This window comes from Phyllobates terribilis, unplaced genomic scaffold (assembly GCF_046119375.1).
Source record: "Phyllobates terribilis strain yellow unplaced genomic scaffold, ASM4611937v1 Scaffold_1__5_contigs__length_1240528914, whole genome shotgun sequence".
Classification (NCBI taxonomy): domain Eukaryota; kingdom Metazoa; phylum Chordata; class Amphibia; order Anura; family Dendrobatidae; genus Phyllobates; species Phyllobates terribilis.
This window is the reverse complement of record NW_027362761.1, coordinates 1,073,607,360-1,073,736,198: the sequence shown is the minus strand read 5'-3', so window position 1 is coordinate 1,073,736,198 and position 128,839 is coordinate 1,073,607,360. Positions and strand designations below refer to the sequence as shown.

The 128,839-nt window shown below is 46.1% G+C and overlaps 1 protein-coding gene across 1 annotated transcript; it reads left to right on the top strand.

Annotated features, from left to right (window-relative positions):
- The first annotated feature begins 32,129 nt into the window (after positions 1-32,129).
- Positions 32,130-90,462, top strand: SPATA18 (spermatogenesis associated 18). The gene is made up of 13 exons (XM_073645502.1): positions 32,130-32,383; positions 55,190-55,295; positions 57,182-57,288; positions 65,240-65,358; positions 65,688-65,783; positions 68,092-68,220; positions 69,938-70,193; positions 74,519-74,677; positions 77,651-77,826; positions 79,490-79,613; positions 80,196-80,270; positions 82,923-82,968; positions 90,067-90,462. Exons 1-13 carry the CDS (start codon positions 32,297-32,299, stop codon positions 90,072-90,074), a joined length of 1,488 nt encoding a protein of 495 aa, XP_073501603.1. The 5' UTR covers positions 32,130-32,296; the 3' UTR covers positions 90,075-90,462.
- Positions 90,463-128,839: the final 38,377 nt, after the last annotated feature.

Sequence of the window (128,839 nt, the reverse complement as noted above, 5' to 3'; positions counted from 1 at the left end):
TTTTAGAGAATTGCACTGTATCCGGATGAATCGGATGCTTGACCGGTGCTCTGATTTTTAGAGAATTGCACTGTATCCGGATGAATCGGATGCTTGACCGGTGCTCTGATTTTTAGAGAATTGCACTGTATCCGGATGAATCAGCTGCTTGACCGGTGCTCTGATTTTTAGAGAATTGCACTGTATCCGGATGAATCGGATGCTTTACCGGTGCTCTGATTTTTAGAGAATTGCACTGTATCCGGATGAATCGGATGCTTGACCGGTGCTCTGATTTTTAGAGAATTGCACTGTATCCGGATGAATCGGATGCTTGACCGGTGCTCTGATTTTTAGAGAATTGCACTGTATCCGGATGAATCAGCTGCTTGACCGGTGCTCTGATTTTTAGAGAATTGCACTGTATCCGGATGAATCAGCTGCTTGACCGGTGCTCTGATTTTTAGAGAATTGCACTTTATCCGGATGAATCGGATGCTTGACCAATGCTCTGATATTTAGAGAATTGCACTGTATCCAGATGAATCAGCTGCTTGACCGATGCTCTGATATTTAGAGAATTGCACTGTATCCGGATGAATCGGATGCTTGACCGGTGCTCTGATTTTTAGAGAATTGCACTGTATCCGGATGAATCAGCTACTTGACCGATGCTCTGATATTTAGAGAATTGCACTGTATCCAGATGAATCAGATGCTTGACCGGTGCTCTGATTTTTAGAGAATTGCACTGTATCCGGATGAATCGGATGCTTGACCGGTGCTCTGATTTTTAGAGAATTGCACTGTATCCGGATGAATCAGCTGCTTGACCGATGCTGTGATTTTTAGAGAATTGCACTGTATCCGGATGAATCGGATGCTTGACCGGTGCTCTGATTTTTAGAGAATTGCACTGTATCCGGATGAATCGGATGCTTGACCGGTGCTCTGATTTTTAGAGAATTGCACTGTATCCGGGTGAATCAGCTGCTTGACCGGTGCTCTGATTTTTATAGAATTGCACTGTATCCGGATGAATCAGCTGCTTGACCGATGCTCTGATTTTTAGAGAATTGCACTGTATCCGGATGAATCGGATGCTTGACCGGTGCTCTGATTTTTAGAGAATTGCACTGTATCCGGGTGTATCAGCTGCTTGACCGGTGCTCTGATTTTTTTCTGCGCCCATGGACTTGACTGGGAGAGTTTCATCCGCTTTACAGAAGAAACTAACGCACGCTACGATTATTCTCACACAGATTCGATTAGTGGGAAAAAAAAATCCCCCATCTGCTCGGTCCCATTGAATAACATTAGTCTGAGTGCTGTAGAAAATAACGGACAACACTCAGACAAAAAATACAGTCATGTGAATGAGCCCTTACCCTGCGTCACAGCCATGGTGCGACAGCCTAGGAAGTCCTTAGATGTGATGTCACCATGCGACCAGGGTCCTCCCTCCTAGACCAAGACGTTGGGACACATGCAAATTACCAGTGAAAATTACCCGACATTACAGATATTAAATCTACACGCTGTCACTTTTTTGTTGCAGATTCTCACCACAGATTTCACCCTTTGTAGTGCAAAATTGTGAGATTTGGAGCAGCTCTCTCCCCACATGGGGTTCTCCTGACCCGATCCCAGCAGCCTTAGTGCAGGTGCATCCGAAATGCGATCTGACAAAACACAAGATCGCACCTAAGGACCAATGTTATGCTATGGGGCCGTGCACATGTCTGATTATTTTCTCTGACAGAGCAGGTCCAAGGTAAAAATCACATCATGCCTGAGTTTGACCTGATACTTGGATCGCACTCGGCCATACAAGTCAACGAGTCTGTGAAAAACATGGATGACATCTGAGTCCAGTATGATTTTCCGTGCACTGACACATTGAAGAAGATGATGACATTTTTATCTCCATCTTCTCCTCACTCAAGAGAATCGGATCACACTATAATCACACTCTGATCAGTGTTAGGGCTCGCTCTCACTTGCGATTAAATTGGACAAATGGAATCTGATAAAAAATCGGATTGCATTCGGTCCAATGTTAATCTATCATGGTGTGTTGTTTTTTTTTTTCAGCTCCGATTGGATTGCAATCGGACTGAAAAAAAATGTGCAGCATGCTACGATTGCATGCTGGATTTGGATCGCGCACACCCATATAAGCTTATGGGTGCGTGTGAAACATCGCACTGCACTCAGAAGTCACCCAAGTACAGTGCAATTCCCGCTGACGCCAGCAACAGAGGAGATGGAGAAATTAATGTCTCTGTCTCCGCAGCTGTGCTGCGATGCTCTCTGTGCGAGAAGATCAGAGCACTGACACTCGGCTCCCGCTTGCAGCAGAGCAGGAGCCGAGTGTCATTAGTATATCACATTCAATGCTATGGCATCCCATGAGATAAGCTAATGACTCAAGCCTTATTTGCATAATCGGCCCTATTCTCTCAGATGAGTGACTCTACGGCCATGTGCACCTACTCTTACTTATACTAATGAGGTTGAGTTCAGTCCAGGAGACTTGTGGCCGGTCTGGACAATACAGTCTGTACCTGGATTGAGAAAGTCAGATGTGTGAAACTGGAATGACACGTTTTTTTTTTTAAGAAAGGGACAAAGAAGAGGTTTATGGGCGAAAAACACCACAAAGTGCCATAAAGAAAAACTCAGGACATAGATCAGGCTGTGCTTCTTTTTTTTTTAAACAAAAAACAGCGAACATAGAGCGTTTCATAATCTAAAGACTACCAGCAAAAATCCCCAATGAAGCATTACAAAATGCAAAACAAAATAGTAACAAAAAGGCTATTGTCTTTTTTGAAAACGTTAACACATTGCACGTTTGATGTAGATTTTACAAGAGAATTTCTAAAATTAAATTTCTGCAACAAAAAAACAATGTGTATTTATCTGCACTTATTCATGTGTTTTCTTTTGTGTGGAAACTGCACCAAAAATGCAACAAAATAAAATAGAGCAGCAATTTATCCTGCAGATTTAGGTTCCCCAGTAAAATAAACGTCTAAGATCGACACCAAAATGCTATGTTTTCTGCAAAAGAAATGGATGCGCTGCGGCTTTCAAAATTGCAATTACACAGAAATTACGCCCAACGCTCCCCCTCCAAAAAAATAATACAAAAAATAATAAAAAAAATGTAAAGAAACACAGCATGTGCACCAAAGGCGCATTCACACATCCATGTGAATGTTACCACCTGGGAGAAATGGACTGATTTTTTTCTCAGACGTGCATCCTAAGTTACCCTTTAAGGACCAGGGAGTTTTTTGTTTTTTTTCACTTTCGTTTTTTCCTCGCCTTCTTTCAAGAGCCATAACATTTTATTTTTCCGTCGACATAGACGTATGAGGACTCGTTTTTTGCCGATCAAGTTGTAGTTTTGTAGTTTTGAATGGCACCATTCATTTTATCATATAATAAACTAAAAAAACGACAAAAAAAAATCCAAATGCGATCAAAAAATGGTGCAATTCTGCTGTTGTTTTTTGGGTATCGTTTTTATGACGTTTATTGTGCAGTAAAAATCACCTGGGTCAAACCTGTCCAGGTCAATCCGACTATTACAGTACCAAACATGCATTCGTTTTTTTCTATTTAAATGCTAAAAAACTTTCTATTCAAAAAAAAAAATTGTAACCATTTGCTAAGACCCTTAACACTTTTTTGATTTTTTGATACAAGTTTCGTGTACAAATGATGCTTTGATTGCTTGTTATTCCATTTTTTAGGGAGGTGAGGTGAGTGAAAAAATGCAATTCTGGTGTTTTGATTTTTTTTCTCTTTTAGAGATTAACCGATCGGGTCCATTAATTCTATATTTTAATAGATCGGACTTTTATCAACGCGATGATACCAAATATGTTTATTTTTAATTAGGAAAAGGGTGGTGATTTTAACTTTTAGATATCTATTATTTTTTATATGTTTTTTTAACAATTTTCCATATTTTTTTAGTCCCCTAAGGCTATATTGCTTTTCGCTGCTTTATTTTGTAGCCAAAACATGATCTCTTGGCAGTAAAAAAGCTGCAGACAAAAAGCAGGTTTTGCTGGCTTTTTACTGCATTTTTTTTCTGCGTTTTTTTTGGATCCCAAAGTTCAGTTTTGCTCCCACCATAGAAAAAAAAGTGACTATTCTGAACAAAAACTTTCATATGAGTTTATGAAAAACGAGGGGAGTTGAATTGGTCAGGCATAGTTTACCTAAGACATTGGCAGAGCATAGAGTTGGTAGACATTGTTTATTTTCACACATTGGTAGAGCCATTGAGTTGGTCAGGAATTGTTCAATTTCACACACATTGGTCGGACATTCTTTACTTTTACACGTTGGGCGAACATTGAATTGGTCAGGTATTGTTCATACATTGGTTAGACATTCTTTACTTTCATATATTGGTGGACCATTGAGATGGTCGGGCTTTGTTTACTTCCATACATATCACTAATTTAATTAAACTGTACTAAGGCTATGTGCCCACGATGTAGAAATGCTCCAGATTTTTTCCTGAGCATTTCTGCATCTCCCTGGCAGAAAAAAAACGCATGCGGATTGTACATGCGGATTGTACATGCGTTTTTCCTGCCAGGGACAAGTGGAAGTGAAGCGTTCTTCACATGCATTTCCGCATGCGGGTTGACAAGCGGTTTCCAAGCGATTTTATCATCACTTGGAAAGTGCTTGTCAACTTGGTCACACTATATAAATCCATGCAAACAGCATGGATTTATATAGTGTGACCGAAAGAATGGTAAAATATAAATCTATACTTACCTTCTGATGGCCCCTGGAGTCTTTATTCAATGCGTCTCGGCTTGCCGGCTGCTCGCGGTACACTGAAGGACCTGCCGACACATGACTATGACGTCAGCGCAGGTCCTTCAGTCCACCGCGATCTGCCGGCAAGCCAAGACAAGGACACCGGGGGCCATCAGAAGGTAAATATAATATTTATTTTTTATTTTATTCTTTTTTTTACAGGTTCTATGGTACCAGGGTCCGGAGGAGAGTCTCCTCTTCTCCAAACCCGGGTACCATCCGCACACTGAAACACATGGAATGCGCATCTACATATACAGTGATGCGGAATCCATACGTTCCATTGCAAGTCAATGGCGGCGAAAACGCAGCACTTCCGCAAAATAATTGGTAGTGCTGCGTTTTTTTCCGCAATGATAATCCGCAGAGGAAATTTCCGCAGCATGTGCACAGCACATGCGGATTATCATTGGGGAACATGGCAGACCTTCTACCAAGCATTTTTTAAGCGTTTCTGCAGCGGAATTGCCGCTGCAGAAACGGTTAAAAAACGCATCGTGGGCACACAGCTTTATACTACCAGCCATGCTCTGGTGAGAACACAAAAACATTTTGATTTAAACTTGGGAAAATCACAAAAATAAATGGGTTTCACATCCTGCAGTACCGTTTTTTTTTTTCACTAAACATGCTGGAAAAATTGATGGCAATGTTTTTTTGCTGCGTTTTCGCTGCTTTTTTTGCACTTACTCATTGCTTTCTATGTGTGAAAAAACGCTGCAAGAAGTGACATGCTGCAGTTTTCAAAAAAGCCGCAGTTTTCTAATTCAGTCAGGAATAAAAAAAAAACAGTGTGTGCTTTTGCTGGTACTGTGAGAAGCAGGGACTGGGGGAAGTATATGCACGTTGCGGAAATGAAGCATATTTTTTACGCTTCTCCCTGGCGGGAAAATCGCATGCGGATTTTACATGCGGTTTTCCCGCCAGGTAGAAGCGTATGTGAGGCGTCTTTGCAGCGTCTTTGCATGCATTTCCGCATGCGGGTTATCAAGCACTTCTCCAAGTGATTCAAGCATCACTTGGAAAAGTGCTTGACAACTTGTTCACACTATATAAATCCATGCAACCGGCATGGATTTATATAGTGTGACCAAGTAATAGTTAAAAAAAAAGAATCAGAATGGTATAAAATAAAAAAATAAAGTTTATACTCACCTACCGATACATTCTGTGCCCCGTCCGGAGTCTTGAGCGGCTCACGCTGTTGTGTGCAGGACCTTCGGTGACGTCATTGAGTCATGTGATGGGTCACATGACTCAATGACGTGGCAGGTCCTTCACACACCTCGCGACGGCGGGAAAACACCGGGAAGACATCAGAAGATAAGTATAAACTTTATTTTATTCTTTTTTTTACAGGTTCTTTGGTACCCAGGTCTGGATGAGAGTCTCCTCTCCTCCAGACTTGGGTACCATCCGCATGCGGAAACGCAAAATTAATGAACATGCTGCGGATTTTTGACTGCAGCATATACGCTGCGGAAAAATCCGCAGCATGGGCATTGACATTGCGGAATGCCATTGGGGACCATGGGGTGCGGATATACATGCGTTTACACTGCGGAAATTCCGCAGCATATACGCTTGTAATACGCAACGTGGGCACGCAGCCTAAAAGTCAGGAAACAAAGAGTTATGGTAAATGGTACTTTCTCTAAATGGGATATAGTCAGCAGTGGGGACTGCAGGGATCTGTGCTTGGACTGATTCTATTTAATCTCTTTATTAATGACCTTGTGGATGGGATTGAGTGTAAAGTGTCAGTCTTTGCTGATGACGCCAAACTTTGTAGGATGTTAAAATCTGATCTTGACATTACAAAATTACAACGCGATCTGGATAAGATGTCTGAATGGGCTAACACTTGGCAGATGAGGTTTAATGTAGATAAATGTAGAGTAATGCACCTAGGACGGAGTAATCCTATTGCTGCATATACATTAAATGGGAGTATACTTGGGACTACAGAACAGGAGAAGGACTTGGGTATTCTGGTTATTAGTAAGCTGAGCAGCAGTACTCAATGTCAGGCAGCAGCGGCAAAAGCAAACAAGACTTTAGGGTTTATCAAAAGAAAGAGAAAATCCTGGGATCCCAATGTATTGTTACCCCTTTATAAATCACTGGTGAGGCCACAAATAGAATATGGGATCCAGTTTTGGGCTCCACATTTTAAAAAGGATATTCAGAAGTTAGAGTCAGTTCAAAAGTGGGCAACTCGATTATTACAAGGGATGGAAGGCCTCTCATATGAGGAGAGGGTGGAAAAGTTGGGCTTGTTTAGTGTAGAAAAAAGACATCACAGAGGAGATCTCATTTACATATATAAATATATGTGTGGTCAGTACAAGGGACTAGCACGTGACTTATTCCTTCCTAAGACCATACTAAGGACCAGGGGGCACTCATTATGAGCGGAAGAAAGGCGATTCAGGCAGCTAAATAGGAAGGGGTCTTTACAGTCAGAGCAGTCAGACTGTGGAATGCCGACCACAAGAGGTAGTGATGGCCGACTCTATAACAGCTTTTAAAAAAGGGCTGGATGATTTCCTCAGTACATAACATTGTGGGTTATAGATAATTTAGTGACAAAGAATGTATAATTGGTGGAGAAAGGTTGAACTGATGGACCAAGGTCTTTTTTCAACCTATGTAACTATATTACAATGTGAGGCCACCTTCACACATCTTGATATTTCCGGTACTGGTGCTATCTGTGTCCGTGTGCTCCATTCATATGACACATAATGGAATAGAATGCAGAATAGAAATGAGAGATGTTTAGGTGTTAGATGTGCAAAGATAGAGATAGATAAGAGGTAGATAGAAAGATATGCGTGAGATATATATTAGTGCCGTACGTGTGTAGTTTACTGTACATGTATTTAGGTGATAAATAAATGAAAAAAACGTTATTTTTGATAACCAGCAAAGGTAAAGCAGACAGCTGTGGGCTTATATTATCAGGCTAGGAAGGTCCCTGGTTATTGGGCCCTTCCCAGCCTAAAAATACCAGCCCACAGAATTGGCGCACCCATTAGATGTGACAATTCTGATGCTTTTCCCGACTCTTTTAGATTGCCCAGGTGTGGTGGCAATCGGAGTAATGGTAGTTGGGGTTGATGACACCTGTGATTTGTCAAAAATCCCAGCTGGCATCAAGCCCTGGGGTTAGTAATTTAGAGGTGTCTATCAGACACCCCCATTACTAATCCAGTAATCAAAAAATAAAAACACACACCGAACAAAAAAAAACACTTTATTTGAATAAAGACTCCCCCACACTATCCCTCGTTCACCAATTTATTAAAAAAACTAAAAAAATCCCATGCAGTTCCAACATAGTCCACCGAATCTGAAGTATTCCAGAAAAGGATACCTGAAAAACAAAAAGAAAGAAATAAAGACAATAAACACTCCCTCATTCACCAATTTATTATCCAATATGTTCCCATGAAGCTCCGCTGTAGTCCACGTTCCTTAAATCTGGCTCCGGAGAGTGCGAACAGCAGTAAAGTTCCTGGTATTCACAGGCGTGGGTATGGACATCAGTGCTCATCATCGTTGCTGGGTCTCGCTGTGTGCAACGAGTCGGCGACTCTGATGAGAGTTGCAGTCAGTCCCCAGCGCCTGTGAATAGCGGTCACTTTACTGCTATTCACATTTGCCGGAGCCAGATTCAAGGAACGTGGACTACTATGATGCCATCTGAGCTATATCAGTCATTTTCATGGAACCATAGATTTTTATGGGTAATTTTAATCCGTGACTTCAATCAAAAATGAACAGGTCCCCAATATTTTTTTGTGGACCTCTCAGTTTGCAAAGAAACACGGACATGTGAACAGCCCTGTAGACTACAATGGGTAAACCCCTTTAATTATGTTAGATGGAAGCATAGTCAAGCACACTTCTTCATGGCGGAAGGGTAATTTTTAGTTAATACTTTAACCTCTTAACACTTCATCATGTACAATTTAATGATGTAGTGTCAGAATGTTTGGAGCAGGCTCAGAAGTAGAGTTCACTCCACATGGGGAAAATGCCGGATATTTTTACTTAGCTGGCATCCCCCTCCATTAACTTTTTTTTTTTTTTACCTCTAAATGGGTGTATGTAGTGTCAGTGTGTTAATATACTGACCTACCGCCCCTTCTGCAGGATCCAGCGCCGCTCCGCTGCAATGGCGTCACTCAGAAGAGGAGCAGAACGGCGATATACTCACCTATGGTACCGGAAGTAGAGTATATTAGCACACTGGTCCCAAAGAATGTAGAAAAGATGTATCCAGCACTCATCCCAAGCTTTAATAAAAATTGTCATTTATTAAATTCATTAAAATCAACTGACAGTACAATACATGTACATATGTTTAGTGAAAAACTAGTGGGAGGGAGTCTGTAACAGCAGTGGCTGACGCTACAGCTGATTGCTGCTGTTAACTTCTTAAATACAGCTGTCAATCACTATCAGTGGTATATAAGTGGAACTAACCAGCCCAGATGTTTGTTCGGGTGCTCATTGACCCTCCCAACCCCCCCAACACGATCACAGGGACCCGATGGGTAGCTAACACAGCTGAGGGCTTGTGATCTCTTCAGTGACATCCAGCCTGTGGTTGTGTGTCATTGGATACTCATTTTTACTATACACTGCAATACTCTTATATGTTGTTTACTGAGCTCCTCTTAGCTGATTTATGACTTCTGACCACATCAAAGTTGAAAGTGCAGTGAAATAAACAGCAAAAAAAGCAAATTGGTGCAAAATTTTTAATCAAAAATGATTTTTAGCTTCAAATACATTCAAATAAGTAAAAAAAATGCCCCTAAAGGTGGATAGCCCCTGAATGAACAGTGATGTATACTTAATACGTCAGAGGTCAGATCCATGTGTAAGGCTTGTAGTAGATTGACTCACTTGGCTGTTTCCAGAGGTAGACACAGGAACATTTTCATCTGCAGGTTTATTCAATATGGCATAAAGTACTGCAGGTTTAACAAAATAAACACGGCCTTGCTGGCATAACGGCAAACAAAAAGATAAAGTATAGCAAAGTCCTTAACCTGAGCGGGCGAATCCCGCATGCATATCATAAACTCCAGCTCTCCCTGGAGTTCCACATAGGAGACTTCCTGGTCTCCAACCAGGCAACAGAAGAAAAAACTCAGTAGCTAGAGATTTAACCCTTCAGGTGGTGATATGGTGACTTGCCGTCCAACCCATCCCTTACCACTCACAAAAAACCTAACCAAACATGGCTGATTAAAAAGGGGCGGACACAGACAGCTTGGGGCCCCTGTGCAAGAAATGTGTTTGGACCCCCCTCCTTTTATGGCGACCAAGCTGACCAGGAGCTGGAGCCGCCAGCTGACTTCGGTGTCCCCACCATTGCGCATGACGTCACTGCCCCCAGTCATGGGCACGCCGAGGTCAGCTGCTGGCCGCAAATTGGAGTGCACTGCAGAAAGCGGGCGGATCCCATGCGCTGCAATATATTTCAGCTGAATGTGTGTCTGAGGATGCACATCTAGCTGAAATATTCGCTGGTGTCAGCGGGCCCCCTCCACCTTGATGCAGCTGCACTGGCAATTTGTCTGCCCCCGGGAAACCCCCCTTAAGCGATATTTACCTTTACACATACTGTTTACAGATATATATACATATACACACACATTATACACACACAGATGACTACTGTACACCCAGGTACTAATATGTGTGTGTGTGTATATATATATATATATATATATATATATATATATACAGACCAAAAGTTTGGACACACCTTCTCATTTAAAGGTTTTTTCTGTATTTTCATGACTATGAAAATTGTACATTCACACTGAAGGCATCAAAACTATGAATTAACACATGTGGAATTATATACTTAACAAAAAAGTGTGAAACAATTGAAAATATGTCTTATATTCTAGGTTCTTCAAAGTAGCCACCTTTTGCTTTGATGACTGCTTTGCACACTCTTGGCATTCTCTTGATGAGCTTCAAGAGGTAGTCACCGGAAATGGTCTTCCAACAATCTTGAAGGAGTTCCCAGAGATGCTTAGCACTTGTTGGCCCTTTTGCCTTCACTCTGCGGTCCAGCTCACCCCAAACCATCTCGATTGGGTTCAGGTCTGGTGACTGTGGAGGCCAGGTCATCTGGCGTAGCACCCCATCACTCTCCTTCTTGGTCAAATAGCCCTTACACAGCCTGGAGGTGTGTTTGGGGTCATTGTCCTGTTGAAAAATAAATGATGGTCCAACTAAACGCAAACCGGATGGAATAGCATGCCGCTGCAAGATGCTGTGGTAGCCATGCTGGTTCAGTATGCCTTCAATTTTGAATAAATCCCCAACAGTGTCACCAGCAAAGCACCCCCACACCATCACACCTCCTCCTCCATGCTTCACGGTGGGAACCAGGCATGTAGAGTCCATCCGTTCACCTTTTCTGCGTCGCAGAAAGACACGGTGGTTGGAACCAAAGATCTCAAATTTGGACTCATCAGACCAAAGCACAGATTTCCACTGGTCTAATGTCCATTCCTTGTGTTCTTTAGCCCAAACAAGTCTCTTCTGCTTGTTGCCTGTCCTTGCAGTGGTTTCCTAGCAGCTATTTTACCATGAAGGCCTGCTACACAAGGTCTCCTCTTAACAGTTGTTGAAGAGATGTGTCTGCTGCTAGAACTCTGTGTGGCATTGACCTGGTCTCTAATCTGAGCTGCTGTTAACCTGCGATTTCTGAGGCTGGTGACTCGGATAAACTTATCCTCAGAAGCAGAGGTGACTCTTGGTCTTCCTTTCCTGGGGCGGTCCTCATGTGAGCCAGTTTCTTTGTAGCGCTTGATGGTTTTTGCAACTGCACTTGGGGACACTTTCAAAGTTTTCCTAATTTTTCGCACTGACTGACCTTCATTTCTTAAAGTAATGATGGGCACTCGTTTTTCTTTACTTAGCTGATTTTTTCTTGCCATAATACAAATTCTAACAGTCTATTCAGTAGGACTATCAGCTATGTATCCACCAGACTTCTGCACAACACAACTGATGGTCCCACCCCATTTAGAAGGCAAGAAATCCCACTTATTAAACCTGACAGGGCACACCTGTGAAGAGAAAACCTTTTCCGGTGACTACCTCTTGAAGCTCATCAAGAGAATGCCAAGAGTGTGCAAAGCAGTCATCAAAGCAAAAGGTGGCTACTTTGAAGAATCTAGAATATAAGACATATTTTCAGTTATTTCACACTTTTTTGTTAAGTATATAATTCCACATGTGATAATTCATAGTTTTGATGCCTTCAGTGTGAATGTAAAATTTTCATAGTCATGAAAATACAGAAAAATCTTTAAATGAGAAGGTGTGTCCAAACTTTTGGTCTGTACTGTATATATCTATGGTGTACTGTTGTTACCCATACATAGACAGATAACTACAGTACACATCGATCCATATAAATACTTTCGTTATATGAAAAAGTTTGGGCACCCCTATTAATCTTAAGCTTAATGTTTTATAAAAATTGGTGTTTTTGCAACAGCTATTTCAGTTTGATATATGTAATAACTGTTGGACACAGTAATGTTTCTGCCTTGAAATGAGGATTATTGTACTAACAGAAAATGTGCAATCTGCATTCAAACAAAATTTGACAGGTGCATAAGTATGGGCACCCTTATCATTTTCTTGTTTTAAATACTCCTACCTACTTTTTACTGACTTACTAAAGCACTTTTTTTGGTTTTGTAACCTCATTGAGCTTTGAACTTCATAGCCAGATGTATGCAATCATGAGAAAAGCTACTTAAAGTGGCCACTTGCAAGTTGTTCTCCTGTTTGAATCTCCTCTGAAGAGTGGCATCATGGGCTCCTCAAAACAACTGTCAAATGATCTGAAAACAAAGATTATTCAACATAGTTGTTCAACGGAAGGATACAAAAAACTGTCTCAGCGATTTAACCTGTCAGTTTCCACTGTGAGGAACATAGTAAGGAAATGGAAGAACACAGGGACAGTTCTTGTTAAGGCCAGAAGTGGCAGGCCAAGAAAAACATCAGAAAGGCAGAGAAGAAGAATGGTGAGATCAGTCAAGGACAATCCTCAGACCACCTCCAGAGAGCTGCAGCATCAACTTGCTGCAGATGGTGTCACTGTGCATCGGTCAACTATACAACGCACTTTGCACAAGGAGAAGCTGTATGGGAGAGTGATGCGAAAGAAGCCGTTTCTGCAAGCACGCCACAAACAGAGTCGGCTGAGGTATGCAAAAGAACATTTGGAGAAGCCAATTTCTTTTTGGAAGAAGGTCCTGTGGACTGATGAAACCAAGATTGAGTTGTTTGGTCATACAAAAAGGCGTTATGCATGGCGGCAAAAAAACACAGCATTCCAAGAAAAACACTTGCTACCCACAGTAAAATTTGGTGGAGGTTCCATCATGCTTTGGGGCGGTGTGGGCAATGCCGGCACCGGGAATCTTGTTAAATTTGAGGGACGCATGGATTCCACTCAATATCAGCAGATTCCTGACAATAATGTTCAAGAATCAGTGATAAAGTTGAAGTTACGCAGGGGATGGATCTTTCAGCAAGACAATGATCCAAAACACCGCTCCAAATCTACTCAGGCATTCATGCAGAGGAACAATTACAATGTTCTGGAATGGCCATCCCAGTCCCCAGACCTGAATATCATTGAACATCTGTGGGATCATTTGAAGAGGGCTGTCCATGCTCGGCGACCATCAAACTGAACTGAACTGGAATTGTTTTGTAAAGAGGAAAGGTCAAAAATACCTTCATCCAGGATCCAGGAAATCATTAAAAGCTACAGGAAGCGACTAGAGGCTGTTATTTTTGCAAAAGGAGGATCTACTAAATATTAATGTCACTTTTCTGGTGAGGTGCCCATACTTATGCACCTGTCAAATTTTGTTTGAATGCAGATTGCACATTTTCTGTTAGTACAATAAACCTCATTTCAAGGCAGAAACATTACTGTGTCCAACAGTTATTACATATATCAAACTGAAATAGCTGTTGCAAAAACACCAATTTTTATAAAACATTAAGCTTAAGATTAATAGGGGTGCCCAAACTTTTACATATAACTGTATATGCATACACCTAAATTAAATGGGAATAGTTGGTGATATCAACTTCCTGTTTGTGGCAGATTAGTATATGGGAGGGGGAAAACTTTTCTAGATGGATGGTGACCATGGCGGCCATTTTGAAGTTGGCCATTTTGGATCCAACTTTATTTTCTTCAATGGGAAGAGGGTCATGTGACACATGAAACTTATTCATAATTTCATCAGAAAAACAATGGTGTGCTTGGTTTTAACGTAACTTTATTCTTTCATGAGTTTTTTACAAGTTTATGACCACTTATAAAATGTGTTCAAAGTGCTGCCAATTGTGTTGGATTGTCAATGCAACGCTCTTCTCCCACTCTTGACACACTGATAGCAACACCGCAGAAGAAATGCTAGCACAGGCTTCCAGTATCCGTTGTTTCAGTTGCTGCACATCTCGTATCTTCACAGCATAGACAATTGCCTTCAGATGACCCCAAAGATAAAAGTCTAAGGGGGTCAGATTGGGAGACCTTGGTGGCCATTCAACTGGCCCATGACGACCAATCCACTTTCCAGGAAACTGTTCATGTAGGAATGCTCGGACCTGACACCCATAATGTGGTGGTGCACCAACTTGTTGGAAAAACTCATGGAACGTGCCATCTTCAGTGCATAAAGAGGGCAACACATCATCATGTAGCAATTTCAGATATCCAGTGGCATTGAGGTTTCCATTGATGAAGAATGGCCCCACTATCTTTGTACCCCATATGCCACCACATGTGTCTGTGTGTTTATTTAACTCTTTACTTTACTTTAAGTAGGTTTGGTGATGAAAGGATCTGATTGATACCTTGTCATTACCAAACAAAAGAGCTAGGTGTTAGCTAGTCCCATATACCCAAACTTCATTAGCATTCCCATTCATATAATTTCTGGGGCAGCAGAAATCTGCTATTTTTAGCATAGGAAGGTCCCATTAGGCAAACATGGTCCCTGGCTATTATTAACAGCTCACAGCTGTTTCGTTAGCCGCTATGTCCCCACGAACAGCAATAAGCAGCACTTTGGACGCAGCATATTTTTGCTGCGTCCAAAACGCGATGTTATAATGCCGCACTTTTGTTGTCGGTACATGTGAATCCACCGCATATAATCATACTTCAATCGGTCAAAATCCGCAGCGGAGACTGGCGTGTTCGCTACAGTAATTGACATGCTGCAGGTGAGGTTGGGTACGTGGCCACTATCAGGAGTCGCTGCAGGTTTGACTCTGCGTGTTTATACAGCATCAAACCCGCAGCATCCAGATGTTAAAGCATAGTGGATGGGATTTCTAGAAATCCCAAGTCCACTATGCGTGCATCAGAGGCTGAGAATCACCCATGGACACTGACATGCGGCGCGTCTTTCAGGACCTCAGCATGTCAAATTCTCTTGTGGAGTCGCTAGTCTCCGCAACAGAAATTTGACCACTAGAAAGTATTGAATGCGATAAATCCGCATGGTTCAGTAAACACATGTTGATTTACCTGCGTTCAATAGAACGCAGTGTCCAAAGCGCTGCTAAGTCTGAATCATGGGCACATGCTGCTGAAGGAGTGAGGTCACTGGGGTTCATCAGCTGAAGATCAGCTAATCAGACCCAGTTACCTCAGCACCAGTATTGGTGGGAACATTCTTCAGACTCAGGGCTGTGGATTCGGTAAGCCAAACCTCCTACTCCTCGATTTCCATGACTCCGACTCCACGACTCTGACTCCACAACTCCGACTCCCTCATACATGGCTCATGTTTAAGTGATAAATTTACTGTAGCACAGATTCATCTCAGCTGAAAGTCTAGACCCTTATATCAGGAATAGGACAGACATTTATAGGACATTTCATAACTTTCCCAAATTCTTATGAAAAAAATATTCCCCACAAACTGCATTGAACTGCTGTACCCAATTTATTATATATTTTAGGAGTTGGTGTCGGTCCATTTTATACCGACTCCAACTCCACCAAAATGGACACCGACTCCGACTCCACAGCCCTGTTCAGAATGTTGCCACGCAGCACCGAGCTGAGAGCTCATGTGACCACAGGTCCTGGCAGCGCAGTACACTGCTGGGAGCGAGCGCGGCAGTGTACCACCGGGCTGAAGACATCACGAGGACCGGGGGCCACCGGACAGGTGAGAATAAGGTTTTTTAAAAAAAAAAAAATTTACCGCGCGCAGTCCTGGCTCGGCTGAGGACACTACTACTCCCCTCAGCCGCGTCGCTCTCGCTGTTATCAGCGGGAGCGGCGGTTGGATGAGGGGAATAGTAGTCCTCCTCTGCCGACCCAGGTACCACTCGCAGCATTTCCGCAGCATTTCACCGCCCGTTGACTTTAATTGAAACGCAGCAAATCCACAGGTATAAATATTATACCTGCGGATTTGCTTCGGTTCAATTAAAGTCAATGGGCAGGAAACGCTGCGGAAATGCTGCATATAAAGGACATGCTGCATTTTTTTCCGCAATGGCAATCCTGAGCGGAAATTTCCGCATCATGTGCACAGCGCATCAGGATTGCCATTGCAATAGCTGGCAGACCGATTACCAAGCGTTTTCGCTGCGAAAAACCGCTGCCGAAACGCATCAAAAACGCTATGTTGAGTGGAAGGAAAAAGTGTCGTAGAAAAAGGCGCACAAGCAACCGGGATAACCGCAGCCTTGAAAGGATTGTTAAGAAAAGGTCATTCAAAAATTGGGAGAGATTCACAAGGAGTGGACAGCTGCTGGAGTCATTGCTTCAAGAGCCACCACACAAAGACGTATCCAGGACATGGGCTACAAGTGTCACATTCCTTGTGTCAAGTCACTCACGACCAATAGACAACGCGAGACGCGTCGTACCTGGGCCAAGGAGAAAAAGACCTGGACTGCTGCTCAGTGGTCCAAGGTGTTGTTTTCAGATGAAAGTAAATTTTGCATTTCATTTGGAAATCAAGGTCCCAGAGTCTGAAGGAAGAGTGGAGAGGCCACAATCCAAGCTACTTGAGGTCTAGTGTGAAGTTTCCACAATCAGTGATGGTTTGGGGAGCCATGTCACCTCCTGGTGTAGGTCCACTGTGTTTTATCAAGACCAAAGTCAGCGCAGTTGTCTACCAGGAACTTTTAGAGCACTTCATGCTTCCCTCTGCCGACAAGCTTTTTGGAGATGGAAATGTCATTCTCCAGCAGGACTTGGCCCCTGTCCACACTGCCAAAAGCACCAATACCTGGTTTAAAAACAACAGTATCACTGTGCTTGATTGGCCAGCAAACTCGCCTGACCTTAGCCCCATAGAGAATCTATGGGGTATTGTCAAGAGGAAGATGCACTCAATACTTGGTCGGGGGTCATTTACTGAACATACATTTCGGATTTTAAAAACATTATTCAAGCTGTTGTTATAAAGTATTCTAATTTACTGAGATAATGACTTTTGTGTTTTTCATTGGCTGTAAGCCATAATCATCAACATTAACAGAAATAAACACTTGAAATAGATCACTCTGTTTGTAATGACTCTATGTTATATATGAGTTTCACTTTTTGTATTGAAGAACAGAAATAACCTTTTTGATGAAATTCTAATTTAGTGAGATGCATCTGCGTGTGTGTGTGTGTGTATATATATATTATATATATACACATATTATACACACACAGATAACTACTGTACACTCAGGTACTAATATATACATATATTGTACTGTGGTTGTCTTTGTACACACATACATACACAACCACAGTACACAGATACATATATGCACTGCACAGGTACATACAGTACACATACTTACATATGGTGCAGTTTTCCCTCTTCAGCAGCTCCATCTTGGTGGTCTTCTGTCCTCTATCAGCACTACTGGCCAGATCTCCAGCTGTCAGCAGCCAGTCCCGTCTCTGGCCTCCTCACTACCTCTGATAGCTGCAGGGAGCAGCCTCCGAGCAGTCAGTGAGGCTGTGTGCCAACGATGCGTTTTTGAAGCGTTTCCGCAGCGGCAAAAACGCTGCAGGAACGCATAAAAAACGCTTGGTAGAAGGCCTGCCATGTTCCCCAATGATAATCCGCATGTGCTGTGCACATGCTGCCGAAATTTCCGCTGTGAGTTATCATTGCGGAAAAAAACGCAGAACTACCAATTATTTTGTGGAAGTGCTGCGTTTTCGCCGCCATTGACTTGCCTTGAAACGCTTAATATCCACATCACTGTATATGTAGATGCGCATTCCATGCGTTTCAATGTGCGGATGGTACCTGGGTGTGGAGGACAGAACCTGTAAAAAAAAGAATAAAATAAAAAATAAATATTATATTTACCTTCTGATGGCCCCTGGTGTCCTTGTCTTCGCTTGCCAGAAGCTCGCGGTGGACTGAAGGACCTGCGCTGACGTCATAGTCATGTGACGGCAGGTCCTTCAGTGCAGTGTACCGCGATCTGCCGGCAGCCAGGACGGAGCGAAGCAAGACTGCGGGGGCCATCGGAAGGTAAGTATAGATTTATTTTTTACCATTCTTTGGGGTCACACTATATAAAGCCATGCTGTTTGCATGGATTTATATAGTGTGACCAAGTTGACAAGCACTTTCCAAGTGATGCTAAAATCGCTTGTCAACCTGCATGCGGAAATGCATGTGAAGAACACTTCACTTCCGCATGTCCCTGGCAGGAAAACGCATGTACAATCCGCATGTACAATCCGCATGTACAATCCGCATGTACAATCCGCATGCGTTTTTTCTGCCAGGGAGATGCAGAAACGCTCAGGAAAAATCCGGAGCATTTCTGCATCGTGGGCACATAACCTGATTCTGACACTTGCCGCCTGACCCATGTTAATATCAGCCATCACATCATCCTCCCCTCCCCCCTATAGCCACTTACCACCCCCTGTACTGAGGAGGTTATATTGGGGAAAGGCTGCACTGCACTCAGGCAGCATTCACACTGCAGCTACTGCTTGTGAATGGGCCAGTGCAGCTGTTTTCCAATAAATCCCCCTCAGTACAGGGGGTGGAGGTAGCTACAGGGGGCAGGGGGGATTGGTGTAATAGCTCATGAGAACATTGGTCAGGCAGTTCATTTGTCAGAACTACTCAGAAGGAAGGAGAGTTGTCAGATGTACTAACTGCTTGGAGGCTGTTCAGAGCAGCAGTCGGAGGATGTGAGGAGGCAGGAGACAGGACTGGCTGAGAGCAGACCATACTTACCAGGCCTGCTGTCATCCTGCCTGTGCCTGAATGCAGAGGATCCGGGGGTCCTGCGCTCCTGCAGCATAGAGCCAGCAGCACCACCAACTAAGAGGAGAGGAAGGGGCCCCTTCTGACATAGCCTGCAGAGTGCAGGCCCCTGTCTGACAGCAAATGACTCAGGTATGGGCCCCCTTCCTCTCCTCTTAGTGGAGATGTTGCCTTGGCTCTATGTGAGAACCAGACATTGCAGCAGCTGATCGGGCCCCCTCTCCTTTGGGGCCCCTGTGCAGCTGCATCGGAGGTATGTCTGCCCCTGTGATTAACCTCTTCAGAACCTAACATGCTGGAGACAAGCTTCTGAGTTTCAAATCACGGAAGATAGCAACCTCCGTTACACACATCTCCCCTCACATATCTCACCAGTGACCCTGTCACAGGCTGGAGTCACACTAGTGTATAAAAAATCAGTCCAAATTTGATCTAGAAAAGTAAGACGAATGTCATGCGAGTACAATGCGATTTTTCTCAACTAGCATCCTTATTACATGCGTATGTGTTTTTTATATCATCTATTACATAACGTAATTCTCTATGCAATTTTAAGCTAGTTTTCTACCTAATAAAGCAGTCTTATATACAGATATAGATAGATAGAATTGGTAAATAAAATAGATACAGTTATATGAAAAAGTTTGGGCACCCCTATTTATCTTAAGCTTAATGTTTTATAAAAATTGGTGTTTTTGCAACAGCTATTTCAGTTTGATATATTTAATAACTGTTGGACACAGTAATGTTTCTGCCTTGAAATGAGGTTTATTGTACTAACAGAAAATGTGCAATCTGCATTCAAACAAAATTTGACAGGTGCATAAGTATGGGCACCCTTATCATTTTCTTGTTTTAAATACTCCTACCTACTTTTTACTGACGTACTAAAGCACTTTTTTTGGTTTTGTAACCTCATTGAGCTTTGAACTTCATAGCCAGGTGTATGCAATCATGAGAAAAGCTACTTAAAGTGGCCACTTGCAAGTTGTTCTCCTGTTTGAACCTCCTCTGAAGAGTGGCATCATAGGCTCCTCAAAACAACTGTCAAATGATCTGAAAACAAAGATTATTCAACATAGTTGTTCAGGGGAAGGTTACAAAAAGCTGTCTCAGAGATTTAACCTGTCAGTTTCCACTGTGAGGAACATAGTAAGGAAATGGAAGAACACAGGGACAGTTCTTGTTAAGGCCAGAAGTGGCAGGCCAAGAAAAACATCAGAAAGGCAGAGAAGAAGAATGGTGAGATCAGTCAAGGACAATCCTCAGACCACCTCCAGAGAGTTGCAGCATCAATTTGCTGCAGATGGTGTCACTGTGCATCGGTCAACTATACAATGCACTTTGCACAAGGAGAAGCTGTATGGGAGAGTGATGCAACAGAAGTCGTTTCTGCAAGCACGCCACAAACCGAGTCGGCTGAGGTATGCAAAAGCACATTTGGAGAAGCCAATTTCTTTTTGGAAGAAGGTCCTGTGGACTGATGAAACCAAGATTGAGTTGTTTGGTCATACAAAAGGCGTTATGCATGGCGGCAAAAAAACACAGCATTCCAAGAAAAACACTTGCTACCCACAGTAAAATTTGGTGGAGGTTCCATCATGCTTTGGGGCTGTGTGGCCAATGCCGGCACCTGGAATCTTGTTAGAGTTGAGGGACGCATGGATTCCACTCAATATCAGCAGATTCCTGACAATAATGTTCAAGAATCAGTGATAAAGTTGAAGTTACGCAGGGGATGGATCTTTCAGCAAGACAATGATCCAAAACACCGCTCCAAATCTACTCAGACATTCATGCAGAGGAACAATTACAATGTTCTGGAATGGCCATCCCAGTCCCCAGACCTGAATATCATTGAACATCTGTGGGATCATTTGAAGAGGGCTGTCCATGCTCGGCGACCATCAAACTTAACTGAACTGGAATTGTTTTGTAAAAAGGAAGGGTCAAAAATACCTTCATCCAGGATCCAGGAACTCATTAAAAGCTACAGGAAGTGACTAGAGGCTGTTATTTTTGCAAAAGGAGGATCTACTAAATATTAATGTCACTTTTCTGGTGAGGTGCCCATACTTATGCACCTGTCAAATTTTGTTTGAATGCAGATTGCACATTTTCTGTTAGTACAATAAACCTCATTTCAAGGCAGAAACATTACTGTGTCCAACAGTTATTACATATATCAAACTGAAATAGCTGTTGCAAAAACACCAATTTTTAAAAAACATTAAGCTTAAGATTAATAGGGGTGCCCAAACTTTTTCATATAACTGTACATATAATAGATAAATAGAATAAATAGATATATAGAATACATAGATATGCTGTAGATATTTAATGCCACAAGCCTCCTATATATAATAAACTTGCACCCTTTAATGCCTTTCATGTGGCACTAAAGGCTGTTTAGCCTTATTAAACCTTTGAAATAAATAATTTAAACAAAATGACGTGGGGTCCCCCCTATTTTTTGTTAACCAGCCAAGGTAGAGCAAACAGCTGCATGCTTATATTATTAGATTGGGAAGGCCCCTGGTTATTGGGCTCTTATCAGCCTAAAAATACCAGCCTGCAGCCGCCCCAGAATTGGCACATCACATGAGATGCGCCAATTCTGGCACTTGGCCCGGCTCTTCCTGATTTGCCTAGTCCGGTGGCAATCGGGGTAATGGTTTATGGGGTTGATGTCAGCTTTGTAATGTCCACTTGCATCAAGCCCAGGGGTTAGTAATGGAGAGGTGTCTAACAGATGCGCCAATTCTGGAACGGCTGGGGGATGGTATTTTTAGGCTGGGAAGGGCAAGATAACCATGGACCTTCCCAGCCTGATAATATAAGCCTGCAGCTGTCTGCTTTGCCTTTGCTGGTTATCAAAAATGTTCCCAGGTAATTTTTTTTTAAATTATTTATTAAGGTTTTAGAAGGCTGAACACCCTTTAGTGCCACATGAAAGGATGCTACTTTATTACATTTAGGGAGCTTGTGACCTTAAATATCTACATTCTATCTATCTATTCTATATATCTAATCTATCTATATATCTATTCTATTCTGATGGTTCGGGCTGTGAATTTACTGTAGCTGGCTGATGAAACGTCGGGTTTCCTCTGAGACGTGTGCGTAAAAATCTGACGGCACACGCATGGTCCGTATGCCGTGTGCTTTTTTCCTCACACACATTGCCTTGCACTGGCGAGTGCGATCCGATTCTTGCATCCACTTGCAGCATGCCACAATTTTTTCCTCAGTCTAATTTAAGCTGAGGAAAAACTCGCAGATGAGCACTGTCTCACTGAATAACATTAGTCAGATTGCAATGCGATGTTTTCTCGCATTGCACTCCTCCTAGTATATGCCAGGGTCACAGAAGAGCATATCTCACAACTTTGCAGCGGTACAAATTCATTTTGCTCCTCCTGAAGCCACTTAGGCCTGTGCACACGTTGCAGATTTGTCGCATTTTTGTTGAGTTTTTTTCTGCGCACATTTGTCACAAATCTTGAAGGATTGCCTATTCCCAGCAAAGTGAATGAGAAACCTGAAGTCTCATGCACACTTTGCTTATTTTTTCCATGCAGATTTGCAGCAGATATAAATCTGCAAGATGTCAATTCTTTCACCCTTTTTGCTGCAGATTTCACCCATACTAATGAGTGGGGAAAAATCTATACCAAAAACGCATGTAAAAAACGTGCCTATTAGTGATGAGCGAGCACTAAAATGCTCTGGCGCTCGTTGCTTGGGTCAAGCACATTGGAATACTCGGGTGCTCGACCTGAGCAATGAGCCCAATGTAAGTCTATGGGAAACTCGAGCATTTTTCAGGCAGCTCCCCCCGGCGGTCTGCACAGGGCCTAAAAATTGCCCAAATCGATGGGAACAGTGCTCAAATGACATGGGAACAGCATGGGGGAGACCCCTGGAAGCATCTCTGACTCCCAGATCACTGCTGTTAACAACGTTGTCAGAGTATTACGCCACTTTTACAGACTCACAATAAAACATACAAAAACAAAACCAAAATGGATTTTCTTGGGAAATATGTTAAGGAACATCCTTTCCAGGGTAATGACTTGTATATAAGGCAAAATAAATAACCAAAAACAAAAATACTCCTCCACACCTTGGGCTATGTTCACACGTAGCGTTTTTGATGCGTTTTTTGCACTTTTGCATTGCTTTCAACCGAGACAAATGCATTCACCAGGAAATGTCATTTTAACATTTTACAACCTTATCTGGCCATGTGGTGTGTGACACATCATCAGACACATGCATACAGTGCTGAAAAGACATGGGAACAGCATGGGGAAGACCTCTGGAAGCATCTCTGACTCCCAGATCACTGCCTAAAAGTGTGCCCATCAAAAGTGACCCTTGGCGCATGCGAAGATGCCTCCCGCCATGCACCTGTCATTGCAGACTTGCAACAATCACGTCCACGTCCTTGTCCCAGTGCAGCGTTCAGTTGTCCCAACCCCATTCCTTGGAATGCAAGCGCAAGTATGCAGCCAGCCACCCACCAACCCACAATACTATACTGCCAAATTTTTGACAGCTGCTTGCACTTGAAATGTGGCCTTTTAGGCTTGTGGAGGCTTTAGCTTGGTGAAAGGACTTGGGAAACCATATCTACCCAGCTGTCATTTCTCCTAGGAAGTCCTCTAAAGCTGCTTTCACTTGAAATGTGGCCTTTTAGGCTCGTGGAGGCGGAAGCTTTTCACAACCTCATGCCTCGTGTCCATACTCTGTCCCCAGCCAACTATTTCTCCCGGTGTTGTCTCCGCCTTCTACAAGTGCGGGTCCCTGAACATTACTGCTGGTACTTTTCTGTGGGAATCTGCTTGCCTCCTACCAGCCTGGAATATTTCCAGTAAACTATGGTACGACGCCATGGTATTAGCACTGCCCCCAGTACCGGTAGCGAGGCCTTCCCCAATTTCCTTCTCAGGAATTTTATTTACTAGACTGAGTGGCTACCCAAATACATTAGTTTCTCACAAAGGAGCTGAAGATAGAGTGGCAGTAGGTGCAAGTTTCTCCAGCCTGTTAGACATCAGAGGGTGAACGGCAGCACATTGGATCAGTGGTTAGCACTGAAGCCTTGCAGCGCTGGGATCCTGGGTTCAAATCCCAGCAAGGACAACATCTGCAAGGACTTGTATGTTCTCCCCGTGTTTGCGTGGGTTTCCACCTCAGTAAAAAAGCAGCCATAGAGTGTCCGGGAACCTTCCCGCACACTTTTCTTAGCCAGGACTGCTTCTCGGCAGGGTTGGACGGTCCCACCAGAGAATCCTCTGGTGTGCCCTGGCTTCTACATCAGGAGAGTTCATGCTAGCTCTAACTTTGCAGCTGCTATGGGGCTCTTGAGCAGGGGAGAAAGGTGAGCCCTCAGAATCAAATCCTCTGGTGGGCACAATGTTTTTCAATCTGAAACAGCTTCTCAGTGGGAGTTGTATTTCATCACAGCCATATTCTTTAGCTCGGTGAAAGGACTGGCATAGAGGGAAACCGTATCTACTCCGGCTGTCATTTCTCCGTCACCAGGTTCCGCCCATTGTCACACATGACCATGCCTGGCTGTATGTTTAGCGGTGAGAGCCACAGATTAAGCTGCTGTGTTACAGCTTTCAACAACTCTGCAGCGCTGGGCGGTTTGTCTCCTAGGCATTAAGCATGTTATCTTCAGCACAGCCTGTTGCCGCTTGGCCAAGGCAGTTCTGCGGTGCTGTCAGCTTGTGACTGATGTGGTCATTTCGGAGATGGAGGAGGAGGTGCAGGAGCTGAACAATATGATTACATTGAGGTTACATAGGCGACTCTGTTTTTATACTAAAGAAAGATCCTACTTTTTTTTTACGTTATTTTTTAAGGCAAATGCATTCATCGGGAAATGTTATTTTAACATTTTACAACCTTATCTTGCAATGTGGTGTGTGACACATCATCAGACACATCCTGTTTCATTGATGATGGAGGGACTCTGAAAGACACATAGAGCAGGGCCACAGTAACAAGGTACGACATGTTCCCATTAGAAAGGAGAGAGTCTGCTATACAGTTATAGGGTATGCAGTGAGTCCAACGGCTGACCAAATTTAGGAAAAACCCCACTAAGAAATTAAAGACACATAGAGCAGGGCCACAGTAACGACAAATTCCCATTTGAAAGGAGAGAGTCTGCTATACACTTATAGGGTATACAGTGAGTCCAACGGCTGACCAAATTTAGGAAAACCCCCACTAAGAAATTAAAGATACATAGAGCAGGGCCACAGTAACGACAAATTCCCATTAGAAAGGAGAGAGTCTGCTAAACAGTTATAGGGTATGCAGTGAGTCTAACGGCTGACCAAATTTAGGAAAAACCCCACTAAGAATTTAAAGACACATAGAGCAGGGCCACAGTAACAAGTACGGAATGTTCCCATTAGAAATGAGAGGGTCTGCTATACAGTTATAGGGTATGCAGTGAGTCCAACGGCTGGCCAAATTTAGGAAAAACCCCACTAAGAAATTAAAGACACATAGAGCAGGGCCACAGTAACGACAAATTCCCATTAGAAAGGAGAGAATCTTCCATAGTGTTGGCCTATGCAGTGAATGCAAGGGCTGCCAAAAATTTGGAGGCACTTCAATGCCCCTTGGAAGAGATGTGGAGGAGGGCCTCATAAAAAAATGTTCCCATTAGAAAGGAGCGGGCCTCCTATACTTGTAATACCCATGCACTAAGTGTGTGGGCTGACAAACATTTACCCATGGGTGGTATGCATGAACATACTGTATAAAAATTTTTTTTTACGGGCATCATAAACACCCTTTAAAAAAATTATGTGGATGTTGCTTCACGGACCACGGTCACCCTGGTGATATGGTGGTGGAGGATGAGGAGAAGGAGGAGGACAAGAGCAAATAGCTAAAATCAGGAAGCGTATACCCATGTACGGGTGTGAAAAGGTGCATGGAAATACACCTCCCAAGAAAAGACACTGGATTTGAGTTTATGTTACGCTGCTATCATTCGGTGGTGTTGAGAAGTCTGGCCCAATCCAGCCCTTGTTCATTTTTATGAGAGTCAGCCTGTCAGCATTTTCAGTGGACAGGCGGATGCGCTTATCAGTTATAATTCCACCAGCGGCACTGAAATCCCGCTCTGATAAAACGCTGGCGGCTGGGCAGGCCAGGACCTCCAAGGCATAGAGAGCCAGTTCATTCCACGTATCCAGCTTGGATACCCAATAATTATAGGGCACAGAGGAATCACAGAGGACGTTGGTACGGTCGGCAAGGTACTCCCTCAGCATCTTCCCAAACTTTGCACTCCTTGTGAGAGTACCCCGCACCTCAGGGCCTGTGCGATGGGAGGGTCTGGGAAAACTCTCCCAGAACTTTGACAGTGTTCCCCTGCCTCTGCTGGATTGAAGTTGTGTCTCTCTCGCCTGTACTCCTTGGTTGTCCAACGATGTGTGCCCTCTGCCGCCAGCATTTTCAGATGGGAATTTTTTTAATAGTTCCACAACAAGGGCCTTCTGGTACAGCCCCATTTTTGTAGACCTGTCTGCCTCAGGAATAAGAGCTATAAAGTTCTCCTTGTAGCGTGGGTCTAGAAGTGTCACCAACCTGTAATGACTGTCACCCAAAATTTTGAGAATGCGAGGGTCATAGGAAAGGCAGCGTAACATAAACTCAGCCATGCGTGCCAGACTACTAACAGGCAAGACTTCTGTGTCCTCACCAAGAGGATGACTGACCACGCTCTCCTTCTCCTCCTCCTCTCTGTCCTCTGGCCATCCACGCTGAACAGATGGTATGACAGCTGTGCATGTAGTACCGTCTATAGTGCATGAAACTAGCTCCTATCCTTCCTCCTCCTCCTCTTCCTCATTGTCACCCAATTCACATTGGGATGAGATGAGGCTTGGCTGTGTGTAATCACCCTGTATGGTTCCTTGCTCCATCTCATTGTGCTCCGCCTGCAATGCATCCTCTTTGATTGTGAGCAGAGAGCATTTCAGAAGACAGAGAAGTGGGATGGTGACGCTAATTATGGTGTCATCGCCGCTCACCATCTTGGTGGAGTCCTCAAAGTTTTGGAGGATGGTACCTATGTCTGACATCCATGTCCACTCCTGAGGTCTTATGTGTGGAGTCTGAACTGAATACCGATGGCCTTGTTGATGCTGGCACTCAACAACTGCCCTCTTCTGCTCACAAATCCTTCCCAACATCTGCAGTGTAGAGTTCCAACGCGTGGGGACATCACACACCAGTCTGTGAGCTGGAAGCTGCAAATGCTGCTGAAACACGACAAGGGCGGTGGAAGCTGTAGCTGACTTTCTAGAATGGGCACACAGGCGGCATACTTTAACAAGCAGATCCGGCAGTTGCGGGTAGGATTTGAGAAACCGCTGAACCACGAGGTTAAGCACATGGGCCAGGCATGGTACGTGTGTGAGCTCGCCTCGCCTCAGAGACGCCACCAGGTTCCGGCCATTGTCACACACGACCATGCCTGGCTGTAGGTGAGCCACAGATCTACCTGCTCTTTTAGAGCTGTCCACAACTCTTCAGCATTGTGCGGTTTGTCACCTAAGCATATTAGCTTCAGCACAGCCTGTTGCCGCTTGGCCGAGGCAGTGCTTCCAGCTTGTGACTGATGTGATCATTTCGGAGATGGAGGCTGAAGAGGAGGAGGAGGTTGAGGAGGATGAGGTGCAGGAGCTGTAGACCATGGGGGCAACCCTGATTGACCTAGGGCCCGCAATCCTCGGCGTCGAGAGGACATGTTCCGTCCCAAGGTCCGACTGGGTCTCGGCTACCACTATGTTAACCCAGTGTGCCGTCAGCGGCATGTACCATCCCTGCCCACAATCACTTGTCCATATGTCTGTGGTTAGGTGGACTTTCCCGGTAACTGCGTTGTTGAGGGCACGGCTAATGTTTTGGGACACGTGGAGAAATGGTGGCGGCTGGGGACCGAGTCCCGAGGGACAGCCGCCGCCATCAGGTTGCGGAATGCTTATGTATACACGAGCCTAAAAGGCATCATTTCGAGCGCAAGCAGTCGTGAAATGTGAGAATTTAGTTGTGTGGCCTGTGGGGCGTTGGCTGCATATTTGCGCTTGTGTTCCAAGGACTGGGGTATGGACAACTGAACGCTGTGCTGGGACAAGGACATGAACGTGCTTCCTGATGCTGCTACTTGAGAGTGCGCAACGACAGGTGCAGGGCAGGAGGTGTCTTCGCATGCACCATGGACAGGGGATTGGCTTGCATGCACAACAGTGGAAGAAGCAATGGTGCCACCTGCAGACATTGTTCCTGGACCCTGGGGTTTGGCCCACAAAGTCGGGTGCTTTGCTGCCATGTGCCTGATCAGCATGATGTGGTGGTCAGGCTGGTCGTTTTGCCACCCCTGCTGATGCTGGCCTGGCAGGTGGTGCAAATGGCCTTTTTGGGGTTATTGGCAGAGTCTTTAAAAAACAACCAGACTCGGGAAGACCTAACAGTTGTACTGGCAACTTCCTTCGTGTTGGTGTTACGGGGAATGGTTGCCTGCCTTCTGTCTGCGGCCACCACACTGCTTCTTCCTGCCTGTTCGGGTGCTCTGCCTCCCTCCCCGTGTGATGCTGTCCTCTCTCTGCATGTAGTCCTGCCAGGTTGGGTCAGTTACTATATCATCCTCCACCTCATCCACTTCCGCACCCTGGTCCTCCTCTTGACTTTCTGGCAATTGTGTCTCATCATCGTCCACCTCTTGTGACACTTTCCCACCGTCGCCTTCGTGTGACCGTGGCTGCTCAAATATTTGGCCATCGCTACACGTGATCTCCTCTTGCCCCGCTTCAAGTGGACCAGGCGAGAGGCCCGAATCTATAAATGGAAAAGTGAACAGCTCTCCAGAGTGTCCAAGTGTGGGATCAGTTGTCTCCGGGCACTCGGCATGGTGGGAGGAAGGAGGATCAGGGTGAGGAATATGCGGTCCAGACTCACAGCTACTGAGACTTGACCGTGTGGAAGACAGGGTGGTGGTGGTGGTGGCTAAGTGACTGGAAGCATTATCCGCTATTCAGCCAACAACCTTTTGACACTGCTCTGGGTTCAATAGTGGTGTGCTGCGGTCCCCTAGATATTGGGACAGGAAGGTCAGGCGAGAAGATGTGGGTGTTTGTTGTTGCACAATTTCGGCTTGCCCACGGCCTTGTCCTCGGCCTCTGCATGCACCATTACCATCACGTCCAGTTCCCCGTCCCTTGCCACGTGCCTTGCCCATTTTAAATGGAGGACAGTATCTTCCACGCTCACTACAAATGACTGAGTTTGGAGCGAACTTATATGTGATCCGTGTGACGGAGAAAACAGAGTTTTAAATACCTGGCCTGTAGGAAAGTAGTTTGAAAGCAAACTGGTGTCAATTGCTTCACTGACACACTGAAGGAAATTTTTAATGGAGGCCAGAAATGGCAGTATTTTCTGACAACGTATATGTGATCCGTGTGATGGAAAAAACAGAGTTTTAAATACCTGGCCTGTAGGTAAGTAGTTTGAACAGCAAACTGGTGTAAAAAATGTCACTGACACAGTGAAAAAAAATTTGAATGGAGGCCAAAAATGGCAGTATTTTCTGAAAACGTATATGTGATCCGTGTGACGGAGAAAGCACAGTTTTAAATAGCTGGATTTCTAGCACTGTAATATGGAAAGGACCTCGCTGTATTCTGCAGTGCCAACAAGCAAATGGCGCAGAAAAACGGTGTTCTCTGGATTGCTTTTTAAGCAAATAATGAGGATTAAGATCCAAAATAAAGTATTCCTGGCCCCTGAGACCTGGGCCTTTGTCTAGAAATATCTAACAGCAGCAGAAGACAGAATTGGAATGGAGCCTCTTGTGCTATATGCACTGCAGTCTGCTATATACACTGCCTGCCTGCCTATATAAACTGCCTGCCTGATATCTCTGCAGATGGATGAGTTAGTCCTCAAAAGCACTGTTTGTTAAGATGGATATGTGTAATGTACGTTTTTTCTCCCTACACTACCTAATACACAAGCAAATCTCTCCCTGACGCAGCAGCAGCTCTCCCTACACTGTCTGATCCGGAGTGACTGTGACGAGCATGGCGGCGCCAGGTCTGATATAGACCTGATGACGCTGTGCTGCCATCCAATCACTGTAATGCCACAACCACCATGGCTGCGGCATTACAGTGAGTGGCAGGCAATCCCTACATGTTGACTGGCGCTCTAAAGAGCGCCAAACATGCAGGGAGGGGACCCGAGCTCCCGCCGAGCAACCCCGGAAATACTCAGCGAGCACCGAGCATCTCGAGCAGGGAGATGCTCGGGCGAGCACCGAGCAGTAGCGAGCATGCTCGCTCATCACTAGTGCCTATGTTATGCTGTGTTTTTCCTGCCAAGAGATGCAGAAATGGTGCAGAAATTTCTGCTGAAAATAATGTGTACATATACCCTTAGTATTCCCACGTTCTAAAATACCCCTTTGATTGCCATTATAATGTATGATGCCAACAAAAGTGCCCCCCCAAACACAGTATGAATTGAATTCCTTCACATGCACATTATAATGACCCTATAGTATGCCCCCCACTAAGTATGATGCCCCCACAGTAACCCCAACACAGTGTGATGGCCTCCACAGTCACCCACACACAGTATGAAGGCCCCTCACAGTAGGATTTCCCCAACATTCCTCTCACACAGTATAAAGCCGCCATAGCCCTCCACAAAATATGATGGCCCCCACACAGCCCTCCAAACAGTATGATGGCTCTTCATACAGTATAATCGCCCCCAACATCCCTCCACACAATATGATGGACCCAACACAATCCTCAAAATAGTATAATGACCCCCACATAGCACTCCAAACTGTATAATGGCCTCACATAGCCCTCTAAGCAGTAGAATGGCCCCTGCATTACCCTCCAAACAGTATAATGTCCCCACATAGCCCTCTAAACAGTATATTTGGTTTTCACAATGTACTCATTGATTTTTTTTTTTTAACTAAAATACTCACCTCTCCCCATTTCCCGCTGCTCTGGTCTCTATATTTGGTTTTCACGTTGATTTTTTTTTAAACTAAAATACTCACCTCTCCCTATTCCCCCGCTGCTCTGGTCTCTGCAGCGTATCTGCATAGCGGACACAATGTAGTGATGTCATTACGCCTGCTGCGCTGAGACATCAGATATACAGGGAGAATGATGGAGAAGGGAGCTGATGGCTCGCTGTGCCATTATTAGTTTCAGCTGTATCTGCAGCAAGGCGGTGGGGAGTGCGCGGTGCCGTTGTTGCCCCCCGGGCCCCCCGACTCACGGACCCCATACTGTCCGCGTGGTCTGCCATATTAGTGATACGCCACTACCATCTGTGTTAGAGTTGCAGTTTTTTAGTAACAACAACTCCTCAAAAAATGTAATAAAATGAAGTCAAAACATTCTCTGTACCCCAAAATGGTACCCATTATATATGAGGGCTTACATAGGTTCAGTGATGGAAAAAATACTGAAATGTTATAGGTCTCAGAAAATGGCTACAGAAATAACTTTTCTGAGCAAAGTTTTAATTTTTTTAACCACTAAATATGAAAACAAAGTATACAAATTCGGTATCACCGTAATCGTAGTGACCCGGAGAATCATACCGCCAGATCAGGGCTACTGCACAATGACAACCATGAAAACAAGGGTCAAAAAATAATGTAATAATTGCATTTTTATTTTAATAATTTCACCCTACTGTAAAATAGGAAAAAGGTCCTGGCATTTCCAAAAGGTCTCCTGCAATTCCTGTATATGTGCAGTGTGAGTGCACAGATAGGAGTGCACGGCTCTGCAGCCCCCTGTGACCCTGCGCCCCCACTACTGCTGCCAGGAGGAGGAGGAGGACTGGGTGAGGGCTGGGCAGGAGGATGGATGAAAGCCGTTGCTACAACTAAAGAGCCTCGGGGCTGATACTCCGGCGTCCCTGACACCCGAGCAGGGCAACCACAGTGCCGCACTGATTGCAGGACTCGCCCCTCCATATAAAAGGCGCAGCTCACCCGCCAGCGACATTTTATCCCTGGACGCCGACCAGATCGCACAACCATGGCCGACACCCTGAGGAGGCTGAGCAACAGCGAGACGTGCAAACTACTGCAGGACAAGCTGGAGGACTGGTACAAGGACTACCATGTGAGTGCCACTTTATATGACCAGTGCATGACTGTGTCCTCCATACTGTAATATCAGCGGATTATCGCTGGTGACTGAGCGTGCACACATCTGCGACATGTGCGGGGAGGGGATTAGTGCTGAGCCCCCTCTTATATCACAGCATTACTGTGTCTGGGCGATGTGCAGCCCGGCCGGAGAAAGCGGTAACCAGGGACGCTGGTTGTCATGGAGACAGGAAGCCCATCCATGGCAGGAACCAGAGCCAGGAACTGGCAGCTTCTGTGTCAGCCCCACAATGCTGTGCCTGCCCTGCGCTGTGCTGTGCCTGGCCTGTGGTGTGCCAGCTGTGCTGTGCATGCCTTGTGCTGTGCCAGCCGTGCTCTGTGCTGTGCCTGCCCTGTGCTGTGCCTGCCGTGCTCTGCCTGCCCTGTGCCAGCTGTGCTGTGCTTGTGCAGTGCCAGCCATGCTCTGTACCTGCCCTGTGCTGTGCCTGCCATGCTCTGTGCCTGCCCTGTGCTGTGCCTGCCATGCTCTGTGCCTGCCCTGTCCTGCTCCGTGCCTGCCATGCTCTGTGCTGTGCCTGCCTTGTGTTGTTGCGGTTCTGTGCCTGCCCTGTCCTGTGCCTGCCATGCTCTGTGCTTTGCCTGCTTTTTCCTGTGTCTGCCATGCTCTGTGCTGTGCCTGCCATGCTCTGTTCTGTGCCTGCCCTGTGCTCGTCCTGTGCCTGCGCTGTGCCTCCCCTGCGCTGTGCCATAATGCACACATTGATACTGTTTTTCAATGTTAATCTCCATTACCCCAGCAGTTTAGGCTCTGCTCCTTACAATAACTACTTTGCACCTTGCAGGTATTTTTTTCTTTGAATATTGCATTTTTTGCACATTTCTATGTGCAGTTTTGAGTAGTTATGAGCCAGACTGGCTTATACAGGCCCTCGGCTACCAGAGTTCCATTAGGCTCCTCTTTGCTTTCAGTTTTTCCTCCTCACCTTCCAAGAGCTATTACTTTTTTCTTTTTTTTTCGTTTTTTAGTGTTGTATTCAGGTTGCTTTTTTGTGGTACGAGTGGTATATTTTATCTTTAATATTTTGAGGTCTGCTCTGTTTTTATTCTCTTTTTGGGAAGCGAAATTAACAAAAGCACATTTACATTTATATACCACATATATTTTTATTTTTTAGATTTTATTTACGTTCTGGGAAGATGGGGTGATATGATTTTTATTATTTAAATAAATAAATATAATTTATTTATTTTTTTGTAAGGTTCAATGTAAGCATTATTATCTGTGTAGTTATAACTATGTGAATAAGCCCCTATTATGGGATCAGTTTTTTAATGAATATAAAGTGTTCAGAATCTTTATGTAGTTTTGTCCCCAGGTTGGTGTCCGTTGCTATGGTAACCTCCTAACATGGCACATTCCACTGACCCCAGGCCAGTCATCCATCCTCATTCATCCCCCATCCCACCCACCAATCTGAGAGCACATAAGACATGTAGACAACAGTCATTATGGGAAATGGGAATGTTTTTTTCACTAATTCTACCTCTCGCACTAAGGCTCATGAGTCTTCAGCAAAGTTTCGCTTGTCCTGCCTCTGCCTCCTTGGTGGTCCATGGGAGTGAACTGGTGTAACATGAAGCTTGTGGACCCCAATGCAAAATCTGAAATGGGGCCCAAACTATCATGGATCTTAATAGAATTGGTCTCATATGGGACAAAGGGATCTTTTGGGCCCCTAGGCTCAAGGGACCGGGTGCATCTACAACCCCTGCATCCACAATAGTTATGACCCTAGGAGTGAAGGGGTTTAGTGGCCTAAGGTCATAAAGGAGTTAAGGCCACCATACACATTAGATAAAAATGGGCCGATGGACTATTGTTTGTTGGATAAATGTGCGATCATTCAGCATTGTCCCAAAGTACTCCACAGGCTACATTGGCCAATACTGGATTTTTTTGGGTCACTGATGCAGCCAGTGCTGATCGCTGTCCGAAAAAATCCAACACTCCCGACCAACGTTTTGAGCATCTACGAACATTCATTGGTCGAAGGGAATGATTAATAATTTGATCAAACCACATTTATCAAATCATGATTTAGGCCAGTGAAGGGGTTAGAGTCAGCAATGATTATACTGTAGGGCAGTGAAAGAGTTAAATCTGCGTTCCTGATGGTTTAAGGCTAGGTTCCCGATGAGTTTTTGATGTTACAGATTTTCTGCACCCATTAAATAAAATACGTTACTTTCTAACGTATTTCCACAGTATAATCGACCTGAGATGACTGCACAGCACTGATTGTTCTGCTGCTCTGCATTATCCTCTTTATTGGATAGATGCCAAATAACTAAGAATGGGTCTTACCCTTTCTATATGTCACATACTGTAGCTGCAGGATTCCTTGTCTCGTCTTTTCCTGCTTCTTGTTGCCTTAGTGACCTAAACAATGTATGTGAATAGTAGATAAAACCACCAGTCACCACGTAGATCCGGGTACTGAAACAGTGGTCAGACGGGAAGTCAGGATTTGCTTGGTTATAAATTATCAATTTTTCACACCTCTAGTGAACAATCAGAGTGAGGATATGCTGCCATTTATTAAAGAAGAACTTCCACAAAAAGTTATTATCCACTAATCCTTTCTAAATATGCATGTGATGTACTATGAGTGCATTAAAATACTTACTGATTGGCGTCTTCACCAGTTTGCAGTGTTACTCCAGTCCCATTCTGGATCACTCCTCCTCCTCCTCTTTGCCGGCTCACATATGGACTGTTGTACGAGGCGGCGCTACTTACACCAACGTAAGCCTATATAACTCCTGAAAGAAGCTCCATAGACTCACAAAACGACGTCAGGTCCACAAACCTCAGTGTGATCCGATTGAAGTCACACGATCTAGAGGAGAAGTGAAGTCGTGCTGGAAACCGGGGAAGATTGTGATTGGTAAGGATTTTAATTCACCAACACACTACATCACATATATATGTAGAAAGGAGTAGGGGATACAATTCTTGTTGGCACTGCTTCTTTAATGTTGCATGGTAGTGACAGATGTATCACAAAACTTAAATAAGAGGAATTATGTTCAGTCCATACTCATCACTTTCTCCCCAGCCATGTGAGCATTACAGCCAATTAGTGTCCGCCGATGGGCTGCAGAGTCTACATTTTGTCCGAATGAAATAAACTGTCTTTTGCTCCCTGCTGGATGTGTTACCAGCAGAATGGAGGTTAGAATCAATTATTTTTTATAACCTCTCTTTGCCCATTGTCCAATAGTGGGTAATTTATTTAAAGTCACAATACATTATAGTTTAAAGGGAATCTGTCAGCAGGTTTTTGCTATGTAGCCTAAAGACAGCAGCATATAGAGACTGAAACACAGAATTCAGGGGTGTGCTTTGTAGCCTAAAGACAGCAGCATATAGAGACTGAAACACAGAATTGAGGGGTGTGCCACTTGTCAAAGTGCTGCTGCTGTTTACTAACTGTGAAGGATTTATCACTAAGAGATTAACATTGCTGGACTAGTCTGACCCCGCCCCCTCCTGTGATGAGCAGCTCACTGTCTATGGGCTTTGTACACTGAGAGCCTGGTGTGGGCGGGGTTAGCTTCCCCAGCTCTGCTTCATGCTGCATCTCAGAACTCTGATTGTGTCACAACTGCTGCACCCAGTAATCTAAGTGATAAATTATTGAAGTCAGGGTCTCTTTATCTACATAATGCTGCTCTCAGATGAGGTAGCAAAAGCTAAACCAATTAACCATGAAATGCATACCAGATGTCAATTTAAAGTGCCTAATACATTTGTTTCTTCATGAGGAAGGCTCTCACAAGAGCTCTCTGGCAGCGGCTTATTCTGCTCTCTACATTTAAAATCCATGCATGCTTTGACAAGCCAAGTGTACATGTGTATGGTGCAGCCATGAGAGAAAGTCAGCCGAATGAGTATTCAACTGGCAGCTATCTAATTTGTATGGCCACCTTCAGAAAGCAAGTATCAGTTGAGAGATAATTGAATTACTGAAGTATTAGATAGTAACATAAAAATTACATAACTATAGAAATAATACATCAGATAAATAAATGATCATTTGGCCAAAAGTTATCTCTCCAGAGTCCACCATACACAGAAGCACTTGGTCTAGTGCTCCTATGTTCTCTATGAAAAAGCCGCTGCCAGAGTCTTCTGCCGGTGGCTTATCTCCTAGAGACGAAAAGGATCGGTCATTGGAAATTGAACATGCTGGATCCTTCTCTCCTCTGATGTCATCTGTTGGGGTCGAGTTGAGAGGCCTCCATTAAACTTTAGACTGTTGGCCGATCCTGCGGATATAAGTGAGCTCGGTTATTAGTCCAGTGTTTATGGCAGCCATAAGTCATCAGGAAATGCTGGTGTTCATAGGGTTATATCTTTGGGAATTCAGCTGTGGAATATTCTGTTGTAAGTGAAGATAAAATAAGCAAAGTCAAGCTAAAGAGGTTTCAATTTTGGAAAACTCCTGTCCCACAGTTGCAATCCAAATTAAACCATGAACTGCACTTTACTCACCCTCTCCTGGTGCAGTGCTGTGTCTCTGCTGATGCTACCAGTGTATGTTACTGTCTGCAGCGCTAACATCATCTTGATACTGCTGCAGACAATAAAAGAACTCAGCGGCTCTGCCCAAGTCAACGGCACGAGCCGCCAAGCTCCATGATTGGCGCTGCACACATTAACAGTCACTGGGAGCAACGGTGGAGATTCAGCACTGGACCCAGGGAGGGTGAGCAAAGTACACTTTATTTTTTCAAAAACAAACTGCAGCTGGGGGACAGTGGTTTTCAGAAGCCATTTAACCCCTTTAAGCAATTTGCAAATCTAAGTAGAATACATTTCTGAGGTCACCCTACTCTTTAGGGACACAGACCTAGACACCTGCAATTTAGTAAGCAAATTAAGTCCAGATTTATGACCCCACAATCTTCTCCTGGGTATATGATTTAATCCTGAAACCCAATAGATGCAAGTGATTTAATCGGCGGTGTTGCTTGACAAGCCAGTTCTGTTTTATCATTTAATGGCAGGAGCTGAGAGCACCCCCATAATACGGTCGCACACAAGCCCGTCTGTCTGTGCCATAGAAGTTGTTAGCTATTGCCTATTGTCTTTGTGTAATAGTGGGGAAGGACGCAGCCTTCCTTTGGCACTGAAGTAGTTAAAGAAAGTGTTCCCGTAGTTAGACCTCTCTGAACTGTTGGTAGGCCAAACTAAAGGGTTAGCTTCAGTGGTCCAGTCAGTAGAGTAGAGGGGGAACTTAGTGCCCTGATCAAGCCTTGAGTGTTATAGAGCTTGTTCCTGGCATAATTCCTTGTGGGCTGCAGTACCTGTAACCAGCCGCAAGATGCCACTGTCCTGGGTGCAGATGTCAGGTTGAGTCTGCTAGCAGTGTTACAGACAGTGATGGGGTTAATGCTGTGTGATGGCAGCCCACAGAGGGTGGGCACATTAGGAAAATCCCTGCTTAGTTTCCAGGGTCAGGAAGTGATGAGTAATAAGAGATAAGACAGTGAATTGTATGGGCAGCCTGACTATATGGTGGCTGCTAGGGTAGACGGGAGCTCCATACCCTCAGACAGTGGGATCACCAGTGTAAAAGTCTTGTTAGCCGGCCGGAGAAACTCAACAGAGGTATTGAGGACCCGGGGCACTTCTAGTCTGCAGGAAGCAGAGGAAGATAAATAGGACTCCAGGCTAAGACGTGGGGGAGATATTGGATCCGAAAAACTGTTGGTATTTCAGACGAGTCTCTTGGGCTAGAGATTAGAGTCACAGAGATGCTTCACTTAAAGAGGGAATCAGGGCTGAAGATGTTGCCAGCGCCTGTGAGGGAGATAATAACCTGTCGGGCCTTATCCATTATATCTGCCTGTAAATACTGTACATATTCCTCTTCCCCAAGTAAAATCCAAGTTATGGTTAAGAACCTCGTGTCCTCTGAATTTATTGCTACCCTGGTCCCAGAAGAAAAATGCCTGGAGACAGCCGCGATCGGATGGTTTGAAGTAAGTGGAGAGCACCACATACACAGCCACCACATCAGAGGGAGCACACTTATTGTCTGTAGGGTGCCAGAGCGAGAGGGGGTTACAGCTCGCCCACGACTACCTCGCTGAGGCACCTTACATTTGCATTGCTTAGTATTCATATGAAAGGTTCTTGAGCCTTTATTCTCTGAAGAAACTTATACCCCCTACCATTGACAAAAAAACCTGCACACAAGACGGAGCATGTATGCTCATGGTGGAGTTGGGAGAATTAACTCTTACCGACCGCTATCTTATGTGTATGGCCGGCTTAGCAGCACATTGCTCACATTTCTTCCTATAAGGAAGCAGAGCTTATAGTAAATTGAGTCTGTGTATTTTCTGGCTATTTCACACTTGCTGACATGAATAGACTTGCAGCCGCTGCGGTTCCTTTTGATCTGATTGTTCAGTTACTGTAAACACAGATAGCGCTGCTTCCTCCCACATTATATTAATGGTCTGTCAAGTGAAAATGGTTGCCATGTAATATAATGCATTGGCAAAGCTAGTTAGCAAAAACCACATTAGGCAGAAGTGTAAACATGGGCAGGAAAAGTATTCAAAGGGTTATCCGCCAGCAGAAAATTATCTGGAGATGATGGGACTTGTATTTTTTCAACCACGGGTGACAGCAAGTCCCACCTTAGTACTGGAGCTCTGGTGTTACTACTACAGTTATGCTACTTTTAGATGGGGGGCATAATTGAGGAACTCAACCCCATTCCCAACTGTCAGGGGTCTAAACACGCTGGCGTGAATGTTCACCTGATGAACGTTGATTGGGTATGATGATTTTTTAGCCCGCTTAAAAATTATCATTCTCGGCAGCCAATTGTGCTGCTTAAACAGGAGATGTGCTGCCGAAAACAATGTTATTCTATGCGTGAGGAATGATCATATTAGAGCAAGGGTGTGGACTGTACTGTCGCGTTCCTGCCCTTGAAGACACCAATCACATTATGGGAATAAGTGTTATGTGTCTCTTATATATATTGTGTCATGTGAAGTGTAAACCATGTCCTGCGGTTTTTAGTGTGTATTGTAATATGTAATGTGAGTAGTGTGCAGCACGGGTTGTCTACAGTGTAAGATAAGTAATATATAAGTATAGAGCAAGACATAGGTTAGGACATAAGGTAGTGACTTAGGGTAAGATGGACTTTGATAAAGCAATGTGAGTGTAATATGCTTAATGTGCAGCAATGTAATACATAGTGTTTGTGATAGGAGATCTGCATACTGCAGAGACAGACATAGTTAAAGTTCGGGACTAGCCCATAGTGGGAAGGGAAAGCCCTAGTAAAAGAGGACTGCTTCCTGATAGCAGATCAGATAGGGAAGTTTGTTAACCAAGATCAAGTTCAAGTTGCAGTGGGCGAGAATCTATCGTTCGGTGCAGTGGGAAGGCCTTACTGGGATCTCTTGCGGACATTCCTGCAACGTCCGGAGCTCAAGGACAGGTACTCTGTAGAGTGCCTTATCCTCTGGCGTACAGAGGAAGTTGGATGTGGAACCGTGTTAAGGGAAGGTAGCGGATCCCGGGTAAGCTGAAGGACTGGTCGGGAAAATCCCTGAGGCTGACAAAGCCAGTAAATGTGGGGATAGTCCAGGAGAAACGGATAGTAATGCTGAAAAAGTATTGTATTAAAGGGGTTTTCCCAAAACAAAAGTTGATTTTAATCAATAGATCTTGGAATAATAATAAGTGTCTGACTGTGCAGGAACATGGTCTGATCATACCACATCTCCTGGGCAGGGGAGGAAGCGAAAGAGTATATGGACATTATAGCAGGGGATCACAGCTGATTCTTTTTATGGGGTAAAACTTTTCCCTGCCTGTTTTTAAACAATGTTTTACTTCAAAGAAAGAATCAGCTGTGATCCCCTGCTGTAATGTCTGTATACTTTTTTCCTTCCTCCCCTGCCCAGGATATGTGGTATGATCAGACCATGTTCCCACACGGTCAGACACAGCCATTACACAGTACACAGCAGGGGCACATTTATAAGATTATCTCAGCACAGGGACATTTTATTTAAATACATCCAATTGTGGAAGTTATTATTATTCCAAGATCTACTGATTAAAATGAACTTTTGTTCGTGGGAAAACCCCTTTAAGGAAACAAATAATAAGAAGTGTTGTGCCCAATACTGCGTGTTACAATACAATAAATTTGAACTATCCAGTAAACTTTTGTGTTGAAACGAACTGGGTGTCTCCTGAGTTATGTGTGCCTGCCTCGGAAGATGGAGGCCTGGGACACCGGCGGCCTCCTACAAGTGAGTGTGATACACCCCACACCTGACAGCACATTGGGATTGGGACATGATTTTTCTGTAAAGTGCTGGGGCGCTATGGAGCAGCAGCTCGTCCCCGGCTACCGCCTTCAGTTACTTTACATTAGCAATCGTTCTATGCCCTCGTAAATGGCCGATCTAAACAGGTCATTAAATGACTGCTGGTTAGTGACGCGCCCCCCTAGGCCGTGGGGTACTCGGCAGCCGGGCCGGTCGTTGCTAGGGGAGATGTCACAGTGGCGGTGACCCGGTCCGTGACCCAGGGCGGTCAATAAAAGGGGAAATTTATAGTTTTTGTATTTTAATGTTTGTGACGCCACCTGCAGTATGTGGCTAAAGGGAGCTGCCGCTGCGGAGCAGGTCCTCTGGAGCTATTGTTAATGCAGCAGAGTTGGTTCACCTCTCCACAGGTAGAGCTTAGCTCCAGGGCAGAGTAGTGGGGATGTAATAGATGTTGCTGTTGGTCAGGGTGGTGCAGGGGATGATGGCGCAGTAATAATTCGCAGAGACAGTGGGGTGCAGTCTTCAGGGTTTTGCTAACAATTTTTAGACTCCAAGTTACCAGGGCCAGGGTACCTCCCCACGCCGTCCTGTGTTTACCCTGGGAGGGGTTCAGCAAACTCCCAAGTACCTCCGGAGTACGTAATGGGACCCCGTTCTGTGTGCCTTTTCTGGTCGTCTTCCCGCGCTGGCTCTCACCCTCCTGCCCTGCGCCTCACACCCAGTGTCCCAAGCCAGTGACCGCGAACCTTGTCGGGCGACGTCTTCTCTGTCCCCTGGGTCCTCTATGGCCACCTTTTCGGCGATTTAGATGTGGCTGCTGGCTGCAGCACCTGAAATGCTGTACCATCCAGTTATCTACCTGAGACTTGAAGAACTCTGCTAGTTTAGGCGACGGTCCCCTCTCTGCGGCCTGATCCTTCCACTCCTGGTGGGTTTGGGCGCACGGGTGGCTTCCGCACTGCCCGTGCCCCTGGAATCCTTTCTGTTCTGGAGCCTTCCTTCCTGCTCCTCTCTTCAGTCTGTCCTGGGCCTCTCTCACTAGGCCCTCTTTCTGAGCAGAGCTCCTGCAGAGCTCCTGCTCCACATACTCACTCCTCACTGTTCCCTCAGACTGTTCTCACACTGTGAACTGACTGACTGGACTCCCAAGATGGCTTCCCCTTTTTATATCCTCCTTCTCAAGTGCTCCCCTGAACTTCTTCCTCCACCCACACCCACTACATAGTTCCCCCTCTCTTAGTTCCCCCCACTCCAGCCAGGGACAGGGCTCAGCAGCGCAGCAATGTATCTTGCCCCTCCTGCTGGTCTGGAGTAGTGTAGTGTTGGATGCAGGTGTTAGGGTCCCGGGCAGTACTCCTTACATGAGAGTGGGATACCACACTTCTGGGTGAGATGCAGTACCTCTGTGGCGACTGAACCCACAAGGGCGCCACATTAGCTCGTGTGTAGCCGATCGCTGGTCATTTAACAGCTATGGTCGACATACAGTACAGACCAAAAGTTTGGACACACATTGTCATTTAAAGATTTTTCTGTATTTTCATGACTATGAAAATTGTACATTCACACTGAAGGCATCAAAACTATGAATTAACACATGTGGAATTATATAATTAACAAAAAAGTGTGAAACAACTGAAAATATGTCTTATATTCTAGGTTCTTCAAAGTAGCCACCTTTTGGTTTGATGACTGCTTTGCACACTCTTGGCATTCTCTTGATGAGCTTCAAGAGGTAGTCACTGGAAATGGTATTCCAACAATCTTGAAGGAGTTCCCAGAGATGCTTAGCACTTGTTGGCCCTTTTGCCTTCACTCTGCGGTCCAGCTCACCCCAAACCATCTCGATTAGGTTTGGGTCTGGTGACTCTGGAGACCAGGTCATCTGGCGTAGCACCCCATCACTCTCCTTCTTGGTCAAATAGCCCTTACACCGCCTGGAGGTGTGTTTGTGGTCATTGTCCTGTTGAAAAATAAATAATGGTCCAACTAAACGCAAACCGGATGGAATAGCATGCCGCTGCAAGATGCTGTTGTAATAATAATAATAATAATAGTTTATTTTTATAGCGCCAACATATTCCGCAGCACTTTACCAATTTTAGGGGGGACTTATACAGACAATACAGAATAAGCATATCTCATATCGAACGGAGTGAGGGCCCTGCTCGCGAGCTTACAGTCTATGAGGAAGTGGGGGAGACACAAAAGGTAAAAAGTACATATATTGTATAATGCAGCCTTGATATACTGAATAGGATAAATAATAATACATGGACTGGTCGCCAGCCAGTATGTGTGCAGTCCTGACAGAGGCTTTTATGTGCATGGTTGGTTTGAACCCGAAGTTGAAGAAGATTTTAATATGGGGGAAAGCTGGGATGGACAGAGTGTGTTTAGGTGATACGCCAGTCTAAAGAAATGTGTTTTTAGGGTTCGCTTGAAACTGTGGGTATTGGGAATTAATCGAACTGTCCTGGGTAGTGCATTCCAGAGAATTGGCGCAGCACGCGAGAAATCTTGGAGACGGGAGTGGGAAGTTCGGATTATGGAGGATTTTAGTTTCAAGTCATTTGCAGAACGGAGGGCACGTGTAGGGTGGTAGACTGAGACAAGGGAGGAGATGTAGGGGGGTACTGAAGCATGGAGCGCTTTGTGGGTAAGCGTGATAAGTTTAAAACGAACTCTATATTGGATGGGCAACCAATGCAATGACTGGCACAGGGAAGAGGCATCTGAGTAGCGGTTGGCGAGGAATATGATCCTGGCTGCTGCGTTCAGGACGGATTGGAGAGGGGAGAGTTTAGTAAGAGGGAGACCGATTAGTAGAGCGTTGCAATAGTCAAGACGAGAATGAATAAGAGCGACAGTAAGAGTTTTTGCCGAGTCAAAGGTGAGAAAAGTCCTGATTCTTGAGATGTTTTTGAGGTGTAGATGACATGAACGAGCGAGTGATTTGATGTGAGGAGTGAAAGAAAGATCTGAATCAAAAATGACCCCAAGACAGCGGGCTTGTAGCTGGGGAGTAATGGTGGAGCCACAAACGGAGATGGCAATATCGGGCACAGGTAGATTAATGGAGGGAGGAAAGACGAGTAGTTCAGTTTTTGACAGATTCAGTTTTAGGTAGAGGGAGGACATAATGTTAGACACAGCAGAAAGACAATCACTGGTCTTTTGTAGTAATGCAGGGGTGATGTCCGGAGCAGAGGTGTATAATTGGGTGTCATCAGCATAGAGATGGTACTGAAAACCGAATCTACTGATTGTTTGTCCAATAGGAGCGGTGTATAAGGAGAAAAGAAGGGGGCCTAGGACTGATCCTTGAGGAACCCCGACAGTAAGAGGAAGTAGGGAGGAGGAGGAGCCGGCAAAAGACACAGAGAAGGAGCGGTCAGAGAGATAAGAGGAGAACCAGGAGAGAACCGTGTCCTTGAGGCCAATAGTGCGGAGCATAGTGAGGAGGAGCTGGTGATCCACAGTGTCAAATGCTGCAGAGAGATCCAGGAGAATCAGCAGGGAGTAGTGACCATTAGATTTAGCTGTTAGTAGATCATTAGAGACTTTAGTGAGGGCAGTTTCAGTAGAATGTAAAGAGCGGAAACAGATTGTAAAGGGTCAAGAAGAGAGTTGTCTGAGAGATAGCGGATTAGACGGGAGTGGACCAGGCGTTCCAGGAGTTTAGAGATAAAGGGAAGATTGGAAACAGGTCTGTAGTTGGCCGTGCAGTTCTGGTCGAGGGATGGTTTTTTAAGTAATGGTTGTATGCTGGCGTGTTTAAAAGAAGAGGGAAAGATACCAGATGAGAGGGAAAGGTTGAAAATTTTAGTTAGGTGAGAGGTGACAGCTGGAGCAAGGGACTGAAGGAGATGTGAGGGAATAGGGTCGCTGGTGCAGGTGGTAGGGCGAGAAGATGCAAGGAGCCTGATCACTTCATCTTCCGTGACTGGTTCGAAGTCAGAAAATGAGCAAGATACAATGTGGCGGGGGGGAGCATGCATAACATTTGGGGATTGGGAGAAAATTTCCTGTCGGATATGGTCAATTTTTTCTTTGAAATAGTTAGCCAGATCGTCAGCGCTGAGGTCGGTGGTCGGGGCCTGTGCTGTTTGATTGAGGAGAGAATGAAACGTGTCAAAGAGTCGTTTAGGATTATTGGAAAGTGAGATGATGAGGTTGTTAAAGTAGGTTTGTTTGGAGAGGTGAAGGGCAGAGTTATATGTTTTCAGCATAAATTTATAGTGGAGGAAATCTTCGGGCAGATTTGATTTTCTCCACAGCCGTTCAGCGCACCTGGAGTACCTCTGGAGAAGACGTGTTTGAGGCGTGTGCCAGGGTTGTCGCCGTCTATGCCGAATTGTTCTTTGTGTAGGAGGTGCGGCTTCATCCAGGGCGCATAGCATTATTTTGTTATAATGCTTCAATGCAGATTCGGGACATGAGAGGGAGGAGATTGGGGCCAATGATGATTGCAACCTTTTTATAAATTTCTGGGTGTTAATGGCGCGTAAATTTCTATAAGTGTGGACGGTGGGAGTGTCTTGAGTAAAGTCACAGTTCTTGACAGAGAATGAAAGAAGATTATGGTCAGAGAGTGGAAGGGGAGAGTTAGTAAAGTCATGTACTGAGCAAAGCCGGGAGAAGATCAGGTCCAATGTGTTCCCGTCCTCATGTGTAGGAGAATTAGCAAGCTGTGAAAGGCCGAAGGAGGAGGTTAATGATAAAAGATGCGTGGCAGATGGGGAAAGAGGATCGCCAATTGGGATGTTAAAGTCTCCCATGATTATCGTGGGGATGTCGCAGGATAGAAAATTTGTAAGCCAGGCAGCAAAGTGATCCAGGAATTGACGGGGGGGACCTGGGGGGCGATAGACAACCGCCACTCGCAGGGAGAAGGGCCGGTAGAGTCTGACTGTGTGGGCCTCAAAGGACGGGAAGATAAGGGAGGGTACAGGGGGGATAACCTGAAAAGTACATTTTGTTGAAAGAAGCAGACCAACACCTCCACCTGATCTGTTGTCAGGTCGCGGGGTATGAGAGAAATGTAGGCCACCATAGGAGAGAGCTGCAGCGGCGGTGGTGTCCGACTGCTGGATCCAGGTTTCAGTGAGAGCCAGAAGGTTGAGGGAATTAGAGAGGAAAAAGTCATGGATGTAAGAGAGTTTATTACAAGCTGAGCGTGCATTCCAAAGGGCACAGTTGAATGAGACAGAAGATATGCAGGGAATATTAATGAGATTAGCAGGGTTTCTGAATGTAACAGGGAAAGAGTTAGTGTTATTATTACTGGAGGGTCCTGGGTTGGGAGAAATATCACCTGCGACTAATAGAAGGAAGATACAGAGAGTGAGCAGATGTTTGAGTGATTTGTGAGAGCGTTTCCTGCGTTGTATGGTGGGAATGAATGGATCTGCGTGGTATAACATTGTGAAGAGAGCATGACAACTGTACATAGGAGAAGAGAGGAGTGAGGGATTAATATGGATGAAGTGTGCCGCATTTGTGGGTGAACGGTGAATGTGGATGATTGTAGCAACCAGAGTATAAATGGCACAGATACAAATGGTGAATACTGTTTGCCAAAAAGATGACCTGGAAGCAAGTTTGTTTGTTTGTCTTGCATGTCTTACCTGTCTCCTGCCCTGTCCAACTGCCATTTTCTAACTGCCAGGGCACTTTGCTAAATTATGGCACTTCGATAAAGTATGCATAAATGCTATATGCATAAATGCCTCCCCTTAACTAAGTCTCAATATATAGGGACGTATCTGCTTAGATCTGCACAGATTTAACTCATTAACAATCAATCACTAGCTTAAAAGACAACAGGAGACCATAAAGTGCAGGGAAAAAAAAAACAGACTAGTAAACTCGGCATGGATCATAAACTCTTAAAGTAAGTGTGATGACCTTTAAGTATCATGGAATAAAAAAGCTAGAGGAGTGAAAAAATATATACCAGAAATTGATAGGCTGCAGAGCATTGCATGGAGATATAATGCAGTTTTCAGGACAGATCACACAAGCAGTGAAAAATATATACCAGAAATTGATAGGCTGCAGAGCATTGCATGGAGATATAATGCAGTTTTCAGGACAGATCACACAAGCAGTGAAAAATATATACCAGAAATTGATAGGCTGCAGAGCATTGCATGGAGATATAATGCAGTTTTCAGGACAGATCACACAAGCAGTGCCAGAAATTGATAGGCTGCAGAGCATTGCATGGAGATATAATGCAGTTTTCAGGACAGATCACACAAGCAGTGAAAAATATATACCAGAAATTGATAGGCTGCAGAGCATTGCATGGAGATATAATGCAGTTTTCAGGACAGATCACACAAGCAGTGAAAAATATATACCAGAAATTGATAGGCTGCAGAGCATTGCATGGAGATATAATGCAGTTTTCAGGACAGATCACACAAGCAGTGAAAAATATATACCAGAAATTGATAGGCTGCAGAGCATTGCATGGAGATATAATGCAGTTTTCAGGACAGATCACACAAGCAGTGAAAAATATATACCAGAAATTGATAGGCTGCAGAGCATTGCATGGAGATATAATGCAGTTTTCAGGACAGATCACACAAGCAGTGAAAAATATATACCTGTAAGAAGAGAAGAAAGATGAATATTAGCAATGCCATTTTCTAACTGCCAGGGCACTTTGCTAAATTATGGCACTTCGATAAAGTATGCATAAATGCTATATGCATAAATGCCCCCGCCATGCTGGTTCAGTATGCCTTCAATTTTGAATAAATCCCCATCAGTGTCACCAGCAAAGCACCCCCACACCATCACACCTCCTCCTCCATGCTTCACGGTGGGAACCAGGCATGTAGAGTCCATCCATTCACCTTTTCTGCGTCGCACAAGGACACGGTGGTTGGAACCAAAGATCTCAAATTTGGACTCATTAGACCAAAGCACAGATTTCCACTGGTCTAATGTCCATTCCTTGTGTTCTTTAGCCAAAACAAATCTCTTCTGCTTGTTGCCTGTCCTTAGCAGTGGTTTCCTAGCAGCTATTTTACCATGAAGGCCTGCTGCACAAAGTCTCCTCTTAACAGTTGTTGAAGAGATGTGTCTGCTGCTAGAACTCTGTGTGGCATTAACCTGGTCTCTAATCTGAGCTGCTGTTAACCTGCGATTTCTGAGGCTGGTGACTCGGATAAACTTATCCTCAGAAGCAGAGGTGACTCTTGGTCTTCCTTTCCTGGGGTGGTCCTCATGTGAGCCAGTTTCTTTATAGCGCTTGATGGTTTTTGCAACTGCACTTGGGGACACTTTCAAAGTTTTCAAAATTTTTCAGACTGACTGACCTTCATTTCTTAAAGTAATGATGGCCACTCGTTTTTCTTTACTTAGCTGCTTTTTTCTTGCCATAATACAAATTGTAACAGTCTATTCAGTAGGACTATCAGCTGTGTATCCACCAGACTTCTGCACAACACTACTGATGGTCCCAAACCTATTTATAAGGCAAGAAATCCCGCTTATTAAACCTGACAGGGAACACCTGTGAAGTGAAAACCATTTCCGGTGACTACCTCTTGAAGCTCATCAAGAGAATGCCAAGAGTGTGCAAAGCAGTCACCAAACCAAAAGGTGGCTACTTTGAAGAACCTAGAATATAAGACATATTTTCAGTTGTTTCACACTTTTTTGTTAAGTATATAATTCCACATGTGTTAATTCATAGTTTTGATGCCTTCAGTGTGAATGTACAATTTTCATAGTCATGAAAATACAGAAAAATTGTTAAATGAGAAGGTGTGTTCAAACTTTTGGTCTGTACTGTATGTTAGCCCAACATCGTGGGTAAAACATCTACAGAATTACTAGTACATGCAGAATACACAAGTCACTACCACAACTGAGCAGGAACTGTATAGACTCACAACTAGTGTTGAGCATTCCGATACTGTAATATCGGGTATCGGCCGATATTCGCGGTATCGGAATTCCGATACTTAATTCCGATACTTTTACAATATCGGATACCGGAATCGGAAGTTCCCATAATGCCTGCGCTCTGCAGTGTCTGTGAAGGATGACAAGTTGGATGGCAGCGCGATCCAGCCTGTCATCAGAATGCCATCCCAGCGGGGGAGAATTCTCCTGATTGTTTAAAAGCCGGCGGGCGGTAAAAAGCCGCCGGCTTTTAAACAATCACACAGCCCCATACTGCTTCCCCGCAGCCTCCCACCCCGATCCTCTGCTCCCCTCGCCACCTCCAATCCCAATCGTAAATTAGGACCGGGCGGGGAGCGCAGCACCAAGGAGCGAAGGACCCGGGCGGGGAAGCCGGCAGTGAAAAGACTTCACCGCCGGCTTTCCCGTTCTGTGCTGCGCTTTCCCGCCGGTTATTTCAAATGAACAGCTGAGGTATCAGGTGATGCCGATCAGCTGTTCATTTGAAGTCGCCGCGGTGCCCTCAGAGGGTTCATGTGAGTTCATGCTTGACTGCATGAACTCACATGAACTTTCCCACGGCCGCACAGGTCAGCCTCACCTCCCAGACCCGTCATGATTAGTGTGTGTGCGGGGTGTGTGTGCGGGGTGTGTGTGCGGGGTGTGTGTGCGATGTTTGTGCGGGTGTGTGCGGTGTCTGTGCGATGTGTGCGGGGTGTGTGTGCGGGGTGTCTGTGCGATGTTTGTGCGGGTGTGCGCGGTGTCTGTGCGTGCAGGCAGACATAGGCCGATGTGACACTACTACTCCCATCGGCCTATGTCTGTCCCCCGTCCACTCCTGCCAGCAGGATCAGCTCGATGGGAGCAGTAGTTCCCATCAGCCTGATCCTGCTATTTAAATTGCCCTACTGTGTCCCCAATAAATGTTAAATACATGTCATTGGTGGCCAGTGGTTACCTAAAAGAAATTAGTTCATACATTACCTGTCCCCGCCGATCGCCACCTAAAATAAAGTAAAAAATAAAAAACTACACCTATACTCACCTAGACACCTAATTCCCCGAAGCCATCGATCTCCTGTAATAAAATATAAAATAATAAACCACAACCTTATCCTTACCCCTCCGTAGTAGTCCACGAGTGTCCCACGAAGATCTCCAGTTCAGAGCAGCCACATAGAATGTGACCGCTCTGAACCGCTGCCGCCGCTAGAATGACAGCATAAGCGGGTTCACCGGAGTTCAGGCAGCGCTGCTCCGGTTAGCTGCTTTACGGCCCTGCTGTATCGTGAGAAATTCCCACGGTACAGCAGTGCCGTAAAGGAGGTCTCCGGAGCTGCGCTGCCTGAATGCACTCCGGTGACCTCAGTCAGTGGCTCCCGCTGCCGGGAGCGGACGTGTTCCCGGCAGCGTGAGCTTACAGCAGCCATGACAGCTGTCACCATCTCCAGATGTGACAGCTGTGCATGGGAGATCAGCGCAGGAACGTGGACAGGTAACTATTATTTTTAGTAAACTAAGAATTAAATAAAATTGTGTGTTTTATTTCAAATAAATTATTTTTTTCTGGGTGTAGTGTGTGTTTTTTCTTTTTAACACTTTGTAGGTTAGTAATGGGGGTGTCTTATAGACGCCCATCATTACTAACCTGGGCTTCATGGCAGCTGGCGCTGACATGAACCCCACCACTATTACCCCCTGCCACCGCACCAGGGCAGCGTGGAAGAGCGAGGCTAAGTGCCAGAATTGACGCATCCTAGCCTGGGAGGGGGCCAATATTCACGGCACCCTTCCTGGGCTATTAATATCAGCCCCCAGCTGTCTGCCTAGCCTTTGCTAGCTATTAAAATAGGGGGGACCCCACGTCATTTTTTTTGGGGGGGTCCCCCATTTTAATAGCTAGTAAAGGCTAGGTATTCAGCTGGGGGCTGATATTAGTAGCCTGGGAAGCTCCGTGGGTTTTACCCCCTTCCCAGGCTTCAAACATCTGCCCCAGCCGTCTGCTTAACCTCCGCTAGAGACTAAAATTATGGGGGATCCTTTATTTTAACACTAAATGACATTTGAGGAGTTAATAAAGATGCAGTCCCTAAATTATTATTTATTTTTTAATTAATTTTTCCCAAAACTTTTGACGTGGGCTTCGCCATATTTTTGTATGCCAGCCAGGTACAGCATCCAGCTTCTATGAACGCGCCATTTTCCGGGGCGGCTGCAGACTGCAATTTTCAGCGGGGGGGCAGAAAGCTTGGGCCTCCCTGCGCTGCAGATTCCATCCCCCAGCTGTCTAGTTGTACCTGGCTGGACACAAAAATAGGGAGAAGCTCCACGTTTTGTTTTTTTTAATTATTTCATGAAATTCATGGAATAATTAAGAAAAAAAGGGCTTCCCTATATTGTTGTGTCCAACCAGGTACAAATAGGCAGCTGGTGGTTGGGGGCAGCCCGTTCCTGCCTGCTGTACCTGGCTGGACACAAATATAGTGCAAAGCCCCACGTCAATTTTTTTTAAATTATTTCAGGAAATTCATGAAATAATTTTTTTTTAATTATTTCATGAATTTCCTGAAATAATTTAAAAAAAATTGACGTGGGGCTTTGCACTATATTTGTGTCCAGCCAGGTACAGCAGGCAGGAACGGGCTGCCCCCAACCACCAGCTGCCTATTTGTACCTAGCCGGACACAACAATATAGGGAAGCCCTTTTTTTCTTAATTATTCCATGAATTTCATGAAATAATTAAAAAAAAAAATGCGTGGGGCTTCGCCCTATTTTTGTGCCCAGCCAGATACAACTAGGCAGCTGGGGGCTGGAATCCGCAGTGCAGGGAGACCCAAGCTTTCTGGGCCACCCCCGCTGCAAATTGCAGTCCGCAGCCGCCCCAGAAAATGGCGCGTTCATAGAAGCGCCATCTTCTGGCGCTGTACCCAACTCATCCAGGGCCCTGGTGCGGTGGCTCACTGGGTAATAAAGGGGTTAAGGCCAGCTTGGCATTATCAGCTGGCCCTAAGCCCGAAATTCATGGGGTCACGCCAATATTAGACATGACCACCATGAATTTCTAGTAAAGTATTTTAAAAAACACAACACCCAGAATAAAGTCCTTTAATTGAAATAAACATAAACACACAATTCTTTATTGTTCTAAATTAAACCATACTTACCGCCACGCCCATTCCAGCTGAAGCCAACGATCTCCTGCAATAAAAGTAAAATAAGTAAAATAATAAAGCAACCTCATCCTTACCTTTCCATGGCTCCCACGACAGCTTCAGCTCTGCTACATCGAGATGACAGGCTGGACCGCAGCAGAACGCTGCCATCCATCCTGTCATCCCGCAGACACTGAGAAGCGCAGGCATACTTCCACTCCTCAGTGTCTGGCTGTGACGGCATCCAGATGAGCCGAGGTCATGTCCAATGAACTCAGCTCACCTCATGTACGTCACTGACAGCGTGGGAAAATTCTCCTGCACTCAGCACTTCAGCGTGAGAATTTTCCCACGCTGAATGGATGACGTCATCCAGATGGATGACATCTGGATGACGTCACAGAGAGACACTGAGGAGCGCAAGCATGCCTGCGCTTCTCAGTGTCTGCGGGATGACAGGCTGGATGGCAGCGTTCTGCTGCGGTCCAGCCTGTCATCTCGATGTAGCAGAGCTGGAGCTGTCCTGGGAACCATTGAAAGGTAAGGATGATGTTGCTTTATTATTTTTCTTTTATTGCAGGAGATCATTGGCTTCAGCTGGAATGGGCGTGATGGTAAGTATGGTTTAATTTAGAACAATAAAGAATTGTGTGTTTATTTCAATTAAAGGACTTTATTCTGGGTGTTTGTGTTTTTCTTTAACTTTGACTATGGGGTTAGTAATGGGGGTGTCTTATAGACGCCTCTCCATTACTAACCTGGGCTTGATGTCATCTGGCATTATAAGCTGACATCAACCCCAGCCCTATTACCCCACTGCCACCGCTACAGGGCAGTGGGAAGAGCGAGGCTAAGTGCCAGAATTGGCGCATCCTATGGATGCGCCATTTCTGGGGCGGCTGACGGCTGGTGTTTCTAGCCTGGGAGGGGGCCAATATTCATGGCACCCTTCCTGGGCTATTAATATCAGCCCCCAGCTGTCTGCCTAGCCTGTGCTAGCTATTAAATTAGGGGGGACCCCACGTTATTTTTTTTGGGGGGTTCCCCCATTTTAATAGCTAGTAAAGGCTAGGTATTCAGCTGGGGGCTGATATTAGTAGCCTGGGAAGCTCCGTGGGTATTACCCCCTTCCCAGGCTTCAAACATTTGCCCCAGCTGTCTGCTTAACCTCCGCTAGAGCCTAAAATTAAGGGGAACCCCACGCCATTTTTTTTTTAAATAAATCCTTTATTTTAACACTAAATGACAAGTACAGTAATCAACACTATTACTGTACTTCATATATATGTGACTGACATGTTTCTATCTATCTAATCTATGTGTGAAGCTCTATTCTGTCTGTTATAAATTGTCGGGTACCGCTGCTGAATTGCCGGCCGGCTTTCTTAAAGAGACGGTGCATGAAAACACTAATATTTTTTTAAATAAATCCTTTACACTAAATGACAAGTACAGTAAGCAACACTGTCACTGTACTTCATATATATGTGACTGACATGGTTCTATCTACCTAATCTATGTGTGAAGCTCTATTCTTTCTGTTGTAAATTGTCGGGTACCAGTGAATGCCGCTGATGAATTGCCGGCTTTTCATGTCATTCTACATTATTCTTAGTTGTTTTACTTTATGTAGAATTAACCTACAAGGAAAGAAAGGGTTTATTTTCATTCCGATATTTGTGTCCCATTGACTTGCATTGGTTTCCGGTATCGGAATCGGCGATATCCGATACTTTTTGGGTATCGGCCCGATCCAATCCGATACGATATTTCCTGATATCGGAAGGTATCGCTCAACACTACTCACAACAAATAGATTGGGATGTTCACTGTTCACATGAGGACTGGGTGTGAAATGGAACAATGCTGTATAAGTACATGGAGGCTGTCTGACTGCGGTAGAAAAAAATTAGTAGACGGAATTTAGTAAAAGGCCAGTACGTAACGAAATACTGTACAAAAATGCTATCACCTAAACCTTTTTTAAATATGCCTGTAATGTAGTCTACTTGCATTAATATGTACTGATTGACATCTTCCCCGGTTCCTTGCACCACTTTGGTCCGCTTCTGGGTCACATGAGCGCTCCTCTTCTTTGCCAGTTCACCCAGGGACTGCTGTGTGGGGTGGTGCTGCTTCCACCAATGTGAGTCTATGAGACGAGATACATTGATGGAAGTAGCACTGACCCACACAGCAGTCCCTGTGTGAACTGGCAAAGAAGAGGAGCGCTCATGTGACTCAAAGAGGACTGGAGCAATACTTGAAATGGAAGACCGCGATCTTTAATACAACCACGCACTATAAGGGCAGGTGCAGACGACCGTGTATTCTCCCATCCGAGAGAATCGTCACGATTATGCAAATGACACTCTGATCAAACTCTAATCTGAGTTTGATCATAGTGTGATCTCATTTTCTCGGTTGAGAAGATGGAGAAGAATTTTTTCCATCTTCTCCATTCTGTCAGTTCATGGAAATCTGTCTGCACTTAGATGTCATCAGAGTGCTGTCTGATGGTTTCCGCGGACTCATTGACTTTCATGGCCGAGTGCGATATATGGGATTACATTTAGGCATGAATCAACTTTTTTCCTCCGACGTGCATGGCCCCTTAGACTAACATTAATCTGAGTGCTATCCGATGTTTTGTTGGATCAAAAATACGGTCGCCTGCACCTGCCCTTATACTGACATGTTTAAAAAGGTTTAGGGGATACAAATTTTGTCAGGAGTACTTATTTAATGTCAAAATAAACTTCTTTATTCGTCATGATCCATTAAACATAGTGTGTTACATCTGTATTTATACTAACGTGATTTAGAACTGAAAAGCACAAGCGGATATATCCCTGTGTTTGTGGACTATGTTGCAGCATAATTCAATAGCTCACACATAAAGAAGTTCATTTTAACTTTACATGCTGACATTTTTTAAAATTCTGAAAATGTAAGTTCTCTGCACAATCCTGATCTGTCACATACTTGAAGCCAATAGATGATTGCTGGACTGACAGATGTAGTAAAAAAATAACACCTGATTCTGCTAGAATAAGGGCTTATTCTCCATTGTACTTGTCCATTTTGTGAAGAGCTGTAATAGAGCTTCCGTAGAGGCTGATGAGGCCTCACCTGTACACCATGTCTCTGTATTCATGCAGGACCGGGTGTAATGGGGCTGTGCATCTGCTTGTTCAGGCTCCGTGCTCAGGACCCACCTTTGGAGGATCAGTATATATGCAACATATTAGAAGTTTCTAGCTCATTACATTCTTATGTTGCAGCTTGTTCCGCAGCGTCTCTATTGTGTTTGTGCCTCATGATTATATTTTGTTTTTGTTTTTTTTGCATTCACAGATTAATTCTTGTGATCAAAATCTGAACATTTGCTGTGAGCTTCTTGAGTTGAACTCTAAAATCCAGGGACAGCTGTTCACCATCCTTAATTTCACAGCAAGAGAAGGTAAGACACAAAATTGATGCAAGCTCTCATCACATGGACACATCCTTTATAATTTACAGCTATGCACTGTGCACGTGTGTACCAGAGGCATATAGCATACACAATAGGTCCTAGAGCGAAAAGGAGAATGGGTCCCCTTTGCAGCAGCTGCCTCACACCATTATTACAATTGTCTCTCCTTTCTCCATCTCAGTCGTGAAAAATGACCCCTCCCACACCACAAATTGGCAGCTTTCTGCCTATGCACAGTGTACACAGAAAGCTGCCAATCGGTGATGGAGGCGGGTTTATACAGAGCTCATCATTATGGTGCACTATCCCTTAGCAGGTTTATTATTCCTCTAGTCATAATCTCCTCCTGATAAAACAGACATTTTATAAAAATGACATAGCTGGTGTGAAGATCTTAGGTTCTGGGTTGTAAGTAATCACCTAGGCAGGTTAACGATGCAACAATATTTTATTATACATCCATGGTAATACCACAAGTCCAGGTAAATGGAAAAAATACAGTTCTCTCACTCCTCAAGTTCCCAACCTGGGATCATTAGTTCCACTGACTTTGTATCAGGCCATACTCACTATCTCCCATATTTTGGTTGGTCCACAGATTTCGTATCTCCAGCCAGTATAGTCTATAGCCACAGTTCACGATCCTCCAGGCAACAGATAAAACGATGGAAGCACAGGTATCCAGTAGCAACAGTCCTTTAAGAAAGTTTAAATTCAAACACCATATCCACAACTGTAGCACGTTCATCCAGCTTAGTCAGTAACTGATCTCCAACACTCCATAAGCCATCCATCGGCTCCACGTCCACAGCCATCGGTCCTCTCCCTTCGGCGTCCTTCCACCAACTCCCACTAAACATGTCTCCTCTTTTCTCTGGGCTCAACCCCCTTAAAGGTCAGAAGTGATGACACCCTCCCACTTAAGCATTTGCTTTTAGCTAAAACAATGAAGAATATTCCAGAAGCCTTCATCTGAGACTGCATGTAAAACCCCCTCTGGTGACTGCTCCACTGTGTCTACAATCAACATTCACACAATGGGCCTAGTCGCTGTTTGGACAATGATTTAAGGCTCCTGACATAGTGATGAGATTACTGGAATGCTGGACAATTTACAAGTAAAATTAGTGTACATAAACTGACAAGCAAACAGAACATTAATAAAACACAGCCAGCAAATCTCTAATAAAACACAATAATAATATTGACGGAAACGGTGCTCCATGCTGGAAAAGTCTTAGTCTTTAGTAAGTGGGCAACTCCTCACAGCTGGAATCAGAGTCTCTGTCTCTGTTATACTGCACGTGGATTTAGTGGCAAAACTTGGTGACAGATTCCCTTTAAACAATAGATTATTTTTTGATCACACATGTATTATTTACAGCAACTACCTAGACATTAAAATTTATAAAAAATATATATTGACTTTTGTAGGACAGTTTTGTGGGCACCCTCTGTGGCACATGCGGAGGTCACTGTGCAGAGAGGGAGCAGGATGTAAGCTGTCTATATCACGTATTATTATTGGTGTTATCCTTGGTTTCAGTTTTATAAATTATGTGTTTCTTTACGTAATCCAATCATGTTGGCTCAAGCCATAAAGTCCTCTCCAGAAAACAGACGCGTTTAGTCATTTTCTACTAATACTTTCCCTCTAAATTCCACTTACTGGAGGGGGAAACCCATAAGTACATTCACTGCTCTCATTTTGAAAGAGGCCAAAACAGCCTTTATTGTATGTGCCCTTACTACATATTCTCATCTAACTACTTACCACACATGATTTTGCATTTCCAATCAATACAAATGAAGTTCTAATTAATTTTTAGATCTAAACGTGTTTTCTAAACATCTAACTTTTTTCTCTCTGAAAGGTGGTCAGTATGCCGGAGTTGAAACACTTAAGAGTCGCTTTCTGCCATGGCTGGGCACCTGCTTCTCCAACGCTTCATGTGCAGACAGCAGCTTCTCTCTGCTCCAGGTACATCACCAAAATCACCATAAGTGCAGAATAAATTAATTCGGCTCCAAGCACATAAGAATGTGTAGTCTGCTGCACACACACATGCAGGTGGATAGGATACCGTAAAATATCCCATAAAAAAAAACCCATGCTATGTGGTCTTTTTTTTTCTTCTAAATATACACTATGGTAATCAAAGGCCGAACCATGACACTGTCAGTCTTCCATTGGAGGTATACATAAAGTCTTAGTTGATTCACCAATAATTGTAATCTATTTATTTATTTTATTCTCATATCAGACTGATTCTATTCTATGGCCATATTTATCCATAATCAATCATATCGTTTGCAGCTGTAAAAACTATGGAGGTTAATTGTTGCTAATTCTCCCCTATTTTATTATAAAAGTTGCAGATTTCTTTATGAATCAGATGTTCTTGGAATTGTCAGATGGGTTGAAATTTTTTTGTTCCTGCTTTGAGAACTATTTTGGAGAAATTTCAGAAGGAATTTTTTTTATTATGTTTGCTTATATAGCACCACTATATTCTGCAGCACTTTACAGACATCATCATCACTGTCCCCATTGGGGCTCACAATCTACATTCCCTATCAGTATGTCTTTGGAGTGTGGGAGGACACCGGAAAACCAGGAGGAAACCCACGCAAATTCCTTGCAGATGTTGTTCTTGGGGGGATTTGTATCCAGGACCCCAGTGCTACAAAGCAACAGTGCTAACTACTGTGCAATATATCCACAGAAATAGTCATTTGTGTTTTATTAGAAAGCGCTGTGTCTTATCCTTATCTTCTGGGTTTAATATCCTGTTCTTGCCATGATAGAGGAACCACTACAATTACTTAACATTTTAATTACACATTTTTATAGAAACTTGTGTATTAGCACAGAGATTTTTGTAAGTCAAAAATATGAATAAAAAAGACCTAAGTAGTTTTCATGTGGACACATAAACCAAGTGCTTCAGTAGCTTTAACTACTAGGCCAAGTTCAGTATTTTACATCAGTATTTGTAAGCCAAAATCTGGAGTGGAACAATCGGAGGAAAAGTATACTAGAAACTCGTCACCACTTCTGTATTTATCACCCACTCCTGGTTTTGCACACTGTGGGCGCTGTGAGGATTCCCAACTCTGCAGTCACTCTATGTGACTTTCTCGTTTAATCAACCCCTTTAATCAACCTTCCGAGGTCCAGTGCTAAGTCTCTGTCATGGATATGGCCATTATTGAGCTTCTGTAGAGGTGAAGTCATCTCTAAAACAATTGTAACCAGGGGCGTACATAGGAATCATGAGACCCCATAGCAGAAGCTCTAATTGGGCCCCCCCCCCCCAAAAAAAAAATTAAAATTGTCGGGGTCACCAAAGATCAGATCTCACAACTTTCCATCCTTTACATAGTATTTTTCCTCCTGCTGACGTCCTAGATCTCTCTTTCATTGCCCCATAAAGTGTGATGCCAATAAAAGCACCCCCCAAACACAGTATGATACCCCCATGGTGAATTCCTCCACATGCACAGTATGATGACCCTACTGTGCCTCACCTCAACTCCCAGGGCCAAGTATGCTGACCCTAACACAGTATGATCCCCGAACTGTGAGCCGCTAGAGATGATGGTACATAATAAGGGAGGGTGTTATACATAATAAAAGAGGAAATTATATAACTAAGGATGGCGCTACATAATAAGTGAGTACACTATATACTAAGGGACTGTGCTATACATAATAAGGCTACATTCCTGCATCTGTGTGCAGTGTCGGTGTGCTGCCCTGTTTTACAGACTCATTGAGCATGTCCTATTCTAATCCTCAAAATCGGATCAGAACAGGACATTCTTTGACCCTCTTAGATCTCATTCTCGGATCCGTGATTTTCATGGATGTGTGAATGGATCTATAAAACTGTACGAGTCCGTGGACCATCCGATAAAAAGATTTGGCAGCACACGGACATTTCACACAAATGTGAGAATGCAGCCTAAGGGATTTCACAGATAACATTATCACTCCAAGTCACACAGTGCAGATACAGAATAATATTTACATCCAGGCACTTACCGCTGACGTCTCATCTGATCAGAGATGGTTTGTGCTGCTTCTTCTCCATCTGGTCAGACCTTCATGTCGACATCTCCCAGCCACGTCGCGTCTTGTCACGATGATCTCCAGCCTAGAAAATAACAAGGTCACATATTGTATGCATACATGTGTCTCCCCCGCTCTGTGTCCTCGAATACAGATATGTAACCCCCCCATTAATATACTATTAGCCACTTAGTAATCAAAATGTAAAGTGATAAGCAGCACTGTGCCCCCCATTAACTATAATCTGCACCGGCCAATAATATAAATTATTCAGTCTCTGTGACTCTCCCCAATTAACTGTAAGGCTATGTGCACACGGAAAACATACAAGGCTTCACAGTACAAGCAAAGTGGCACCCCTCATCTTTGCTCTCTCCCAGAACCCCTCATCATTGCTCTCTCCCAGCACCCCCGTCATTGCTCTCTCCCACCACCTCCATGATTGCTCTGTCCCAGCACCCCCGTCATTGCTCTGTCCCAGCACCCCCGTCATTGCTCTGTCCCAGCACCCCCGTCATTGCTCTGTCCCAGCACCCCCGTCATTGCCCTGTCCCAGCACCCCCGTCGTTGCTCTGTCCCAGCACCCCCATCATTGCTCTCTCTCCCAGCACCCCCATCATTGCTCTCTCTCAGCACCTGAATCATTGCTCTGTCCCACCATCCCCATCATTGCTCTCTCCCAGCCCCTATCATTGCTCTGTCCTAGCACTCCCATCATTGCTCTGTCCCAGCACCTCCATCATTGCTCTGTCCCAGCCCCCCATCATTGCTCTGTCCCAGCATCTCCATCATTGCTTCTCCCAGCACCCCCATCATTGCTCTGTCCCAGCACCCCCATCATTGCTCTCTCCCAGCAACACATCATTGCTCTCCCCTTCCCCACCATCCCCATCATTGCTCTCCCCAGCCCTATCAGCCCCATTATTGCTCTTCCCAGCCCCATCATTCCTCTCCCCAGCCCCATTAGCCCCATTATTGCTCTTCCCAGCCCCATTATTGCTCTTCCCAGCCCCATCATTGCTCTCACTAGCCCCACCATCCCATTATTCCTCTCACCAGCCCCATCAACCCCATTATTGCTCTTCCCAGCCCCATTATTGCTCTTCCCAGCCCCATTATTGCTCTTCCCAGCCCCATTATTCCTATCCCAAGCCCCATCATTCCTCTCCCCAGCCCCATCAACCCCATTATTCATCTCCCCAGCCGCATCATCCCCATTATTGCTCTCCCCAGCCCCATCAACCCTATTATTGCTCTCCCCAGCCCCATCAACCCCATTATTCCTCTCCCCAGCCCCAATATTTCTCTCCCCAGCCCCATCATAGCTCTCCCCAGTCCCATCAGCCCCATTATTGCTCTTCCCAGCCCCATTATTCCTCTACCCAGCCCCATCAGCCCCATTATTGCTCTTCCCAGCCCCATTATTGCACTCCCTAGCCCCACTATCCCATTATTCCTCTCCCCAGCCTCATCAACCCCATCATTCCTCTCCCCAGCCCCATTATTGCTCTTCCCAGCCCCATTAGTCCCATTATTCCTATCCCAAGCCCCATCAACCTCATTATTCTTCTCCCCAGCCCCATCAGTCCCATTATTGCTCTCCTCAGCCCCATCAACCCCATTATTCCTCTCTCCAGCCCCATCAGCCCCATTATTGCTCTCCCCAGCCCCATCAACCCCATTATTTCTCTCCCCAGCCCCATCAGCCCTCTCCCCAGCGCCAATATTTCTCTCCCCAGCCCCATCATAGCTCTCCCCAGTCCCATCAGCCCCATTATTGCTCTTCCCAGCTCCATTATTCCTCTCCCAGCCCCATTATTGCTCTCACTAGCCCCACCATCCCATTATTCCTCTCACCAGCCCCATCAACCCCATTATTGCTCTTCCCAGCCCCATTATTGCTCTTCCCAGCCCCATTATTCCTATCCCAAGCCCCATCATTCCTCTCCCCAGCCCCATCAACCCCATTATTGCTCTCCCCAGCCCCATCAGCCCCATTATTGCTCTCCCCAGCCCCATCAACCCTATTATTGCTCTCCCCAGCCCCATCAACCCCATTATTCCTCTCCCCAGCCCCAATATTTCTCTCCCCAGCCCCATCATAGCTCTCCCCAGTCCCATCAGCCCCATTATTGCTCTTCCCAGCCCCATTATTCCTATACCCAGCCCCATCAGCCCCATTATTGCTCTTCCCAGCCCCATTATTGCACTCCCTAGCCCCACTATCCCATTATTCCTCTCCCCAGCCTCATCAACCCCATCATTCCTCTCCCCAGCCCCATTATTGCTCTTCCCAGCCCCATTAGTCCCATTATTCCTATCCCAAGCCCCATCAACCTCATTATTCTTCTCCCCAGCCCCATCAGTCCCATTATTGCTCTCCTCAGCCCCATCAACCCCATTATTCCTCTCTCCAGCCCCATCAGCCCCATTATTGCTCTCCCCAGCCCCATCAACCCCATTATTTCTCTCCCCAGCCCCATCAGCCCTCTCCCCAGCGCCAATATTTCTCTCCCCAGCCCCATCATAGCTCTCCCCAGTCCCATCAGCCCCATTATTGCTCTTCCCAGCTCCATTATTCCTCTCCCAGCCCCATTATTGCTCTCACTAGCCCCACCATCCCATTATTCCTCTCACCAGCCCCATCAACCCCATTATTGCTCTTCCCAGCCCCATTATTGCTCTTCCCAGCCCCATTATTCCTATCCCAAGCCCCATCATTCCTCTCCCCAGCCCCATCAACCCCATTATTGCTCTCCCCAGCCCCATCAGCCCCATTATTGCTCTCCCCAGCCCCATCAACCCTATTATTGCTCTCCCCAGCCCCATCAACCCCATTATTCCTCTCCCCAGCCCCAATATTTCTCTCCCCAGCCCCATCATAGCTCTCCCCAGTCCCATCAGCCCCATTATTGCTCTTCCCAGCCCCATTATTCCTATACCCAGCCCCATCAGCCCCATTATTGCTCTTCCCAGCCCCATTATTGCACTCCCTAGCCCCACTATCCCATTATTCCTCTCCCCAGCCCCATCAACCCCATCATTCCTCTCCCCAGCCCCATTATTGCTCTTCCCAGCCCCATTAGTCCCATTATTCCTATCCCAAGCCCCATCAACCTCATTATTCTTCTCCCCAGCCCCATCAGTCCCATTATTGCTCTCCTCAGCCCCAACAACCCCATTATTCCTCTCTCCAGCCCCATCAGCCCCATTATTGCTCTCCCCAGCCCCATCAACCCCATTATTTCTCTCCCCAGCCCCATCAGCCCTCTCCCCAGCGCCAATATTTCTCTCCCCAGCCCCATCATAGCTCTCCCCAGTCCCATCAGCCCCATTGTTGCTCTTCCCAGCTCCATTATTCCTCTCCCAGCCCCATTAGCCCCATTATTGCTCTTCCCAGCCCCATTATTGCTCTTCCCAGCCCCATCATTGCTCTCACTAGCCCCACCATCCCATTATTCCTCTCACCAGCCCCATCAACCCCATTATTGCTCTTCCCAGCCCCATTATTGCTCTTCCCAGCCCCATTATTGCTCTTCCCAGCCCCATTATTCCTATCCCAAGCCCCATTATTCCTATCCCTAGCCCCATCAACCCCATTATTCCTCTCCCCAGCCGCATCAGCCCCATTATTGCTCTCCCCAGCCCCATCAACCCTATTATTGCTCTCCCCAGCCCCATCAACCCCATTATTCCTCTCCCCAGCCCCAATATTTCTCTCCCCAGCCCCATCATAGCTCTCCCCAGTCCCATCAGCCCCATTATTGCTCTTCCCAGCCCCATTATTCCTCTACCCAGCCCCATCAGCCCCATTATTGCTCTTCCCAGCCCCATTATTGCACTCCCTAGCCCCACTATCCCATTATTCCTCTCCCCAGCCCCATCAACCCCATCATTCCTCTCCCCAGCCCCATTATTGCTCTTCCCAGCCCCATTAGTCCCATTATTCCTATCCCAAGCCCCATCAACCTCATTATTCTTCTCCCCAGCCCCATCAGTCCCATTATTGCTCTCCTCAGCCCCATCAACCCCATTATTCCTCTCTCCAGCCCCATCAGCCCCATTATTGCTCTCCCCAGCCCCATCAACCCCATTATTTCTCTCCCCAGCCCCATCAGCCCTCTCCCCAGCGCCAATATTTCTCTCCCCAGCCCCATCATAGCTCTCCCCAGTCCCATCAGCCCCATTGTTGCTCTTCCCAGCTCCATTATTCCTCTCCCAGCCCCATTAGCCCCATTATTGCTCTTCCCAGCCCCATTATTGCTCTTCCCAGCCCCATCATTGCTCTCACTAGCCCAACCATCCCATTATTCCTCTCACCAGCCCCATCAACCGCATTATTCCTCTTCCCAGCCCCATTATTCCTCTACCCAGCCCCATTATTGCTCTTCCCAGCCCCATTATTGCACTCCCTAGCCCCACCATCCCATTATTACTCTCCCCAGCCCCATCAACCCCATCATTCCTCTACCCAGCCCCATTATTGCTCTTCCCAGCCCCATTAGTCCCATTATTCCTATCCCAAGCCCCATCATTCCTCTCCCCAGCCCCATCAGCCCCGTTATTGCTCTCCCCAGCCCCATCAACCTCATTATTCCTCTCTCCAGCCCCATCAGCCCCATTATTGCTCTCCCCAGCCCCATCAACCCCATTATTTTTCTCCCCAGCCCCAATATTTCTCTCCCCAGCCCCATCATAGCTCTCCCCAGTCCCATCAGCCACATTATTGCTCTTCCCAGCTCAATTATTCCTCTCCCAGCCCCATCAGCCCCATTATTGCTCTTCCCAGCCCCATTATTGCTCTTCCCAGCCCCATTATTGCTCTTCCCAGCCCCATCATTGCACTCCCTAGCCCCACCATCCCATTTTTCCTCTCCCCAGCCCCATCAACCCCATTATTCCTCTCCCCAGTCCCATCATTCCTCTCCCCAGCCCCATTATTGCTCTTCCCAGCCCCATTAGTCCCATTATTCCTATCCCAAGATACATCATTCCTCTCCCCAGCCCCATCAGCCCCATTTTTGCTCTCCCCAGCCCCATCAACCTCATTATTCTTCTCCCCTGCCCCATCAGTCCCATTATTGCTCTCCCCAGCCCCATCAACCCCATTATTCCTCTCCCCAGCACCATCAGCCCTCTCCCCAGCCCCAATATTTCTATCCCCAGCCCCATCATAGCTCTCCCCAGTCCCATCAGCCCCATTATTGCTCTTCCCAGCCCCATCATTCCTCTCCCCAGCCCCACCATCCCACCATTGCTCTCCCCCCACCTCCCCTCCCCAGCATTTCAGTAAAAAAAAACAAAAAAACAAAACAACTTACATCAGCTCGCTCCCCTGCAGCAGCATTCTCCTAGTTGCCGGCAGCTTTCTTCCTGACCCAGGCGTGCGCTGCATGATGACGTCATCACGCTGCGCGCGCCTGGGTCAGGGAGGAAGCAGAGGACGAACCCTCCAGCTCCGCTGCTATTCTCCTCCTGACAGCAGCGGAGCTGCAGGGATCGCTCCCTGACCGCCGCGTGCAGGGAGCAGCTGCACCTTGCGGGCCCCTTGGTGCAGTTGCATGGTGGGGACCCGACGCAGCTGCACCGGCGGCGGTATGTCCACTCCAGGACTGCTATAGGGCCCCCCCCAGCTCACGGGCCCCATAGCAGTCGCATGGTCTGCCGCCATTGGCGGTACGCCACTGATTGTAACCACTGCAGACAATCACTGGCCTCCGCAGCTCATGCCGTCTACATTAGCCGAGGTTATTTTAGACCTCTGTACCTTATGGTATAAAATAATTTTAAGAGACAGATTATTTAAATATAGAGAAATGTGCTTAGGAGAGTAAGTATAAATAACACTGAATTTCAGGACTCTCTGGAAAGGGACAAACGGATGAGAGAATTGTCATCCTCTCAGGAGAAAGAGCTGCACAAGCTGGAATCGCAGTTGGCATCTACACGTGTGGAACTCAACTCCGTCAGACAAGAGTAAGTTAACAATTGTGTCTTTTTATTATTTATAACCTGACACTTGCGTGGTTCCCAGTCTCTTTTCACAATCACGTAGCAGCATAATGACACAGCTGCAGCCAATCACTAGCTGCAGCGGTGACTTCAGTAACTGCAAGTCAGTGACTGCATCGCTCACATATGTCATCACTGAAGCCCACTAAGCAGAGAACAGGCGTTTTACATAGTTTGATATTTTATACCATTGTCCGCTGATTGTAAAAAGCATTCATGGGTATGGAGAACCATTCATTACATATTGCTATGAGATGCAGAGACAAGGAAGATTTATTCTTCTTTACTTACAGCCTTCTTGAAGCTCAAATGGAACTGGAGGAAACGAAAACCAAATCGGCAACTACCCTCCTAGCCACTGAGGATGAGATACTGCAGCTGAGAGCAGAGTAAGGGGAAATTACCAAACTTCAATATTTTGATGATTGGTCCGCTTAATCTTTTAATTTTCTGTGTGTGGAGTCTATTTTCAGTTAAAACTATTGGATCAAAAAGGGTCGTGTAAGGGCGCAACGAGACAGCTGCATGAATCAGACCGAGATTGGAACACAGTACACGGACTGGCCGGTAGCTCTCCTGATCAGAGCCGTCGACCAGTCTGTACCCTGCTTTCTGACGTCATTTCGATTTATACACCCTTCTGATCGTGCCCTTACCATGATAAACTCTTCTTGAAAAGGGCAGACATGCGATCAGTTCATCTTCACAGGTGTAGCTTGCAAAACTCCCACCGAAGTTGGTAGCCAGCTATGCATTAAGTGGACAGGTGGGGTCAACCGGAGCAGGGACCACTGACACCCAAGCATGGGAGTAGGGCATAAGTAAAAAGTGATCTAAATCTAAAGGGTAATTTTCATTGCAGCCGTCTATGCCTGAGAAAGTAAGAACGGTATTTGGGCTCTGGCGTGTCCAAAACTCCCATAGAAATTAATTGGAGCTATGGAAACAAACTCAGCCACACTATTCCACCGCTATCATAACTTCCATTATTCTCATTTCGGTCTGTGGCGCCCCTGAGGGTTCGGTCGCTACAAGGAGGGATACTGCAGCCTGTCAGCAGGTGTAGTGTCTCCTCACCCAGGTAAGGAAGGTGCACTGGTCAGGACCCTAATCTACATTCAACACTACACACTCTTGACTTATGGGAGGCAAGTATGCACCATAGTGCTGCCTCAGCAGGATCACAAGTGAGGGGAACCAAAATTTAGGGGAACCATGTAGTGGGTGAAGGGTAGAACACAGTTTTAGTGTACACACATAATTTGCTATATAATAGCCAGCCATCTTGAGCACAGGGTTCTTGGTTCCATTCTCGATTCTTAGTTCCTACTGATGGAGTGTGATCTTCACAGCTGGCAGCGGCCATGTGTTGGAGCCTGCAGCATGTTGTAGATGCACGGTCCTCGTGCTCTGACCTTGACGCGAAGAGCGGGTATGAGTTAACAGTGTCTCTACCCCGGTCAAGTTCCCTTGCTCAAGAAGGTCGGGAGCTATAGTGAAACAGCTCCACAGGCAAAAGGATCCCCGGGAGTACGGACGGAGCAGCGTACGCCACCTGTACTCTCCACTCTGGCCCAGCCAGAGGGATTCCTGCTGCAAGAGGGGTACCGGCCCCCGACATCTGACTTTGCCACTTCACGTCTCTGTCAGAGAAGCCCGGTAGGCTACAGTGGATGGAACAGCAATTGCCGCCGTGCCCCAAATCTGTGCATAGTCCAGAGGGAGACCCAGCCTTTGCACGCACGTGGACAGGAGAGGTCAAAAGGGACAGTTTAGGAACACTCAGAGGGTCCTGACCGAAGTGCCTGAATATCCTGGGCGCGCTGAGCCCTCGTTTCTGGTGATCGCAGTAATCAGTGAGGAGCAGGGAGAAGCCTTGCTGCTGGTTACAATAATGTGAGTAAAAGACCTGGAAGACTACCCCTAAGGCCTCCGGACTCTTTATTCTGCACCGCACCACACAGCACCAGAGTATTCCTATAACTACTCCTTCCATCCTCCTGCCTTGAGGCCCTGCTCCGCCTGTGGGGAGTCATAACATCTCAAGCTGCCATAACATCCAGCCTCAGAGGACTGCTAGCAGCACTGGTGGCGCATCACCAGACACCGCAGGTGGCGTAGTCTCAATTCCACCACTCGTCCTCACCAACATCGATAGCCCATTATTTTTAATGTGACGGCCCTGGACACGGAGCGGGTCCAGGCCACGGCTACATCCCCTCGACATCTGACCCGGCTCCGAGTACCCCCCCCCATCTTCCCAGGGCAGGGCTGCGAGCGTCACATCAGGTCTCTCGGTGTAAAAATGACAGCTACCCCAATGGACTTTGCATTAGGGCCTCTTTCAACTTTCTGCCACTGATATGACAGTACCCATGAGATCAACCTGAAAAATGTACATTGTGGTCTTGTAACCAGCATCTGGCCATAACATTTTTTTATCATAGGTCAGGAAGGGGTTAAAGTTGGGCATACACATTAAATAACAATTTTATCTCCCAAACCCCCCATTGACAAAGTGTACTTACTTATTGCAATGGGGAAATTGGTTGTTGCCAGACCCCTCTGGCTGAGGCTTGTCTCCCCCAAGTTGGCTTGTGTAGCTGAGTTTTGTCTATTTTGTATCGGCACCTTTGATGTTTTCCATTTTTTCATAATGAGAAATTACAGATGTGTTTTTTTTTTGGATAATCCCAGTTTAAGGACGGCTCACGACAAAATAGAACTGAGGAATCTAGTATCAGAGGATGATTATCAGCGCCAAATACGTCTGCTGAAGGATGAGATCTCCATTCTATCAGCTGAGAAGAGTATACTGCATGGAAGGTGAGCAGGATTGGGTATGACATTCAGCGTCCTTTTACAGGGCAGCAGTCGATTGTGTCTAGCAAGTGGCATCCATTTGTCTAAGCTAGGAAGAGGCTGTTTTAATTGACTAGTGAAAGTACTATCTTGTTAGAAAAAAAAGATGCTGTACTAAATAATGGTGGGTTCACACCGAGCGCTATGTCATGGATTCTGCTTCAAAATCCAAACAAAATTTTTTTTTCAGATACTCTTTGAATAAGCTCCCTGTTGATTTCAATGGGAAAACATGCCTATAACGCACAGTGCTGATTTTTTATGTGGAAAAAAAAGCACTATGTGAATACTTGGAGTAATTCTGCTATAAAAATAATGCTAATGAATCAACTAAAACAATGTCCCACTCACAAAAATTGCATCAAAGTGAACCTGTCAGCTGATACATGCTGTCCAATCTGTGAGCCGCACGTATCAGGCACTGGCTGTATGATCTCAGCCATGTAAGGAACGCTGTAGCGTTTCAGTGAAACACATACTTTTAATAGCGGGGATCGAGCTGCGCGGCAACTAGTGAGACAGGTGGGTCATTGGCGGCTTCTCCGTGCCCACTGACAGTGACTTGCAGGTCTCTGCCTATAGACACATAGGCAGAGTCCTGTCAATCCAAGGCAGCGGGCATGGATAAGCCGCCGGCGACCCACCTGTCCGACTGGTCCCCTGCGGCTAATGAAAGTATGTTAATTTTTGAAACGCCGCATTGTTTTTCTGAGTAAAACGTACATGGCTGTGCTTATATAGCCAGTGCCACGCATTGGGCAGCATGTATCAGCTGTCATGTACACCAAAACAAAAGTTTTTGGGTGTATTTTTTTTATTGTATTTTTGTGAAGGGGGGAGGGGGGGTTTAGCCAGCAAAATCCACATAAGAGGACTCCATAGCATACTTTTAAAGTGAACCTGACAGCTGATACCTGCTGCCTGATCCACAAGAGCATATATCAGGCACTGGCTGTATGATCTCAGACAGATTTGTTTGACTCTGAAACACTATGCCATTTCAGAGAAAAAATACTTTAAAAGTTGCACAGGGGACTAATCAGAAAGGCTGGTCCCCGGCAGCTTCTCCCCTCCCGCTCCCTTTGACGACAGTAGAGCCTTTAGTGTGTACAGGGAAAGACCTGTCAGTCACTGGCAGCGGGTGGGGAGAAGCAGCCGGGGACCCGCCTGCCTGACTAGTTACTTGTGCAGCTTGGTCCCCGGCAGCTTTTAAAGTAAGTTTTCCTCTAAAACGCCGCAGTATTTCAGAGTCACACATACCTGGCTGAGATCATACAGCCGGTGCCTGATACATGCGGCCCGGGAATTGGGTAGCATGTATCAGCTTTCACGTTCCCTTGAAAGTTCTCATACTAGAAGTTAGCTTCACAAATAATACACCGAATAGTGTTCTCATTAACATCAAAATACAGTATTCAGGAGCTTTAAGTTACGTCCCCGAAAAAAGTGGAACTGAACTACATATTTTAACCAGCCAACGTGAACTATTGATTGAGAGCTATAACAAAGTCATAGTGGCGATCAGAATTAGTCATCAGATGTATGATCCTATACAGAAAACAGAATTCTCATGTCAGACACTTAGATTGAGAGGAAATACGGTATCTATCAGCCATTTTTATGAATGAACTGCTCTACGTTGCCATATATTCATTATTTATGTGTGCATACCTTCTTACAGACTTTCCAGAAGCCGCTCTCCTAGTCCTATCCGGCACTCTCCTAGTCCTATTCGCCACTCCAGCAGATCCACCAGTCCATTTACCAGAAGCGAGTCTCCCACTGCTGCCCAACTCACCAATGCCTCTCGCCACAGCCGGCTGATATCCCGCTTCAATGACGTCTATGCCAATGACCGTCTAGATGCTCAGAACCTGCTGAGACGTTACATTGAAGACCTAGAGATGGTGCAGAGGATCATTTTTATTGCGACTGTGGTAAGTGACATTTTAGTGATAATTCAGGATTCTTGATTGGTACCGATGGCGAACCTTTCAATGTCCCCAATATGTCTTAAGTAATAGCACTGTATGCAGAGAATATCTGCAATGTAGCGTGACCGACATAGCGGGTTTAAAATCCACTAAGTATAAATTTATGCTACGGATAACTCCTTTACCCCTGAAGGCCAATTTTTACAATTCTGACCACTGTCACTTTATGAGGTAATTACTCTGGATCTCTTCAACGGATCCCCCTGATTCTGAGAATGTTTTTTTCATGACATATTGTTCTTCATGATTGTGGTAAAATTTCTTCAATATGACGTGTGTTATTTGTGAAAAAAATCTGAAATTTTGTGAAAATTTAGCAATTTTATAAATTTGAATTTTCATGCCCTTAAATCAGAGAGATATGTCACACAAAATAGTTAATAAATAACATTTTCCACATTTTATTTTACATGAGCACAATTTTGGAACCAACATTTTTTTTCTGTTAGGAAGTTAGAAGGCTTAAAAGTTGACCAGCAATTTCTAATTTTTCCAACAAAATTTACATACAAAACCATTTCTTTTAAGGACCACATCACATTTAAAGTCACTTTGAGGGGTCTTTATGACAGAAAATACCCAAAAGTGACACCATTCTAAAAACTGCACCCCTCAAGGTGCTCAAAACCACATTCAAGAAGTTCATTAACCCTTCAGGTGCTTCACAGGAATTTTTGGAATGTGGAAGAAAAAAATGAACATTTAACTTTTTTCACAAAAATGTTAATTTAGACCCAAATTTTTTTATTTTCGCAGGGGTAACAGGAAAAAATGTACCCCAAAATTTATTGTGCAATTTCTCCTGAGCACATCGATACCTCATATGTGAGGGAAAACCACTGTTTGGGCGCACGGCAGGGCTTGGAAGGGAAGGAGCGCCATTTGACTTTTTGAATGTAAAATTTGCTTGAATAATTAGCGGACGCCATGTTGCGTTTGGAGAGCCCCTGATGTGCCTAAATAGTGGAAACCCCCCACAAGTGACACCATTTTGAAAACTAGACCCCTCAGGGAACTTATTTAGATGTGTGGTGAGCACCTCAAACCCCCAAGTGCTTCACAGAAGTTTATAACATTGAGACGTAAAAATACAATTTTTACATTTTTCCCACAAAAATGTTTTTCAGCCCCCAATTTTGCATTTTCATAAGGGTAACGGGAGAAATTGCACCATGCCGATGCCCCATATGTGGGGGGAAACCACTGTTTGGGCGCACGGAAGGGAAGGAGCACTGTGAATTTTTGAACACAAAATTGGCTTGAATCGAGAGAGGACGCCATGTTGCGTTTGAAGAGCCCCTGATGCGCCTAAACAGTGTAAACCTCCCACAAGTGACTCCATTTTGGAAACTAGACCCCTCAAATATTTTATCACGGGGTATAGTGAACATTTTGAACCCGGGGGTACGAAACAGAATTTGATAACATTAGGTCATATTGAATAAGTTGTCATTAGTCTTGAGCGCAAGTGCTCGCTACTTGAATTTGCATTGGGTACTCGGGTATGCACCAAGTATCGCGGGTGCTCGAGTGACATGCTCGAGTCCCCGTCCCACATGTTTCACGGTTGTTAGACACCCAAAAAAAAACGTGCGGGATCGCTCGTGCATGGCAGGCAATCTCCGCGTGTTTTTTTGGCTGTATAACAGCCGCGAAACATATGGGGCGGAGACTCGAGCATGTCACTCGAGTACCCGCGATACTCGGTGCATACCCAAATACCCGGTGTAAACTCAAGTAGCGAGCACTTGCGCTCAACACTAGTCGCCATATCGTCATCATTTTTTTTTCTTTACTTTTGAAAAAATCCCAACCCTAACACAACCCTAGCACAACCTTAACCTTAGCGTTTATTTTTTACGCTGTTACTCATGCTGTATAAGTGATTAGACTACTTTATTCTTTGGGTCGGTGCGATTACAGCGATACCAGATTTATATCGGGTTTTTATTACTTACAGCTGTCACATACTAAAACCCCTTTTTTTGCAAAGACTAGTTTTTGCATCGCCATATTTTGAGAGCTATAATTTTTCCATATTTCGGCCGACAGAGTCATGTAAGGACTTGTTTTTTGCCAGACAAGTTGACGTTTTTCTTGGTCTCATTTTCAGGCACGTGACATTTTTTCATCGCTTTCTATTCCGATTTTTGGGAGGCAGAATAAATAAAAACCAACAATTCAGGAATTGTTTTTTTTTTATGCCGTTCCGCGTGTGGTAAAATTGATAAGGCAGCATTATTCTTCGGGTCAGTATGTTTACAGCGATACTACATTTATATAGTTTTTTAATGATTCGGCGCTTTCACACAATAAAAACTATTTTATAGCAATCATTTTTTTTCTTTGCATCACTTTTTTCTGAGAGCTATAACTTTTTTATTTTTCGGCCGTTGGAGCTGCATGGCGGCTTGTTTTTTGCGGGACAAGATGACGTTTTCAGCGGTGCCATTTTTATTTACATTCGTCTTTTTGATTGCGTTTTATTCCAATTTTTGTTTGGCAGTATGATGATAAAGCATCGTTTTTTTGCTTAGTTTTTTATTTTTTACCATGTTCACTAAAGGGATTAACTAGTGGGACAGTTTTATAGGTCAGGTCATTTAGGACATGGCGATACCAAATATGTGTACTTTTATTGGTTTGTTGTTGTTTTTTTTCATAATATTTATGAGTACAATATATTTTTATTTTTTTAGGATTAGTTTTTCTTTTTTGTTTTTTAAATATTTTGTAAAAAAATGTATTTATATTTTTTTCCACTTTTTTTACTTTAACACTTTGTCCTACTATGGGACTTTCATTTTTTGCAGGCTGATCGCTTGCATAGCATAGAAATGCAGCAGCATCTCTATGGTATGTATGCAGCCTGTCAGCCCTGCAGACACAAGTTAGGTAGATCGTGAACTGAGCACGATCTACCTAACTTCCTGGTGACCTGGATGTCATCATGATGACATCAGGTCACCATGGCAACGATTGGGACCCCATGCTCACAGCACAGGGTCGCCGATACAAGGTAAGAGGGGCGCCCTTACCGCTGCCTGCCCCAGAAATGCTGCGATCAACTTCGATCACAGAATTTCCGGGGTTAATGTTACGGGAGCGGTGTGGGACCACATAGTATCGGGTGTCAGCTGTGAGAATCAGCTGACACCCGGCAGCGATCGGGCCCGCACAGCCTCTGTGCGGACGCGATCGCCAGGGCGTAATAATCCGTACCTGGTCATTGAGGCACAGGTACATATTATTACGCCCGACATCAGAAAGGGTAAAATTTCCACAACGTAAATGCCCCATTCTCTCCTTTATTTAACCTCTTAGGGACATCTACTGTAAATGCAAAGCGCTGGAGGCTACTGATTATCATTACATTTAGGCTTAGTTCCCACGATGCAGAAATTTTCCTGAGCATTTCTGCATCTCCTTGGCAGAAAAACGCATGTGCTTTTTCCATGCGTTTTTGATGCGTATTTGACGCGTTTTTTCATGCGTATTTGCCATGCGTTTTTCCAATGCATTGTATAGGCAAATACATAAGAAGCAGAATCGCACAAGAATTGGTCATGTCCGTATTTTTTCTGCGAGTAAAATCTGCGCAGAAAAAATACGGACCATGTGCACAGAACTTGCAGAATGTCATAGGAAGTCATGGGATAAGGTATGCAATGCGTTTCTGGAGCGTTTAGGGTATGTGCCCATGTAGCGTTTCACAAGCGTATTTGATGCGGAATTTCCGCTTGTAAAACGCTTGTTAATCCGCACCCCATGGTCCCCAATGCGAATCCGCAAGTTCTATGCCCATGATGCGGATTTTTCCGCAGCGTTTTTGATGCGCACAAAAATCCGCAGCATGTCAATTAATTTTACGTTTCCGCATGCGGAATTGCCTTTTCAATGCAATAAAAAACGCAAGGCAATTCCGCATGTGGAAAACGCGCGATAAACGCTTGCGAAATTCCACATGCGTTTTTCCGGGAAAGGACATGCGGAAATGAAGCGCAAATTTTCCGCTTCATTTCCTCAACGTGGGCACATAGCCTAACGCGCTGCAAATACGCACCAAAAAACGCACCAAAAATGCATCGTGGGCACACAGCCTTTTAGTAACACTGTAATCGCAGGGCACTGAGGTTCTGCCTGCACGATCACTCACATTTGGGCTGCGTCACTGAAAACCATCTAATCTGTGCACATACCTTTAATGCTATGACAAAAAATGTAACCTTTTTATTATACAACATTTCTTTTATATCTGTTGCATACAGGAATCCTTCCATGCTGCCAAGATGGCGTTCAGACAATTCAAGCTAAGAGTACGAAAGTCGTTGTCTCCTTCTCACATGGGACCAGAATCCCTGGAGGATGCTGTGATCGACTACATTGTCCGCAATCTGGATCTCTACGATGTGCAGTCCAGTGTTAATGTATGACTTTCCTTTTAATAATATTAAGACACTGGAGATATGCCCAAAAAATGTCTAGTTCTGACTGATTAAACATTGGGGCAGATTTACTATTGCCGTGTAATATTCATAGAGGAGACCGTGAGAAGATGCACCCAATCTATCACCGTGGTGTGTTTGATAGATCTGGCACACGTTGGGCTCGGTTTCCTCCTGGGTGGTAACTTTACTCCTAAAAACTGTTGCACACTAGCATTAAATGTGGTGCATTTTACACACCGATTTCCACCTTTTTTTCAACTGCTTGGTTGATAATGGCTTCACTTACTCAGCACTTTGCCGGATTCACACATCCATGTTTCGTGGTCCAAGTACTGACCACCATACACAGATGGACCTCAGGTCTCTTGACCCAAACTTGATGGGCATAGATGAAACTGATAAGTTTGGTACAGGAGAATCAAGGCCGGTCTCCTGACTGTGAAACATGGATATGTGCATCCAACCTTATTCTGTCAGAAGGTCAGAAGCCCCACTATAAAGTCAGTTTTCATTCACTGCAAAGTGAAGCATTGTATTTTTGGTTCCATTTCTTTTATAGTGTAATTAGAGTTATTAAGGCCAGGTAAAGACTCATTCAGACATCTTTTTATTTATCAGCTTGCTGCATCCAATTTACAGCCATTTGTGTCTCGTGTGTCTTTTTTTTTTTTTTTTTTTTTACATAAAATAGCAGAAGACCGGCACTCACTTGTAAGTTTGCAGAATTTGTAGATTTTTATTCCATACTCTTCAGAAAACAATCGTGTTACACGTTTCGGCCTTTTTCAAACAGATTAAGACCAACACAACTGAGCATATTAGTGTATAGAATATTTAAAACTTAGATACACCTGATTAAGATAATTAACAACAAAGAAAAAAATGATGCACTTGACTCACCCCCTGGGCCGTGGGGCACCCGGAACTGGGCTTCAGTGCGATGATGGGGGTAGTAGTGGCAACCCGATCCCGTGGCTCAGCGTGGTCAGACCAAATGCTGTGGCAGTCTATTTGTAGAGCTATTAATGTCCGACTACGCCACCCGTGGATTGCGGTCAGGGATGACCGCCGCTGCAAAGCAGACCGCTGAGGCTGGTGTTGGTGTGCAGCACAGGGATAGGATAACTCCCCACGGGAAGAGTGTAGCCTCAGGGCAGTGTAGGAGGATGCTGGGGGTGATGGTGCAGGTGCAGCATAAATCACACAGAGTCCAATGGTACAGTTCAGGCCTTTTACTCACAGTTGATATCCAAGTCACTTCTGTCAGCAATGACTGCCCAAGCCGTGCTGCGTCCACCAGGTGAGGAGCTCGGTCAACCCCCAGGCAGTTCAGGAGTATGGCACAGGACCCCCTTCTATCCTTTCTCTGGCCTCTCGTGCCCCACCAGTGACCACACTTCTGTCCGGCTGCCTCGGGCCTTCTCTGGTAAAACTTGGCGCCAGTTTCCCTGACCCTATGTGGTGCCTTCCTAGCGGGTGTAGCAAGGGGTCGCACCAATAAATGATCACGACCTCCGGTTTTTGGCTGAGGGATGATTTACCTCCACCAACTTGGGAATCCGGTACCCTTCCGCGGCCTGACCCTTCACCCGATATAACGCGGGCTTGCAACGGTTACTGTCCGTTCTGCTCTCTTAGGGTCCCTTCTGCCTTCTTGTTTCTGGAGCCTTTCTACTCCTCTGTCTCTCCTCTTTCCTTCCTTCTCCTTCTCCTCTTCTCCTCTCTGGCCCCGGCCTTCTCCCTAGGCCTGCCTCGTGGAGCTGAGCTCAGGCTGAGCCGCAGCTCCCTGTCAGCTCTCTCCTCCTTCTGCTCTGACTGACTGAACTCCCTCCTAAGATGGCCCCCACCTTTTATCTGCTTCTCTGTGTCTGAGCTCAGGTGACCTGCACCCAATGAGCTCCTTCCTATGCTCCAGAAACCGTCCCCTACTGCTCCTACATCACTGGGTTCTCTCCCCCCTCCCCACTCCAGCCAGGGACATGGTCAGTTGTGCCTGCAAATGGGAGCACCGTCAAGCTGTCCCCCGGAAATGAGGAGTGTATGTGTGTGCAGCTAACTGAGCCCTGGTCCACACTCCATCCTTACCTGGGAGTGGAATATCACACCTCTGGTTGAGGTGCAATACCTATGTGCAAAACATAGGTTTTATTGAAATAATTGAAAAATACTAAAGGTAAAAAAAGCAGAATAACACAATGGAGGACCACATATATAGAAAGAGACCTACACTAAAGAATATATATTGCTTGGTAACAAAATATGCTTTCCAGTGCCTATAAATTGTACATGGAATATATTTACCAATGAGTACTTATTGTACCCTAGTGGCGAGATAAATGTTCCAAGAATAAATAATAGTGAAGTACTTACATGTTCTAGTAAGAGACTGTAGTGACGTGTGGTGGCGCCAGGACCTTCTTTAAAAATGTTGCAACTTTTTAAAGCATTTTACGCCAGTAGTCTCCACAACTATTTTGCCCTCCCAAATAAAGAGAAAGCAAATGGATCTGTTTTTTATCATTGAAGTCTATGGGAAACCGATCATAACGGATGATCATTCATTATGTTATCCATTAATGGATCTTTTTTTTTTCACTGCTGATGCCCAGTTTTAAGAGACACGTCTAGTAAAAATGGATCTGTTACAAACAGAACACATACAGATCAAATTGTTAACCAAAGTTTCATTTTCTAAACAGATCCATTATTTTATTTAAAAAAAAAGATGGATCCATTTAAAACTGGAAATGTTTTGTTTCTGTTTTGCACCTGTTTTTACTCTGTTTGTAAAGTATCCTTTTCTTTTTTTCCCCAATATTGGGTGTGTTACTTAAAATAAGCTGAAATTGTAAAGCACAATGAATATAATCTGAAAAAGACTTTACATATGCTGTAATCTAAGAATAAACTAAGGTGATGTTTCACTTTTATCTTGTATATTTCCTATTTTAGGAGGTGATCAGCGCCATGAATGTCAATCCTAAAATCTCGTTCCCAGCAGAGGTGGACTTCATTCTGATCAGTGGCTTTATCCGGGAGGTGTGCCGGGTGGCATTTGCCATGCAAACCCTTGAGGCCCCACTAGACATTGCATTTGCTGTTGATGGAGAGCTGTTTAGTGAAACCAAGTAAGGAAAAGCCTTAGCCATGCATCGCTGTCATTCTCCAGACACAGGGTGCATATATCTAACAGTTTACAACTGCATTCTAGCACTATTTTAGTCACAGGCTGTTTTCTGAGCTGTCACATGCTGCAAATAAAGGAGTTGCCTTTCTACATATTCAATAGGACCCTTTGACAAACTGCTGAATTTGTCAGGGAAGCTGTGGACAGCCAGAGATTTGTAGCATTACAAGGTGACCATTCCGATGGAGCCAATTTAATACATCAGCAGCTCATGCTTGCCAGAGCAAGAACTGGTCTTAGGGAAGAGTCAGAATTCGGATGAGAATCGCAACGCAATGCTCGGCCAGTCCGAGCATTGCGTTGTGATCCTCATTCGAATTATACGGTCGTCTGCGCTTTACAGAGAAGCCCACCTTCTGGCTTATAGAAGGGGATCTGAAGTGATTTGACGTCCATCTGACTGAATATGCTATGTATACAGGGGTTTGTCTACATGAGACTCGCTCTTCAGGGCAAATAACAGTCATTGTACTTCAGATAATGCAGTAGATATTGGGGTCGTTTCGCAATATTTTTGTGCAACTTGACAATTGCGCAAAAATATTGTGACTTTTGGCGTTAACACGCCAGTCCCGGTCAGCTGCACCAATAGCAGACGTAGCATGGGTGGGATGGGGCATGGTAATGTCGAGTTCTCAAATTCATTATAAGTTACACCAATTAAGTGGCATAACTTAATCCAGAAATGTACGCAAGCCCCCGGCTGGCATACGTTTCCAGTTATGGCGCACGCTGGGCATTAGATGCACCTGATTAAAATTGTCATACTGTCATGCTAGGTATGGGAAGAACCCCGCGTACGGCGATAGGAAAAGGAAGGAAACCCTACAACTAGGGAAAGAGGGAGTGGAGACCCCTAAGCAGATCTAACAACACCCTGAGTCCCCTATCGTCCCTAAATAGGTTACGCACCTATCGCCAAGCAGGATACCTTAGCCCTGGCTGACCCTAGAGCTAGGCCTTAGGTAGGGAGAGGGATGGGTGAGCACTAGTCAGCCCCACTGCAACTAAAGGCAAAACAAAGGAAACATGCAAGGGGAAACACTTAGCTTTGAGAAGACACCAGAGAGATGATGACCACAATCTACAAAGGAACTCCAAGGAGAATCCAGCCAGAATTCTAGACCTGAACAGAGGAATTAACTCTATCGCCAGCAACTCTCTGGAGAAACTGAGGGTATTTAAAGATCCAGCAAGGGTGTGTCATTTAGCAGCAGAAGGAAAAGAGGGAGGGATGATGAAAAGATCAAGAAGGTGTAAGGTTGCTGCAAGGCCAAGGGCAGCGACCTTCTACAGCCGGATCCAGAATGACTGTCTGTCAAACCTGACACACCCGTGACTCATACGCTACGCCAGTCTTAATGATTTGCTCCTATTGTGTTTATAGATACTCATAGAGCAGAGTCACAGATGTAAATTGAAGCCCCTAGTCTCTAATGCAGAATTTATAACAGGGCCCCCATCTATCATATATGTACCAGGTTCTTTGTTTTTTTTCCTAGTAGAGACCATCAAGCTCCAGCTGATATTACTTTTATGTCTGCTCGCCCTTATAGCTATGCCCCGGAGCAGAGTGTATTATAATACACATTTTTTGCATTTAGATATCGTCGGACATATGACTCTGAGCTCACTGCTCCATTGGTATTTTACCACGTGTGGCCTTCTCTGATGGAAAATGAGATTGTTGTTGTGAAGGGAGAAGCTGTGACAAAGAGAGGTGCACTGGTAAGTCTAAAAACTTCTGTAAGATTGGTATCTCACCATATCATAGGTGAAGGAGCGGAAAACAAAGTCTATTGGATATAAAGCTCCTAAGGTACTTAGGCTCTGATTTACCAAGGCCGGAGTTGTTCACGTTAGTCTTGATGAGGGCGAATTCTTGAGTCAGAGGCGCCTGATTCATTAAGAGTTGCTCATCTCTTAATGAATGAAGCGCGTCACAAAAGTGTTTCTCCACAAATCTAACATAGTAACATAGGTGAGTACGACACACAACAGCTTATGAATTAGAACAAGTCAGTTTTGGCCATGATTAGAGTTGGTCGAAATTGGAAAGAAAATGACAAATGTCACAAAATTTCTCCTCAAGCTCGTGTTGTGCAGAAATTTTGCAACTTTTAAAAGCATTTTAAACCAGTTTTCTGGAGAAAAAGCCTCGATGAATTTGGACCATAGCACTGAAATGAATGGTTTTAAATCCAATGTGCTCATTATAAATGCATATACATGTGTACAAAAGTGGAGACTTCATGTGCATAACTATGTAGCATTTGTGATATTGCTGTTTCTTGTATAATTTACTTTCAGTGGAGCCCCCGCAAGAGCAGAAGTAGAAGCTGCAGCCCTCTACGTTCTCGATCAGTCAGCCCAGGCCACACCTTGGTAAGTATCCAAGCTCACAACTTCAAGAAATGTGACTGATAGAATATAATACTGTGACACTGGTCACAATGAAAAGCTTCTCTACCTGCCGGTGTCTAAAGTAAGTGTAATGAACCACTCAAGTAAGTGGCTTAGATTTGGCATTTGCTTAGACCTCATACACATCACCGTATTTAGGATCCATATGAAATATTTTCATCACAAATACTACTGCAGTGCAAAGGGGACATGCATACTGATGCACAGGTTTTTTCTTTTAGCACATTTTTTTGGTGCAGAGAGGAAAACCACACAAACTTATACCTCAGACAACATACTCATTGTGTAACTGGTTCAAATGTATATTTTTCGTTTAAGTCTCCTCATACTGGCATGCCAAACCTGGCTTGTCACTCTCCATAAGGAGAAATCTTACCCCTTAGATCCCAGTTTTAGCCTCTCACCTAGCCAAATTAGATCTCATACTTTGCACTGATGAGATACCCCGAAACACTGTGTCTGCAAATTGGGATTCTGGTTTCCTTTTATCCTAATTCATATTGCAAGGCTCGTTAAAGGGTCGATATTGACTTTTCGGATTGCTATAGGTGGCGCTAGAGTTCAAGTCTTCTTTCTCTCTGTAGAGCCAATTTGCATGCATGTAAAATACACAGTTGCGATTTTAAGTGCAGAATCAAAGCTTTTCTGTCCTAAAAAATGCTTTAAAAAAGTGCTTCCAATTTGCACCAAAAACGCATCAGATTAAGGGAAAAATGTAAAAAAAAGGACAGCGAAAAAGCAAAGCTTACTGACTGCCTCGCTGTCACGGTGCAGCCAATGCTAGACACTGGGACCAGTGGCTGACATTCACTGGTGGACCAGGGGCAGGTGAGTATAGCGCAATTTTTATTTTTTTAATAGCAAACTGCAGCTTGTGGAAAACTTTAATTGAAAGGGAACAACCCCTTTAAACTAGTTAGGTAGTGCTTTTCTAGCAACCAGTCTGTTTTACATTCTTCAATTTACTATATTGGTACCAAGCTGGGGACAGAGAAAGGGCATGGAGGGTTGGTATTTTTTAAACTGTTATTAAATTGTTCACATCACTCTTTCTAGCTTGAAAACGGCTTTAAAAACATCTGTAAGTGGCCACTAGACCCGCATATCTTAAAGGGTCCCTGTCAGCACAGAATGACTGTTCAAACCAAGCCCCCCCCCCCCCCCCCGCTCGATGCATCACGGCGCGGTCAATCATTTATATACACCTTCCCACCTGCTTGGTTTGACAGCTCTGGCTTCATAGAGACAAAGAAGGGTGGAGATAGATGTAAACCAAGGAGGTGGGAAGGCAGGAGCTTAAGGCCAAATTGTTCACAACAGTTTGCTTGGCGTGTCCGGGTTATACAACCGTCTGTTGAAATTAAGCTCAGCCAGCCCCTGTGACTTTCTTTGAAGTGAACGATGTCCCCTATGTTATTCTCGTGATCTCCGTATCACAGTATAGGACCGGCCACGCACATTGTTTTCTCCTGTTTTGGGCAGAGGAATCAACTTCCTTTTGCACATGTGCCAGTCCTGATGTTAATTCTGGATCAAATGCTTGATCACTCGCCGCAGCCCTTGAAAGTGCATTCTTGTCTACTCTTTATTATAATATTAACTGTCTAAGGCTGTGTGCCCACTATGCATTTTTTAAGCGTTTCTGCAGCGGCAATTCCGCTGTGGAAACGCTTAAACGCTTGGTTGAAGGTCTGCAATGGTCCCCAATGATAATCCGCATGTGCTGTGCACATGCTGCGGAAATTTCCGCTGCGGATTATCATTGCGGAAAAATCCACAGCACGTCCATTAATTTTGCGGACACCCAGCGTAATTGCCGCCATTGACTTGCATTGAATCGCATAATATCCGCATGAGTACATGTGCACATTCGAATATTAAGCGATTCAATGTGCGGATGGAGACTCTCCTCCAGACCCAGGTACCACAGTACCTGTCGTTAAAAAAGAATTACAATAAAAAAACAACAACATTATACTCACCTTCTGATGGCTCCCGGTCTCCTGTACGGTGCGTCAGGTGTCTTCGGCGGCTCGCGGTGGTGTAAAAGGACCTTCCATGACGTCATTTAGTCATGTGACAGGTCACGCGACCGCTGACGTCAGCGGTCGCGTGACCTGTCACATGACTAAATGACATCATGGAAGGTCCTTTTACACCACCGCGAGCCGCCGAAGACACCAGAGAAGGAGACTGGGGGCCATCGGAAGGTGAGTATAATGTTTTTTTTTTTTTTTTACCATTTTATTCTTTTTTTTTTACTATTGATGCTGCATTTGCAGCATCGTAACTTGGTCACACTATATAAATCCATGCTGGTTGCATGGATTTATATAGTGTGACCAAGTTGTCAAGCTTTTTTCCAAGTGCTGCTAAAATCGCTTGGAAAAGCACTTTACAACCCACATGCGGAAATGCATGCAAAAACGCTTCAGAAACGCTTCTACCTGGAAGAAAAAACGCATGTAAAATCCGCATGAGTTTTTCCTGCCAGGGAGATGCAGAAAAAATCCAGAGCATTTTTGCTCCGTGGGCACTTAGCCTAAAACTACATTTTGAAGAAATGTGTAGAATATTTTTTAAGCAAATATTTTAAACATTTTCTTTTTCCAGGCATCTAGAAGCCGTAGCCCATCCCCACGAAGAAGTGGAACCCCAAGTAAGTTAAATGATAGTCAGCATCTTGACCCATCAATGTTAAGTACATAAAGACACAGCATCAACAAAATGAAGGAACTGAAGGAACAAGCATGTAGCTGAAAACCCAATAAACCCCTGAAAAGCTGAAAGTGTATATCTTATTTATATGTAGCTGAACGTTGAGAAAAAAATAAAACTAAAATAAAATAAAATATATATATATATATATATATATATATATATATATAATATATATACACATATACATATATATATATATATATATATATATATATATATATATATATATATATATATATATATATATACACATATACATAGTGTATATGCATTTTTTTTTTAAAGTGTGGTTACTTCTGTCTGGTTGTTGTGATGCAATTTTCCTGGTGGTGAACTGAAAGTGCATGAAGTTGTCATCAGGAAAGAACTTCATTTTAACCAAAATGCTTTTAAATACAGGTATGGTCCTTTAATTAAAGAAAACTGAGTGCCAAAAGTTTTACATATACTATTTATTCATCACAACATAGAGAGTAATTCATTGTTTACAATGCCATAACTTAGTATTTTGTAGCAGAACCTCTTGCTTTAATTACTGCACCACACTGACGTGACATTGAAGCCACTAGGGTATTCATGATTAGTGTTGAGCCAATTTGTTCGGCATTCCAAATTCGTGTTCGTGTTCGGGGTTCCGGCTTGTTCCTGCCAAAAAATCGTCTCCGCCCATGAACATCCCTGATTTGCTACGCTGTCACGCAGATAACATCTGCGTGACAACTCTGGAGGAAGTTTTCCGTGGTCGTCCTCTTCTAGGTTTGTCAGCTGTTCCATAACATTTTTCTTTCTTTAATATACGTGACTCTTGACTCTGAGAACAGTTGAATTCCATTGCTACCTCTTTTTGGCTTTTCCCTGACTTCACTCTCAGAATAATAAGCTTCCTGACATCTGGTGATAAATTTGGTTTGGTCTTTGCCAGGGGCGTACATAGGAATCATGGGGCCCCATAGCAGAAGCTCTAATTGGGCCCCCCCCTCCCAAAAAAAAGTTAATAATTGTCGGGTCACCAAAGATCAGATCTCACAACTTTCCATCCTTTACATAGTAATTTTCCTCCTGCTGAAGTCCTAGATCTCTCTTTCATTGCCCCGTAAAGTGTGATGCCAATAAAAGGGCCCCCCAAACACAGTATGATACCCCCATGGTGAATTCCTCCACATATGCAGTATAATGACCCTACTGTACCCCACCTCAACGCCCAGGGCAAAGTATGCTGACCCCAATACAGTATGATCCCCCAACTGTGAGCCCCTAGAGCTAGAGAGGATGCTACATAATAAGGGAGGGTGTTATACATAATAAAAGAGGAAACTATATAACTAAGGATGGTGCTATACATAATAATTGAGTACACTATATACTAAGGGACTGTGCTAAACATAATAAGGCTACATTCCTGCATCTGTGTGCAGTGTCGGTGAGCTGCCCACTTTTACCGACGCATTGAGCATGTCCTATTCTAATCCTCAAAATCGGATCAGAACAGGACATTCTCTGACCCTCTTAGATCTCATTCTCAGATCCGTGATTTTCATGGATGTGTGAAAGGATCTATAAAACTCTACGAGTCCGTAGACCATCCTATAAAAAAATCTGGCAGCACACGGACATTTCACACAAATGTGAGAATGTGGCCTAAGGGATTTTACAGACAACATTATCACTTGAAGTCACACAGTGCAGATACAGAATAATACTTACATCCAGTGACCGCTGACGTGTCATATGATCAGAGTCGGTTTCTGCTGCTTCTTCTCCATCTGGTCAGACCTTCATGTCAACATCTCCCAGACACAACTCATCTTGTCACGATGATCTCCAGCCTAGAGAATAACAAGGTCACATATTGTATGCATGCATGTGTCTCCCCCGCTCTGCGTCCTCAAATACAGATATGTACCCCCCCCCATTAATATACTATTAGCCACTTAGTAATCAAAATATAAAGTGATAAGCAGCACTGTGCCCCCAATTAACTATAATCTCCACCGGCCAATAATATAAATTATTCAGTCTCTGTGACTCTCACCAATTAACTGTAAGGCTATGTGCACACGGAAAACATACAAGGCTTTATAGTACAAGCAAAGTGAAATCCCCATCATTGCTCTCTTCCAGCACCTCCATCATTGCTCTCTTCCTGCACCTCCATCATTGCTCTCTTCCAGCACCTCCATCATTGCTCTCTCCCAGCACCTCCATTATTGCTCTCTCCCAGCACCCCCGTCATTGCTCTCTCCCAGCACCCCCGTCATTGCTCTCTCCCAGCACCCCCGTCATTGCTCTCTCCCAGCACCCCCATCACTGCTCTCTCCCAGCACCCCATCATTGCTCTCTCCCAGCACCTCCATCATTGCTCTCTCCCAGCACCTCCATCATTGCTCTCTCCCAGCACCTCCATTATTGCTCTCTCCCAGCACCCCCGTCATTGCTCTCTCCCAGCACCCCCATCATTGCTCTCTCCCAGCACCCCCGTCATTGCTCTCTCCCAGCACCCCCATCACTGCTCTCTCCCAGCACCCCATCATTGCTCTCTCCCAGCACCTCCATCATTGCTCTCTCCCATCCCCCCCGTCATTGCTCTCTCCCAGCCCCCCCGTCATTGCTCTCTCCCAGCCCCCCCGTCATTGCGCTCTCCCAGCACCTCCATCATTGCTCTCTCCCAGCCCCTCCATCATTGCTCTCTCCCAGCACCTCCATCATTGCTCTCTCCCAGCACCTCCATCATTGCTCTCTCCCAGCACCCCCATCATTGCTCTCTCCCAGCACCTCCCTGTCATTGCTCTCTCCCAGCAACACATCATTGCTCTCCTCTTCCCCACCATCCCCATCATTGCTCTCCCCAGCCCTATCAGTCCTATTATTGCTCTTCCCAGCCCCATCACTCCTTTCCCCAGCCCCATCAGCCCCATTATTGCTCTCCCCAGCCCCACTATCCCACCATTGCTCTCCCCCCACCTCGCCTCCCCGGCGTTTCAGTAAAAAAACAAACAAACAAAAAAAAACAACAACTTACCTCAGCTTGCTCCCCTGCAGCATCCTCCTGGTTGCTGGCAGCTTTCTTCCTGACCCAGGCGCGCGCTGCATGATGACGTCATCAAGCTGCGCGCGCCTGGATCAGGGAGGAAGCAGAGGACGAACCGTCCAGCTCCGCTGCTATTCTCCTGACAGCAGCAGAGCTGCAGGGATCGCTCCCTGACCGCCGCGTTCAGGGAGCAGCTGCACCTTGCGGGCCCCTTGGTGCAGCTGCATGGTGGGGACCCCGCGCCGCTGCACCGGCGGCGGTATGTCCACCCCTGGACTGCTATGGGGCCACCGCCGGCTCACGGGCCCCATAGCAGTCGCGTGGTCTGCCGCCATTGGCGGTACGCCACTGATCTTTGCCGTGTTTTAACCTAAAAACATACACTGTGTGCAGAATTATTAGGCAAGTTGTATTTTAGAGGATTATTTTTATTATTGATCAACAACTATGTTCTCAATCAAAAAAGACTCATAAATATCCAAGCTTAATATTTTTGGAAGTTGGAGTGGTTTTTTTTTCGATTTGGCTATCTTAGGAGGATATCTGTTTGTGCAGGTAACTATTACTGTGCAGAATTATTAGGCAACTTAATAAAAACCAAATATAATCCCATCTCACTTGTTTATTTTCACCAGGTAAACCAATATCAGTGCACACAATTTAGAAATAAACATTTCTGACATGCAAAAACAAAAACCAAAAAAATGAGTGATCAGTATAGCCACCTTTCTTTATGATGACACTCAACAGCCTTCCATCCATATATTCTGTCAGTTGCTTGATCTGTTTTCGATCAACATTGCGTGCAGCAGCCACCACAGCCTCCCAGACACTGTTCCGAGAGGTGTACTGTTTTCTCTCCCTGTAGATCTTGTAACATACCTGGCAGCGTCCTTGCATAGTGGTCCATCTCCCACTGTGCAAGAGCGCGCACTTGATCTCCAGTCCAGTCTGCTAGCCTGGCTTCCCTCCATGCTGTCTGCTTGCCTCTGTTTCTGCAGCTTAAGGGCGGCGCCCGATCACTTCCTGTTTCTTGTACCTGCTGCAGACACACCCCTGATGCGTCCTCAGCCTATTGCTGTCTGTCACCTGGTATTTAACCCAGCTCCTCCCAAGAAACCCTGCCTGAGCATTGTGTTTCATTCAGTGTGCTCTTTCACTCTGAATGTGCCAGGTCCCTTTCTGTGTTTGCTTGCCTGCCTTTCCTGGAGGCTGTATTTCCAGGCCTGTCTGAACACGCTCCTAGCCTGTTCCTTCCGCCTTCTAGGGGCTGCATACCTAGACCCGCTCCTGTATCTTGCTACTGTGTCTGTTCTTGTCTGTATACTCTTCTAGCCTGTTTCCTGTTTTTCTCTATGTCCGTACCCTTCCTTTTTCTGCAGAGTCTGAACTCGTACCTAACTCCTGTTCGTTGTCACAGTACTTCCGTTAGTGAGTTTGTGGTCCACTCGCTACTTCACTGCAAGTACCCTGTGGGTATCTGGTTCTGCCTTTCCCTTCCTGTCTGTTCCGTGTGAACAGAGCCCTGTCCCCTCTGCCCTGCCTCGCTCTCCGCTCCTGCGGTTCTCACCCCGCTCTGACCCTTTGCTCGCTGCTCCGGCAGTCTCGCTCTGCTCTAACCCTTTGCTCGCTGCTTCGGCAGTCTCGCTCTGCTCTGACCCTTTGCTCGCTGCTCCGGCAGTCTCGCTCTGCTCTGACCCTTTGCTCGCTGCTCCGGTAGTCTCGCTCTGCTCTGACTCTTGCTCACCGCTCCAGGCGGCCTCGTCCTGCTCTACTCTTGCTCACCGCTCCAGACGGCCTCGTCCTGCTCTACTCTTGCTCACCGCTCCAGGCGGCCTCGTCCTGCTCTACTCTTGCTCACCGCTCCAGGCGGCCTCATCCTGCTCTACCCTTGCTCACCGCTCCAGGCGGCCTCGTCCTGCTCTACTCTTGCTCACCGCTCCAGGCGGCCTCGTCCTGCTTTTCTCTCGCTCACCGCTCTAGGCGGTCTCGTCTTGCCCTGCTCTCGCTCACCACTCTGGACGGCCTCACTCTGCTGTGTTTGTCCGCCACATCTGTGGTTCTGTTCCTGAGTCCCAGTGTGTACTGGGTCCTATCCCGCCTGTGTTCCAACCTGCTAGTGCTTCCCTGTCTGCACTCTAGCCGTGCATGCCTGTACCCCCCTGCCTGCATACCCGTCTGCCTGCATACCAGTCGTGCCTGCCTATACCCACCAGTCTGTGTGCCAGCCTAACCTGTCTGTTCCTGTATTCCCTGGTGTGGGTCAACAGCCGTGTCCAGGGTCTGTCCTGGAGTAGCAACTGGTCCCTCTGCTCGGTTCCTCCTTGGTGCACTGGCGTCATATGCCGTCGTGCGACCCTGGTCGGATCGGGTGAATACTTAGTTACGCCCCTCCAGGCATTCACTCTCCGGCACGGTCCAGTGGAATCACTGCATATACACGCACACGCCGCTCAGCCCGGGCGTGTGCATTACAGATCTCACATTTTATGATGGACCACAGGTTCTCTATGGGGTTCAGATCAGGTGAACAAGGGGGCCATGTCATTATTTTTTCTTCTTTTAGACCTTTACTGGCCAGCCACGCTGTGGAGTAGTTGGATGCATGTGATGGAGCATTGTCCTGCATGAAAATCATATTTTTCTTGAACGATACCGACTTCTTACTGTACCACTGCTTGAAGAAGTTGTCTTCCAGAAACTGGCAGTAGGTCTGGGAGTTGAGCTTCACTCCATCCTCAACCCGAAAAGGTCCCACAAGTTCATCTTTGATGATACCGGCCCATACCAGTACCCCACCTCCACCTTGCTGCGTCTGAGTCGGAGTGGAGCTCTCTGCCCTTTACTGATCCAGCCTCTGGCCCATCCATCTGGCCCATCAAGAGTCACTCTCATTTCATCAGTCCATAAAACCTTTGAAAAATCAGTCTTAAGATATTTCTTGGCCCATTCTTGACGTTTTATCTTACGTTTCTTGTTCAAACGTGGTCGCTTTTCAGCCTTCCTTACCTTGGCCATGTCCCTGAGTATCACACACCTTGTGCTTTTTGATACTCCAGTAACGTTGCAGCTCTGAAATATGGCAAAACTGGTGGCGAATGGCATCTTGGCAGCTTCACGCTTGATTTTCCTCAATTCATGGTCAGTTATTTTGGCCAACACGCTTCTTGCGACCCTGTTGGCTATTTGCCATGAAACACTTGATTGTTCGGTGATCACGCTTCCAAAGTTTGGAAATTTCAAGACTGCTGCCTCCCTCTGCAAGACATCTCACAATTTTGGACTTTTCAGAGCCCGTCAAATCTCTCTTCTGACCCATTTTGCCAAAGGAAAGGAAGTTGCCTAATAATTAAGCACACCTTATATAGGGTGTTGATGTCATTAGTCAACACCCCTCCTCATTACAGAGATGCACATCACCAGATTTACTTAATTGGTAGTTGGCTCTCAAGCCTATGCAGCTTGGAGTAGGACAACATGTATAAAAAGTATCATGTGATCAAAATACTCATTTGCCTCATAATTCTGCACACAGTGTACAGTACATTAAAAAGATAAAAAAAATTTAAGGCAAAATACGACTACCCAAGACAAATATGCCAAACTTTTGGCCCAGCAAATGTGGAAAACTTACACATAAAGGGATAAAACAATGTCAAACACAATTTTTGTCCTTATAGCTGACAACCATTTGCTTCTGGTTTCCTAAAATCACCAGGAAAATGGCATCACAACAACCAGACAGAAGTAATCACACTTTAAAAAGAAAGCAAAACTTTTGGTCTCTACTGTGTGTGTGTGTGTGTGTGTGTGTGTGTGTGTGTGTGTGTGTGTATATATACATATATATATGTGTGTGTGTGTCCATGGTGGTACAGGGAGAAATGCTTTGCTAGAATCTAATAATTCTGTCTTACCATCAGAGGATGAGCTATAGGTAGGTCACTGTTGGTCACTTTGTTGATCTGTGTTCTCCTATAGATAATTCCCATACATTTTCTCCTTTAGGATTCTGAGTGGCTTTTTGAGTGAACTCTGTCCATCATGGATTGGACAACGTCAGTGGTGCTTCATGTGTTCTCCAGAGTACCTCAGACCTTCATTGTTAAAATGTGAATGACTATTTAGTTTACTGATGTTTATACAGAGTGTGTTTTATTACTATATTGTGAACAATACTAATGTACTTTTATATTGATTTTTGTAAGAGACCTATAATGATAATGTGAGTTTTGATCTGTGCAGTTTCAGGGGAAAAAGGTGCTTTGTCCTGTGATTAAAGGAGATTTTAGTGAAATCTAAACAATTGTGGCAATTATGTCTGAAAATGAGTGGATCACATCTATTTTTTATTTTTATTTTTTTACGAAGTAATTGAAAATAAAGAACTATTTTGCTTACAAACATTTTCTACATATAACGATGTGGTGCTTCTTTAAATAAAATATATGTACAAGGCAGTAAAGTTCCCGGTTCTTCCGGGTTTTGATTAGGAGTAACCTGGGTAGGTGTATGAGTTTAGTAGCAGTACTCCATAGTTCCGATGTAGTTTCACAATTTCTAAAAGTTGGAGACTAAAACTCCAACCTTACACTGACAGCCTGGCCCCCGGCTAAAGATCCAAAGGCTTGAGACCACTAGTGTAGAGAGTTGTTTTGCCACTTACATTACACTAAATGGCACCCAAATTAAAGAACATGCTAAGGTTGCCTGAAAGTTGCCACTATCCAGGTGGGAATTTGACAGTTCTAGGGCTGGAACCTGTCGCTAGATTCATGCTGCACGAACTACAGGAAACATGAATCAAAGCCTTGGGTGCACTATGGCAGCCAGGTATTAAAATCCCAGAGAGTTTCAGAGAAAATCTAGTTTGAAAAGCTGTCCGGGGACTATAGGGTGAGCCAACAGCCGGCTTCTCCTCTCCCCGCTCCAGATGATTAATAAGTTCCTCCCTATGTACACACATGGGAGACACCTGTCAATCAACTGGAGCAAGTTCGGGAGAATCCGGCCTTTGGCTGCACCGGACTAGTCACGTCTCTCTATAATCCCCGGCCACATTTTCAAACTATGTTTTCTCCGACCCCACAACAATTCAGTGAATAACCTACCTGCTCAGCCAGGCTCTGATTCATGCTGCTGGGGTTTGGGCAGCATTAATCTAATGTCAGGTTCCCTTTAAATGTGTTGTCCACATAAATGTGTGATTGCTGGGGGTCTAACAGCTATAGTGATCATGATAAATCACAAGGTCTCTTGTGTAAATTAAGTAGTAGTGCGAATGCCTGAGCAGTGCTCCATTAACTATGTATGGGGGTGGTTACGCATGTGATAAATGATTTTAATGGGACAAACCCTTTAAGTAATTTGGTCTAAATTCACCTATTGATATGAAGATTGTCATGTTATGCCGGTAAAAATTACTATAGAGGTATTCAGTGATTTAAATGTATTCCATCTAAAAAAAAATTGCTGTCTCCACTGTAGCCGACCTCTAAGGCTACTTATCCATGACATCCTATGTACCATTTCAGAATAACAATGCTAAGAAGCAGATGTTAAATGACAAAAAAATTAGATTTACACCTAAATGAAGTTAGGGGTTATGTATTACACTTTGCAGTAAGCTAACCTTAAAGGGGTATTCCAGCTCCAAGTTCCTATCCCAATATGTAGTAGGTGTAATAATAATAATATTAGCAAATACCTCCAATTAGAAATGTAGTATAGTTCTTCTGATTCACTATGTCACTTTCCCCATGCAGGGCATTGCAGTAGCTTAAGCATCCGTAGTTACGACCACTAACAACTAGCTAACTATATGAGTGGACGTAACCATGGATACCTAAGTTCCTGCAATGCCATGCACATGAGGTAAGTGACATATCTTATCAGAAGAACTGTACTACATTTCTAATTGGAAGTATTTGCTAATATTATTATTATTATTATTATTATTACACCTACTACATATTTGGATAGGATCTTGGAGATTGGAATACCTCTTTAAAGCTTTCTATGATTTGTGGGGCTACAATTCTTTCCAGAACCATGATGAGGTAATATGTGCTGGTATACATACAGTGCATTGTGAAAGTATTTGGCCCCCTTGAACTTTTCTAACTTTTGCCACATTTCTGGCTTCAAACTTAAAGATATAAAATTCAAATTTTTGGGGGGAAGAATCAACAACAAGTGGGACACAATCGTGAAGTGGAACGAAATTTATTGGATATTTTAAACTTTTTTTAACAAATTCAAAATTGAAAAGTGGGGCATGCAATGTTATTTGCCCCCTTGACTTAATACTTTGTAGCGCCACTTTTTGCTGCCATTACAGCTCCAAGTCGCTTGGGGTATGTGTCTATCAGTTTTGCACATCGAGAGGCTGAACTTCTTGCCCATTCTTCCTTGCAAAACCGCTCGAGCTCATTGAGGTTGGATGGAGGGCGTTTGTGAACAGCAGTTTTCAGCTTTTATTTTTAGAAATGGTACATAACATAGTAAGCTTTGACTGACACTATGTATGCTTGATAAAGACTGGTATTGTCGAAACATTGCACTGTATTCAGCAGAATAGAAAGAAGATTGTTTTTACTTCACACAAGTTTGGATGCTGTCCTTCAATTCTACTGACTATGTATAGTCAGCAACTGTAAAACCTGACTTTTTTGTAATATATTTTACAGCAGATCACTCAGTAAAATATGCTGCCCTAGTAGGGGGTTGCATATTATAATGACTGGTCTAGTGCGGTCTTGTGCTGGTTGAATAATAACATCATAGACTAAAGTGGACTCGCAGTCAGCTTTAGGGCTCTTTCACACGTCCTGATATTTCCGGTATCGGAGATATCCGTGTGCACCTGTGTGGCAACTGTGTGCTGCATCAGGAGCACATGTACCGGCATATGGGAATCAGCGGTACAGTTAGTGCTGTTCCCAAGCGCCGAGTGCTGAACGCTGCCCTCCTCATTGTCCCCCGCTTGCGCTGTGATCAGCACCAGCAGGGGACCATGATGAGAGCTGTAGTCTGCTCCCGCTGTCTCCAACTGTAAAAATAAGAATAAAATAAAAAACCTGTCCTAAGAGCCCCTCTCTGTAATCCATGCGATCGATCATGCTGAGGAGCCGGGGAGAATGACTCGCTACAGCGAGCGAGCTCTGAAGCTGCGCTCACCGAGCGGTGTCCTGTCACTCACTGAGCTCTGGGGCCCACTCGCTGTAGCGCGTCATTCTCCCCGACTCCTCGGCATGAGCGGTCAGATGGATTACAGCAGGGAACAGGTGAGTATAAGGATTTTTTTATTTTATTCTTATTTCTACAGGTGGACACAGCGGGAGCAGAATACACTTCTCATCATGGTCCCCTGCTGGTGCTGATCGCAGAGCAAGCGGGGGACAATGATGAGGGCAGCGTTCAGCTACCGGCACTTGGGAACAGCACTAACTGTACCACTGATTCCCAAACACTGGTACGTGTCACACGGATGACACACAGGTGTTATCCATGTGTCATCAGTCTCCACATGTGTGGGACATTTTGCGGCCCGTGCAGCGGTTAAAAAAACAGACATGTCAGCGTGATTTGCCCACTGACACACGGTCCATGGAAACACACCGACATGTGCGCAGACCCATTCATTTGAATGGGCCTACATGTGTCAGTGTCTCCAGTACGTGTGGAAACTGTCACCACTCGTATCAGACACACTGACGTGTGAAAGAGGCCTTATACATAAGACTGATCTTCCCCTGCCTGAGATGTGAGACTATGTAGATGTGGATAAATCAAACACAAATGATATTAATTCTTAGTTAATATTATGTATCCTGCACGTGCACTTTTTAGAGCCTTAAAATGAATGTTCACCTATGAATATTGGTGCATTGTTATCCTTTAAATCTAAATATATATTTAATTCTGTGCACAATAAATCATAATAATAAATCTTAATTAGGGGGTCTGAACTTTATATATCTCATACTGAGCTCCAAACCATCTCCTGACTTTCACACAGCAATTCAGTTAAAGGGTTATTCACTCCAAAAAAACTAGTTATCCCTTATCCACAGAATACTTGCTAATCACCAAGGGTCTAACCACTGGCACCCCACCATCCACAGATCTGGGCTTTAGAACCCTGAGAATGATGCGCTGCAGCCCCATCCTGAATGCAGCAGAGGTGAGCATGCTCAGCCTCCGTACCATGTATTGTCTATGGGACTGCCGAGTGCAGCATAATGTAGTGACAGTGACCCTGATTACAGGGATGTGTCACTTACTGGGCTGTGTGTTGCTGGTTCAATACAATCAGTGTTTTATCAGCAGAGAATACACAGGTCTACAAAAAAAAAAGAAATCTCAGCTGCCAAGGTGTTTTTGAATGGATTCAGGGTATTTTGAGGGTACTGAATTAAAAAATCCCATTACTTTTGCTGAAAATGCAATAACTTTTGGTCTTTTGACTCCAACAGTGTCTTAGGTAATGAAATATCCCATATACAGTAAGTATTTTGTATTTAAATTGTAGGCTTACAATGCTATAAAAATGACTTTCTGAAGCCAGAATTCTACGTAATTATTTAATTAACTATTTAGAAACTAGAGCCAGTCTGGCAAAACCAAAGTCATATTCTTGATCAGCACCATAAACTCAATATAAAACAGTTCAGATATTGTTGGTACCAAAATCACTGTATACCAGTGTTATCACTAGAGGACTAGTTGTCCTGTGCCTTCCAGTCCATCCATGTCTCCAGCACTGATTAGCAGTTTTCAGTCACTTTACAATGTACACAGAGAGCTGCCAATCAGTGGTATGGGCAGGGATATACAAGGCTCAGCATTCTCAGCTTTTCTACATCTGCTGCAGATAAAACTGATTTTATCACACTATTGCACCCAGTAAACTAAGTGACCCATTGCTGGAATCAGAGTTTCTGCCCCTATGCTGCTGTCGGATTACATAGTAAAACTTGCTGACATATTCTCTTTAAAGAATCAGTGGAAACACTTAAAGGGGTACTCCGGGGAGATAAAAATTATTCTAATGGCCATGCCTTCATAAACATAGCTAACATGAAAAGTCCTGTTTGTAACCCTGAAAGTACCTGCAATTCAGTGTGACCCTGGAGCTGATCCACACTGCTCAGGGGGCACGGCCTGTTCCCAACTTCTAGTGGAAGCAGCCCCACCACCCCCATAATGTCTCCTTCACTGCAGGGCTACTAGCAGGAAGAAGGTAACGCCCCCTCATCCTCACACTGCAGACAAGGAGACCTTATCAGGGGGCTGGCTGCTGCTTCTAGAAGCCAGGAGCAGACTATGCCCTCTCATCTCAGACTGTAGACAAGGAGACCTTATCAGGGGGCTGGCTGCTGCTTCTAGAAGCCAGGAGCAGACTATGCCCTCTCATCTCAGACTGCAGACAAGGAGACATTATCAGGTGGCTGGCCGCGGATACTAGAAGCCAGGAGCAGACTATGCCCTCTCATCTCAGACTGCAGACAAGGAGACATTATCAGGGGGCTGGCCGCAGCTACTAGAAGCCAGGAGCAGACTATGCCCTCTCATCTCAGACTGTAGACAAGGAGACATTATCAGGGGGCTGGCTGCTGCTACTAGAAGCCAGGAGCAGACTATGCCCTCTCATCTCAGACTGCAGACAAGGAGACCTTATCAGGTGGCTGGCCGCGGCTACTAGAAGCCAGGAGCCGACTATGCCCTGTCATCTCAGACTGCAGACAAGGAGACATTATCAGGGGGCTGGCTGCTGCTACTAGAAGCCAGGAGCAGACTATGCCCTCTCATCTCAGACTGCCGACAAGGAGACATTATCAGGGGGCTGGCTGCTGCTTCTAGAAGCCAGGAGCAGACTATGCCCTCTCATCTCAGACTGCAGACAAGGAGACATTATCAGGGGGCTGGCTGCTGCTTCTAGAAGCCAGGAGCAGACTATGCCCTCTCATCTCAGACTGCAGACAAGGAGACATTATCAGGTGGCTGGCTGCTGCTTCTAGAAGCCAGGAGCAGACTATGCCCTCTCATCTCAGACTGTAGACAAGGAGACCTTATCAGGGGGCTGGCTGCTGCTTCTAGAAGCCAGGAGCAGACTATGCCCTCTCATCTCAGACTGCAGACAAGGAGACATTATCAGGTGGCTGGCTGCGGCTACTAGAAGCCAGGAGCAGACTATGCCCTCTCATCTCAGACTGCAGACAAGGAGACATTATCAGGGGGCTGGCCGCAGCTACTAGAAGCCAGGAGCAGACTATGCCCTCTCATCTCAGACTGTAGACAAGGAGACATTATCAGGGGGCTGGCTGCTGCTACTAGAAGCCAGGAGCAGACTATGCCCTCTCATCTCAGACTGCAGACAAGGAGACCTTATCAGGTGGCTGGCCGCGGCTACTAGAAGCCAGGAGCCGACTATGCCCTCTCATCTCAGACTGCAGACAAGGAGACATTATCAGGTGGCTGGCTGCTGCTACTAGAAGCCAGGAGCAGACTATGCCCTCTCATCTCAGACTGCCGACAAGGAGACATTATCAGGGGGCTGGCTGCTGCTTCTAGAAGCCAGGAGCAGACTATGCCCTCTCATCTCAGACTGCAGACAAGGAGACATTATCAGGGGGCTGGCTGCTGCTTCTAGAAGCCAGGAGCAGACTATGCCCTCTCATCTCAGACTGCAGACAAGGAGACATTATCAGGTGGCTGGCTGCTGCTACTAGAAGCCAGGAGCAGACTATGCCCTCTCATCTCAGACTGTATACAAGGAGACCTTATCAGGGGGCTGGCTGCTGCTTCTAGAAGCCAGGAGCAGACTATGCCCTCTCATCTCAGACTGTATACAAGGAGACCTTATCAGGAGCCTGGCTGCTGCTACTAGAAGCCAGGAGCAGACTATGCCCTCTCATCTCAGACTGTAGACAAGGAGACCTTATCAGGGGGCTGGCTGCTGCTTCTAGAAGCCAGGAGCAGACTATGCCCTCTCATCTCAGACTGCAGACAAGGAGACATTATTAGGGGGCTGGCTGCTGCTACTAGAAGCCAGGAGCAGACTATGCCCTCTCATCTCAGACTGTATACAAGGAGACCTTATCAGGGGGCTGGCTGCTGCTTCTAGAAGCCAGGAGCAGACTATGCCCTCTCATCTCAGACTGCAGACAAGGAGACATTATCAGGGGGCTGGCTGCTGCTAGAAGCTGTGACCAGACAGAAGGGAGGGGAGTAGTGAGGAGCAGCTCCAGCATCACACTATTCATGTTAACTTCATACTTCATGAATGTATGGCCATTTGAATATTTTTTTTAGCTCCTCTCATACCCCTTTAATAATAAATCACTGTTCTACAACCTGTTTCAAGTGATTTATTACATATTTATCTAATAATAGAGATACTTTTTAGATAAATAAGACATTTGCAGTTTTGCTGTATAAAAACTCAGAAAAGACAGGTCGCACAGAGCTCTAAACAAAAAAGCGATTATCCAGGATTACACAAACATGGCTGCTTTCTTTCAGAAACCGCACCAAGGGTTGTGTTTGAAATTGTCACTCAGCCAAATTGATATCTCGCACATGCAATGATCAGAGGGGGCAATGTTTCTGGGTTCTGCCAGGCTGTAAGGCACAATGGGGAGCATAGGAACCCCTGTTTTCCTAGTAGATGGGCTCCTTACATAGGGATCATCACTTTTTGGACATCTATTAAGTACATCAGTATCATACTGAGGCAGCCGCATTTGACCAAAATCACATCCGTATGTGGTGACTAATGGCTGCACAATTTTGACATCTCAGTTTTACCTACAAAATTGTGCATCCATTGGTCTCTGCATGCAGGCCCATATTTGGCCGCATACGTCTGTTGCTGTGTAGAAGGCTGCCCTTTATATCTATTTTATGTACCTTAGCAAACATGTTTTGTACTGTAACACAAATTACGATAATTAATTTTTATATGAAATGGTCTCCAGTCTGTCATTGCAAATTCTGCCCCAACATGACATATTTCAGTCCAGAAATAAGACTACTTATCCAGGAATAAAAGATGTAAAATACACAATAATAAATACTGAAAATTAAGAACCACTCCAAACCAAGAATGAAAAAGTATGTCCCAAAGGCATATAAAAACTCAGTATCTGTCTGATTTGTCTGGTTTGTTCTTGAACATTGTTAAGACCAGGGTTTCACCAACTTCCAGTCCTCATGGCCCCCCAACCTCCAGTCCTCACGGCCCCCCCAACCTCCAGTCCTCACGGCCCCCCAACCTCCAGTCCTCACAGCCCCTACCTCCAGTCCTCATAGTCCCTTAACTTCCAGTCCTTGCAGCTCCCCAAGCGCCTGTCCTCACGGGCCCCCAATCTCCAGTCCTTACGGCCCTCCAACCTCCAGTCCTCATGGCCCCCCAACCTCCAGTCTTCACAGCCCCCCACAGATCATGATTTCAGTATTTCCTTAGTATTGCACATGTGATGGAATTATTATCAAGGCATCAGGAATTGATACAAGTTCTCTCCCCTGTGCAATACTAAGGAAATCTGAAAGCATGATCTGTTGGGGGGTCTAAAGGGAAACTAATTTAGACCTTTGGACTGATAGGATATCACTCATTAATGTGATAGTGTGCTCCAGCGGGAATGGCTCTGACAAGAGGCTCTGACTCATTTACTGGGGCACAACGTGTCATTAGAAGGAGCACATACAAGTAATCTACAATTGAAAGGTCACGTAAGCCTTCTTTTTAGTGTTTGCTCACTTGATTATTGCTGTATGAAATCACTATTGTAATATTTTATAGTCACTATAAATGCAATATGATCTAATTATTTGTCTTTTACCTAAGATTATGGTGCTTTCCAAAAACAGAGTATTAAATTCTGTGAATTTCTACATTTGGACTTTTTGATCAATAAACATTTTGAATAATAATAAATCTTTGTGTATGTGGATTATTTTTTTTTTTTTACAATTTAACAAAAGCTGTATTTCACCTCATTATAGTACTTGTATATTCTATAAACATTACAATATATTGGTGCCCAGAGGGTTCAATGACAGTGATACCACTAGACATATGTCCCTGCAGAGGTCAGTCTGCCACTCATCACCACACCCTGTTAAGTATAGGGCTATGATCGTCACCTCAAATATGTTCCTAAAAGGGCAGGCGCAGATGACCGTATTTTCAGTCCGACTGTGATCCGACAAAACATCGGATTGCACTCGAACCTATCGTATTCGATGTTGTCGTGCACTTGTCCAATTTTTTATTTTTTTCCTTGGACCAAGTCGGTCTGAGGACAAAATCGCAGCATGCCCGAATTGGATCCTATCTTCGGATTGCACTTGGCCATGCAAGTCAGTGAGTCTATGGAAACAATCGGACTACACTCGGATGACAGCTGAGTGCAGTTTGATTTTCACAGACTGGAGAAGATGTAGATATTTTTTTTTTCTTTATCTTCTAGGTGATAACTAGCTGATCGCTGGGGTTCTGATCGCTGGAACTTCAGCAATCCCGAGATCAGGAAAGCCTGAGAACGTCCTAAATGGAGAGGTCTGCATGCTCAGCCTCTCCTACATTCATTGTCTATGAGGCTTCCGAAGTCCACTATTTATAGCAGCCTCATAGACAATGAATAGAGGAGATGCCGAGCGTGCACACCTTCGCTCCATTCAGGATGGGGCTGCAGAGCCCCGTTCTCGGCCTCCTTGATCTCGGTATTGCTGGGAGTCCTTGACGAATTCTGGACATTAATTTAACGTTATTAGCAGTAATATCCCTTTCCACCAGTAGAGGGCAGTGCAATCATGCAAATAGAAAGGCAGCATTAGCGCACACATAACAGTGCACATAGTAATTGAAGTTCTACAACCTGTAAGCAGTTAACTTTTGAGAACATAAACCTTAATCACTTAAAATATGTAGTTATTTCTGTAGGCTACAGACAGATTAGGGCACTAGTTTTCCATGAAGAGAGGCAGAAAACCGTAAACTATCTGCAATTGAATAATCACCCACCAGCCCTCTGCCAACAATACCAAGAAGTCTCTAGGTGGACAAATAACCAATGGGCAATATGGTCACAATAAAAGGATACAAATAGCTCTGCCAGACAGTGTCCAGGTGTACAACACTTAGCTTGGACAAAATCGCTGTCAGTTCACCTGTTGCAGTTGCTGTTCACTGAGATCCGTCCAGCTGGCAGCATCTTTGGGACTCTTGAAGATGTGAACTTCTCATAGGGCCACCACTCTGAAGTATACTGATACTGGGTGGAGTAGGATACTTGCAGGCTACACAATCATTCTTTCACATCCAAAAATTGCATTATCATGCATGAAATGATCTCGATGGTCCAGATGGATGGAGTGGAGGATGGCTGGTTGATGGACACCCCATGCAAACATGGCTACGGCGCTAACAAGGAGGAGGTGGAGTAATGTTTTGGGCTGGAATCACAGGGAGAGAGATTGTCAGCCCTTTTAGGATCCCTGAAGGGGTAAAGATGAACTCCATAATGTATGTTGAGTTTCTCAAGCAGCACTTCCTGCCATGGTTCAAGAAGAAGAACCGTGCATTCCGCAGCAAGATCATTTTCATGCATGATAATGCCCCGTCTCATGCTGCACATAACACATCTGCATCTCTGGCTGCTATGGGCATAAAAAGGGACAAACTTATGGTGTGGCACCTATGCTCCCCTGACCTCAACCCCATTGAGAACCTCTGGAGCATCATCAAAAGGAGTGTCTATGATGGCGGGAGGCAGTTCACATCTAAGCAACAGCTCTGGGAGGGTATTCTGTCCTCATGCAAAACAATTGAAGCAGAAACCATCCAAAACCTGACAAATTCAATGGAGGAGAGAGTTCAGAAGCTCCTTTCGAACAAGGGGTCCTATGTGCAAATGTAACATCAACTAGAATAAACTTTTGAGTTGAAAACTGTTTGATTTCAGTTTGTAATAACCCACTAATGCTTATAATTTCAAAAATGACCATTTTTTTGTTCTTTATTAAAATGAAAAGGTTGAAAACTCTGCTGTGCATAATAATTTGGAACATGCATTTTGAGTGCAGTTTGAGTTTTTTTATTTTTTTAAAAATATACTGTTATCATAGGCAGTTTGTACAAAAACCTTTCAATTGTACTCTAATAGTTATTTGACTGGAAAATTACAATGACTGCAATTCATATAGGTAATTTGGGAAAATCTGAGAAAATATTATTTGCATAATAATTTGGAACACAGTGTAGATGATGTTGCCTCTCATTGTTGTCGTCCTCTTTCTTTTCTTCATCTTGTCCAGAAGCCTTGATGACTTTTTACAGCCACACAGGGCTGGCTCCTCAGTAAGGCCCCTTTAACACATCCCACTATTCATGATGCACTGATACGGCGGAGAAATATAGGTATACAACACAGGGCCCAGCCTGCTCCCTCATCCTTTACATATGCAAACATGTACACACGCACACATGGTACGCAGACATGCACGCACACACGTTACGCAGACATGCACACAATACGCAGACATGCACATACGCACGCACACAGTATGCAGGCATGCGCACACACACAGTACGCAGGCATACACAAGATGGGCAGACATACACACACGGTACGCAGACATGCATGCACACATGCACATAGTACGCAGACATGCACGCACACATGGTATGCAGACATGCACACACAGTACGTAGACATGCAAACACACACAGTACGCAGACATGCACACACACAGAAGGCAGACATGCACACACACACAGTACGTAGACATGCACACACACACACAGTATGCAGACATGCGCACACACATGCAGTACGCAGACATACGCACACATGCAGGCATGCACACACATACACACATGCACATGGTACACAGATATGCACACATACAATACGCAGACACGCACATACACAAACATGTACACAGATACGTACACATACAGGTATACATACATATTTGAACAAAAATTCTTAACACATATAAAACAGACATAAATATATATACATTGTCATACACACTGACATACACAGACATTCACATCATACATGCACACACACACATTAGAAATCAGGTATGTGGCAGTGCAGGGCCACCGGCGTGTCACAGATATGGCCCTGCACCATCAGAGGGGCCCACAATGTTCCCATTATTAGGAAGTGGGTCTCCCATTGTGTTTGTCTATGCAGTGAATGCAATGGTCCCCAAAAATTTGGAGGCACTCCAATGCCCCTTGGAAGAGACGTAAAGGTCAAAGAGCCTCCTGAAAACATTGTTCCCATTATTAGGAAGTGGGTCTCCAATTGTGTTTGCCTATGCGGTGAATGAAAGGGCTGCCAAAAATTGGGAGGCACTCCAATGCCCCTTGGAAGAGACTTGGAGGAGGGCCTCTTAAAAAAAATGTTAAAAATGTTCCCATTATTAGGAAGTGAGTCTCCCCTTGTGTTTGCCTGTGCAGTGAATGCACGGGTTGCCAAAAATTTGGAGTCACTCCAATGCCCTTTGGAAGAGACGTGGAGGTGAGAGGGACCCCTGAAAACAATGTTCCCATTATTAGGAAGTGAATCTCCCATTGTGTTTGCCTATGCAGTGAATGCAAGGGTTGCCAAAAATTTGGAGGCATTCCAATGCCCCTTGGAAGAGACATGGAGGTCAGAGGGCCTCCTGAAAACAATTTTCCCATTATTAGGAAGTCGGTCTCCCATTGTGTTTGCCTATGCAGTGAGTGCAAGGGTTGCCAAAAATTTGGAGGCACTCCAATGTCCCTTGGAAGAGATGTGGAGGTCAGAGGTCCTCCTGAAAACAATGTTTCCATTATAATGAAATGGATCTCCCATTGTGTTTGCCTATGCAGTGAATGCAAGGGTTGCCAAAAATTTGGAGGCACTCCAATGCCCCTTGGAAGAGACGTGGAGGAGGGTCTCTTAAAAAAATGTTCCCATTATTAGGAAGTGAGTCTCCCATTGTGTTTGCCTATGCAGCGAATGCAAGGTTGCCAAAAAATTGAAGACACGTGGAGGTCAGAGGGCCTCCTGAAAACAATGTTCCCATTATTAGGAAGTGGGTCTTACATTGTGTTTGTCTATGCAGTGAATGCAAGGGTTCACAGAAATTTGGAGGCACTCCAATGCCCCTTGGAAGAGATGTGGAGGTCAGAGGGCCTCCTGAAAACAATGTTCCCTTTATTAGGAAATGGGTTTCCCGTTAGGGATATATATAGGGAGGGTGGAGCCAGGCAGCTCAGTTAGTTTAGAGTCAGAGTTTAGAGTTGTTCTGCGAGAAGCCAGAGAGAGTGTTGAGTAGAGATCGTGCTGACGCTCAGAGAGCAGCGAAGAGGCAGCACGCTGGCTGCTGTGCTTAGGCGAGTGAAGGCTTAGTGAGGGCCCTGAGTTGGCCGAAGGTGAGAGGAGAAGGAAGAAGTAACTAGGGGGCAGAGGAGCATACCAGGCTCACCCCGAGATATATATATACCGGACACCGGGTCCGCGCCTACAGGGACCCTTCATACCCAGTAGGGACCACCGGAACCCCTGGAGGACTACAGGTCCCAGGTTTATCAAATGCTGACTACAGTACCAGGGCTAGGAGTCACGGAGGCCCCAGTGACCAGGGAGAGTGATATCCAAGAGAAGGCCCTACCACTAGGTCAGCAGGTGTAAGGGAGAGAGAGAGAGACAGTAACCAAGCTAGGCCTAGTTCCAGGCAGGCCAGAAGCTTAACGAGTAAAATCACGGATCAGGAGGCCCTATACCCGCTCACTGGGGAGAGTCCAAAAGTGCGCCCTTCGTCCGGAGTACACTGGACCGTAAAGGTACTGAAGCTTACCCCGTGTGAGTGTCCGTCTTTCCTCCGGGACCATCCTGCCGTCTCTCCCCAGCATCCACCATCTGGGGTAGATGCCTCCCTGGAGCTAGCTCTACCTGTGGAGAGCCACACTATCCCTGCTGCCGTAACACCAGCTCCAGAGGACTGCTCCGCAGCGGCGGCACCCTTTTGCCGCATTCCACAGGTGGCGTCACAAACTTTCCAAATCGCCTATAAATTTCCTTTTTTACTGACTGCCCTGGGTCACGGATCGGGCCAGCCACCGTGATATTTCCCATACCGGCATCCATAGGCCCGGCTGCCGAGTACCCCACGGCCTTGGGGGCACGTCAGCTTTGGCATCACGAACAGGATTGCGTGCCCATTGCCACCGGGTACTGTGCGCCTTAAGAGACTGCAATACTCACTGTGGTGAAGGTTTCCCGCCATTCCCAAGATTTCCCGCCACTGTCCGCCATCTTCCTGTCACCGAGCGGGAAGAAGAGGGGCGTAACTGCGGGAATCGGAGAGGCGTAACCGCTGGAAGCGCGCGAAGCCCAGGACACGCCCCGCCCCTGACGTCGAACCAGGAAGCGTCAGGTGCAGGAAGGAACCCAGAGGACGCTCTGACGTCAGACGCGAGCGACGCAAGGTCCTGGAAGAAGACCGTTGCCCGCGGAGCTGCGGCCTACCTGAAAAAGAAGTGAAGAAGGTAGGCTCCGGTTCACTAGGGGGCGCAACCATGGCCGACGACCAGCAAGCCGCCGGAGCACCAGTTAACGCTCCTGATGCCTAACCTGCGCCCGGCGCTGCACAGGCCAGTGCGGCCGTTGCACCAGCAGGGGTCGTGACCCCGTTGATACCCATGGCCCTGCTGTATATCCCTGGAGCGAAATGGCTTCCCCAGTATAACGGCAAACCAGGCACCCTGTCCGGATTCAAGAGAAAAATATGCGGTGTGACTCGCCCCCTGGGCCATGGGGTACCCGGAACCGGGCTTCTGTACGATATTGGGGGTAATAGTGGCAACCCGATCCCATGGCTCAGGGTGGTCAGACCAAATGCTGTGGCAGTCTATTTATAGATTTGTGAATGTCCGACTAAGCCACCCGTTGATTGCGGTCAGAGATAACCGCCTCTGCGAGGCAGATCGCTGAGGCTGGTGTTAGAGTGCAGCACAGGGGTAGGATAACTCCCCACGGGAAGAGTGTAGCCTCAGGGCAGTGTAGGTGGATGCTGGGGGTGATAGTGCCGGCCGCAATAGTAAAAGTTCAGAGCCCGTTTCAAACAGTTCTGGGTCTTTATTGTAGATGTTACTAATGACCCAACAGTAGTACCGGGTAGGAATGGGCCTGGGTATCTGAGAGCATTCGGGCGAGCCCCACTGGTTAGGGTGAGTGTGTAGGCCTACCGTTCTCTCTATGCTCTTTCTGACTATCCCCCTCTTCGTGGTGTAATAGCCCACGTCCCTGAGCTGGCCGTGTACTTCTCGCCTGTATCGCTTGCGACTCGGGTCTTGGGTACCTTTTGCTTTCTCCGCGCTGTACCGGTCCCTCTGTGTGGCGGAGCCTCCAGGCTTCTTAGGCCAAGGGACCTGAAATCCCTCGCGGTTTGGTTCTTTGCTGCTGGGAATGATAACCAGGACAGCCTCGGACCCCAATGTCCGGTTAGACTGGTTCTCTGCCAGGACCGGCTCTCGTCGCCTCTGTCCCTGGCTTGCAGTTTCTCCTCTGCCTCACGGACTCCTCAGCTGCTGCTGACCTGTCCCTCTTCTCTGAGAGCCCTTCTGGACACTTCAGAAGTGGGTTCTGGTCTCACTAACCCTGCCCCCAGTTCCAGCTTTTATAGGGCAGCCTGCTCCCCCTAATGGCCTGGGACAGGAGGTGCTGCATGCTAATTGTCCCTAACCAGGGAACCTCCCTCCTCCTCTCAGACACAGCCTTTATTATTTGTGGCATCCAGGCCTGGGGTGACACATTCCCCCTAGTAAAATTTAGTACTCCGGACTAAACACAATTTTTTTTTTTTTTTTTTAGGAAACACAAATACAGGGTATAAACAATAACATAACATATGTACAAGTACATTTTGTCATTAAGGCCACGGCGCTTCAGTGACACGGTGTCCATATCACCCAATAAGGTGAAGTTTTGAACGGTGCGGGGACCTGTCTCCAATAACCCCAAGTTCCTGGCCTTGGGCGTGGCGACAAGGCTGAGCTACCTACTTTGGGCCACAAGGGGGCCACGCCGGACAGGTTTTTCTTCTGTGGCCATGTTCGCAAGAGGGCACCAAGTGCAACTATCTACAAGTCAGTTCCGGCCATTCAGTGTCCATGACTAGAGATGAGCGTTGTTCGACTCGAACTGTTCGCCAATCTCAAATTCGAGCTGTTTTGAGCGGTGTTCGAGCCGTTCGGCGAACACGAACGATTTGAGAAAAATTCGGCTGTTCGAGGTTATGTTCGATAACTGTTCGTGCACCAAAATCATAACTGGATTTTTTCTCAGTAATGATGAAAATTAATGTTAATACGCAGTTTGAGTGTACAGCGGGGTGGGGGGAGGGGCAGGGGATGGATCTCTGCAGAAATAATGAAGATCTCCATTTTTTTTTCTCTTTCCCGCATTTACAGTGGGGAGGTGCAATCTGTCAGCCTATCAGCAGCGCGAAGTGCTTTTTTTCACACAAGCAAGGGCATGTGTCATTGGCAGTGTATGTCACATGTCCTTGCCCTATAAGACCAAGCCATTTTCCCCGTCGCCACCATTTTCTCACTGCTGCAGCTGCGTGTTAGACGGCACCGCTGTTGCAGTGTGCGCTATACCTTGTTAATTTCAAGCCAATTTTCGCACAAATCTACAGATAGCTTGGGAGTAGGGAATAGTTGTGATTGCAGTCCTTTTAAGGACTAGGTTACAGCATTTCCTACGACTTTTATCAGGCAGGTCTGTGCTCTTAAATAGATAGATTGTGGGAGTAAAGACTAATTGTAATTGCAGTCCTTTTCAGGACTAGGTTACATCAGTTCCTATCAGTTTTTGCCAGGCAGGTCTGTGCCAGTACTGTGCAAGTTTTTTTCACAGCATTTGGCTGAATCTAGCAAAGCTAATCCTTTTTGGCCTATTGCAGAGTGTGTTAGTCAGTGGAGTAGCCTATCTGTGTTGCAAGATATACCACCTGTGTATAGAATACCAATTTTTTTACTGCACCTAGTGAAGTAAAATCTTTTGGGCATAGCATCATTCTATTAGTCCATCTATACTGACCTCCATCAGGTTGCAAATTGAATATAATTTTTTTCTGCATCTAGCTCTGAAAAAATATTTGGCCTTCTAGCAGTGTGTGGGACTTTCTCTATTAGTCCATCTATACTGACCTCCATCAGGTTGCAAATTAAAAATAATTTTTTGTCTGCATCTAGCTCTGAAAAAATATTTGGCCTTCTAGCAGTGTGTGGGACTTTCTCTATTAGTCCATCTATACTGACCTCCATCAGGTTGCAAATTCAAAATAATTTTTTGTCTGCATCTAGCTCTGAAAAAATATTTGGCCTTCTAGCAGTGTGTGGGACTTTCTCTATTAGTCCATCTATACTGACCTCCATCAGGCTGCAAATTAAAAATAATTTTTATCTGCATCTACCTCTGAAAAAATATTTGGCCTTCTAGCAGTGTGTGAGACTTGTTCTATTAGTCCATCTATACTGACCTCCATCAGGTTGCAAATTAAAAATAATTTATATCTGCATCTAGCTGTGAAAAAATATTTGGCCTTCTAGCAGTGTGTGGGACTTTCTCTATTAGTCCATCTATACTGACCTCCATCAGGTTGCAAATTCAAAATAATTTTTTGTCTGCATCTAGCTCTGAAAAATTATTTGGCCTTCTAGCAGTGTGTGGGACTTTCTCTATTAGTCCATCTATACTGACCTCCATCAAGTTGCAAACTGAATATAATTTTTTGTCTGCATCTAGCTCTGAAAAAATATTTGGCCTTCTAGCAGTGTGTGGGACTTTCTCTATTAGTCCATCTATACTGACCTCCATCAGGTTGCAAATTAAAAATAATTTATATCTGCATCTAGCTCTGAAAAAATATTTGGCCTTCTAGCAGTGTGTGGGACTTTCTCTATTAGTCCATCTATACTGACCTCCATCAGGTTGCAAATTCAAAATAATTTTTTGTCTGCATCTAGCTCTGAAAAAATATTTGGCCTTCTAGCAGTGTGTGGGACTTTCTCTATTAGTCCATCTATACTGACCTCCATCAAGTTGCAAACTGAATATAATTTTTTGTCTGCATCTAGCTCTGAAAAAATATTTGGCCTTCTAGCAGTGTGTGGGACTTTCTCTATTAGTCCATCTATACTGACCTCCATCAGGTTGCAAATTAAAAATAATTTATATCTGCATCTAGCTCTGAAAAAATATTTGGCCTTCTAGCAGTGTGTGGGACTTTCTCTATTAGTCCATCTATACTGACCTCCATCAGGTTGCAAATTAAAAATAATTTTTTGTCTGCATCTAGCTCTGAAAAAATATTTGGCCTTCTAGCAGTGTGTGGGACTTTCTCTATTAGTCCATCTATACTGACCTCCATCAGGTTGCAAACTGAATATATTTTTTTTCTGCATCTACCTCTGAAAAAATATTGGGCTTCTAGCTGTGTGTGGGACTTGTTCTATTAATCCATCTATACAGACCTCCATCAGGTTGCAAACTGAATATAATTTTTTTCTGCATCTACCTCTGAAAAAATATTTGGGCTTCTAGCTGTGTGTGGGACTTGTTCTATTAGTCCATCTATACTGACCTCCATCAGGTTGCAAACTGAATATAATTTTTTTCTGCATCTAGCTCTGAAAAAATATTTGGCCTTCTAGCAGTGTGTGGGACTTTCTCTATTAGTCCATCTATACTGACCTCCATCAGGTTGCAAATTCAAAATAATTTTTTGTCTGCATCTAGCTCTGAAAAAATATTTGGCCTTCTAGCAGTGTGTGGGACTTTCTCTATTAGTCCATCTATACTGACCTCCACCAGGCTGCAAATTAAAAATAATTTTTATCTGCATCTACCTCTGAAAACATATTTGGCCTTCTAGCGGTGTGTGGGACTTGTTCTATTAGTCCATCTATACTGACCTCCATCAGGTTGCAAACTGAATATAATTTTTTTCTGCATCTAGCTCTGAAAAAATATTTGGCCTTCTAGCAGTGTGTGGGACTTTCTCTATTAGTCCATCTATACTGACCTCCATCAGGCTGCAAATTAAAAATAATTTTTATCTGCATCTACCTCTGAAAAAATATTTGGCCTTCTAGCTGTGTGTGGGACTTGTTCTATTAGTCCATCTATACTGACCTCCATCAGGTTGCAAACTGAATATAATTTTTTTCTGCATCTAGCTCTGAAAAAATATTTGGCCTTCTAGCAGTGTGTGGGACTTTCTCTATTAGTCCATCTATACTGACCTCCATCAGGTTGCAAATTAAAAATAATTTATATCTGCATCTAGCTCTGAAAAAATATTTGGCCTTCTAGCAGTGTGTGGGACTTTCTCTATTAGTCCATCTATACTGACCTCCATCAGGTTGCAAACTGAATATATTTTTTTCTGCATCTACCTCTGAAAAAATATTTGGGCTTCTAGCTGTGTGTAGGACTTGTTCTATTAGTCCATCTATACTGACCTCCATCAGGTTGCAAACTGAATACAATTTTTTTCTGCATCTACCTCTGAAAAAATATTTGGGCTTCTAGCTGTGTGTGGGACTTGTTCTATTAGTCCATCTATACTGACCTCCATCAGGTTGCAAATTGAATATAATTTTTTTCTGCATCTAACCCAGCCAATAGTTTTGGCCTAATACCACAGTTTGGCCACTCAGCTCTGCTCGGTTCCCATCCATTGTTTTTTTGTGCAAACAACTCCAGAGTTGTGAATTAGTTAACCACCAAAATGAGTGGAAAAAGGCCTGCTGCTGGTGGAAAGGGGAATAGGCGTGTTGGGAAGGGGAAAAAAGGTTGTGTCCGTGGGGTAGGTGTTAAAGCAACAGTAATATCTGCAGAAGAAAGACCATCTTCCAGCCAAACTAAAATGTCTACTTCTTTTAGCGGACAATGTGATAAGATCCCTTTCTTACGGCCACGCCAATCGCTACAAATTCCAGATGAGGCACAAAAACAGCAGGTGCTTCAACCGATATCAAGTGCTCCTTTAAGTGGGCTCTCCTCCACATCAACTTCAACATCACAAATACTCCAGTCCTCAAAGGTGTCACCCCAATCGCACTTGCTTCCTCACAGCTCCCAAATCTCCAGCTGCCTGTCTGAGTATGAGGTAGAACAGATGGTTGAGTCTGCAGAGCTGTTTACTCATACTATAGCCTGGGAATCAGAGGTCGACTCCAGCGCTTCTGTGAATCCAGAAGAGGAAATGATCTGCACTGATGCCCAGAATCTTTATGAGTCGGATCCAGGACCAGACGCAGAAGGTTCTGACCATAATGTAGACCCTCATTCCCAAACTGTAACTCCTGTTGGTGGAGACAATGAGGAAGACGATGATGAGACTCAAATACCTGATTGGAGCGACAACTTTAGTTTTTTGTCAGGGCAGGAACAGGTTGGCTCTGAGGACGACGGGTGTGATAACGCACAGGGTGATGATGATGAGGTTGGAGATCCCACTTACTGTCAACCCACAGTCAGCCAAGAGATGAGGTCAGCAGAGGAGGTGGAGGAAGATGCTAGTGACGACGAGGTCAGGTTGCGCCTTCCTGGACAGAGACGTAGTACTGGAAGCACGTCAACAACTGCATCCTCAAACACAACTCTGCCTCTCACCACAAGTCGTGGTGGCTCTTCAGGTCGCATGGGTGCTAAGCCTTGCATAGCCTGGGCATTTTTTCAGATCGATAAAGATGACCCAACTCGTGTTATCTGTAACATTTGTCAGCAAAAGCTAAGTAGAGGCCAAAAAATACATAGTTTGAGTACTTCATGCATGAACCGGACATGGACATGAAGCATAAGTTGCAGTGGGAAGCTCAGTGTGCTACAATGCGGCCTAGCCGGCCGGGCCAACCACCGTCTGCCATATCTTGTGCATCCGCGGCCTCTTCATCCTCTGTGACTGGGGGGACAGCAGTCACACCTGTTTTGGGGCGCAGACCTGCCACCTCTTTACCCGCAAGAGCCAGCGTGATTGGCAGGTCATCATTTTCTTTGGAGGTGGTAACACCAGCTGGTGTTGAGCGCTGTCCGACATCGATAGCACCACCTTTGGATCAAGGCAACCTAACATGTCCGCCTGCATCTTCCTCACAGACCGGCAGTTTGCCGGGGACACCCTTATCAACCCCGTCTAAGCACAATAGCCAGCCCTCGGTCCCTCAGATGTGGACAAGTAAAAGACCATTTCCTCCTAGCCATGAGAAAGCTAAGAGGTTGAATTTCACCATCTGCAAGCTCTTGGCTACAGAAATACTGCCTTTCCGCCTGGTGGACACAGAGGATTTTCGAGACCTTATGTCCGTCGCAGTTCCCCAGTACCAGATGCCCAGTCGGCACTACTTCTCAAAGAAAGGTGTGCCTGCGCTCCACCAGAATGTCGCACACAACATCACCGCTTCTTTGAGAAACTCTGTGTGTGACAGGGTGCATTTCACCACAGACACTTGGACGAGTAGGCATGGACAGGGGCGTTACATGTCGCTGACTGGGCACTGGGTAACTATGGTGACAGCAGGACAAGGGGCTGCTGTCCAAGTCTTGCCGTCCCCACGAGTTGTGCGTCAATCCTCTTTATGTCAAAGTTCCTCCACTGCTTCTGCCTCCTCAACCTCCTCTCGGTCTTCCACCTGCACCCAAAGCCTGTCTGGTCATGCCACAAGCTTTCTAACTGCGCAGAAGGGATCCTGCACACCTCCTTACTATGCTGGCAGTAGGGCTCAACGTCATCAGGCGGTTTTTACTTTGAAATGTCTGGGAAATGTGAGTCACACAGCTGAGGAGTTGTGGTCAGCTCTGGAGAACCAATTTCATGAATGGTTGTCTCCACTGGACCTGAAACCAGGGAAGGCCGTGTGCGACAATGCTGCAAACCTGGGTGCGGCCCTTCGCCGGGGCAATGTCACACACGTGCCTTGTATGGCTCACGTGTTGAACCTGGTTGTCCAGCAATTTTTAGCCCACTATCCCAGACTAGATGGCCTTCTGCAGAGGGCACGGTCGCTGTGTGCTCACTTCCGCCGTTCGCATCCCGCAGCTCAGCGACTTACATCTCTACAGAAGTCGTTGGGCCTGCCACTTCACCGGCTAAAATGCGATGTGCCTACCCGGTGGAATTCAACTCTGCACATGTTGCAGCGACTGTGGCAGCACCGACAAGCCCTGGTGCAATACGTTCTGACGTATAGCCTGGGCCAACGAGATCCAGAGGTGGGGCAAATCACGCTGGAGGAGTGGTCTCAGATCAGGGACCTATGCACCCTTCTGCACAGTTTTGAAATGGCGACGAAGATGTTTAGTGCTGACGATGCCATTATCAGCATGACTATTCCGGTGATTTACATGCTGGAGCACATGTTAAACAGAATTCGGAGTCAGGTGGTGGCACAAGAGGAGGTGGAGGAAGTAGAGGAGGAGGAGTTGTATGCGGAAGGGCTAACATCTGCAAGGTCCAGACGGTCAGCAGCACCAAGGCGGCAGGTATGTGAGGGTGGGGGAGATGGTTTTACCAGGGCGCATGGTAGCAGCCAAACTAGTGAGGAAGGTGCAGGAGCCCAGGAAGAAGTGGAGGACGAACTGATGGAAGACTCATCAGATGAGGGAGACCTTGATCACATTTCTGTTGTGCGAGGTTGGGGGGAGAGGACAGAGGAAGGAAGCATGATTGTTACCTCGCCACCAACACAACAGGGACTTGGTGCTCCTGGATGCGCAACACACATGAATGCCTTCTTGCTGCACTACCTGTAACATGACCCTCGAATTGTGAGAATTAGAAATAATCCTGACTACTGGGTTGCCACACTGTTAGATCCCCGGTACAAAAGTAAATTTGCAGAAATTATTCCTGACATAGAAAGGGATGCACGCATGCAGGAGTATCAGCAGAGACTGTTGCAGAATCTTACATGTGCTTTTCCACAAAACACCAGTGGTGCACGTAGTGAATCTCACAGTTCCAACTTGCCAACCGTGGGACCGTCAAGTGTTCAGCACTCAAACCGTAACAGAACCACAGTATCTGCTGGTAACATCAATTTTGCGGAATCATTTCACCACTTTTTTAGCCCATCCTTTGCAAGGCCACAGGAGACAAGAAGTCTGACACATAGTCAACGCCTAGAGACGATGGTACAGGAGTATCTCCAAGTAAACATTGAAGCCACGACTGTGTCACTGGACCCTTGCTCTTTTTGGGCTTCCAATCTGGATAAATGGCCGGAGCTAGCCACTTACGCCTTGGAGATCTTGTCATGTCCCGCAGCCAGCGTTCTGTCTGAACGTGTGTTCAGCGCTGCTGGTGGTGTGCTGACAGATAAGCGCACGCGGCTCTCCACTGATAATGTAGACAGACTCACGTTCATAAAGATGAACAAATCATGGATCCGAAACGACTTTTCTACCCCTGTGTCATCCTGGGGAGAGTAAAAGCTTGATGATTGGTTAAAATCACCCTACCAACCGTTTTAAGCTTTCAAATTACTAATCATGTTTATCTGTATCTTGGCTGGAAAATAATTTGGGCTTTGTAGCAGTGTGCAGCACTGATTCTATTAGGCCATCTATAATAAGCTCCACCAGATTTAAAATTACTAATCATGTTTATCTGTATCTTGACTGGAAAATAATTTGGGCTTTGTAGCAGTGTGCAGCACTGATTCTATTAGGCCATCTATAATAAGCTCCACCAGATTTAAAATTAATAATCATGTTTATCTGTATCTTGACTGGAAAATAATTTGGGCTTTGTAGCAGTGTGCAGCACTGATCCTATTAGGCCATCTATACTAAGCTCCACCAGATTTAAAATTAATAATAATTTTTAGCTGCATCTAGCCCGGAAAATAATTTTGGGGCTCCGAGATGCGCAAGACACATAAGTGCCTTCTTGCTGCACTACCTGCAACATGACCCTCATATTGTCAGAATTCGAAGTAATCATGACTACTGGGTTGCCACACTCTTAGATCCCCCAAACTTTTCGATCAACCTTTTCATTTTAATAAAGACCAAAAAAATGGTCATTTTTGAAATTATAAGCATTAGCAGGTTATTAGAAACTAAAATCAAACAGTTTTCAACTCAAAACTTTATTCTAGGTGATGTTACATTTTCACATAGGACCCCTTGTTCGAAACGAGCTTCTGAACTCTCTCGTCCATTGAATTTGTCAGGTTTTGGATGGTTTCTGCTTCAATTGTTTTGCATGAGGACAGAATACCCTCCCAGAGCTGTTGCTTAGATGTGAACTGCCTCCCGCCATCATAGACACTCCTTTTGATGATGCTCCAGAGGTTCTGAATGGGGTAGAGGTCAGGGGAGCATGGGGGTCACACCATAAGTTTGTCCCCTTTTATGCCCATATCAGCCAGAGATGCAGATGTTTTATGTGCAGCATGAGATGGTGCATTATCATGCAAAAAAATGATCTTGCTGTGAAATACACGGTTCTTCTTCTTGAACCATGGCAGGAAGTGCTGTTTGAGAAAATCCACATGCATTATGGAGTTCATCTTTAGCACCTTCAGGGATCCTAAAGGGGCCGACAATCTCTCTCCCCATGATTCCAGCCCAAAACATTACTCCACCTCCTCCTTGTTGGCGCTGTAGCCGTGTTTGCGTGGGGTGTCCATCAACCAGCCACCCTCCACTCCATCCATCTGGACCATCTAGCGCTGCACGGCACTCATCCGTGAACAAAACAGTTTTGAAATCAGTCTTCATGTAATGTTTGGCCCACTGGAGCCGTTTCTGCTTGTGTGAAGTGGATAGAGGAGGTCGACAGGATGGCGTATGCACAGCTGCAAACCTCTGAAGGACCCTGCATCTTGTTGTTCGGGGGACGTTGGAGGCACCAGCAGCTTCAAAAACTTGTCTGCTGCTATGACAAGGCTTTTTTGCCGCTGCTCTTTTAACCTCACGTAATTGCCTGTAGGAAAGACTCCTCAATTTGCCTTTATCAGCACGCACACGTGTGTACTGTGAATCAGCTACATACTTCTTGATTGCCAAGACACTTCATCCTGATCATCGCACAATGTTGATTGTAGTCATGCCTTGACCTAAACACTCCACAATTTGTTGCTTCTCAGCAGCTGACACATCCTTTTTCTTTCCCATTTTGGCAGAAAATGTAGACTGCTTAATAATGTGAGCCAGCCTTCTTAAGTAGTCTTGCCTTTCATTGGACACACCTGCCAAACTAATTAGCACAGGTGTCTGCAATTGCTTACAGTGATATAAAGAGCCCTGACACACATCACCATCAATGAGTTTAACTGACAAACAAACAAATTCTTCCCTTATCACTCCTAAACACTTTTTGCATAATAATTTGGAACACAGTGTACATGTGCTTTTCCACAAAACACCAGTGGTTCACGTAGTGAATCTTACAGTTCTAACTTGCCAACCGTGGTCTGTATGGAGTTGTTCAATAAAGGGCCCAAAATTAAGATAACATAGATGGGAGAGGTCTCTATGAATAGGAATTCCTAAGTATTTGATACCCTGTGAGGGCCAGGCAAAGGGAAAGTTGGACTGGATGGAATCCTATATGGATTTGGGGAGGGAGACATCGAGGGCCTCAGACTTCGCTGCATTGATTTTAAAATTTGACCATGTAACAAAGTGATCTATTTCAGCCATAACAACATGGATGGATATATGTGATTGAGTGATATATACTAGGACATCATCAGCAAATAGAGAGCACTTGTACTCGGTGCCTCCCACCTCAATCCACCTAATATTGGGGTTATTGCGAATTGATGAGAGCAGGTGCTCCGTCACTAGGATGTATAAGAGAGGGGACAGAGGACATCCCTGCCGTGTCCCATTGGTGATTGTGAAAGGTGATGAAAATGTTCTGACGCACCCCCTGGGCCTTGGGACACCCGGAGCCGGACCCTTTTTGGTGGATGCTGGTGGTTGTAGTCTTCGTGGCGGCGACCCGGTTCCGTGACTCAGGGTGGTCAAACCAGTGGCGGAACTATTTATGTGGTTTTGATGTTTAAATGTCCGACTACGCCACCCGTGGATTGCGGTCAGAGTGAACCGCCGCTGCAGGGCAGACCGCTGAGGCTGGTGTTGTGGGTGCAGCAGAGCGTAGCATAACTCCCCACGGGAGGAGTATAGCCTCAGGGCAGTGTATGCGGAGGATGGGGGTGATGGTGCAGGGCAGCAGCAGTAACGACACGGAGTCAGTGATGCAGTCCAGGACCTTTACTCACAGTTCTTATTATCCAGACCACGTCTGCAGGTAACGGCTGCCCACGTCGTACTGTGCTCACCAGGTGAGGGGCTCAGACAACTCCCAGATAACTTTGGAGCGCTTCACAGGACCCCCTTTGTGTGTCCTTTGTCTGGCCTTTCTTACCAACGCTTCTGTTCGGCTGCCTCGGGCCTCCTCTTGGTAAACTTGGCACCAGTTTCCCTGACCCTATGTGGTGCCTTCCTAGTGGGTGTAGCGAGGGGCTGCGCCACATAAAATGTCACAGCCTCCGGTTTCTAGCTGAGGGTCGTTTCCCGCCTCCACTAGTTTCAGGGACCGGTCTCCCCCTTTGGCCTGACCCCTCTACGCAGGTGGATTCGGGTGTGCGGTGGCGACTCGCCCGTCCGCAACCCTGGGATCCCTTCGTTCCTCGTTCCTGGAGCCTTCTCCGCTCCTCTTCCTTCCTTCTCCCTCTTCCAGGCCTGGGCCTGTGTTACTAGGCCCGCCTCCGGAGCAGAGCTCATGCAGAGCCCCTGCTCCCTGTCACTTCTGCTCAGACTTCTCTGCACTGAACTAATATGGTGCCCACCTTTTATACTCCCTTATCAATGCACCCAGGAACTGCTTCCTTCCTGCTCCTGCACTACAGGGTTCCCCTTCCTCAGTGTTCCCTCCCCTCACTCCAGTCAGGGTCAGTGACTGTCGTGCCCATCTCAGGGGCATATTGGTCGCCCTGCCCCACGGCAATGTGGTGTAATGCATGCAGGTGTCGGGGTCCTGATCCACACTCCATCCTTACCTGAGAGTGAGATATCACACCTCTGGGTGAGGTGCAATACCTCTGTAGCAACCGAGCCCTCAGGGTGCTACAGTTCCATTTATCTTCAGCCTAGGTGACGTATTGTGATACAGGGCCGTGATTTTGGCTATAAAAGGGTCCCCTAGACCCCTACCCCAAGCTTTTTAAGAGAATCATATATGGCGTGCCAGGAGACTCTATGGAATGCTTTCTCAGCATCCAACGAGAGTATCTAATTACAAATTTTTAACTGCATCTAGCCCAGGAAATACTTTGTGCCTAGTAGCAGTGTCTGCTAGTCAGCGGATTATCCCGGCTGTTAAGCAAGCTACACCACCTGTAGTTTGGACACTTAATTTTTTCAAAGGAAATGCTTCGGGACCACGGGATACTCAGTGAAGAGCATCAGGAGGCACCCCAAGGCATAGGGGCTGGGACTGGCAGTAGGATGCCTTGCGGTGGACAGCCGAGCTCGATCCTTATAAAAGCTTTTTAACTGCAGCAGCTTTAGTGGACGCTACTGGAGCTGGAATTACGCGGCTGCTGGCATGAGACTTGCCCTCCAATAGATCCTTGTAAATGGATTTAAAGTGTATTCATTCAAATTAGAGAGACAATTTAAATTAAAAAGCTTAGAGCTGCCTCCCCCACAGGGGGGCTCGCTCGACCCACCAGCGGACAGGCACCAGTATTGGGAGAGGGGGGCTGGCCGTCAGGGTTCACCGCGGCTCTGGCACAAACCCGGCGACACGGAGGTGGCACGGGCAGGAGCGGACTGAACGTGTCGGCTTCTCACTTTTTGGATTTTAGAAGGGCATGACATGCCTATATCTGTGTCTCCCCCTCCTTTTACTCCTCCACCTCTTTTCTTTTCGCATGACTATATGTACTTGTCACTTTTCCATGTGTTAGTTGTGTCTTCTGAGCAGTTTGTCAGCTTTTGGACACCTTTGAAGGTGTTTTCTATGTGTTTCTATGTGTTTTTGTTTGCCTGCCATTGGTTTTAACGGTGTTCGAAGGTGTTCGACGAACAGTTCGACGAACAGTTCGGCGAACACACGGGTGTTCGACGAACCGAACCGAACTCGAACACTACGGGGGTGGCTCAACACTATCCATGACCTTTCAGTCCACTGTACTAGGAAAAACTGGAAAAACATTATTAATAACCAGGTAACAAATATAAAACATTAACTATATACTTTACATTTAGACTCTCCAGCTAGCTGGTATTTGACCCCTAGTGCTCCGGGTTGACCTGCGTAACCCACTGTCTGGTGGTGGTCTAATCTGGCTTTCCCCACTAGCATTTAGGGTACAGCTACTAGCTGCGTTTACAGGCAGTGCAGGCAGCTGTCTGCGGGTCCTTTGGCTTACCGCAGGCATGGCAGGCTCATGGTCAGCAGAGGGTTGACTCTCCTGGGCTGCTGGCATGGGTTCTTCTGCCTCCAGGGCTGCTTGTTCTTTTGATTCTTCCCGCTCTCCTGTAGGTTCCTGCTGGGTAGGTTGAAGGAAGTGTAGGACGGGTACCACTATTGCGTCGTTTATCCGAGTCCAGGACCGAGGGAACTCTCCAAGAACTGTGCTGATCATTTCTTCCTTGTCCTCTGCGGGTTCAAGGTCATCTTGATCTTCTCCTGCACTCTGTAGTTGCTCGGGGCACCTTTTTAGGTGGTCTCTGGAGACGGTGCTAGTGGTTTCTCCTCCATCCTTGGTAATTACACATACTTTCGAGTTGTTGTGGTTGGACGGCAGTACTGTGTACGGGTCTCTCTCCCACTGGTCATCTAGCTTGTGAAGCTTTCTCTTCCGCTTCAGGACCTGCTCGCCAGGTTCCAGGGGACCAGCAGGGGCATGTTGGTTGAAGAGCCTCTCTTGCTTTTCTCTTGCTTGAGCCAGACTCCTCTCCACACTCTCCTGTACCTTCTTGTACTGTAGCCGCCGTTCCGTATCCCAGTCCGCGTCTGGGGAGGTTCCTCGAGTGTCAGGACTCCCATCTCCAGGTCCATAGGCAGCTTACCTGGTCTTGCTTGCATCAGGTAAGCCGGGGTGCAATTTGTAGCATTCACCGGGTTATGGTTGTATAAGTCTATCAGGTCTGGCAGCTTCTCCGGCCACAGGCTGCGTTCTTCCAGGGGCAACGTCTTGAGGAGATCAATGACGATATTATTCATTTTCTCACACAGCCCGTTGGTTTGCGGGTGGTAAGGCGTTGTCCGAATCTTCTTACAACCGTAGAGGTTGCAGAACTTCTGGAAGATTTCCGCCTCGAACGCTGAACCTTGATCTGTCAAGACCTGTTCCGGATACCCGTGTGGACGGCAGAAGTGTTGTTGGAAGGCTCTGGCCGCTGTTTGGGCTGTCAAGTCTTTAACGGGAACCACCACCAGGAACCGGGAATAGTGGTCCACTATTGTCAGGGCATAGACGTAGCCCGACCGGCTTGGAGCCAATTTTACATGGTCCAGAGCTACCAGCTCAAGAGGCTGCCTGGTGACGATGGGCCTCAAGGGTGTCTTCTGGCTGGTACCTTCCTTCCTTCTGAGGTTACATGGGCCCTGCACCACTTCTCTATGGCCCCTCTCATACCGATCCAGAAGAACCGCTCTCTCAGTAGGAACTCCAGTTTCTTCCACCCGAAGTGTCCCGCTCTGTCATGGTAGGCCTCCAGGACCATTGCTGCATCTCTTCTTGGGACCACTACCTGCCAGGTCAGCTCGTGCGTCCGGTGTTTGACAAGCCTTCTGCACAGCTTACCTTCGAAGAGGAATAGCCTGCTGTTCTCCTTCCATAACTGCTTGGCTTCCTCTGGAGCGTCCGAGACAGGGTTAGCGTCTGCCTGGGTTAACAGGTCTTTCACCAGGCGAATCGCAGCGTCACTATTTTGCATTTCAGCCCAGCCGTGGTGGGGTAAGGGGTTGAACGTGATGGTGGTTAGGTCTTTGTCTTTTACCCGGTGAGAATACTGAGTGGCCCCATACCGGTGGAACGCAGGGAGCTCTACTTCCTCCAGCTCTTCCGAGTCTTCTTCTCCTTTGAGTAGGTGGGGCATTCTTGATAGGGTGTCTGCGTTGGCGTTGGTTCTGCCTGCCCGGTATTTGATTGTGAAGTCATAATTTGATAGCCGGGCCATCCACCGATGTTCTAGGGCACCTAGTCTTGCATTGTCCAGGTGTGTCAACGGGTTGTTGTCCGTGTACACAGTGAACTTTGCGGAGGCCAGGTAATGTTTAAACCATTCTGTGACGGCCCACACCGCTGCCAAGAATTCTAGCTTGAAGGAGCTGTAATTCTCCGGGTTTCTTTCAGTGGGCCTACGCTTCCGGCTGGCATACGCTGTCACTCGTTCCCTGCCCTGTTGGTTTTGGGACAGTATGGCTCCTAGCCCCACATTACTGGCATCGGTGTGGAGGATAAAAGGCTGGCCATAATCAGGGTAGGCCAGAACTTCATCCCCTGAGAAGGCCATCTTCAACAGGCAGAAGGACTCCTCTTCCGACTTGTCCCACTTGAAGGGTGGCTTGTGACTTCTGGATTTAGACTGACCTATCAGGAGGTCCTGCATTGGAGCTGCCATCTTTGTGAACCCGGGGATGAACCTTCGGTAGTAGCCTACCAACCCCAGGAATTGCCTCAATTCTTTGATGTTAGAGGGGCTTGGCCAGCTCTTGATTACTGTAACCTTATCGGGGTCGGGGGATACTCCCTCTGCACTCACCACTTGTCCTAGGTACTGTACCTTCGGTTTCAACAGGTGACACTTTGAGGGCTACACCTTCAGGCCAAAGCCTGCCAGGGCTTCGAACACCTCTGCCAGGTGTTTCAGATGGTCCTCGTAGGTCTTTGAATATACAATCACGTCATCCAGGTAAAGTAGGACCGTCTCAAAGTTTCGGTGCCCTAGACAGCATTCCATCAGCCTCTGGAAGGTCCCGGGTGCATTGCAGAGCCCGAATGGCATACAGTTGAATTCACTTAATCCCATCGGGGTGGTGAAGGCGGTCTTCTCCTTGTCAGCCTCTGCCACAGGAACCTGCCAGTACCCGCTAGTAAGGTCCAAAGTAGAGAAGAAATTAGCTGATTTTAGTGTAGCCAAAGACTCCTCTATTCTAGGCAACGGGTATGCGTCTTTATGGGTGATACGATTGACTTGTCTTTAGTCCACGCACATTCTCATGGTACCGTCTTTCTTTTTTACCAGAACCAAGGGGGCTGCCCAGGGGCTACAGCTGTCTCTAATGACCCCGGCTTCTTTCATTTCTCTCAGCATGCCCTTTGCGTTCTGATAGTGTGCGGGGGGTACAGGTCTGTATCTCTCTTTTATTGGTGGGTGGCTCCCCGTGGGGATGTGGTGTTCTACCCCTTTCACTCTGCCGAAGTCTAGCGGGTGCTTACTAAAGATTCTCTCATACTCCTGAACCACCCGGTAGACTCCTTGTTTTTGGTGCAAGGGAGTGGAGTCAGCACCCACGTGGAGTTTCTGGCACCAGTCCTCCTTGGGTTTCTGGGAGCCATTACCCTCCCCCTGGGGAGATGGAGGCAAGGGTTCCACAGCCCTGACAGCATTGTGTTCAACAGTATACAATTTGGCTAGTGTAGCGTACCGGGGCAAGTGTACTTCCCTTTCCCCAATGTTTAAGATCCGGACGGGCACCCTGCCATGACGGACATCAACCACCCCCCGGGCTGTCAAAATGGTGGGCCTGCTGTCTGAGTACACGGGTTCTACCATGGCTTGGTAGTCTCTCCCTCTTAACCCGATTGCAGTCCGACACCAGATCATCATTTCGCTTTTGGGAGGCATGGCGATGGGGAACGGGTCGCTCATCCTTACGCTACCGATCTCACCACCAGACAGTTCTACCTGTTGCCGTCTCATCAGGGCTCTTATCTCTTAATGGAGGACCCTCTGTCGGCAGGAGCTCGCATTCATCGCCACCTGCTGCAAAATTACAATTACTTCTGAAAGACAATTTTCAATCACGTTAGTACCCAAGGTTATTTTAGGGTGACTTTCTCGACGGTCAATATCCACAATGATCACTCCCTGTGCTGGCAGTTCAACTTTACCAATCTTAATGGTCATCTCTCTGAACCCCACCTGCGGCACGGGTTGGCCATTGCTGGCGATGATGCTCAAGTCATTTTCTGGATAGCGGGTTATGTCAGTGTCACTCCAATACTGCTTAAAAAGTACATAGGGGATGGTAGTTACTTGAGACCCAGTATCCAGCAGTGCACTCATGGGGATACCGTCCAGCACTACGGGTAAAACTGGGCGTCCCCCCACATACTTATCACGCCAATTAGACGGGCCTGATGACCTTATGCCTGGGGGTTGGCCCTCTGCCCCAGGTCGGACCCGTTTAAAGTACAGTACCTGGCTACGTGTCCCGGCTGGCTGCAACGGCGGCAAATCGGCTGTCCATCCTCAGTGTAACGGTCGGTGGGCCTCCCTCTAAACGACGGGATCCTCCTCTGTCGACGCCACGGGACATCCTCCGGACTGGAAGCCAGCTTGATTGGTCCTGACGGGTCCATCTGTAACGATTGTACGGTCCTGGTCAATGCAGCAACACTCCTTGTTAGTTCTTGGACCTGATGGTGCAGGTTTGCAGGTGGGGATGGGTTTAGGGCCTGCGCATCAGCCCCCACAAGGTCTGCGGGGTAGGGCGCCGCCCCCTGGTGGTAAGTGATGGCAGGGCGCCGGGAAGCTACAGCGCCACCCGGTGCGGGTTCTCGGAGCACCCGGATGGCCCTATCTTTGAACTGTGCAAAAGTCAAATCGGGGTTCTGTAGGGCCATGAGGCGCATCTGGGTTCGGTGGGCGCTGGACAGCAGACCTTCTATGAACTGGTCAGTCAACAATTTATCTGTATCCTGCACGCTGCCAGGGTCAGCTTGCTTGATTGATCCAAAGGCTTCCTGTAAATTTAGGGCATAATCTCTGATGCTATCTTGAGCTCGCTGCTTACATCCATAGAACCCCATTTTGATTTCTGCTGAGGTACGGGTATCAAAGGTGTCCCGTAGACGGGTCAGAACCCCCCTTACAGTCCTTTTCTCCTCAGCTGTCCAAGACTACCTCCCGCTGGGCCGCACCAGTTAGCTGCCCTATCAGTATGCTTACTTTCTGTTCTTCTGTCAGGGGATAAACTTTGAACAGGCTATACAGCCTTTATTTAAAGTCGCCAAAGGTATGCGACTCGCCCGCATACTGTGGCAGCCAGGCCGCTCCGGGGATATAGGACATGGAAAATGGCATCACAGCTGCAGCGGCTACGCTGTTGGTAGAGGGTCCCTCCGCATCCGACATCTTCCTCCCCCCTAGTTATCCGTGGCCTACCTTCCGGCGATCCTCTTCTGTAGGCCGCGGCTCCTCTCGCGATGCTCTGGGCGAGGACCTTGCGTCGCACGGTGATGACGTCGGCGTCCGCTGGATCTCCTTCCAGGACCTTGCGCAGCGTCTCAGCGTAGGGCAGGGCTTCAGGTCTCGCGCGTTTTTGATGTCCACGCCCCTCTTCTTCCCGCACGGCGTCCCGAAGATGGCGCCCGATGGCGGGAAACGGCTAAAATTGGCGGGAAATGGCCCCTGAATGGCGGGAAACTTCACTCAGGTAAGTATAAAGTCTTTTTCAGGCACGCAATACCCGTTTGTGGCGGGTTGGTCACACTCCTGCCGACTACGCCAAAGCTGACTCGCCCCCTGGGCCGTGGGGTACCCGGAACCGGGCTTCTGTACGATGCTGGGGGTAGTAGTGGCAACCCGATCCCGTGGCTCAGGGTGGTCAGACCAAATGCTGTGGCAGTCTATTTATAGAATTGTGAATGTCCAACTACGCCAACCGTGGATTGCGGTCAGAGATAACCGCCGCTGCGAGGCAGACCGTTGAGGATAGTGTTAGTGTGCAGCACAGGGGTAGGATAACTCCCCACGGGAAGAGTGTAGCCTCAGGGCAGTGTAGGTGGATGCTGGGGGTGATAGTGCTGGCCGCAATAGTAAAAGTTCAGAGCCCGTTTCAAACAGTTCTGGGTCTTTATTGTAGATGTTACTAATGACCCAACAATAGTACCGGGTAGGAATGGGCCTGGGTATCTGAGAGCATTCGGGCGAGCCCCACTGGTCAGGGTGAGTGTGTAGGCCTACCGTTCTCTCTATGCTCTTTCTGACTATCCCCCTCTTCGTGGTGTAATAGCCCACGTCCCTGAGCTGGCCGTGTACTTCTCGCCTGTATGGCTTGCGACTCGGGTCTTGGGTACCTTTTGCTTTCTCCTCGCTGTACCGGTCCCTCTGTGTGGCAGAGCCTCCAGGCTTCTTAGGCCAAGGGACCTGAAATCCCTCGCGGTTTGGTTCTTTGCTGCTGGGAATGATAACCTGGACAGCCTCGGACCCCAATGTCCGGTTAGACTGGTTCTCTGCCAGGCCCGGCTCTCGTCGCCTCTGTCCCTGGCTTGCAGTTTCTCCTCTGTCTCACGGACTCCTCAGCTGCTGCTGACCTGTCCCTCTTCTCTGAGAACCCTTCTGGACACTTCAGAAGTGGGTTCTGGTTTCACTAACCCTGCCCCCAGTTCCAGCTTTTATAGGGCAGCCTGCTCCGCCTACTGGCCTGGGACAGGAGGTGCTGCATGCTAATTGTCCCTAACCAGGGAACCTCCCTCCTGCTCTCAGACACAGCCTTTATTATTTGTGGCATCCAGGCCTGGGGTGACACAGGTGTTCTAGACATGTATTCTATGACTGGTAAGCAGAGAGCTGCTGTTGTGCTGGGACAATTGACTGGTGCCGCTGAGTGGGAAGTTGAAACCTGGCCAGCCGCAGACCAGGAATCAGTATCCATCATCTTTAAGAGACTGCAAACGGTGTTTAAAAACCGCACTGAGACAGATCTCCGGATGAGGTTCAATCACTGTGTCCAGAAACCTGAGGACAGTATCCGGGATTACGCCTGGCGCTTACAGGAAGCCCTGCGGGCCCTGAAACAGGTTAGTCCAGCCAGCATACAAGATGAAAATAAAATGCTGACGGAACAGTTCATCTGGGGGTTGAGGTCTCAGGAGGAGAGCAGGACTGTGCGGTGGTAGACCTTAGACCATCCAGATGCCACCTTTGACACCCTTAAGGGCATGGCTGTAAAGGGTCTGCAGCCCCTGGAAACATCAGATACTGCTATCCAGCGTTACCAGGGTGGGGCCACCCCAGTGCCCGCAGCACCCACTGCTCCTTCATTAACGGCTGAAACAAAGATGCAAACAGTGCCCCCTAGCGAGCTGGACAGCCTGCGCTCTGAAGTGCGTCAGCTAAGTAAAACCCTGGCCACTGTCCTGAACACCCTGCAGCTACAGACGGAGCCCGAGCTGGAAGGAAGGATCCTACTCGCCGACAGCCCTGAGGATGTCCCCTGGATGAGGAGAAGAAGGAGGACAACGCCACCCCGGAGGAGGACAACACCACCCTGTGGGAGGACCAACGACCAACGTCACCCTCCTGGAGAGTTTGTCTGCTACCGCTGCCAGAAGGCAGGCCACACAGCGCGGAACTGTCCTTTAAACGAGCAAACCCTGGGGCCGAGTAAAGCAGCCAGGCCCATCAAGCTGGTACCATCGGTTCGTAGGAGGAAGGCCTTTCCTGTCCATTGTGCTGGACGGGATAGCAACACCTGCATTACTGGACACCGGCTCGCAGGTAACCATCATACCTGATGTCCTCTACAAAAGGTACTGGTCTGTAGATGAACTCCAGCCGCCAGCCCCGAATCTCTCTGTGTATGCCTCCAACGGCCTTCCTCTTAACCTGGTAGGGGTTAAGGACGTGACAGTGAAGGTGGGGAGAGCGGAACTAAAAGACCAAGGACTGATTGTAGTGGAGTCTAACCCTGGTGATACAGATTTGTATATGATACTAGGTACAAATATTGTCGGTAACTGTTTGGGAGAAGTGTTGTTTTTGCTCCAACAGATTGTCTGACACCGCCAAACCAGGGCAGAGGAAGGCGCTCCAGAGAGAGATACGAGCCCTCCTGTACCAGCAACAGGTAAAGCTAACAGGTGGTGAGACTGGTAATGTACGGGTGACAGACCCGATACCCATTGTGATTCCCCCAATGAGTGAGATGCTGATTTGGTGTAGGGCAGCAATAGGTCTCAAAGGACCGAACTACCAGGCAGTAGTGGAGCCCATTAGCTCGGAGCACAGACCTACACTCTTAACTGCCAGGGGGGTGGTTGATGTACGCAATGGGAGGGTACCCGTATGTCTCCTAAATTGTGGGGAGGATCAAGTTAAATTACCAAGATGCGCCACTGTTGCCAGGTGGTATACCGTGAATGATGATGCCATACACCCAGTGGAATCCTTGACCCCACCAGATAGAGTGGAGGGCAATGACTCCGAAGCTCAGCTGGAGGATTGGTGTCAACAGCTCCATGTTGGGACTGACGCCACTCCTGTCCATCAAAAACAAGGTGTACACAGGGTGGTCCAGGAATACGAACAGGTATTCTGCAAACACCCCTTTGATTTTGGGAGGATTAAAGGGGTACAACACCATATACCCACAGGTGACCATCCACCCATCAAAGAACGTTACAGGCCCATACCACCAGCACACTACCAGAAAGAGAAGGAAAAGTTGCATGACATGAAGAAGGCAGGGGTAATAAGAGATAGCTGTAACACCTGGGCAGCTCCCCTGGTCCTGGTCAGGAAAAAGGATGGAAGCAAGAGGATGTGTGTAGATTACAGACAGGTAAACCGTATAACACATAAAGATGCATACCCTTTGCCCCGTTAGAGGAATCCCTGGCTGCACTAAAGTCTGCAAATTACTTCTCTACCCTTGACCTCACTAGTGGGTACTGGCAAGTAGCAGTTGCTGAGGAGGACCGGGAGAAGACGGCCTTCACTACCCCGATGGGACTCTGCGAGTTCAACAGTATGCTGTTCGGACTCTGCAACGCCCCTGGAATGTTCCAGAGATTGATGGAGTGCTGTTTGGGACACCGTAACTTCGAGACCGTGCTGCTATACTTGGATGACGTGATAGTGTACTCCAAGACGTATGAGGACCATTTGCAGCACCTGGCGGAGGTATTTGAAGCATTGTCCTGGTATGGGATGAAATTGAAGCCTTCCAAGTGCCACCTGCTCAAACAGAAGGTTCAGTACCTGGGGCACATCGTCAGCCAGAAGGAGTAGCACCAGACCCGAAGAAGGTCACTGCCATCCAGAAATGGCCAGAGCCGAAGAATATCAAGGAGGTACGTCAGTTCCTGGGACTGGTCGAGTACTGCTGGAGATTTGTGAAGGACTACACCAAGAAGGCAGCACCTCTGCAAGATATCCTGGTGGGACAGTCCAACAGGGCAAGAACCCCCCCTTCCAGTGGGGTAAAGAGCAGGCTGAGTCCTTTGCAGTGATGAAAGAGATCCTGACTGACGAAGAAATCCTGGCCTACCCTGACTACAGCCAATCTTTCCTACTGTACACTGATGCCAGCAATGAGGGACTAGGAGCTGTGTTAAGCCAGAAGCAGTATGTTAAGGAGAAGGTGATTGCCTATGCTAGCAGGAAGCTTCGTCCGACTGAGAGGAATCCAGAAAACTATAGCTCCTTCAAGTTGGAGCTCCTGGCCTTGGTCTGGGCCATCACTGAACGATTCAAGCACTACTTGGCCTCCAGTAAGTTCACGGCTTACACTGACAACAACCCCTTGACACATCTAGAGACTGCCAAGTTGGGAGCCATGGAACAGCGTTGGATGGCCCGGCTGTCAAACTATCAATTCACCATCAAGTACCGGGCAGGCCACAAGAACGCCAACGCCGATGCCCTATCCAGAATGCCTCATCAGTCAGACACTGAAGAAGAAGTGGATGACCTGGAGGAGATTGAGCTACCTGCCTTCCACAGAAATGGGATGGTCCACGAGCAGCGCACCTCCAGGAGGTATCGTGGTAAGACATTAAACCCTTTACCTCATCACAGTTGGAAGGAGACCCAGGACAGCGACCGGGTTGTCAGCCGTATCAAAGAACTGATAACCCAGGAAGGTTCCGCCCTGGAGAAGGACGCTTCTCCACAACCAAGCAACTGTGAAATGAGAGAAGCCGGCTGTTCATCTATAGAGAGAAGCTGTGCCGAAGGTACTTCAACCCTAGGACCCATGAGATGGTATGGCAGATCGTAGTGCCCAGGACAGACATCCAGATGGTGTTGGAGGCCTACCACGATCAAGCAGGGCACTTTGGCTGGAAGAAGCTGGAAACCCTCCTGAAGAATCGGTTTTATTGGGTTGGAATGCGGAGTTACCTAGAGAGGTGGTGCCGGGATTGTGGACCCTGTAGCCTCAGAAGGAAAGACTACAGCAGCCAGAAGGCACCCCTGCAGTCCATCAAGACAACCCAGCCCCTGGAGATCGTCGCTCTGGACCACGTCAAGTTATTACCCAGCAGGTCAGGCTACTCCTATGCCCTGACCATGGTGGATCACTATTCCCGGTTCCTGGTGGTAGCCCCCGTCAAGGATCTGACGGCAGAAACTGCAGCAAGGACGTTTCAAGCCTACTTCTGCAGGCCCCATGGATACCCGGATAAGATGCTGACGGATCAAGGCCCTGCCTTTGAAGCCGAGCTGTTCAAAGAGTTTTGCCATCTGTACGGGTGTAAGAAGATCCGGACTACACCGTACCACCCCCAAACCAATGG

What these genes read in the sequence shown, in the direction of transcription:
- SPATA18 (XM_073645502.1), top strand. Translation starts at nt 32,297, where the DNA reads ATGGCCGACACCCTGAGGAGGCTGAGCAACAGCGAGACGTGCAAACTA. An exon ending in ACTGGTACAAGGACTACCAT is followed by an intron (nt 32,384 to 55,189) that starts GTGAGTGCCACT and finishes TTGCATTCACAG; the next exon opens with ATTAATTCTTGTGATCAAAA. An exon ending in ATACTGCAGCTGAGAGCAGA is followed by an intron (nt 65,784 to 68,091) that starts GTAAGGGGAAAT and finishes GGATAATCCCAG; the next exon opens with TTTAAGGACGGCTCACGACA.